Source organism: Melospiza melodia, chromosome 4, assembly GCF_035770615.1.
Source record: "Melospiza melodia melodia isolate bMelMel2 chromosome 4, bMelMel2.pri, whole genome shotgun sequence".
Taxonomy (NCBI): Eukaryota; Metazoa; Chordata; class Aves; order Passeriformes; family Passerellidae; genus Melospiza; species Melospiza melodia.
This window is the reverse complement of record NC_086197.1, coordinates 55,163,422-55,286,815: the sequence shown is the minus strand read 5'-3', so window position 1 is coordinate 55,286,815 and position 123,394 is coordinate 55,163,422. Positions and strand designations below refer to the sequence as shown.

Here is a 123,394-nt window from a genome sequence, read left to right as displayed (position 1 = left end):
TGAAATTTCTAATCTAAAGGCTATTAAATAACAAAGATCTTGCAAGATCTCACCCAGAGTGAGAGTCAAAGTGCTACTAGCCTGTTCCCAAACTGAGTTTGTCCAGAGAGCATCCAGAAGGGTTAAGTGCTTTATTTTCAAGAAGAGGAAAGTAAAGCTTTGAGTGTGATTGGGGATGTACATAAGAAACAACAGAGCAAGCTGGAAGAAGATTGCTTGAATGCTAAGGGGAGAAAATAGGAAAGGATAATGGGGAACACAGATGGTAGGAAGAGAGGTAAAATTCTGATGGATACGTAAAACAGGAATTGGAAGGCTGTGCAATGGGAAAGAAAGAACTATAAGAAATGTCACACTGGGGAGAAATCGTTGTGAACAAGTGAAAAACTAAGAATGGGGATTTTATGGTAAAAAATGGATGGGCCTGCACTATCACAGGACTGCACAGTGTTTCAGTCTGTGAGGGGAAACACTGAGGAAACTCAGAGGCGGCAGCAAGAACTTCAGAGGGGAGGAATGCTGGAATTCCCTGGCATCACCTGGACAGTGCGGAATGAACATTTTGAGGGTAAAGTTGAGGAGTTTTATTCCCACTAGACTGTGGCAACAAAAGATGCAATAATCTGTGGAGGACATTTTTGGCAGGAAAATTTGAGGCGATCTCTAGAGGAGAAAATTTTTTGTGGGAAATGACGGGAAAAGTCTGAGGTAACTTGGGGAGGACAGGCAGACAAAATTTTGTGATAAATCCTGAGGTAATTTTAAAGGGCCTGAAAGAAATTTCTGAGGTAAAATTTCAGGAAATCTGCATGGGACTGAATGAATATTTTTGAGGCAAAATCCGAGGTAATCTGTACAGGAAAAATAGGGAAAATTTGTCAGGGAAAATCTGAGGGAAATCAGATTTTCAAAAATGTCAAAAAGGACATTTTGGAGGTAAAGTTGGAGGTAATCAGTAGGTGGCATTTTGGGGCTTAAATGAGAGGCAATGTATAGATGCAGACAAGGACACTATGAAGGGAGAATCTGAGATAATCTCAATGGAATAGAACATTTTGGAAGGAAAATCTGAGGTAATCTGTAGGGACCGCAATAAACACTGAGGGAGAGGTGGGTGCTCCAAGTGATGCTGAGGGATGTGAGTGCCACTGAGGGAATATGAATGTCACTGAGGGGACAGGTGTCCCTGAGTGAGTGGCAGGTGCCACTGCGGGCGTAACAGGTCATGGAAGCAATGGCCAATTCCCTGAGGGGCAGTAAATGTGAAGCCCAAAACTGGGCAAGAAAATAAAACTCTGAATAAACAAATACCTACAGAGCAGGTATTTGTGTATTCAGTGCTGGGAGTGAGGTGGATCTCTCCACCAAAACCTCACTCAATCTTCTTTAACATTCAGTTACATTTTAAAAGTCCTTCCATGCAATATCACAATTTCACGATATCATTAATAAACTCATATTTGCATAAAGCTGTGTCATCAGTTTGTTGCTTTTGTGCATGCGTCAGTTCCTTCTGTGGTGGACATCAGTCTTCTGGTGGACTTTTGATGAAAACTTCTGTAGTCTTCCTCACATTTGAACCTTTTACCTCTACAGCTCATGCCTGGTGCTTCTTTTTGGTCATTCTAATTTGTTTTTAGATAATTTTGCCTTTTGGAAGTTCAGTTAGAACTTGCTATCTTCCTCTTGAGGGTGCTTGGTCTCTCACTGCCTTTGCTAGCTCGCTTGTTTTATGGCACATCTTGTTACACTACTGAAAGTAAAATGGGAAATAATCTCTATGGTATAGAAGGTTTTAGGAGCAAAATCTGAGGTAATCTGTAGGAGATATTTTGGAGGGGAAATCTGAAGAAATCTGGAGGGGACATTTTAGTGGGAAACCTTGAGGTAATCTATATGGGACAGAAAAAATATTTTTGAGATAAAATATTAGGTGATTTAGAGGACACAGCTAGGGGATGTTTTGGAGGGAAAATCAGAGGTAATCTTCTGGGGTGTCCAAAGTCACTTTCTTGTCAAAAAACCTGAGATAATTTATTTTAAACAAATTAATGCTTTTTTGACAGGTGAATTTGGGGTAATTTAGGGAGGAAAAAAGGGCATTTCTGAGGGGGAGAGTCTGTTGTAACACATCATTCCAATGCAGCATCTTTGACAGAAAATCTGAGATACCTTAGAAGGGAAAGAGGTGACATTTTTAGCTGAAACCCTGTGATACTTTAGAAGGGTACTGTCACGGGCAGAATGGGAGCTGCAGGACAAATCTGTTAGAAAAGCCCTCCTGCTCAGTCATGAGGTGCAGAAACAACCCCCTTGCTTTCTAAACTCCTCACAGAGAAACCTGGGTGTGGTATAATCCAGTCTCAGCCCCAGATCTATCAATGGTTTATGCCTAAAAGATTTTATAGAAGTGAACTTTTATACAATTTTGTCCTTCAGGATAAAGGATTGCAAACCAAATATATTCACATAAATGTATTAATACATTATTTATTATTATAATAACTAGACAAAAGTATCTTAATCAAAATTGTTTACTGCACAATAAAGGCACTATAGAACAATGTAGTGTAATGCACTGTTCGGAACAAAGATTGAAGTGATTATATTAAAACTAGCAAAAAAAATTATTCTATTAATGCTAGTTTAACTCAGCCATGCAAAAAACAGTGGCAAGATCAAATAGTGGCAAATATCATTTGGGATTGGGTGGCTGGAGGCTCAGCCTGTGGGGCTGCTGGTTTAGGGCAAATTTGGGAGAGCACTTCTGAAGGGGTTTTTCTAGAAAGTAGATTTAAGTGGCACTATTTTAAAATTGGTTTGGGAAAATATTTCTTTGAAGAAAAGTGGAAAAATTTGTTTATTTCATTGGTAAAGCATTTACCAGTATAAAAAATGAATAATAATAAACAATAAAACTTTTTGTTGCTCTAAAAGAGGTGACAAATTTAGAAAGTCTCTTTTGTGGGTTGTAGTTTAGTTTACTCAGTCTCTTATTAGTTTCTCTGGTGCTGGAAATGCTGCGGACCAGGCCTGGCCGGGTGGGCTACAGGTGTGAGCTGCTGGTGCTCTTCTGGGTGCTCAGTCTAGAATAGATCTAAGGTAAAGAAAAACTACAGTCTATGGAAATTGTCTGCTTTAAATAGCTAAAAACTAACTAAAAGCAAAGCAGAGTCTTGTTTTGCTCTTTGTCTGTCTGAGACAACACAGTCTAGGAGTAGGAAGGTGGAGGAGTGAGTGCAATTTCTGAAAACAATCTGCACACTTCTTTTTCTGTTCTCTTTGCTCTTAGAATTAGTCTTAAAGGTGTAAAACTTATTTCTGGGCAAAAAGAGATAAATGGGGATATGAGCATTATAAAGTCGCTCATGGACACTGGCAGGGCCAGGGCACCTTCCTGGTGCCACGGCTGTCTTTGCGCTGGGCGAGCTCCCTGTGTGCAGGGCTGGGTCTGTGCTGTCCTTGGCCTTTTGCCGCTGTGCTCCTTAGGCTGCCCAGACAGAGGGGCAGCCCTGTAAGGAGGGCGAGAGCCCCTGTTTCCTCCTCTGAGGGGGGAAATGGAGCTCTGCGGGCCCCCAGCCCAGCCACTCGCCCTGTCAGCAGGGCGGGGCCTGTTGCACTTTCTGCCAGCCGCTGGGCCCTGGCCAGCGTGACCCCCTGTACTCGGGGCACGTCACAGCCTTTGTCCCTGTGCCACCCCTGAAGCGCCTCAAGGCCCCCGTGCCCTCCCCGCAGTGCTGCAAGGGCAGGTCCGATGCTTTCCTCTCCCACTCAGCGGTAGGGATGGCTCCCTAGAGCAGGTTGACTGCACAGAACTTGCTCCCTCTTCTGGGACTGTCTTCCCCTCCCTTCCCTGTCTTCCCTTCAGTTGGTGTGAGTGAGCAAGTGCGTTTGTCCCGCGTTTAGTCCCCCTTTAGAAATAGAGCAGGGTAGCTTACACGTCCCAGGAGGGAAAGAGGAGCTCTGAGTGGTCATAGGGAGGTCCCTAAAAATGCACGGGTGGGGAATGTGTCCGCCTTGCCCCTGCCGTCTGAGGACAGCGCAGAGCCCCTTAGCGGTAGCGGGGCACCGTGACCCGCCTGTAGCCAGGGCCAGGGCCTGCGGCTGTGCCTAAGCTGCCGGTCCTGCTGGTGAGCTGCCAGCGTGCCGGCCCTGTACTCGGGGACTGTGTCACGACCTTGCGGAGCCATTTGTCCCCAGGAGCAGCCCCAGGTCCCTGTGAACAGGGCTGGGGAGTCTGCTTTAGCCAGGTGACAAGAATGAGCATTCCCGGGCCCTTGTGAGAGCACAGGCTGAAGAAGTGCTATGCCGCAGGGCGCAGTCCCACCTTTGATGCTGCTTTGGGCTGGTGTCTTGGGTGCTGATGCTGAGGCTGGTGAGGAGGCTCCCGGGGCTCCTGTAGATGGCTATTGCCGTGCTGCCCTGCAGCCAGGCTCTGGCCGGCCTCTTTAATGGGGTGCAGGCTGGAGCCTGTGCTCTATGGTGCTTGTTGCGGGGTGTTGGGCTGTGGGGGACAGCCCTGTAAGTGGGGTTGTGTGCGTCCCCTGCCCTCGGCAGGCAGCTGGAGGGATCCCCTGTAACCAGGCTGGTATCCCTGGCCCCGGTCTTTCAGAGGCGTGGGGTCAGGAGTCATGGGGCCGGGCGTGTGCCCTCCCTGTCCTCGGGGCTGGGCCCTGGCCCTTCAGCTTCAGGCCCTGAGCCTGACTGTAGTCTCGTTCCTGTTGTCCTGGGGAAAGACTGAGCTCTGTGGCTCCCTGGGTGTGGACCAGTCTGTAAGCAGGCTGTGGGTCTGCGAGCCTTTGTGCTCCTTCAGCTGGCAGCCAGCATGGGGTGGCTACCCCATTACTGGGGAGTGCCCCGGAATTGGAGAGAAGAAGCCTCCATAGGCCTTGGGGACCAGGGGCACCCTGTAAGTGGGGGCCAGTGCTCTGGAGTCCTGGGTACTTTGCATTCCAGGCAGCAGCCTGAACCCCCTGTAAGCAGGGGTGCAGCCTCTTGGCCGCTGCTTTGCATGCCCAGCTTCATTTGCCCAGGGAGCCTTGCTCCCAGCATCACGAGACTTCACCAGACAAGCTCCATAGTAGAATGGGAAGGTAAGAGCAGCAGCTTGGAACTGAAACTGGAGGATTTTGGGCAGCTGGAGGGTCTGTGGGTGGCTGCTTGAGGGTCTGCTGTGGGGCTCTTGGGTCACGGTTCACTTTGGGAGCTGGAGCTTCTCAGGCCCAAGTGTGTCATCGTCCATTGGCAGAAGCTGTGGGACAAGGAGGTAAGTGAGCAGGAGCAGGTGCAGCTTCAAAGTCCAGCGTTGAACGGTGAGGTACGAGCAGCAGGGATGTGTGGCAGGTCTTGGAAGATGCCAGTGTCTCTACTGGGACACGTTGGTTCTGGCAGGTGAGATTGCTGCCAGGAGACGGTCACTCTTTGCTCTCCCTGATGGGGCATGGGACATGAAGGTAGCACACCTGAACTTCCACTCTGGCTGCTGTCCAGCCTACCCTGCTGCCCTCTGCCTGGCCCTTCCATCATCTACTGTGTCCAGGAGCCCCCTTCCCTGGCTTGTCAACAGCCTGTAGAGCAAAATGTTCCTGGTGGTGGCCTGGCCTCTGCTGCAGAACCATGGAGAAGGTAAGGTCCTATACCAGGCACTGAATGTCTCCTCTGGCCCTTCCCCAGCCTCACCCCAGCCTCTTACTTTGCTCATTTACCCAGCAATGCTCTCAGCTGCTTCAGCTTCTACCGAGGCTGCTGCATAGGAGAAGGGCTTGAAGTGGAACGAGATACTAGTATCAAATCTTCCAATATTTTTGTAAGGCTGAAGATCTCTTCCCGTTCCCTGGGAGAGTAAAACAGCAGTCTGGAAGGAAAATGAACGCCTCCATGTCCTTCTGTAAGCTAATGATGATGATGCAGGCAATGCCAATCCAGCCTCTCCTAAACGAGCAAAAAAGCAAGATCAGGAGAGTGGAGGGCTGTAAACGTGGCAGGACTGGTCAGCTGCCTCTCCTTTTGCTCAGGCTTACGACTGCCATTGCAATTCATCTTTGAATTTGGCTGAATGTCATCTTTCTGCCCTGCGGCTCTGTAGCTCCTGTGACTAACACAGCCTGGAAAATGAAGGCAGAGCCCTGGAAACAGTGAATGCAAACCCCACATGGGCTTTGCTGGGTTGGTGCTCTCAGCCCCCAGTGAATCGAGGGGGAGGTAATGTCTGGGTTGCTGCCCTCTCTCCAGGGGTGGCTTACCCTTCCTCCCCCCGTCCTTTTCCTCCTCCCACGTTTGTGGCTCTGCCTGGTGAGAGCTGCTGGGAAAGCAACACAACGGGGCCCATTCAGTTCTCACTTCTGCAAGGAGAGCAAACAGCAGTGCAGGAGCTCAGCAGCTGCTAGACAGGGCAGGGGACACTTTCCTCTCTTCGACACATCTTGAAGTCCAGGTACTCCGAACTCTGGGTGTGTGAACTATCCAGGTGTGAGGGAGGGAGTGATGGCATGATGTCTGGCATGTGGCAGTGCTCCAGGCACTGAGTTTAGGGACATTACTTGGTGGCACTGGGCAGTGGGCGTGCAGGAGAGGGCTGCCCCAGTGTGTGCATGTGTGTGTGTGTGTGTGTGTATGTGTGTGTGGGCTGCAGCAGGACTAGATGGGGTGACAGCAGGAGAGCAGTGTAGGTGTATGGGACCACAGGGGACAATGAGCTACAGTGGGCATGAGGCTGTGCACTACAGTAGCTCCACAAATTTAAGCCTTGCTTATTTTTTGTGCTGAGTGGAGAGCCCACTGATGCTGTCTCAGAGTTTAGCAGGATGCATTGGTCATATCTGCAGCCTGCTGCCTCCTCTGTGTTTCTCCCAGCCTTGGCCTCTCTCTGATACCTTCACCCCAGGGGCTCACTCCTGCCCAGCCAAAACCAACCTTTCCTTCCTGCAGCTAAACAGTGGAGTTCTATTCCAAACACTGCTATGAATAGCTTAGGAGGGAAGCAGGGAGCTTGCAGGGAGAGAAGCAGATGACCAGGATGGTGGAGACATGGGGCATTTGCCATTTAAAGAAGGGTAGCAGCTCAGAAGCCTGTGTGATCACCTTCACTGGATGGCTACACCTGCTGGCCTTACAAAAAGAATTGTAGGAGAGATATTGATAGCTTGCACAGTCCAAGGCAATCTTAAGTTAGTGATATTTGAAGAAAATGCAGGAGTAGAGTAGGTGTCTTTTTCAAGACAGCTCCATGTGAGTGACCTGCTAGCTGCGACATTCACTTTTCATTCCAAGAATTCCTCCTCTCTTTTTTCCACTCTTCCTCTTTTATAACTTGTGAAATCATAGTGTGAAAGCAAGAGAAAATGAGACCTGACCCATTAAGTGACAGCAGCAGCCATCTTGGTACATGGGGTTCCAAGCAGGCGATGCTCTTTGGGGATGCATGTGAGCTTTGCCTCTCCCCTGGCCTTACATCTGTCTCTCCCCAGCCACAGGTGCCCTCCAATATGGGGCCATCCTGGGGACTCCTCCTGCTTGCAGCAGCCTTGGGGGCGACGGCTGCCGCCCGCTGCCCTGCACCCTGTGTCTGCGATAACCTCCGTGCCCATGTCCTGTGTCTCAATGGGAGCCTGACTGCCATCCCTGACACCATCCCAGAGGTGGGAAGGGGAAGAAAGGTCAAGGGATGGGGAGAGAAAATAGGTATGGCAGCCCTGGGGTGATGCAGTGTTTTATTTGTGTGACTGACAGCTCACCAGAAAACTAGACCTTCGGGGCAACAGTTTCACGGTCATCCCAGCGGGAGCCTTCCTTGCTACCCCCTACCTGACACACTTAGACCTACGGCATTGCAAGGTGGAGAGGCTGGAGGAAGGGGCTTTCCGGGGTCTGGGGAGGCTTGTCTACCTCAACCTGGCCTCCAATGGCATAGCCCTCCTCTATCAGGAGTCCCTGGATGGGCTCTTCTCCCTCCAGCAGCTCATTCTGGAGGGGAATCGCATTGAAGAGATACAGCCGGGTGCTTTTGGCCATCTGGCATCCCTCACTGTCCTCGACCTGAGGGCAAATGCTTTGGTGTACCTCCCAGACATGATCTTCCAGGGTCTGCAGGTTCTTAGATGGCTCCGGCTGTCTCACAATGCCCTCCATGTGCTGGGCACTGAGGCCTTTGCTGCTCTGCCTGCCCTGCGCAGGCTGAGCCTGGACCACAACGAGCTGCAGGCACTGCCTGGCGAGGCTCTTGCCAGGTTGGATGGGGCTACCCGGCTAGACCTGGGCCACAACCCCATCACCTACGTGGCCGAGGAAGCCCTGGCCATGGCCTCGCTGAGGCACCTCCTCCTGGACCACGCCTCCCTCCAGGATGTGGCACCCGACGCCTTTGCCCGCAGTCCCCAGCTCCGTATTCTGGACCTCCGGGAAAACCAGCTGCAGGGGCTGCCACCCCTGGCTGGGGCAGGGGGGCTGGTAAGGGTCAGCCTGGATGGGAACCCTCTTCTCTGCTCCTGCCTCCTGCGCCCCTTCCACAAGTGGCTGGCAAGGGCACGAGTGCAGGCCGAGGGTGCCTGTGCTGCACCCCCTGCTCTCCGTGGCCGGTCCCTCGACTCCCTGAAGTCGCCTGAGATGAGATGCAGTCACCTCCGGCCACCCCCTAGCCCCACGGCACCGCCAGAGCAGCCGAGTTCAGCCGGCAGCAGGCAGTGTCCCCGGGGATGTGTCTGCTCCCCTGATTTCCATCATGGGTCCTGTGAGAACAGGGACCTGCGGGACATCCCTCGGCACTTCCCTGAGGACACGCGCCTTCTCGACCTGCGCCGAAACCGCTTCAGGACAGTGCCACGGGATGCCTTCCCTGGCCTGAAGGAGCTGGTGTCACTCCACCTGCAGAGGTGCAGCATCAGGGAGCTGCAGCCCGGGGCACTCCGGGGGCTGGAGAGCCTGGTCTACCTGTACCTCACCGACAACCACCTCTCCACCCTGGAGGCTGCTGCCTTTGAGGGGGCCCCGCAGCTGGCCTACCTCGACCTGGACCACAACGCCTTCACCCGTGTGCCTGCGGGCACCTTCCGGCTCTTGCCCAACCTCATCTCCCTCCATCTGCAGCACAACGCCATCGGGGAGCTGGTGGAGGGTGACCTGGCCGGAGCCAGGGGGCTCCGCTGGCTCTACCTAGCTGGGAATGCCATCAGGCACATTGCCCCGGCTGCCCTGGCTCCCACCAAGATGCTGGAAAAGCTGCAGCTGGAGGGAAACCACTTGTCAGAGGTGCCCACAGCAGCCCTGCGGGGCCTGCCTGCCCTGAGTGAGTTGAAGCTGTCCCGAAACCCCATCAAGCACATGGGGGATGGTGTCTTCCTGCCAGTGGCCTCCAGCCTGCAGCAACTCTACCTGGACAACATGGGCCTGGAGCGGGTGAGTGTGTTATGGGACTCCCAAGGGGCAGTGGCACCAGAGGGCATATTACAGGTTACACTGCCCAGAGCTGGTGGCCCCTATAGGGTCATCCAAACAGACATCCTCGAATTCCCAAGCCTTCAGGAGGTGTTCCATAGCCTGGCTGGGAAGACAGATTTTTTCAGGCTCATCTGTAGCATTCCCTTGCTTCAACCTTCCTCCTGGCTCCCTTGGGAGAAGCTTACTCCCTCCAGTCCTTAAACACCTAATTTCATTGGGGTCCACACCATTTCCTAAACCACCTGCTTCCCCCAGCTCCGGCCAGATTGTTCTTTCTCTTATTACAGGGTGTCCTGCAGGCCTCTCCACTGCTATTATCCTGAATATTTCCATTCTCTCAAGGAAGTGGTATTAGCAGCACCCTCATAAAAACTGTGTATCTTAACAGCACCCAGGGATCACTCTGAGACCTCCTGCATGTGACCTTCTCTCTAAGACTGAACAAGAGTCTAATGAGTTCCAAAATGTGATTGAAATGGCTTGAATTAATTAACAGTCCCTCCTATTTAAAACAGCTCTTTTGTGGGGCCACCAGCTTCAGAACAGGTTGTCAGGTCCCCCAAGATGATCAGAAGTGCAGGGGCAGAGATCTGCTCCCCTGCTTTGATCAGCATGCCCCTGACTTACCCTTCTTCCATTGCAGATTTCCCCCCATGCCTTCACCGGCCTCGGTCCCAAGATCAGAAGCCTTTACCTGGAGAGCAACAAAATGAATAACATACCCGACATGAACAACTTCACGGGGCTGGAGATCCTCAACCTGCAGGATGTGCCTTTCCACTGTGACTGCCAGCTCCTTCCACTGCACAGGTGAGTGCCACAAGGAGGGAGCAGCCTCAGGGATCTGCCTGGGGGGCAGCTGAACCTCCTATGGTAAAGGCACAAACTCACAGCCCACTGGCCATTTTGGTCTTTTCCCATGGTGGCGAGATGTAGCACACTTCTGTGTGCAAGGATGGAAGTTGCCTGGGCTTTCTGGGTGTAGGGAAAACAACCACAAGCTGGGGCGGGCAAATATTGAGATATTCAGAGGTCACCCAGGTTACCTGGCCTTACTTTGAAGTGATCATTCACTTATGGGCATAGACTTTTGCCCTCTCTTTCACCCTTCCTCATTTCTTTCCCTGATCTTCTACCACATTTCCAGGTGGATCAACAAACTCAACCTCTGTGTAGGAGCCACCTGTGGTTCCCCTGCAGAAGCCCAGGGGCTGAAGGTGAAGCTTTCCACCACTTTCCAAACTTGTCCTGGCTGGGGACAAGGTGAGGCTGGGGAAACCAATCCTAACAAGACTAAAGCTGCAAGCAAGCCCAGCAAGAAAAAGAGGTTGGGAAAATCTCCAGCCAGAGGCTTCAGTAAGAGCAGAGCTTAGGGTTTTTTAGGGTGTGTAGGACATGTGCTGGACACACAGGGCCATATCTACATTCTGACTAGAGCAGTTTTTCTAGACTTGTCCCCACCATGGAGACATGAATATTGCCCAAGGTGCACAGGAGAGGCTGGTGCCACCAAAACAATGCTGATTTGCCAAAGATGCAGGGTTTGCTTTTGCAAGACACAAAGGTACATTCCATAGAGTCTGCAGCATGCTTTGGTGATGCAAACAATGAAGCCAAATACTTGTTGCTTCTTTCCAAGGCTTCATCAAGCCATGTGAAAAAGCTGCTGTCCAGAAGTTTGGTTTTGTTTTTGAAAGCACTTTCACAGCTGCCAAAATCATAGAAGAACCCAGAGTGGGACTGCAACCAGCGCCACCCATTAAGGTCCTGCACTGGCACAAATCTTATTTTGAAAGCTTAAAAATTATTAGTGAAAATGTTGCCTTAATTCCCAGAAGTTCCTCAGAATTAAAACATATGTACCTGGAAGCCTTTTTATTTCCTGCAGGATTAGATCGGTGGTCCGTAAGTGATCCCATGATAAACAATGTGCTCAGCCTATTCCCCATGACTGCATAGGTTGGGACCCCAGACCCCAGACTCCAGCAGTCTGCCTAAATTGAAAAGGCTCTGAAAGATAAATGTACAGATAAAGATATGTTTTGACTAACTCAGGATTTTGGTGGCCTGGAAAGCAATATGCAAGCCTTGGACCTCTTCCTGAAGTTGGTCACACGGTTTTAGGGTACTGATCATAGACCAAATTTACAGTACAACTGTTAAAAAATTAAAAACTCAAACCATGCTCCAAGTCCTCTGCAATTCTGGGTTCAAAAGCATGAAATTACAGAAGTGGACACATAGTGCAGATGAATATCTGGTTCTGAGGCCAGTGCCATGGAGAAGGTTTTTGCTTTTGTGACAATAGTGTGTGCTTTAATGATTGTAACATGTTAGGTGGATGGGATCTACGTGTCTATGATGGGATCCACCTATCTATAAAGGGTAAGAGAATCTTTGGCAGCAGCCTGCCTAATGTGGTGAGATGGGCCTTAAACTAAGGAACTCAGTGTAGGTGAGGTCTGAAGTCCCATGGCTTCCTCTGGGGAGTAGATCACACCAATCAGTGCAGTGAAAGATGTTCCTTGACTGTCCCTCACAGTAAGCATCAAAGAGCTACCACCAGAGGTGTTTATGGTTGTGGGTGAATCCTCCTAAACTCCTTCTTGGGCAATCCAATTGCTTGCTAAAACCAGATGTGAGAGGGACAATTTCAGGTTCTTCCCTGGCAAGCTGTAGGATGGCATGAGAAGGTTAGAGAGAAAGGGTGGTACTGAGTCCCTCTGCAGGTGACTTGAAGAGGTAGTAGACACAGGGGAGCACACTTGGAGTCTTAGAGAGGTGAGCCAGGGACTCCTGAGGTAACAGAAGCCAACAGGGATACCAGCAGGGAAATATCTCAAAGGAATTAAGGGGTGTTCCTCTGGGAAGGTGATGCAGCCAACAGCCTGGCCAAGGTGCCTTTACACCAAAGCACACAGAATTGGGCAACAAACCAAAGGGGCTGGGTGCCACCATGCTGCTGGAAAGTCATGGCCTTGTTGCCATTACTGAAACTTGGTGGGACAAACTGTGTGACTGAAGTGTGACTATCAATGGCTATGAGCTGTTCAGGAGACAGAAAGGAGGGAGAGGTGGAGGGGTTGCCCTCCATGTCAAGAGGTGCATTGAGTGTGAAGAGCTGTCTCTGAAGAACAGCCATGAGCAGGCTGAAATACTGTGGATAAAAATCAGACACTGAGGTAACAAAGGAGCCCTGAGGCCGGGGTCTGCCACAGCTGCCTGACCAAGGGGAGCCCACTGACAAAGCCTTCCTGCCCCAGTCACAGGAGGTGTGGTGCTCACACGCTCCAGTCCTGCTGGGGGACTTCAGCCACCCTGACAGCTACTGGGGAAGCACCAAGGTAACTGCAGGCAATCCAGGAGACTCCTGCAATGCATGGAAGATAGCTCCTTGAGCCAGGTGGACTTGTGTAAAGCTTTTGACACAGACCGTCACAACTATTCCCTCCAAACTGGAGGGATGGGTTCCATGGGTGGATTGTTTGGTGGATTAGGAATTGTTTTGATGGTTGCCTGCAGAGGGTAGTGGTCAACAGCTGAGAGTCCCAGTGGGCATCAGTGACAGTGGTGTCCCATTGGGACCAGTGTTTTTTAATGTCTTCATTAATGACACAGACAAAACGATCAGGCGCACACTCAGCAAGTTTGCAGATAGCACCAAGCTGAGTGGTGCTCTTCACTCACCTGAAGGATGGGATGCCAGCCATAGGGATCTGGACAGACTCAAAAGTGAGCACATGGAAATCTCATGAGGTTTAACAACACCCAGTGCAAGGTGCTGCACCTGGGGTGGGGCAACCTCCAGAATCAACACAAGTTGGGGCATGAAGGGATCAAGGGCAGTCCTACTGAGGACTTGGGGATACAGGTGGATGAGAGGCTGGACATGACCCAGCAATGGCACTCACAGCACAGAAAGCCAATCAAGCATCAAGAGATGAGTGAAAGCATCAAAAGCAGCATGGCCAGAGTGAGGGAGGGGATTCTCCCCCTCAGCTCTGGTGAGACCCCACCTGCAGTGCTGCATCCAGCCCTGAGGTCCTCTGCACAAAAAAAGGACATAGACTTGTTGGAGCCAAGTCCACAGGAGGCCACCAAAATGATTAGAGGGATAGAACACCTCTCCTATGAGGAAATGCTGATAGAATTGGGATTGTTCACTCTGGAAAAGAGAAGGCTACAAGGTAACCTAACTGCAGTCTCCTGATACCTGAAGGGAACATACAGGCAAGATGAGACGACCACTTACAAGAGCATGTAGTGACAGCATGAGGAGGAATGGGTTCAAACTGAAAGACAGTAGTTTTAGATGATGTATTAGGAAAAAATTCTTTACTGTGAGGTTGGTGAGGCACTGGAACAGGCTGCCCAGAAAGGTTGTGGATTCTTCACCCCTGAAAGTGTTCAGGCCAGGTTGGATGAGGCTCTGGGTAGCCTGGTCTAGTGGTAGGTGTCCCTGCCCACAGCAGAGGTACTGAAACTAGATGAGGATCTTGAGATCTTTAAGGTCCTCTTCCAACCCAAACCATTCTGTGAAAAAAGATCTCACTTCTTCAGCAGGCATCATCATCTCCTTTTGTTTCTTCACCTCTTTCCACTCTTCCTGTCCTGATTTTCTTGGGGTTCGCAGCAGTTAGACCAGAGAGCACAGCACCAAAGTCCTACAGGGGCAGCTCCTTTCCTGATATGTCCTGCACTCGTCACTTGTCACCTCCAGCCACAGCTAAGAACTCAAACTGGCCTTTTGTGCTCTGGTAGCCTCTTGCCTTGCTTTGAGCTCCTGATCCAAAAGGTGCCTTTAAAAGCAGGCATGCACAACTACAGCAGCCACCCTGGTCATGCTCTGCAGCACACCTACAGTCTTCCTACTGTTTCCTAGGGCTTAACATTACAAGTCTGGAGGAAATTTTCTTGCACACCAGGAAAGCAGAGTTATGATGCCACAGGGTGGTCTGCTTTAAAAAAGGAAGGCCCTTTTGGTCCTCTGTATCCCTTTGCCAGGACTTTCCCTAAAGAGCCACAAGGTGAAGCTGCTGTGGGCAGCTGTGGAATGTTCCAGATCAGTCTGTGTCCTCCTCCTTTATGCTGCTGATGGGAACAGGAAGCTCTGTCTGTCCAAATTCTGCATCTGAAGGGTCAATGGTTTCTTCTTTCACCCGCACAGCAATGACTAGCAAGAGAGAAATAGAGAGGGAAAAATAAGTAAATAAAATCAACCCATGTTGACTAGCATTACCTGCAGCACCTTCAAACCAGATCTGTCCATGCAGGTACTTAAAATGCCCCAGGCCCTGGCGCCAGCCCACTCCCTGAGGGTACCTCACCACAGGCAGCCCTGTCATGCCACTGCAAAGCTATCCACGGTCATAGCAGCAATCAGGATGGGACTAAACCCTGGCAGCATTCATGCTGGCCCCCAAGAACAACTCCTAAGGGATGATGACATCCAAAGCTGATGTCATCCATTTTCAATCTGCCTGGGCTCACATTTAAGGGGAACTTAAATGAACAGGAGGGACCCTTCATTGACTCTCCAATTCACATGTGCGCAAGGCACCTCACCCACCCTTCTTCCCCCTACCTGCTAGGGTTGGCAGGTGACCCAGCTGCTCTGCTGGTCACCACAGCATGAGAGGTTATGTTCACATGCTGCAACAGCCCTGCTGGGGATTGGGATGAGACAGCCACCCCTGACATATCCACTTTGTCTCTCCTCCCTGACCTCACACAACCAGGCCCTCAGCAGGCATTGGCAGCATTGAGATTTTGAGCAGTACTGGTCTCACCAAACCTTCTCAGGAGGCAAACCTTTCCAGGAAAGCAAGCAAATGCTTTCTTCTACTCTCTGGAGTGTCTCTGGAGGAGTATGGAAGGACATTTGACATGCTGCTGCCTTCTCCTGCCTGGAGGTGCCCATGAATACTGGCCAAGAGAGTGTATGGGGAGAGGTGGATGTCGCTGCAGGGTACAATAACTCATTCCCTTACTCTCATCAGGTGCTGGCTCTGGCAAAGCCTGGCTGGCAGCTTTTGCTTCTCGTTTTGAGTTCATGGCACAAGGCTTCTTGACAGGCTGCTTGACACTGCGGGCTTTGGCAGGTAACTTTTTTCCTTAAAGAGATAACAGACTATGAGCAAAAGTGTATTTCTTTTCCCCTGGAAAATCAGCAACCCTGCTCCTCTGAGAAACCACAGGCCAGGGACCAGCACAACTGAACAGAAAGCTACATGGTCATTAGCTGCCAACTGTTTATGCAACAGAAATGGCCTACTGGAGAAAAATTCTACAGTTATCATCTCAAAATATGCTCCTTCATGTTCTCCTTCATTAAAGGCAAGGCACTTTAGCATGTGTTTAACTTCCAAGGAGCAGGTCCTCTCAGAATCAGTGTGGAGTCAGCTTTGCTTACCTGTCTGAGTCTAGTCCTAGGCAATGTGCATATTTGCTGCAAGGTGCAGACATTGTAACCGTAATGTTCTGGTTTTTAGCTGACCTTTTTATTTAGGTTGAAAATCTTTATATTCTTTGGATGTACTTTCCCCTCCACCCCCCAAGAAGGAATTTATGATCTGTCTACATGATTTGCCACAGCTACTGCAACAATGACAACAACAATGACAAGATGAAACAATAAAAGTATTTCTACTGGCCTCTTCAGCCATCTTAAGGCTTTCTTTCCCTCAGCACAAAGCAGGGTTGCTCTCCAGCTACCCTCCAGCTGCAGCAAACATCTCCCTCCAAACATGGACACAGCAGTGAAAGCAGCACAACCTCACACCTGGAAGCAAGTGCCATATATACCTCAGCCAACAGAAAACAGACTGCAAAACAGATCCTTCCCGCACACAGCTCTCTGCTCTTTAGGTAACAGGGCAGGTAAGAAGGGTGAAACTGTGTTTGTAAACCCACAGCCAAATGAGGGCATCCACAACAAGACAAGGCCTCTCTCTCCTGCTCTGATGGGACATGGACAGGGTTCCTCTAACTGGGCCCAGCCTGCGAGCGAGCGGGAGGGCACTAATCAAACATCACTCACTCTTCTTTCCATAGGGTTTCTTCCTCTTCTTGGGCACCTCCTTGGCCTTCGCTGGAGCTGTGGGCTCTGTCATGGAGACGAGAGGGAAACGAAAGCCAAGTCCCATAACCAGTAGGTAACTGGGATGAAGTGACATAAGCGAGAAACAGATATACCCGTCCCCCCAAGCCAAAGCCCTCTTCCCAAGACAACCAGCTAAGGGGAAAGCAAGGCTCTAGTGCAGTTGCTGTCTGTGCTTCCAGGTGAAGGTCCAGAGCAGCAGGCTGGGGCAGCACAGGGGAGAGAGGCCCAGTATAGACTTGGTAGGGGCAGTAAAGAAACAAGATTTGTAGTTTGAAATAGGAAGGAGAACATCTGCAAAGGGGAGGCAGTGGCCTCCCTGTGACAAGGGGACAAACGAACTCTTGAGATGATGCTCTTACCTTTTATAGACAGAGTCAAAGAGCTGATGAGGAAAGGGAGCATGGGGCAAGTTCCTGCTGCTACCTGGCTAAGGTTATAGCTGTTCTTAATAAAAGGGAGCTGTGCAGAGATAGGACCACCTGGAACTCTACCCAACTCCTCAGGAGCAATTCTCTGTTGGTGTGGGGGAACAGAGCCAATCTCAAAACTCAGGCTGTTTTCTCCCTATCAAGGCTCCTCCCTCTGCCAGCTGCTAGAACGTGGCAACAGAGGAAGATTTCTGGTAGCCAGTGCAAATCAAGGAGGAAGGAAATCTTTATCTCTAACGTTAGAAACCACAGTAAAATCTTCACTCACCTGGAACCACTGGTGGTTGAAGCTGGTAGCCTGTCAGCTCACACCACCCCACAGGATAAATGTCTGGAGACTCGCAGTCCACCCACTGGTCATACTCGTTGTCCCAGCCATCAAAATGGATGCTAAGGAGACGTTGGACTACACGCTTCACCGTGGCCACACAGATGAGCCGGGGTTCCATCAGGTCCACTGCCTCCACCTTCATGCCTGCCTTGAAGCCATGGTTGGGACAGTCCTGGGTGCATAAAAATGAAAAAAATTTAAAAGAAAAGCCAAGGCCATTGCACTCAGTCCAAACCCATATCTGGCCAACTCCACTCTCACAGGCTGGCCTTTAGTCTAAAGCAAGCAGACAACAAGCCCATAGATCCAAAAAAAGATCCAAGGCCAGCTGTCTCCTCAGTCAATTTCAGCCCAGCTTTTAGAAGCAAGATTCTGCTGTGGGGGGAGCAGCAGTTCAGGAACACAATCAAACAATTACCCCCGGGAAATCAGAAAGATCAGCATAGGCCCAGGTGCTGCAGCAGTTTTGTTGATGTAAAGCAGCCCCAACCTCCACCCAACATGCCAGCCACACATCCACAGGCAATGAGCAATGCAGAGCCCACCAGGAGCCTGGAGCTCACAGAAACACTAGAAAAATCACAGGTGACACTCAGAGGGACCCACAAAAGGCAGGACACTGATGTCCCAACTCAGAGAGTACATACTCCTGGGCTTTTGAGGTCTCCCTAAAGTGCTGTCAGCAAACTGCAGCCCACTAGAGACTGCATATATTGTGTGTACTGCATATTGTCTGTCCTGACTTCAGGAAGACTTTTGACACTGCCATAAGAACCTCATAGAGAAGATGATTGAACTATACAGGCTGGGTGCAGATGCAGCAAGATAGACTGAAAACTGGCTGAGTGACCGGGCCAGGAGGATGGTTATTAGTGGCATGAAATCTAATTGGAGGCTAGTAAATAGCAGTGTACCCCAGGGGTCAATACGGGTCAATACTGGTCAATACTGGATCCACTCCTTTTGAACATCTTAGTTAATTATCCAGATGACATGTCAGAGTATCATGTCAAACCAAGCAAGCTTGCCTGTAGTAGAAAACTGGGAGGAGAGACAGAATATACTAGATGGTTGTGCTGCCCTCCAGAGGCACCTTGACAAGCTGGAATCCCTTATCTGCAGAGGAAGAACCCCAGGCACCAGCACAAGCTAGGGGCAGACTGACTGGAAAGCAGCGTGGCCAAAAAGGGCCTGGGAATCCCAGTGGACATGAAGTTGAACGTGGGCCAGGGATGTGCCCTTGGCACAAAGAAGGCTAATGGTAAGCTGTTCTCAGCAGGTCAGTGGAAATGATCCTTCCCCTCTGCTCAGTACTGACAAGGCCACACCTCAATTGCTCCCTGGTACAAGGGAGACAGCAGAGAGAGTCCAGCAAAGGGCCAGGAAGATGATGAGGGAACTGGAGCATCTTTTGTATGCGGAAAGGCTGACAGAGTTGTGACTGTTCATCCTGGAGGAGAAAAGGCTCAGGGTGTACCTTATTTATGTGTATAAATGCCTAAAATGAGGGTGCAAAGATGGAGCCAGATTCCTCTCGGTGGCTCCCAGTGCCTGGACCAGAGTTAACAGGCACAAACAAACACAGGAGTTTCCCTGTGAACATCAGGAGACAAGTTCTACCATGAGTGCCGATGAGCGCTGACACAGGTTGCCCACACGGTTGTGGAGTCTCCATCCATCTGGACACAGTCCTGAGCAACATGCTACAGATGACCCTGCTGTAGCAGGGGTGTTGGACAAGAAGTCACTTCCATCTCTGTGATCTTGTGACAGCCAGAGCTATTGCACTCCTCCTTGCTTACTCCAAGCGTCCCTACACATTGTTTCTTCCTGGCAGCACTCACTGTGTTGAAGAGCCGTGATGGAGCAGGTCTTGATTTGGTCTCCTCCAGGTAATGTTCCCAGCTGAATGTCTTTGCTTCATACCCTGCAGAAGGAAGAAACACTAAGAGGTAAAAAGGCAGTCACTGGGTAGACCAGCTGGGACAAAAGGCAGAGTAGGCAGGAAGGAGGCATAGCAACCAGCTGCACAGCAGGTCAGTGAACCTGCATGTACAGCCTGATCTTGGAATGAACCTAGTGCATGGATTCCATGGGAGTCCAGCACCCCTCTCTGCAGGCTAATACAGAGAAAAGCAAGCTGCAGCTCTGAACATCTGTGTCAGCCACACACCCAGAGAAAGGGGAGGACCAGCAGCAAGAAGGAAGTAGTATGTTCAAAACACACCACTGAGACCAATCTTTCTTTCTCCCATCAGCAGGAACATCAAATTAAAATGAACAGCACCGCACAAAAATGCTGCAACACAGAAATTCAGAGCAAGATTTTTCAGGTATGGCTAGATGAGGCAGCAAAAACACTCCTAGGGTGATTGTCTCTTAGAAGTTTGAAGAAATATTCATGTCAGATCTATTCAAAGAGAAAAGAATAGAGATGATTGTGGACACTTAAGTACTGATTCCTGCAGCAATGGCTCTACTTATCCCTTCCCATCCTCCTTGTCCTTTAAAAGCTTTTATTCTGCTCAGTTTGGGGATCATACACCTCTGCCACTGATCTGCCAGGAGCTAACCAAGACTTGGTATATGGGCAAAGCTTAAACATCCGGCCTCTCTGAACTAGCAGTCTCCCTGAAAAACAAGTGGAATGGGACCTTGTTTTGATTTATCTGAACCTGATCCCTCTCAGAAACACACCCATCAAATTCTGCGTGCAGGTTTGTACCACAGGGCAGAGTCCAAATCTCACCTTTTGGAGGGGTCAGTTCAATGTTGTTCCTCTTACAGAAGTTGGCAGGGAAGATGGCGTGTGAGGAGGCGTGATAGCAGAACCAGTCAGAGCCATCATCAGACGTTGCTCCATCAATGCTGATCATGAGATACCCGTCCAAGAGAACCTGACGTGGGAGTGAAAGCATGAGTAGAGCTCTACTTGCTCTAAAGCCTCTCCTCCTCTCAAAAGATTCTCTCAAGAGTCCCCCCACATATCAATCACAATTGCCACTATACAGTAAAATCCAATGTTATGTGCCCCAAGCTTCTCCTAGTATGTTAGTCAACACAAGCTAATCCCCAAAGCAGCAAGTTCTGCAGGACTGGGACCAACACTAAGAACCTTGTGAAAGGACTATGTGAAAAGCCTTAAATGGTCAGCTGTTATGGTTCAAATTTATTTTCTTGATTCCTTGTTAAGTGGTTTGTTCTTTTATACCCCCATGTTCTCCCCAAGTTAGTTTACCCCTCGGTTTTACCCTCCCTCAAAGCTGTCCCTCATGCCATTCCCCACCTCTTGTTCCAGCTCCTTCCCTGCCTGTCAAGGCAGCCCAGCCCCTTTTGTTCCACTTTAACCTCAGGCCAATCCTTGACTGCAACACCGGTTTGGCATTCCCCGACTCCTCAAAGCCCCATTGGCCCATGTGACCCATCTTCTCCACCCTCCTACCCCAATTGGCCCCAGACACTTGATGTAATCCCCTCACTCCTCCGCTGAGGGTTCCCTTTTGGTTAGCCCTTTGTATCCACCTCCTGACTTGTATCTGTGCAAAACCACTGGCACGGGAGTGCCTGAGACTGTTTCTGATCCCTTTCCTTGGAATAAGTGCTTCCTTCAAGATGAAGAGCCTCCTCCTTTGTCCTCTGCCTGGTCCCTGTCATGGCTTGTGTCTGGCACCTTAGAACAAGTGGCTCTAAAGGTTCTGCCTCTGGTAAATCCCTGCACCAAGGCAGTTCCCCACTCCTGGCATGGCACCGGAGTTCCAAGAGCTGGCCCATGCTCCGTAAGTAACACGGCAGAGCTCTGTTCTCCTCCAGAAACACTTCACCAGCAGCCCAAAAGCCCTCTCCACCAGGCAGATCATGAATTTGTTACTGGGCAGAAGGGAAAGAGCACCACCCTTGGATTTGCTACTTCATACAGCAACAAGACTTGTCCCTCCCTGTCACTCACTGGTATTAGTGCCTACTAAAGGCGATAGGCATGCCTATCCCAAACTCTTCCATTTCAAAACCGTGGCTGAAGGAAACATTTTACAAGACACAAACAGCTCTCATAGCATCCCACAGCCAAACTCCCAAGTATCAAAGTCCTCAGTTTGGGTTCTGTGAGGGCAAACAGCTTCCTGAAGAAGCAGGAAAAGCCCAGATGAATGCTATGCTTTCAACATTCAACACAGTTCACTGAGGAAACCTGGGCAAGGAACTTCTTGACACTAGCAGAAGAGTAGAGCTTACAACCACCTCATCAAGAGAGACTGAAGGTGACATGTCCATCCTCATGCCATTCCCCATATGGAGGTCACCTCACAACTCTTCCCTTCTTTCCACAGGGGCCTCTCTATACACTCTCAGAACTGGAGAACAAATCTTCCCTACTGCATGCCCAGTGGTGGAAAGAGCGTGGTTGCCAGTCACACTGGGCAGTAGCCTGCAGACCAAGCATGCTCATCTTCACGCTGTCTAAGTACACATGGTTAACAGCTTGTCAGAACTCTGAGATAACCCCCCAGTTCCCTCCAGACATCAGCTGTCCACCTCTCTTGACAGCCTTCTCTGCTCCCCCATACAAAATCTTACCTGGTCTCATTAATTTGAAAAGAGCTGAGGAGAAGCTGCATTATGCCAAGCAAACACAGCAGACCCCTTAGGCTCACTGAACTTACCTTGCAAACAGTGGCCACACAGATGTTGCCCAGATTCAAGGGGTCAATGGCTTCCAGTTTCATGCCTCGCTCAAACCATCCACCTTCAGAGTAGACAGCTCGTACCTAAGGGAGACTCTGGTATACCATGTGCTGCCAGGGGTGTGGGACAGTCCCATCCTGACACCGAGCGCAGCAAGTACAAATAGGATTTGAAACTTCACTTGGTTCAGCTTGGGAGGGGAAACCAAAAATATTACAAGAAATACAAAGGGGCAGCCAAACCAACACTATGTTTGTGTCGGCAACCTTTTGCCATGGCTCTGGTCAGTCACAGAGCCAAGCCCAACTGCTGCTCCACAACAAAGCAAGCTTCCTTCTCATCTCAGTCCTTACCAGCATGATCCAGTTCCTTGTCAGAACTGGTCTCTCCCATGCAATCCTCTTTCCTCTCCAACTCAAAGCTCCCTTCCTTGCCCTTCGATTGAGTGCCTCAATCTGTCACTGTCCTTTAATTCTTTCAGTTTTCTAGTTTGACTGCTCCTTCTTAACAACAGCCTTGACACCTCAAAGACCTTACTGCCCTTAGGTACAAGAAAGACCACCCTCAACAGCCCACATGGCAGCATGTATGCCCAGGCAAGGAAGTGCTATCACTGCTTCCCTCTTTGTGACCCCCACAGAAAGGCACACTTGTCCTACCTTCTTAAACAGATAGGGCACAGCATCACAGTAAATCTTCCTGAAGGTGGGATGGTTTGCCATGTCATTACGTTTTTCGTCTGTGAGGAATGGAAGAAACACAGAGAGGTAAAAAGCCTGCAGCAACTGCAATAGGGAAACAGACTGGTTATTAATTTTCCTGTGAGAGCCTAGCTGCTATAAACCTCCTCAATATGTGACTATTTAACAAAAAGAACAGGTCAGTCCCTCTACACTTCTTATAAAACGGGCTGTGATGAAGGGCTTGTTCAAAAGCAGATGGCTCAGCTTCCTGAGAACTACTGATAACACATGCAGCTATAATCACCAGGCAGAGGCAGAAATAGAGACACAACCAAAAGGATCAGCAGAGCTCAAGTCTTGCTTTTTTGTCTTTTACTTTGCTAGAATAAGCCAATCAAAAATTCCTCTTGGTAAAGTCCAGAAAAATGCAACCTGATGGCATCCAGTGTTACAGAAGCCAGCATGAATTTCCTCAAAAAAGACTACAAACATCTGTCATGTTGCAAAGTCGGCATTCTCACACTAAGGGGACAGACTGTCTGCTTCAGGTAAGAAACCCTACAGTCGCCTGTTGTGACCTGTGATCTCAGGATTTTTATCTATCCAGATAAAAAATCAGCAGACACAAAACTAAGCAGACTTCACCTGTTAGGTCTTGAGGCAACTGCCTCACTCCCAGCATGTCAAGACTGGTGTCAACAGCAGGGTGCAGGTAGTTCCCCGCAAATCACAAGATGGCTGCAGTGGCTGATGGCTGATCCTTACCTGTCTTCTTTATGTCATGGCCGACTCTCCGTGACCAGCCCACAGGATGGATGAGGGGACTCCACATGTGGCACCAGAAGTCATCATCACTGTCACCATCCTCATAGAGGAGTCTCAGTCTGCCCCCAATGACTGTGTCCACCACTGCCATACGTGTCTGGGACACGTGGTTCTTATCCACCACCTCGACCCGCATGCCCTGCCGGAACGGGTACTTCATGCTCTCTGCCATCTGGCAACAACCAACAGAGGAGGTGAGATCAAGCACAGTTCTCCAAACACTTGAGAGAACAGCTTTCCCCACAGACGTGCACCCTGGCACTGCCCAAAGCTGACTAGGAAGGGACAGGCAGCTGGCAGCCCCAGACACGACAGCGTGGTTGGGCACACACACGCTGGGTCTCCCTTTTGTCATGTGGCCTCATAAGAGCTGCCCCACTCCAGCCCAGCAGCAATGCTCAGCCACCACCTTGGGTCAATGTCCCCAGTGAGAACTTGTTCACAAGGGACTAAGTAAGGAATGCTGTGTGCCTTTTTCAGTCATGAAAGTCTTGAGGCTGCAATCAGATAGACGTGTAGTTTCCCAAAGTGCAACAGGATTCAGTTGACTTCAAAAGAGGTCAGGTTCTTATTTTTACCTTTTTATTCTGATCAGAGGTTGAACTACATGATGATCATCTCCCAACTCCATATCCAAAGCCAGTTACTCAGCAGACTGACCCAAAGGGACAGTAGAGTCACTGGCTGCTTTCTGACTTTTTTTGAGACCTTTGGTTTGCTCATGCAGCCTTGTCCTACTCATCCACAAATGCCCAGTGGTGTTTATGGAATCCCTGACATTTTGGAACTGTGATCCCAAGATGCCATGCAGCAACTAGGAAACACAAAATAGATACTCAAACCAGCCTACACCTGAATCCAGAAGAACTTTTAAGTTAAAGTCTTCCACTTCCTGTTTATTAGGTGGGAGTGGATGCTAAGGGGAGAAAGACAAAAGCAATGTCTGTTTCCCTCCACCACTTCCCTTTCAGCTACAAGCTGGGGCCCAGGAACAAGCAGCTACAAACACCCTCCTAACTTTCTGAGAAGTAACATGGGAAGCACTGACTACATCCAGATCTCCAGCTCAGTGTCACCACTTACCTTGCACACAAAAAACCTTATCACCTGCCTTCCTGCTTGCTGTCTCTGGGACGGTCTTTCTTATCTGCCATTTCCAAAGCTCCTAGCCACAGGAGACCCTCTTCCCTCTAACACGGTCTAATCTCAGCACAGGCCACACAAAAACAATCATGAGAGATATAGAGATGCCAAGGCCATGACACTTGAAGGAAGCCTGTGCCCTTCTCACTCCCTGCAGGCTGCTTTGCTACCAACACTGAAGGCAAAGATTTTTGACTCCCAGAGCTATTCCCTGGCACTGAAACAGGGCAGTGAAAGGCCAGGTTGGAGCTGCACTCTCCCTTCAGCCAAACCTCATCCCAGTATTCCCCAGCAGATCACGTGACAACAGCTTTTAAAGCCTGCCTATGACCCAAAGCAGAAACTGTTGTGCTGAGAGGGCATGGAGGCTGTGCCATCCATTACCCACAGCATCATGACAAGTATCTAAGCAGCATGTGGAAGCACTCACTGCCCCTGCCCTGCCCAGGTTTCAAGGCACACAAAAGTTACACAGATCAGAACCAGAAGAGACATGTTGAGCACATGTCTTGACTTCAGCTTCATTTCCCCCACACAAAACAACAGCCTCCCATGGTTACCTTTATGTGGAAATCCACTGGGATGGTCCTAGCTCCCACCAGTTTTTTCATGAGGTAACTTCTCCAGTCAGTGTACTTGGCATGGATAGCTACATATGAGCAGGGAAAAAGTCCATCTTTATGACCAAAATAATTACAGCACCACACCTTTCATCTCTCTGCCAGCCCATTAGCACTAATAGGCCTTCTTCACACTCAGATTCTGTACTCTGTTTTGCCAGCTTGCCCCGACGTCTGGCTGAAGGGATCACCATTACATAGTGAACTGGGCCAAGGAGACACTCAACTCCACTGATCTAGATGAGGAGGTGGTAATAGAGCAAAACACATGAGCCATACCAAGCAAATCTCAGCTTGCCAGAATTCCACTAAACTGGCATCCCTCTCTGAACTGCTAGCTGTGCAGGGACTGGAGTCCCAGGATATAGGACCAAAATGTTCCCCAAAGTTCAAGTCTAGCCACCATGTGGATTAGAAGGAGGAAAAGCCACCTGCACTTGCCCCCACAGGTCTGACATCAGCTCTGCATGCAGCATCCCCAGGTCAATAATAGGGAGATGCAGAGGGAGTAATCCAAGCAGTCTCCAGGTTCCCAAACTCGAACTGCTGCTTGTAACTCAAAGCACAAATGGAGCTGCAGTCCTACATGCAGTGGGAACACCCCTCCCTCTGTGCTAGGCATAAACCAAAGCTTCTCCATGCCCAGGTATATGCTGACCCCTCTTGCCCCACACTCACTTTGTGGTGGTACCAGGATTTTGCTGTTGATGGCACACCAGCCAATGGGGTGAATATCCACTGTGCCCAAATTGCACCAGAAGTCATGACCAGCATCATTCTCAAAGCCTTCATATCGCAGAAGGGCCCTGTATCCTGCCAGGACAGAGCAGAAAAACAAAGGCATCAGAAGCCAAGAATTTGGCACCACAGGTTTAGTACCCACAGCATGGCCTTCAGCACTCTGCAGGTCACCAGAGCTTCTCCAGCAACTATTCCTGCAAATTGACCAGCAACCAGAAGAGGAACCACGAGCTGGTTTCCTCTCACTCCCTCACCATGGTATTTCCTGTTCCAAAATCTCTCAGCACTTCTAGAGCTCCAAATAGCTGCTGTTTTGCTTGACCAGCTACCCTTAGCTCTCTAAAGCTTCCCTCAGAGCTTAGCCATGCCCAGCTGTGAAAGATTACTTTGGAGACTTACCTACAATCTGGATGACAGATGCAATCCAGTACACACGACTGGGGAGCACAGCATCACTGTTCAGCACTTCCACTTTCATACCTTTCACCACATCATCCCACTGATCAAAGAGCGGCACCTGAAAGATGGAGGCAGCCATTGAGGCAGGGAGAGGGATGTGGAAATCAGAGCAGGGTTTAGGCCCTACTGGCTTTCAGAGACATGTCTTAGGCAGCTACACCTTCACCTTAGACACAGGCTTGCATGTCTTACCCCTCCTGGACTTGCCAACATCTTGAAATACAGTTGAACTGTCCCAAACATCTCAGTGGGATGTTCACTGAGGATCCCAAAAGGCAGAATACAATATAGCAATACTTAACCGTTTCACTGCCAGATGTCCCATTATTCCAAAGTAGCTGCTGCCATTCCTCTATGGCATAAAGATACCTAACAATGAGGATAGCTAACATGTCTGCCTAACCTATCCTCAAGGAAAAGGAAATGTTGTCAGTACTATCAGACAACAACTCAAAAGGAATATAACAAGTCTTATAAAAACTGAACATGTTGGAGGTGCAGCTACTGCCAGGCTCACATAAATTGAATTCCTCTCTGCACATCATCCTGGGTTGTACTCAGCCATACAAACTGCAAAATTAGCTTCCCACTATCATCCCCAGTCAGAACTAATTCTGTTCCCACTCAGCACTGAGCCACTGCTACTGATGCCTGGAAAACAGAATAGATCTTCCCAACAATGTTAGAGTCAATATAAAAGCAAACCTTTACTTGAAAGCTTTCAGGTACACAATATGGTAAAAATCACATGTGGAAGAGTAATTCTGCAATTTTGATAAGAGTAGTTGATTAGTATACTTATCATATACTGTCCAGGTAAAATGTTAGTTGGTTAAGCAATAATTCCTGGGGTTCTGACCCACGGGAAGCAGTCCAGAGGTTTTGTTTGCCCCACTTTTGTTATGTCTGGTTCAGATTCTGGTTGGAAAACAGAATGTCCTTGAAGCTGGTTCTGTTCTTGGAATAAGACTACAATATTCCTGAATGTGTTTATAAGATTAGTTTACTGTTCCTACATGTAGGGAAGGAAAACACTAGAAGCTACAGCCATGCTTTTAGCAATCTACAAAGCTACAAATATATGAAAAACATAAAATGCTAAAAATCATAGGCATCACTACCAGCAGTGTTTCTGCCAAGTCCCTGGACCCTTTGTGAGACTCCCATTCTCAGCTGCCAGAAACCCCAACTCTTTTCCTTGCACCACCAGGTCTCAATAACCACCTGCTGGGCCTCTGCTCACCCCCTGTCACAGGAGCACAGGGGGCCCATGCATAGGACATGCCCTGTGTGCCCTGCCATGCACAGCAAAGCAGAACTCACATGTTTGAAGCAGCTGACAGGAGCTGCCTTGTAGCCGTGCTCCTGCAGGTACTTTCCCCAGTCGAAGCCCAGGACGAGTGCTGCAAGCAGACATGAGAGCAGAAAATCAGATGAGACACAGAACAGGCAGAGATCAGTTACCTCTGGACTTCAGCCTGCAGCCTCCAGGCACTAAGACAACACACAGGGATTATGCATTCCACTGCATTTTCTCTGGTGGGAAACTAGACCCTATGTGAGTGCATGGTCACTAACTCCCACAAGAGGCAAAATACATTATTAATCAATATTCACTGTCACTAGTTTTTGGGGGAGCAGAAAGGGCAGTAAAGGGGTCAAGTCCAGCCTAGGGCTAAAGCACTCCAGGGAGAGTGCATTCTTTCAGGGTTAAACCACTTCACATTTTGGCTCTCAGCAGCAACACTGCAGGGTGATATCAGCAGTATGCTTGCTTTCCCAGAGGGTGCTGGGAAAATCAGAGACACTAATTTGAGAGATTAATCCCACAGTCCCTCCTGGCTGCAGGCTCCAGCAGCAGTCTGCTCAGGGATCACTCCCTGCTGCTGCCATGCCCCAGCCCTCCCATTCTCCCTAACACAGTCAGTTGCTGCTTCTTCAGCTGCAGTGAGTGGTTATTGCTCCAAGTGATCAGTGAGTGACTCGGGGCAAATGTAACTCCCCATGAGCAGTGGGGCAGCAAATGGCTGGGGGAAGCAGCACACCTTTAAGTCACCTTTGCCAGCAGAAGTCAGCACTTCATGGGACTGGGACCACAGAGCTTACACTCCAGGTCAAGTCATACAAGGAGTGAGAATGGGGCTACAATAGTGGATGGGCAGGAAGATGAAAAAAGACATGTCCTGTGCTCTGCCAGCTTGTGTCACAGCGATCCACACACATCGTACAAGGCAGGGTACCAGAGAGGAGGAGGAGGACTGCAGAGCTTACAGCCCTCAAGCTGTCCCCATTTCTGTGACTCCAGCTGCACCTCCTCACCCCTCACCTACACTCACCATCCTGACCTGTCAGTGTCCCATCTGCCAGCTGTCCCGTGCCCTGCGAATGGAGGAAGGCCCCGATCTTGGCTGACCAGGATGCCTTGTGCAGAACTTTAGCTTTCTTTGTTGGTGGTTTCCCCTACAAAAGAAGGAGCATTAGAAACATTAACGGCACAGGAGACTAAGCCACCCACTGCAACTTGGTATTCATCTCTTCCTTGGGACAATTTTCAGACTACTACAATATTTATTAACATTCACAGCAACAAGAAACAGCAGGTAAAATACCAGTGTGTCCTTTCTCAGCTATTAGGGAGCACCACCTTTAAGCTGTCATGCTTTCTCTGGGGACTTCAGGCAGGAAGAACAAACTGGGAAAATCAGTCCAATGTTTAGAGAGCGACCACCTACTCCTACATATAGGCACATCCAGCTTCATCCCCAGGAAATCTGACAGAATTATAGACTCTCTCCGAAGAGCTGGAAGTCTGCTTTCCTAAAGTTCAGGAGCGGGAGCGTGACTTTACTCCTTAGTTGACCTATACTCCTCAAGATTGCAAATTCCACCAATGCATGACCACTGCAAATGGGGCTACTGCCTCCAGTCTTGGCATCCCCAATTAGTTCACTTACCTTGGTGACCATCAAATCAACTGTTGCATTCCCTCTGCTACAGCTCTCTATTCCCTGGCTTAAGAAATTATCCCCCATGCATTCCAGGAGTCTACTGGATTACCTACAGCTTGCCATGCTACTTTTTGCAGGTATAGGGGTGGTTGAAGTCCCCCAGGACGACAAGAGCCTGCGATGGAGCCTGAGAGCCAGATGGAAAGGTTCAAACGCACCTGCAGTCTGGCCAGGATGCTGGCCTTTTTGGAATTTGAGGAGTAGCTTCTGGAGCAGGAGACGCTGCAGAAACGTTTGGTCTTGGAGAAGAAAGCCTCCCTGGTGCCCACAATCCCACACATTTCGCACACAGCTGCGAGAAGGAAGGCCAAAAAGATGAGGATTTGGCAGAGTCAATTCACTACAATGACAGAGCTGAGACCAGCTAACCATCATTGTACAGAGCAGATCCCCCACACCGCTCAGAAAATGCAGCGTGAATCCAAAGCTGCTCCCAAAGCACCCCCAAGGTGCAGCCACACCCCCTTCACTGCCCCTGAACGTTTCAGGCAGCACAGGCAGTACCTGGCTCGGAGCCACTGTCTTCTGTGAGCCGGCCTGTGGATGGCTGGTGCATGGGAGAGGCTGAGAGCTCACCAGCTTCCCGCTCTGCCACCTCATCATCGCTGGACTCCTCCAGACAGGAGCTGCTGTCACTGCCCATGCTGCTGTTGTAGCACGTGAGGCTGTCGTAACCCCCAAAGATGTCCAGTTCATCATCCTCCTCATCGTCATCACCATCCTCCTCCGCCCGCTCCAAAGATGAAGATTTGTGGCAGAAGGCAGACACCAGCTACAAAAAGAGCCAGTTTGCTTTAAAGCAGATATTTTACACGCCACTGCACAATAAACCTGCCTTTGCTGCTGGGGGAGGCCCTCTTGGGCCAGGGGGTGGCCTCAGAGAGGGCAAGGAGTCCACTTAACCCCAAAGGCAGGACTCTGAACACCTTCCCCCAGACAGGTCCCTTTAGTGGCATTCCACTTGCTGCATTCTGCTTCCCAAGAGCAAAGTGCCACGGGGCTGTTGCTAGACAGAAAGCAGCTTGAGAAACATAGAAAAATACAGAGCAAAGCACTGCCTTGCTGATGAAGGACAGATGAGACTGTGTCCTTCCAGGCAATGTTCCTCCCAACACAGCTCCACAGCACAGCAGCACAGACACTGTCACAGTCAAGCCAGCACAGAGCACAGACCACAGCTCACAACACCAGCACAGCCTGGAAGTCAGCAGGGCAGTCCTGGAGACAGCTCATGTCCTCTGGAAACTGCACAGCCCACAGCTGACCTTGGTTCAGAAACTACACCTGCAGGAGGTAGAACATTTGCTATTGGTTTTTGCCTAAACCCAGATGCCCCTACAGCTAAACATCTTCACTGGCTCTTTGTACTCGCTGTTACAGCAGGAGAGCTGCAAGGCTGAAGAAAGAGCACAGAAAAAGTGTGTCTCAAGACTAGAACAATCTTGAACCAGGCTCCAAATAAGCATAAAAGAAGCTGGGAAAATGTGTTAGCAACTCATGAAAGAGCAGTAAGAACTCAGCATCGACACAGGAAGTGATGGAACAGAGGCAGACACAAACAGCTACATGAGGCGGGACGATACCATTGCTCCTCCAAGTGGGCAACAACAAAAGATCAGCAGCAAGCCCATCACTTTCCTTTGCTAAATTCCCCCTGATCCCTGGCTCCTAGCTATCATTACAGACACGTGGACAGAAGATCAGACTTCACTCAGGGCTGTCTCCTCGCATCCTCCCTGGCTTTGCACTAACAGACCCAAGGTTCCCAGGTTACTCCCTGAACAAAGAGTTGCTTTCCTGCGGATCCAGGCCCTCAGGCAGCATTCCTGTCTGAAAGGCCTGAACTCCTCTAAGAAAGAAAGGTTTTCATCGCCTTCTGGTCCCTGTATGGGTGCACTTTACAGCAGCTCGTAGGACGTGAGCACCAATCTGTTGTTACTCTTCCACAACAGGTGAGTGAAACTTGCGGACACCTCACAATCCCCAGGGCTGCCAAGCAAGGGCAGCATCACCCGGAGCCTCCTCGGGAAGCTGGGGGGGACGCAGGGCCCCATCCAGCCGGGATCAGACGGACCCACCGCCGCACCCAGGAGCACCCCAGCCCAGGCCCCAGAGGAGCCGCCGTCCCGTCCCGTCCCGTCCCGTCCCGTCCCGTCCCGTCCCGTCCCGTCCCGTCCCGCTCACCTCCGCCCGGTCCCGCTCCATCGCTCCCAGAACGCCGCCAGCCCGCCTCATGCGAGGGCAGAGCGTCCCCCGTGAGCTGTGCGTCTGATTGGTGAGAGCAGCGGAAAGCACAGCCAATCAGCGGGGAGTTTGTTCCCGCCGCGCTGCCCGCGGGGCACGACGGGAGCTGTAGTTCTTTTCCCGCAGCCATGGGTGCTCGTGGCGGTCCCGCCCAGGAAAAGGCTGGGCCCTGCTGCCGTCTCCCCGGCTCCGTTCCGGCTTGCGGTTCGGGATTAGCCCACTCGGGCCCAGAATGGACGGTACCCTAAAGATCATCCAGTTCGGTTGCCCAGAGCCCCATCCAGCCTGGCCTTGAACACTCACTGAGATGGGACATCCACAGTTCCTCTATGCGGCCTGCGCCAGTGCCTCAGTGCCCTCACAGTAAAGAATTCTTCCTGTATCTAATCTCAGTCTGCCCTCCTTCAGTCTAAAACCACTACCCCTTATTCTGTCACTACCTGCTCACATAAAAAATCAATTTTCCTCTTTTTCATAATTCCCCTCTGGGTACTGGAAGGCTGCAGTGAGGTCTCTCCAGAGTCTTCTCCAGGCTGAACAACCCCAGCTCTATCAGCCTGTCAAGAAGCTTATGTAAAGGTAAACCCATGGAGGCAGTTCTGTTTTCCACCCTTTTATTTTGTTGTCACTGTCACTGTGTTGACGTTGTAGGAAAAAAAGTTAAAAAGGGCTGTACAGAGCATTCTTAGTCTGTATGGGCTTTGTAGTGAGTGGCTGAACAAATAATGTGTGGAGCACAACTGTACAGTCATAGCTGCAGGTGGGAGTAAAGCAGCATGAAAAAGGTTCATTCCAAAGGCTCACCTTATACATGGATTGCTCTTCCAGCAATCCAAAGGCTCTAACATGAGGCTACAGCTGTTATAAACACAAAGGAGTGTCACTATCTATATGAAACACACTGAGAATCCAGGGTAGTGTAGCCTAATTACAGGGGGACAGTGTCAGGGACCTGGCAAAGCCAGTCTGCAGCTTGATCAGCATATTTCCATAGCATCAGGGATCCTCCACATTCAGGTTTTCCAAACAGTCCTGCAGCAATGTTAAAAATAGAAAATTGCTTTAAAACACAATATAGTTAATAATGAAATAAATCATAATGATTGTTATTCCCTAGTAAATACTACTGGACATTGCACGGCAGACAGCAAAGCTGTTTCCAGAAAAGACACAATCCTAAATTAAAGGCTCATTAAGTCTTTCTGCTGCAATCATCTTTCATGGAACACACTGGGAGCTCTAACTGGTGTGCATCCCCTCCCTGCTCCCTTCCCAGTGTGGAACAAGCAGAACTGCTCCCTTAGGTCACACACAGGCTGGCTCAAGGCTTCTTGAAGGCTTCAGTAGAAATGAGTCCTGTGCTGACACAGAACAAGCTTAAATGGCAGTCTCCACACCACAGCTGTTCATTTGTCATTGCAGTTCTAAATAAGCCTTTTTAATAAATAATAGTATTTAAATAAATTAATTTTAATGTGAATCAAGTTCAACTTGATTGAGGAATACTTACATTCTTTTCAATAATAAAAATTCTGTTATGTAACAATAATCATAATAGTTCTGTAAAGCCAACTCCTTTCTACAGGGAGAGAACAGCACTGACAATCTCAGGTAACTAAAACCCAACACTTAGATCAGACTTCACTTTTCCCATCTCCTTCCCTACTGCTGTTCTGGGCTTGGTCTGTGTTTTAACATAATCTGCAATCAAAATTGTAGCAAGATCGGTATCAAAGGGCTGCTCTCAGGTGCAATGGCAGAAGGAGCCCTGGCTGCAGTGGGAGGATTATTGCTGCAGGACAGGGGCCAGGCTGTCTCCTCAGGCACTCAGCTCCAAGGTGAGCAGCTCTTGTACTTCAGCATCTGCTCTGTTCCTCAGTACCACAACTTCTTGGAGGAGCCTTGTCTCACTGGCTCTTTGTGCTTGTTTACTGGGACTGTCCTCTCCCCCATGCTCTGGGAGGCAGAGCTCATGTTCCACGTCCTCAGGCTTCATACATTCATCTGCTGCTTCTCCAGAGCCTCCTTTTCCAGTTTTCTACTCTGTTATTTCAAAGAGCTCATGAGAATCCTGGTGCTCCAGGGGCCTTTTTTTACTTCCAGCACTAAGTGGCAGCCATTTGGTTACAGGCCTTCCCAGTTCTTGTGTGCAGTGGGAAGTGGCACATGGCTTTTGTAAGGCACCTCCTAGCTGACAGTGTGAAAAACAAAAAGACTTTGAAAGGTTTAATTTTTGTCATGAGCACTGGGAAGGGAACAATTCTGAAGAAAAAGTATTTACAGACATGTAAGCCTTGGCTATACATTCATGTGTTTGGAAAAGGAAAATAGGGGAGACAAGCTTGGAAAACCAACAAGGAAACAGATGGAATAATATAATAAAACACATTCTGCTTAACCTTTGGCAGAATAATTTTACCAAGGTAACCATGAAAAGAAGAGAGCTGTGTCCTACACTATGTAAGAACAGGCAACAGCCTACTTGCAGGTGGGGGATTTGAGCAGTTGCTGTTTTCTAGATCTCTCTCGTGGGCTGGGGAGCTTACAGAAAACCCTTGTCAGATCATCCTTAATGCTACACCAAAGTTCTTCCACATGTACAATCACTTGTCACTGTCACAGTAATGGAACAGTTTGTGTAGTGAACAAATAATGCATCCCCAGACCCCAGTTAAGGTGACCCAGTTAAGGGCACAAATACTAAGTTAGCCTGTCCTTCCTTGCTATTTTACTACCACATTAAATCTGTCAATATATGCCAACACAACTCTACATACAAATACTAATGAAACAGTAAATAATTTTTGTCTTAATTACAAAAAAAAAAAAAAAACTCAACACAAGCAAACAAAAAACCCCAAAGCAAAACTAAACCCCAAAAAGCAGCTACAGCCAGTTCCAAGGAGAGGGAAGAGTTAACTGCCTAGGAAATAAATCTCAGTTTTAAGTGCTTATCCCATCCCAGACCCCCAGGAAATCTGGCTTTTGAGAGCTGAGCTGTGCTGCCTCTCAATCCCTCTGCAAGCTTTTCAAGGAAGACGTGGGGCACCACCATGTCCTGCCAGGTCATCTTCCCCAGCAGAAAGGACAGCCTAGAGCAAGTCCAGCTAATGGCAGATGTCACTCCATCCACAAGGCCTGACACATAATAAGCAGTTTGCCAAGGTGGAAATCCCTTTATATTTCCTTTCCCAAGTCACAGTTAAGGGCTCTCTCTCACTCTTTGTGGTGATACAGGAGAACTGGGCCCACCTGACAGAACAAAGGGCTTGAAATCCTTCAATACAAGCTCAAACTGAGATAACAGCAGGCAAACAGAAGAGCACTTGAGGTCTTTTTCCCCCTCTTTTTTTCTTTTTTTTTAATTGTTTTTTAAACTCATGAGTTTGGAGTTCTGACTTCTGGTGGCTGTAACTCAGGCTGTGTGGTTACAAGCCCTGGCAGTGTGGGTGGCAGTAGACCCAGGTCACACCTCAGGCTGCCCTGGCTTTCCATCAGCAGGCCTGGTGAGACATCCACTGCATGGCTCCCAAAGCTTTGGTCACCACAGCATTGTACTGGGAGATCATTTCAGTGCCACACTGCTGTGGGACAGCACAGACAGTGAAAAGCAAAAGTGAAGAGGAAACAGAATGGAAGACTCTTTGCTTTTCAGGGCAGCAGAAGCTCTGCACTTTCAGCCAAAGGATCAGGGTTGGCAAAGAGCTTTCTTCTGGTAATGCTGAATGGTAATTCGTGTCCCTGCTATTGCCCTGGGGACTGCAGGGACACGAGGAGAAGCAAAAGACCCACTGCCAGTGCTTGGGATTACATCCCACATAGCTCTGTGCTCCCAAGATACACCAGAGCCTGCCACCAGCCAGCACACCTGGGGAAAACCACAGCCTGAGCTGTGCCAGCTTCACCAGGAGCTAGGAAGGGCTTTAAAGATGGCTGAGGGAGATGGTGCCATCAGTAATTTCTCCACCCTCCCCAAATCTACCACATTCCCTACAACAGGGAGACAACAGGGAGAGTAAACTGGAGCCATGGCTGATTGCCCATCAGCTACTCACAGCAGCAGTCACAGGATAGATTTCTCTTCCAAACACCCAATATCCTTTCCTGGAGAGTTGAAACCAAGACCCTGTTCTAAGGGAGTGCAACTGAAGCAACTTGAGCAAACCAAAATGCCAGAGCACCGTCAGGCAGGCGAATGCTGATGCACATGCCACACCTGCAGGGCTGACAGAGCAGCTCAGCAGCTCTCCAGCCACAAAGCAAGCACAGATGCTGCTGCAATCCCTGTGGATGGAATGTTTTGTGCTTTTACACTTTCAGGGGCCAGGCTAGGCTGTGTCTCAGGCTGGGATCTATGGCACACATTCTGCTTTGACAAGCTGAGGGAAGAAATGGCTCCTTGGGCAAGCTGGCAGATACCGCAGCTTTGTATTGTAGAAAGGCAGCTGCTGAGAGGGTTTGTAAAAATAAACATTCCCCAGACAAGCACCCTGTGGCCTGGTCTTCAAATAAAAGCTCATTTTTAGGGTAGAAAGCATCACACACCTAGGCAGAACTGGTCATAGGAGCAGACTCTTCTGACTGCTGCTGTATTTCGCTATAGGATCTGTTCCAGAGTGCCCAGAGAGGATGGGCTGGAGTCCTTGAGTTTGGCTGAAACTGGAAGCAGCAAGAAGACCATCTTGGAAACAGGAGGTGGAGTTTCTTGCAGAGAAATTGTGTATCATATACTGGAAAAATGACACAAAAGCTGGAATGGCTGTCACTGTCACATCTTCTACCTCAGCCTTGTCATGGTGCTGCCACAGCTAGTAAGAGGTCACAAGTTCTGCTTTATGTGAGGCTCTGTCAGGCTTTGCCTGGGCTTGTCTTGGCCTGCCAGGAGCTGCTGTAGCTCGTCTTGCTGTTACAACAGCTGGCTAATGACCAGGTGACTGCACCAACATTGTCTTGGGTTTGTGCAATTATCTGGTGTTTGGGTATAGTGAATCCAGCAAATGGGCAGCACGGTGATAAGACTAGAGCCTCTGTCAGATGGGGAGAGGCTGAGGGAGCTGGGATAGTGAAGGTCAGGCATTAGAAAGTTTACATTAATGAACTACACATGATTTGAGTACAACCATTAGCATTGTTATAACTGGACAATCAATATCTGACTAGATTGCTGGAACTTCGTGTGTGAATTCTTTTTGCTGGTCCAAGAGTCTAATAAATAGGAGTGAAGCATCTTAACTCAGACAAAACTGAATGGCAAGGGAGATACAGATGACACCCTAATTTTGTTGTCACCATGAAATCCTCCCCCTACTTGAAACTTGGGCCAGAGCAGTGCCCTAGATGGCGGCTTCTGGTTCTCCAGTAGAACCAGGGAAAGCAGTAGTAGAGGGATGTCAGGAAAAGAAACCCTATGCAAATTTTAGACTATTGATCATCCACATCACCTCAAAAACTGAACTTGGCTCAGGGTCAGCACCTACAAAGAGGGACAGAGCAGCTGTGCTGTCTCACAGAATGCACCATGGCATCTTTCAAGCAAGTCTCGATGTTGGTATTTGAAGTTGGAAGGTCTGTAGTGTGCTCTGCAAGGTCCCAGGACTTCCCCACTTCAGATGCTTTGATGCAGGTCAGGACAAATTCTAACCATGGTTTGTGTGCTCACTCAGTGGCACGATGAAAGCTGTTTGCACTAAAAGCCTCCAAGTCAGAAGGCTGGGCACACTTTTCACATCACAAGCCTGTATGTGGTCAAAAGGAATTTTATTTATGCTCCATCCTGAGAAGTCCACCAAGGCTGAAAGAAAAACTAGGCTTTGCATGGTGGCAGGGAAGGAAGAGGAGAGCTTACTGTGCAGAGCACAATCAAAACAATCCCAGGCTGCTCTCCTGGCATTCAATTAATGGGACTTTTTTGCTTTCTGCTCATCTTTAGGTCAGGAGCAGTCCCTCCCAGTGCACCAGGTTAATTGTGGGCTTGGTGCAGAGCTGGTCTGCACCATGCCAGGGTAAGCAGTATGAGGTTTAGCTAAGGCCGAACACCAAAGCCCAGGGCTGCTTTCCTTAAGCCTGCCACAAATTTTCCACCATCTTGCTGAAGGCTTGCCACCAACCCCTTTTTAAATACAAGATTCATTGTCCTAATTGTGTTTATATCCAAAACCCAAGCATTTTACTCCCACTTTTGAAGATCTCTAACACCCATTCACAGTGTAATACCATTACTTTTAATTGGCACTTACCCCCTCCATCATCTTCCACCAGCAGTTTCCTGAGGTCAGCTTGCTTGTTTTATCTATCTGGGATCTGCAGATACATTGATGTTCCCAACACAGCTGGCATTACACAGCTGGTCACATCCTTGGTCCCATCTGGGTGAGTTATTCCCTAGGCAGCCAGCACCGTGTGCACATGCACACCATAAGGCTGGATTTTGGGAAGCCCTCACTGCACCAGCCACATCCAGCACAACCAGCTTGAGCACAGCACGCGCCACGACCGGGTTAACTCCATGTGAGCACAGCTGTGGGCAGTACACACCTGGGGTCACTGCCAGCACGCTCCATGGTGACAGCACCTCTGTTCTGGAATGCCTCTGCGTCCAGCAGGTCACCAGATGTGACACAGGGTGACTTGGCACCCACGCGCCATCCCGGTCCAGCACCTGCCTGCACGACATCCACACAAGCTTACCTCATGCTCACACTTCAGTGCCAAAAGGCGCACAATATACTCCAAGTGAAATAGGATCTTTTAATATCACATATCCAAACAAATAGTTCTCATTTCAAAATGCAAAATAGGTCCTTTGAAGATCAGCTGCTCCCAGGCCGTGTGAGCAGGGCGGGGCACAGCTGACTGGCACAACTGTTGAGGTCAGACCTCGTTTCTTTGGTAAGATACATGCCGGGAACAACGCGAATGTAGAGTTGTACCAAAAGAGTCCATTGAGAAGACTAATTATTACTCCACACCCCTTATTAGAGATTTGCATTTTAAAACAGTCATATACATTAAATAGCTCTCCGATGTCTAGATAGCAAACATTTGAAGTAGCACATACTCCGCTACCCCCACCATTTTAAGAACAAGCAACACATGTGGGAGAGAAGGGAAACATTAAAAACAGGCTGTCTGTCTCACACAGTTTATTTAACAATAGGTAATAAGAAATCAATTTTAACAGTCTATACAGTGATCGAAAGTTCTTATTTATAAGTAACCAACTTTAATTGCATGATATACAACATTTGAGGGTTTTTTGCTTTCTATTTTCAAGTTTTACAGAAAATGGAAGAGGGTGGGAAAGGGGCATGGGAGAGAGAAAGCAAGCATAAAGAAGAAACCCCAGGGACTTTTTCTCAGGTTGAAATAATCCCGTTGGAATTGTTTCTTACCCTCTTTTTTATGTTTTTTTTCCTTTGTTAGATGTAAAAATAACAAAAAAATTCTTTCAAGAAAACAGAAACCACAATATATATACTACATCCATTTGGCAGCTGCCCCTGTGTATTTCCAAAAATGTTGTCTTCTCTCTACATGTACAAATTACTTTAATACTTGAAGTTTTTTTAAGCTCAGACTCTTGTATAGAAAATTCTTGGAGGACAAAAGTAGACTTCAGGAGGGGACTGAGTTATTTAATATTTTTACATTTTTCAAAGAATTGACGTATTTCCAACCAAAGAGGAAAAGATTGGTATTTATTTTTATATATATATATTTATATATGTAATGTAGTTTTAAAGCAACATTAACCCCTTTTGTCCTCCGGTTTTAGGAAAGGTTCTCCTGTGTTTTTCTATTGTTCTGTTTTTGTGGTGTTTTTTTTCGCAGTGACATCAAGAAAAACCAGAATAGGGAAAATGTTTACCATCTGCCTCAGTAAATAATAACTATCAATATTACATATTTTCATTAATTTAAAAAAAAAAATAAAACCTATTGAGAGGCACGAGCAGGGCATCCTTTGGTGAGCAACCAAAAGACCGCCTTACTCCCCCAACCTCCCCAATGCACACGAGGAAAAAAAAAAGCCAAGAAAAAGGACTGGTTATGATTCCAGCCATAACAAAAATATATTCTTTGTACTCTACTGTCCCTCAGGTTCGTTGTCGGTTTGTTTTTAAAACCACAAACTACTGCTGCAGAGTTCAGATGTGTTCCAGGGAAAAATGTCGTTTTAGCTAAGAAAGATTCAAAAAAATTTATCTTCAGTACAAAAAGTCTTGCGAAAATAAGTTTTTTTTATTTTCTTTGTTTTTTAATTTTTTTTTTTTTTGCTCCCAAAATGCTACAACGTGTCTAGTGTATGTCTAGTGTACTCTGTGAAAGGTTTGAATTCAAGTCTGAGTTCTCGGAGCTGAGCCCCAGTTCCGTGGCGCTTGTACCATGGAGGCCTGCCATGCCGGCATTGCTAGCAAGCTGGGAAAGCATTGCACTCTGGTCCGGGCTGGCAAAGTGCCCTTGATCCATGGGGTTAGCCTGGGCAGCTACCAGTCCTGGATGTGGGGAGCTGGTCTGCGGGGACACGTGGTGTGGAGAAGGCTGAGGCTGCATCCGAGGGGATGGGCTGGAATGAGGGGGCTGGGACTGGGGCCGCGGTGAGGGTACAGGCTGTGGAGAACGCACTTGATTGGTGAGCGATGAAGGGAGCTGCTGGCCCTGGAGGTGCGGGGACTGGGCCTGATTGGGGAGCATGTGCTGTTGGGGGCTCATTGGATTGGGCTGAGCTGGGGATCCCATCTGCTGCTGAAGCAGCCTCTGCTGGAAAGCCTGTTGCAAACTGGCTCCTGTCTCTGCACTCATGGCCTGTGGAAGCTGGCTTATTTGTCCCATGTTTCCTTGCTGCATCTGCTGCATGTGATGCTGCATTCGCTGCTGCTGCTGCTGGGGATACCCGACGCCCTGGGGCTGCTGAAACTGGTTGTGGTTGGCCATTCCCGGCCCCAGCGCCGGTCCCGCTCCCTGCTGCTGCTGCTGCTGGTGGCGCTGCTGCTCCATCATCTGGTGCCGTCTCATCAGGAGATCTCTGAACTGGGGAGCCATCCCCGAGTGATTCATATTCATCTGCTGCGCCTGAGGATTCATCCCAGCCATGGCCTGCTGCGGCTGCTGCTGCGGCTGCTGCTGGGGCATGCTGGGTCTCTGCACTCCTGCTTGCATGGGGTTCATGTTCTGCATGGCCGGGTTGGGGTGCACCCCTCCCTGCTGCCCTTGCATGGCCTGCTGCGGCTGCAGGCCCGGCTGCCCCTGCGGGAGGCCAGGCTGCCCCGCCATGGCCTGCGGGTTCTGCGAGCCCGCGTACTTGGCCGCCCGCTGCTTGATGAAAGCGGCCAGCAGCTGAGGGTTGGAGTGGAGGATGTTAAGCACCTGCTGCTGCTGCATGGGTGAGCTGGGAGACCTGAGAGTCCGCAGTAGGTTTTGTAAGGCCGCCTGGGGCAGAGGCTGTTTGGGCTGAGCGGCGCCAGGTACCTGACCCATCCCTGGCTGAGGGGCCATATTCATCGGCTGACCCGGCTGAGCTACTGACATCATGGATGGCCTCTGCATTCCTGGCTGCAGCTGAGCTTGGGGTAAGGCCCCCTGCACCCACGGCGGCTGCTGCTGAATTCCTGCCGGCCCCATTCCTTGATCTATATGGCCGCCGGGACCTCTGCCTATCTGTGGAGGGTTCATTCCCATCGGTGGCATCTGGGGCATCTGGTGCTGAATCGGCCTTTGGAAGATCTGAACCTGTGCCATCTGGCGCTGGGTCTCCGCTGCCCGCTGGATCTGCATGGCCATTTCCACCGCTGCCGGAGGAGGACCCTGAACTGGCGGCTGCGGCGGCTGAGGTGGAGTCGGAGGCGTCACCTGGCCGCCTGCCTTGCCCTGGGACACGGCGCCAGGGGGCTGAGTTCTTGGCATGGTGTAGGGCGGCATGCTGTTGGGAGGCGCGGGCTGAGGCTGTGACACGGGCTGGGGCGGAGGCTGGGGCTGCGGGGTTTGCGGCGTCGGGGGCTGCTGGCCCGTCGGAGTCGTCGGCGTGGCCGGCGTGGGCGAGGGCAGTCCTTGCTGCTGGCCCGCCACGCCCGTGCGCTGCATGCTGGCCATCCTCCTGCGGAGCATCTGCGCCTGCTGCAGGCGGTGCTGGAGCTGCTGCTGACGGAGCTTGTGTTTGATGTTGAGGCAGAAGGGCACGGGGCACTTGTTCTCCTGGCAGTGCTTCGCGTGGTAGCAGCAGAGAGCAATGAGTTGCTTGCAGATGGGGCACCCTCCGTTGGTCTTGCGCTTGCAGCCTTTGGTGTGTTGGACGACCCGTTTCATCTTCTGACAGGACGGCAGCGAGCAGTTGGCATTGCGGCACTGGCAGGCGTGCACCAGAGACTGGATGCAGCGCTGGATGCTCAGGCGGCGCGAGTCGCCGGGGCTCTGCGTCGTGGCTGTCTGCTGGTTGTTGCTCTCGTCGTCCAGACCGAGGCCTAATTTTTCCATCTTGTGGTCATGGTTTTTAGTGTTATAGCAGGTGATGCACAGGTCATAATCCTGAAAAGACAACAAAGGACGAGTTATCAGTGTTCCTGAAACTCTATACGATAAACAAGTAAATGATGTCCTGCCACCTCAACAATTACTCCCAGTCTGTTCCAGGGAAATTGTTGCTCTAGGGAAAAATTCCATCTTTCATGTCATGTTGAGGTACTAGAGAAGGAATAAATCCAAATTATAGCCAGGGAAAGTGTGTGGGTGTAAGGGTGTCTGAAAGCTACACAAATATATAAACCTTGAAAAACAAGTTGGCTCTGAGCTAGTAAGTCACACATTATTCAGAAAAATCCCAACAGGAAAGAAGAAGAAATAGGCAGGGACAAATAGCTACTCATCTGCTCCTACTTCAAAAGAAGAGAGCAAGAGTGGCAGAAGAGGTACCACCTTTCAAAAAAAGAACGAAAGCTGCATTTTCAGTTTGCAGATGCGAGTTAAACAACAGAGCACTGAAAGAACAAAACACATTGTGACAGCAACAGCACATGAGTTTGGGTTCAATAATTGTTCTTTAAGAAAAAGACCTAAGTTCTTAGGATTAACTAGACCATAGGAAATTTAGAATTTACTTTCTGGTATATACCAAGAAGGTAAAAGCACATGTGTGTGCCTGTATACATATATATACATATACATATATATATATATATGTATGTATGTATGTATGTATCCAGAGGAAATTGAAGTATCAATTTATAATTAGGATTGTATCTCAGTCAGTCATTCATTTCCAGCAGCAGCCAGATACAATGATAATCTAGCTTCCTGTGGTCATTGAAACAAACCCCTGGACTCAATCTTCAAACACACTGGTTTTGCAAACACTTCTGAAGACACAAATGCTGTTTGCAGCATTCTACAGAGACATAACAGAGTAGTGAAGGAATCACAGGGGTATTGGGATCCGACTTGCAGCACAGCAAAACCTCTGTGCCAGCAAATCAACTGAGAGCCCTCTACAGAAATACTGCCGCCCCACACTTCTACTCTGGAAGGAAAATGTACGCATTGCTCTTCAGAAAAACCAGCTGATCCTACCATTCCAGCTCAAGCCACGGCTACAGCTCCCAATTTCTTAGGAAGCAGCACCTTAAATAAGCTGCAGAAAACACAACTCTATTTCAGCTCTCACAAGGCAGAAATCACACCAAGCAGCACATTAGCAGAACCACTTGTTAAGGAAAATGTTTTCCCTCCTTTCTGAACTGCCAGCAGATGAGCTGCACACATATTTTTCCATCAGTTAATAATGAGAAATCCATTCAGGTAAAGAGCACTCTGGGCACAAAGAGTGGCGGGGGGGGAACTTCAGCAAACATACCTCACAGACAGTGCAATGCCATCTGGTCTCCACATGATGCTTGCACTCGTTGCAGGTGTAAACAAAGCGGTCTTGGCTCTGGGTGTGCAGTTCCACCAGCATGCACATGGTTGACCACTGAGCCCTCCGTAGTGAGGAGAACTCCAGGTGCTTGTCTCTAGCAAGGGTCAGGAACGCATCGCGCCCATCCATCAGGTCACACGGAATGAGCGGGTCGGGCTCAATGATGGGGGGCAGGGAGTTGGCTGCAGGGCCAGCAATGAGGCGGATGACAAAGAAGACCTGAAAAATAAGAAGGTTTAATATGCTAACCCTTTTAAAGATGTTTTGGTCACCAAACCTCATTACAGAGTGTACAGTTCCAGGATCAGCCAACATTTGAATGACCTGCTGCCAGGTGGGGTGCTTGTGGGGCCTAGGAAATCTCAGACCTCTGGGTGCCCTGCAGATTCACTTTTCTCTGAAGAAACAGGAAAGGAGCACTGCACTGAACAGTAAGAGTAGAACTGCTGTGGCAATCTAGACTGTTAGGAAGTTCTGCACGAGCACAGCTGCATTTATTCCCACTGCCCTTGCAGCAAAGAGCACCGAGACTTACTGGTACTGGTCTGTCTGGGTGAGCCACTCAATTCTCCAGCCAAACCTGTATAATTTACAGGGCATGACTCTGTTTGAAGTATCAAAGCTTTGTACACCTCTTTACTGAAGTAGAAAGTATTCCTCATTCAATCAACTCTTACCTCCTTGTGCTTCTCCATAGTGGCATACAGCTTTTGGGAGAGGTCATTGGACACATTGGGCATGCCAGGCTTCTTCTTATTGCCACGACTCAAGCTGCTCTTGTTTTTACTTGTCTTCTTATTGTTCTTCTTTTTGGCATTTTTGCTGTCTCCCTTGCTCACCTAGCAATTTTAAAGACATTTTATGTCAGGTATCTAAGCAACACCACATCACAATTTCATTATTTTTATTTATTCTATAACTGCAGGACAAACCACACTTCACAATCATTTACTCTGAAGAGACATACTAGTGTTTCCAGAAACATTAAATTAACTCCATTAGAATTACTCCAAAAGATATCAAGATCAGCAATACATAGTCCAAAAATATTAAAAGCATAGATGCTCAGGATGTGCAAGCAAAACAATATATAATGAAGCTTGTTTGTCCATTACAGCTACACACTCTTGGACAATCACCAAGGGGTTCAGCAGATGAATTCTCAATGCAATTCATAAGTAAAAGTAACTGCAAAGTGCAGCTGATATCGCACTAAACAAAGCTAAGGAAGACTTAAAACACTTAGATTTAGTTTGCTACAGCTCTGACAGATTTACTTTTAACAGACTGCATTAAACTGATTTTGTATGAAGCTGTTGTTCTGAGTCCAAAATGCATTAGTAGTGCAACTTCTGGCATGCATCTGTCATACCCTGCAACACTCAAACAAAACAGGTCAGCTTCATTTCAACTATATTCTGTTAGCAATTAACAGATTATTGCTCGCTGGGGTGCTTAGAGAGCCCCTCAAAACCCCACAGCGTAAGATGATCAAGGATCAAAATAATTGTTAGCCAAACAAGCATTTTTCCTAAGCTTAAAATAACTTTGTCAGAATGGAAATTCCCAGTGAACATGGATGACTATCACATCACTTGACAGTATAGTTTATTATTGCCCCTTCTTCAAGTATGAAACATAGGATCAACAGAGAGTTGCAAATATTTGTAATAATAATAATAATAATAATAATAATAATAATAATAATAATAATAATAATAATGATGATGATGATGATGATGATGATGATGATGATGATGATGATGATGATGATGATGATGATGATGATGATGATGTTAAATAGTAATGTACTGCAAGTTGGCCCTATGTCAGGATTTTGGGGCCAAACTGCTGCGAAGTCTCAACTAAATATTGACCAACCTCACACAGGGAGCTAAATGATCCTTCACAAGTGGTTTCTGGGTATATTAGAGAGATGAGAACTCGAAGCTATACCTTGTGCAAAGCAAACAATACCTTTCTAAGAAAGATGTTACTTAATGCAAATTTGATATCATGTTGCCTAACTTCCTGCACTTTGATTAATCAAAGTCCTTGAAAGAAGGCATTGCAAAGAGCACAGCAGAATCACAATTTTTAACTGTAACATTAAACCTGTATTTTTTTGATCCAAAGATCTTCTAGAAAAAAAAATTCTAATCCCCCCCGAATCTAGTCTCAGATAAGGTGATGAAGCAGCAGTGTTTAAAGAGTTAACTAACAAGAAGTTCAGAGCATCCAAGGATAGGCAGATGCATAAATTCTACATCTGTTCACTTTCAAACTTACTGTTGAATTAAGAGGCATCTCTTATTTTTGAGATTTTTTTTGTTAAACTTGATAACACAGTTGTACATTCTCGAAAAAACTGCACAAGACCCCAGCAAGAAATTCCTCTAGTTTAAAGTAGCCCAACAACAGTTCAGCAGTAATTTGTGCTTCAGATCCTTAATGCCTTAAAGCTACTAAACAAAACTATTGAGAGTCAAGTACTAACTCACAGCATTCCATTACTTTGTCAGAACATTCTGCTAAGATTGGTCTTATATCATCTAAGTTAGAAAGAAAAGAGTGAGCCACTATTTAAAAGCTAATGCTTAAGGAAAAAACTTCCAAATCAGACTGAGGTGGCAACGTGATCATTGGTAACAACTGGATTTCAGCAACAAAATTTTCAACTAGCAGCTGTTTCAACAGAATTGCCTTTGGTAATTAGACAGTTTATAGCCCTATGAACACCCACTGTTCATCCAGATGTACCTTAGTGGTATTTTACCAGTTCTAGTTTATAAACTATAAAACTGAAATTTATTTTAGAGTGAAAAGTGAAAACCCCAGATAAGTGAAGTGCCTTGTGCCCCTCTTTTTCTTATAATTAGCCTTATCTAATAAAAACTTGTTACATTAGATCATGAAAAGCAGAAGCATCCTTACATCTGTGCTTTCATTACTAGTGTTTTCTTCTCTCTTCCGTTCTTCTTCCTCTTGCTCTAGTTCCTTAATGCTCTCCTCCAGAACATTGGGCCAGAAGTCCCCTTCAAAGTAAGGGAGCTCCTTTGCACTGGTTAGACGGTCTTCTGTTGCCTGCTTAAATATATCCTAAAAGAGAGCAAGCCCACTTTTGGTTATCACTATTACAAGTCATGTAAGGAAAGGCAACGTTCTCAATGAGTGACAAGAAAAGGAATCAGCAGACTAAACAAATGAAAGCTTAATATTAGAACTCATTTTATGAGAACACATTCTAAGTGCAAATTTAACATTGTATCTGTTACAGTTTGTCAAATACATTTCAAATATTCCCACTCAGAAGAAAGAAATTGCTGTGTGCTAGACTTCAATATGCATTCTTACCAACTGGGACAATGTTATCACCATAATCTCAACATTCACTTAAATCCTTATAATTCCAAAGATTTTATATACTTCTAACTGCATCAGCAACCTAACCCTGCAATTTGATCTAAGACAAGAAGATTTAAGACTCCATATATATTTTTTTGCTCTTTTACAGTATTCCTCAAGAATTAAGCTTGTTCTAAGGAACCATTTCAAATCTTTTGCTAGAACGATTTCAGAAGCTACATGTTTTGAAGAGAGTATGTTTTAACTCTAAACTTCTGGTGCTCAATTCACTTAAAACGAATGCAGTAAACACCAAGAATCAGGCACAATGCATAAAGCAAGGAAGAAATGAAGACAAGATTGAGCAATCTCCCCCAAGCACACGCTTCACACACCTTGTAATCGTGGACGATGCGCTCCGACACAGACTTGTCCAGCATCTTTTTGTACCACTCTTGCAGTCGCTTGGGTTTGGGTATCTTTTGGTCAGGAGGATGGCAGTGGAAGATGTAATCATCTCCTTCGCTGGGCGGGCACGCCCAGATGTGTCCAGTAGTATACCTGCCGTGGCGACACAAACCGGGACATGAGGGCGCTGACAACGATCCCGCGCTCTCCTCTCCGACACCAGGTGGCGCCGCCACCGAGGCTGGCGGCGGTTCTGGACCTAACATTTCCATCTTTTCACTCATTTCCTTAAATCCAGCGCTATATATGGAGCACTTACATGTAAGGGGTGCACATTATACAGGCTACATAAAAAACAAAGCCTGACACAAACCCACAACTACTATCTCCCAATTAACTAATGGGAGAAAGATTGAGTCTAGGTATTTCACTAGTGAAATCTTGAGACAGAGCAGCAACATTTTATCTAGCAACAATTTAAAAGCAGATTTACTTAAAGACAGAATTCACTTCTCTACTGTAAATACTCTGGTTTTTGAGAATGAGTTTTAAAAAGTTTTAGAATTATATCTGGGAATAAACAGGCACTGCCAACCTGTGGTATTGGGTGCACAATCTAGAGTACTATTAAGATAGATGACAGCAAATCAGTAGCAGGTGCAGCAAATATAACACCTAAGATCACTTCTTCATCTTCAGTTCTCTGTAAGTTTTTGAAGAGAACTCTAGTAGGAGGAATAATCAGTTAGAGAAAAATAACCATCACTGCCCTGTTGAGAAACAGCTTTGCAGAACCCTCCCCAAGCCCTGGGAGCTGCAGCCAGTTGTCATTCCTTCTGCCAGAGAATGGAGAGATGATACTGCTAGACCAAGACTGTTCTCCCAAAATGAGAACCTGATGTTACCCATTAGCACAGAAAATAGCATTAAGTAAAGCTGAGGCTTGAGCTCTATGTAGCAAATGTACAGACTCATTGATTAGAAAATGGACAATTAAAAAAGCAGAAAGAAGCCTAATGTATGCTTTTGAAGTAAGAAAAAACACACCACCTCACTGAGGTACTGAAGATGGTACTGCTTACCTCCACTTCAACTCTCCCAACTTCTCATCAACTGCTTTAAATGTAGTCCCTTAACAATTTCTCCACAAATAACTTCACCAGCCTACACTAGGTACCATGACAATAGTGATGGTTACTTCACTGGCCTTTCTACTTCAGTTATCATGGTAATTTAATTTCCACTTTTCTTATTACTGCAGTTGTTCTGTCTTCTTTTGTGCTGTCCAAGTATATTTTCCTCTTTCCTAACTCTTCAGTTTCTCACATTTCCAGCTACTCAAGATTTTTTAGTGGCCATCTACAACTGTTACAGAGTTATCCAGTACAGACTAAACCCACAACTTTCTCCTTATACACAAGGGTAAGGACTTACTTGCTAGCCCAAAGGAATGATGTAATTAAAGGCATTGCACAATGACAACAACATCTTATGGACTGGAAAAGGGGCTCACTGTTTCTACTCAGACTTTAAAAAGTCTTACATAAATTTGGAAACATCAAAATAGCTGAAGCAGAGGCCTCCCCTGAAAAGCCTGCAATCCCTTCTTCTCTTCTCCTTTTCAACTGTACACAGTTGTCAAGTTATTCTATTACAGGATACTAGGGCACCATATTCTTTAATATAGGATGTAGCAATTTAATTTGCAGCAAGAACTATTCAGCACAAATGCTGTACAGAAGAAAATGTTGTAAGATACTTACCCTAGTTTCTTAACATATTCTAGATAGCCAATCAGTATTTCATGATAGACAGCAGTCCTCAAGCATTTAGGGCGGAAGAAATGAACACTGTCAAGGTAGGATATATACACTCGCCTAAAAAATAAACCACCAAAAAAAAAAAAGGCATGAGAAAGAGGAGAGATTTTGAAGTAATTCTACAAGTTTATTAATGCTATTTTATACATCTGAAGCATCCATTACAACAGCAATCTGCAAAGCCTCTGATCCTAATTTACCTCCAGAAACTTGGCCTTCTTTTGATATCTTAGCCTCATCTCCCTAAAACTATTCAATCCCTTCCTTGAAAACACAGATCAGTGATCCTTAAGGCAACTCTGTCTTCCAGCCAGCATCCCCAGTAAGAAATAACTCTAACATTACAAACTTTGTTTCTAGAACCTAACAGCACTCACATAAGGGTCTCACACAAGCAACAGAGAAGCTTTATGCAGAACTACAGGAGGCTCATCCAAAGGAGAGAGCACCAAGGCAAAACAGACTTTTGTGGGGTTCCTCACCTTTGATTGGGTGGAGGGCAGTCTGAGCCATACTCCTGCACGTGCATCCCAAAGAAGCACAAGTCTACACCATCAATCTCCTCAAAGGCAAAAAGCGCTTTTGTTCGGTATGGGAAGGACTCTGCCATCTCGCCACTGTCTACGAACCTGCAGAGCAGAGGGTACAGTGGAACACCAACTATATTCACACATCAGAGACTGCATGTTACTAGGTGAAGGCAACAAAGATCAGGGCTACTCTAAGTGTAATTTTAGTGCAATTTGAAAGTTTAATGTTTACAGACTACTCAAATATGAGGCACCCACTTTTTACTGTGAAAAAGACGTCACAAAAATTATTATGCTGCTGGAACACCTGTTTGTCACTACTTGGCTGGTGATGAGGTTTTGAATACAACAGTCTTTTTTGACTGGATATTAGAAAAAAAATCTTCATTAAAAAATTTCTTCATGAAATTCTTCAATATCAAGTATTGAAACAGGCTGCCCAGGGAAGTGTTTGAGTCACCATCCCTGGAAATATTTAGAAGATGTGTAAATGTAGCACTTGGAGACATGGTTTAGCAGTGGCCTTGGCAGTGCTAGGGTAACAGCTGGACTCAAGCTTAGAACTATTTTGCAACCTAAATGATTTTATTTAATCAAGTGTATCATGCAAGGACAAACAGCTCCCACCTTCACAAAAAGCAAGCAAAATTAGAAATGAACATACCTTGCTTTCATTCCTGGTTTTACTTCGACAGTTTTGTCAGATGCATGTACCACCCTAACTGTGACCTCTCCTGCCTCAGGGTGATTCTGTCGTTTCAGGAAATCATTGACTCTGTTCTCCAGGAAGGTACCAAGTCTTGTAGCTGGTAATCCTGCAGGAGGAAAATACAGCTCTAAACATATACAAAACTGAACTGATCGTATGATTTCTCTACTCAGAAGTTAGATGAAAAATTACTTTTAACACATGCAGTATGCTAACATAAATTAAAGCTTTATCTTTAAACCATACCACTTCTAGATGGGGTGAGCTGCTTTTTCCCTGCAGGCACATTTATAGCTTATACATTATTTAAATGAATAAAGAATCTCTATTTCAACCCAATTTTTCTATCTTGTCTTAAAAGTCAATCACAATTAAGATTTCTCCTGAACAGATGTTATTAATTACTTCAATTGGATTACAAAACACTGCTTTCAGAGACATCTTCACAAGCAGAACTCGCATTTGGAAGTATATTCTGTGTATAAAGCCACACTAGCCAAGTTAATATCTCCGCTTACCAAAAGAATATATTTCAATAATGGAAGTGCTCTAAAAGAGTTTGTTAGCTCTCTAAAACAGAATGTTAACTAACACTACCACCTGTGAACACTACAGAACTGATGGTCAAAACTGACCAAAAGTATCCTCCTTGAGATCTTAAAAAACTTAAATAAAACACAAGCATAAAAGCCACCTCTTCCCCATTCTAAACGTATTATTTAAATTTTTTGGTGCAACTGTCAGAATCTTACTTTTAGCAGAGAATTTGTTCTCTTTCCTGGTTCGTCCTGTTTTCTTTAGGCAGCCATCACAGACGAAGCTGAAGCAAAAAAAAAGAGAAAGTGAAGTCACCCCAAGTCAGACCAAGCTCTCTAGCATTCTACCATTAGAAGCAAAACCTTTCACCAGATCTTATCTGATCTGGAAAATACCTTAACTGAAATTTGAAATAAAAGCACAAAGAACAGCCCTAGAGTTTCAGAGCTGCAGAGGAGGATCTAAGCTCCAGGTGCTGCACGCTCTATCAGTTGCTCACATCACCACTGGAAAGCCCAGGGAAGTCTCCACTGGCAGGTCTGAAAATACCAGCTCAAAGTATTCTTAGTGCAAATAGGCTCAAACTGCTGTCTCTGATGATAACACACTGCAGCACAAAGCATAAGGCTGAATTTTTTTCTAAATGCCCAAATACAGTATAGACTGAAATGACTCTTCTTCACTTACAGGACATCGCCCTCTTCTGCAGCAATGTGGATGGGACAACAGAATGCTAAACTGACACTCTTTGGACAAGAAATGGCACTTTTAAGCTGTTATAAAATACAATTCATCATTGTTTTTAAATCAATCAGAAGAAAACACATGTTGATCAGGAACTGTGGAGCATTTAAAGAAAACTATATTTTTTAAATTTAGATTTAATCTGATCACTGAGGTCAAAAAAGTTGATTCACCTGTTAAATCCTTGTTACAAAATTTTTTGAAGATAATGAAGCACTATGATTTGTAAAGAAAACAGATCAATCTGAAACTGTTACTAGAACTAAAAACCATCTTTTCATGAAGGGCTAGCATTTGTAAACATAAAAGGCTGAAATGCTCTTTCCACACAAAGAATAGAAAACTTGACACACAACACTGTAAGATATATACTGTTTAAATTTGATATTACCCTATAGATTGTATAAAATTTTCAGGGAATGTAATTTCTTCCATTAAACAGTCTTTTAAATATAACCAATATAAGGAAGTTTACTCATGAGCTCTTCCAAATAGTAAATATGCTATGGACTTAATAAGGAGAAATTCCTCACCCAGAAGGCCAGATTATCTCATTATGAAGAACACAGATCTGGTGCATTTTTCGTCCACACTCTATACATTCAACAAATCTGTACAAGGCAAAAAAGGCAAAGGGAAGCAAAGGTTAGTATATCATTGCTTGCTTGGGTATTTGTAGTACTTTATTAGAGCACTTCTAGCATTTAGGCTTTTGAGTCTATTTAACACAGAGGGAACATCTGTGCTGAGAACAGCCTTCTGAACAAATTAAGAACCTGCCAGCTCAAGTCAGGCAGACTATGCAGGGACACTTTATTATCATTTGCTTGTCTTACCACCATCCACTCATTTTTTTTTCAAGTGAAGCCCTTTTAAGGATAAGATCTGTAAACTGCTTGTTGCTATAGAGAGTAGAGGAAAATGGATTCAGCCATGTCAGAAAGGAAGAGCCAGGTGAAATACTTGGTTGTTAGTTGCCCCACTATGCTTAAACCCTGGGGTATATTGCAAATACACTGCAGAAAGGTGAGAAGGAAGAACCAGAAACAAAGACCAAAGTCACTTTCAGAAAATTAGCAGAGATTTAAGGATAACTGAGATAGGTCACATTGTTTAGTTCCCAGATGTTGGTGAACATAATGATCCAAAATATCTAAGGTTCCTTCAGGTATTGGGACAATCTGACTCCTGAACATGCCTATCTAAAAGTTTGAGACTTGGAATGAATGAATGGCTGTAATCTATGTAGAGCATGTGGTATCACACTGTAAGTTAGGCTTATATTCTATCTTCACTTTAACAAAGGGAAAGAAAAGTTATGAATCAAGCTACTATTCTCTCCTTCCCACAGCCCTCATAAAACAGAAGAACTGGCTGACCCTTGTACCTTTAGAAGGATGGTGTGGGAACAATATCCTTTTTCCTCATTTATTTGAGAACTGAGATAATGTTTGCAAAACAGCAGCATAGGTGTATGATGCAGAACCATGTAAAGCAACTTCAAAAAACTGCTCAGGAATATCAAGAAAAGCAGCTGAGTCACCATCATCTTCATGTTACTGAATGACTACAGTTCTGCTTTCAGAGCAGTACAGAATAACTGGCTGATTCAAAATATAGCAACTTTTCCTTCTACTACAGCTGCCTGTAAAATGCAGCAACTACAAACACCAACAGCACTAAGAGCTGCTGCCAAATGACTCAAATCAGTTCTGAGACTTGACCATCCACCACAACCTAGTTTCAAAGCAGAGCTATCTGCATTCATCCTTCTGTTAAGACAACAAAATGGAGTCATTTCAGCCCATATATCCAGTGTTAGTGTTTCTCAAGCACAGCCACAGTGATTTGTGTTCTCAGCACTGAATGCCAGATCTGCTGATTACTGAGCAGCCCCTACCAACTAATAGTGCTACATGAAATTGAAAACATTCAAAGACAAAGGTGATGGTGAATGAATAACATCTATCTTACAAAGTAATTATAATAAAATGAAGATCATTCAAAGAGTGACAGCAATACTTACAGCTCAGGATCCAGTGTATCATTTTTTCTTTTTGAAAACTGTTCTTTGTTTATTGTGCTATGGAGAAACAGGCAATAAAACTCAGTTTTAACACAAGACAACAAACATTCATGCAATACCCACACCTATCCACAAACCAAGACAAAACTTACAAGCAGAGTTTTTATACACTCACTGGCACTACAAGGAAAGTAATTATATTTTACACATTGACAGACAACTGAAGTGTATACTACTCCACTCTGCCTGTGGAAAACATTATTGTTCTCTTGTAGAGAGCAACATTTCCCTTATTCAGTTTTACTACAGGATAAATATTAAAGCTTGCTGACAATTCAACTTCTGGATAGGTCTGATCAGTGTTTAATGGTGAAAAAACGACTTGATATGCCTCTCATATTCTGTAGGCAGAATTCCAATTATCTTTGATTACTAAGAAAGGTAGGTTATCTTTTTTCAGATTCCCCTAGCCCTCCTCTTACATCAGCTTCAAAGGATAAATTTTAGCTTCCAAATCCTGCAACTCCAGCCCAGCCACTACAATACATTATTTCTACCCCTCTGCATCAGTTTCAAGGCCTAAAATTTCAACTTTTTGACAGAAGTTCTAAATGACCTGGTTCAGAACATACAATACTCAAATCTGTGAGAATTTACCCCAAAGAGTGTTCTGCATAACATGAGACGATCAGTATGTCCCTCCCTGAGAAGCACTGACACAGACTCACTCCAACTTGCATGAGATTAATTAACCTTCCTATCTCCTCTTATTTCAGTATTTATTCTAAATTGTGCCACCTGCAGAATAAATACTTGAAGCTCCTTCTAAAATAAATTATGAAGTTAAATATCTCAATTACCTCAAATTATTCTTATAATATGGTGATGGAACTTAAACAGGACCCACCATGCATTTTCCTATGATGTACTCTATGACCCTATATTGAATAAATTTTGGATCTTTGCTTCTACTAGAACAGCAATCCATCTATCCATAGGGACATGAAATGACCAGCACACAATTTTTCTTCCTTTTTCCTCCCAGACAGGTAGGTCACAGAATTCTAAGATGGTTTGGGCTGGCAGGGACCTTAAAAGATCATCACTTCCTGCCCCCCTCCACTAGACCAAAGAGCTCAGAGCTCCACCCAATCTGTCCTTTAACACTTCCAGTGATGAGGCATCCTGAACTTCTTTACGCCATCTGTTCCAGTGCCTCACCACCCTCACAGTGAAGAGCTTCCTCCTTGTATCTAAGCTCCATCTAGCCTCTTTCAGTACACTTCAGCACATCATCCCAAGCCCCAACAGATATTTCCAGTACTGTTCTCTATGCATCCATTGCATCCAGGTTTGGTTTCAAATGAAAGTTAACTCCTTTTGTCCAATTACCAACTTCAACAACTCTCCCTCTGGCTTCAGACCTTTCCTGAATTCCTCATGTTGTTCTACCTGCAGGGTTGTTGCACTGCCTTCCTCCAAAGGGATTTCTTGAATAGCTCAAAGAGTAACTGTTTGGCACTCATTTGTCCCTCAAGCATTTACTTAGCCTCAAAAAAATTTGTTTCAAGATCTTCTTGAGGTATGAGAAGGGTACAGCAAAATGAGAGACTGCGACAATAGTTTGCCACCAACATGATAAAATCCATGCACAGCCTTTTATTATGTCCTTAACTACTGCACAGCCTTTCTCACAGGCAGATGGCATTTCTGTAGTGAAATATTGGTATGGCAAAAGGAGGTTGTCTGCTTCTGGTTTGGATGAAAAACAACCTGATGTTGAATACAAGTTTAATGGTATAGCTAGGGTATAAAGAAAATGGTATGTCTGATATTTCAAGCTATGTCTGTCACACACTTGCCTGCAGGCATGGTTATTTTTCTGCAGTAGAATACTTCCACTTTTTTTTTCAGGGAAAAAGCCATTTTCTTCTTTCCCTTCTATTAGTACAGTTGCAATTTTAAGCATTAAGTGGTTCTTTTTCACTAGTTAGGTCAGTGCAGGTTTGAAAGACAAGCACATGAAGGATGCATCATCCACCTTCTACTAGGCTAAAAACCTAGAGCTGAACCCCCCTTCCCTAGAGAAGGCACTGCAGGCCCTGGCAGAGCTCAGGAAAGCACGGTCCAAGCAAACACCAAGAACTCACGTTTGAGGTTGTGATGGGTCATCTCCCAGAGAAACGCTCTCCCCTTGGATTTCGTTGAAGCACTTCTCACAGAAATGATACCTGTCAGCAAGAAGGCCATATTTGGGTGAACTGCTCCGTCCACACAACACAGCCCAAGTCAAGCAACGGAGCCACCAATCACAGCAGGCCAAGGAAGGGACAGGAGCAGAGAGCAGGTCATCAACGGCGACAAGGATATTCAATGATGCGGATTTATGGGCCCCACATTGGGTTTGGTTGGTTTGGTTTTTTGGTTTGGATTTTTTTTTTGCGCAATCAAAGCCAAGTGCAGACAATGACAAGCATGAAGGAGAAATTAAAAAAAACAACACACACACGAACAAAGAAATGGGGGTTTGCAGGACAAAAACAAAAACATAGAAGCAAGACAAGACAACACAAAGCAGAAAGCCAAGGCAAAGCACAGATTAGCATTAAATCTCTCAAATGGGGTCACAAGCAGCAAACGATAAAAACAAATTAAACAAGAGTATTCCATTTTAGCATACCCATACCCTCTTCATTTTAATAATCCATGCCACGTACAGCAAAGAATTAAAATGAGACAGGGGAAAGAGCAGAAGGAAGGAGGAACTGCTACTCTGACTTGTACATCAGCACAGCAGTTCTGCTGGGAGGAGGATCTGCAGGAGATCAATGGAAGAGAGGTAGTCTTCCACCTTAAATGTATAAATGCTAAAAGGTCACAGAACTCTCTCCCAGTTGAAGGGAAAAGCTAAATACCAGAAACTTTAGGAACAATAAAATCTGTCCTTAAAATTCTTACAGACTAATAGAACTGTCAAACTCCATGCTAGCTAACATTAACTAGACACAAAATACTCTACATGGATATGACTCTGCCATAGCCCAGTCTGCACATAGAACAATCACTACAGCAAGATTACAGAGAAAGATTTCATTTGTACTTCAATAAACTAGAGGTTAATTCAAGATTCTACCCTAGCCTTCAAATATGTTCTAAAGCTGTGGCTTCTCCATTATAAGGCATGCTGAGTGCACAAGACAGCTAAAAATATAAATAAAAAAATTCAAACAAGTTCATTATAAAGCCACACTAATCTATGTTATTAGCAACTGTTAGGCTAAAAAAGACAAGTCTCAACCTCCTTCCCAGTTTTCATCAAATAATGATGAATTTATTTAATGCAGGTAATGCAGAGAACAGTACTTCTGGAATTAAACACTGCAATCTATAGATATATGCATCTGTATATATGATGCAATCTACAAGTCACAGGTAGGCACCTGTTGTTACAATGCACACATTCCCTTCTAACATTTGCAAACATGTCAAATGTCAGATTTCTGAGCACTAGTATTTTGGTTCATCTAGTACTTGCCTATGGACAAACATAAGCAGAAGATACTGACATGACGTGACAAGCTCTACACTACATGCACATCTAAAACTACAACAGCTATTGTGGGGTATTATAGGACTAAAGAAGTAGGAGCAGCTTAAAAACCACCATTTGCTGCTATAAACCTTCATGAAGTTTTAAGAGGTTAAGATGTAACTTGTACAATCTTTGACTGCTTTCATCTAACCAGGTGCTCAAGGAAACTACAATTCTTGGGAAATTTTGGCTTTCAGGTAAAATCTTTTGTGTTTTTGTCATTCTGGTTTGTTTTGGGGCTGTTTTTTTTGGTTTGTTTGTTTCTTTGAGGTTTTGCAATGAAAGGAGAGCAGGAACTAAATAAATTGATGGATCTTGGAGTTAAGCAATTCTCAGCTCTAATAGGTTCATTCTGATGACAGGCAAGGGAATATGGGAATGTTAAAGCATGTGTTTGCCTGCTTCTTCCTGCCTCACTTCCCCAGAGATGACCTTCAGAGATGACTAGCAAGAAACCTCCTTTCAGAAGTCAAGGAAGTTTAAATCCTTAAATAAACCCCAAGTAAAAAAGGATACTCAAAAGAGCTGCAGAAGGGACAGCATTTTACAGAGCTACTGGCAGCTACTGCCAAGACAATTCCCTTTAAGAAACTTTGTAAGAAAAAGCAAGCATCAATCTGCTGAAGAGCAGAATACACAGATCTTCCAGTTAAAATGTGCAATACAGAAGTAAGTTTTCTCTTTGGCATTAAAATCACAAGAAAAACCAAAGACTTGCCAAAACCCACTATGTATTATGAGCATTAATACACTTTCTGCATAGTCTACTCAGTGTTCTGCATTAAAAATACTGCTGCACAGTAGGAAGTAAAAGCAACAGACTTGTATATATGATTTGTAGGTAATTGAAGATTTAACTAAATGCAGGATCAAAATGTAGTAAGACATCACATTTCTGCAAACAAAGGAGGGAAGAGCAAAGGCTGCAGTGAACTTTTGCTCAAAGAAATCATTATTAGCACACAAGGCAAACTATTCAAGAGCACTTCCAGCAAAAAATTTTATCTTAAAACATAAATGTGTACACATATAAAGAGGGTGTCTATGTAAATACATGCATGCCTATAACAGATTGATTGCAGCATGCACAAAACTGCACCAGCTGAGTTTTCCTTACCTGTTCTGGTAACTGTAGTAAGTGGCATCTCGAGGGATCGTGCATAGCTGTTTGCCATAGCAACACAAAGTCTGTGGCGAGAACTCCAACTGCAAAAAAGAATGGGTCACCTTAGTACTCACACAGTTTCACTTGCTCTCCACGGGAAGCAAGTGTGACCCAGACAGTGAACACTTCCACATCACTCTGTGCACAGATCTCTGTACAGCAAAGCTTACAAAGTGCTGGTCACAAAAGACATTGAGTGGGCTGTTATTCTCAAATTAACTCTTCTCCAAAGACAGAAAGCACATCAAAACAAGGGAAACAGAATTTCAATATACAGTGAAATACAGAACTTCTGAAGTAATAAAAACACATCTGTTTCATTTGCAATAGCAAAAGTTTGTCTTAAACAAAATAAACCTTCTGTTGTTGATTTTTTTCCCCCCCAAAGGCTTACATACAAATAGGTTATTTAAGGACTAGACAGAATTAGAAGATCCACAAAATGCTCAAATTCAGATTATTCAGGATTGCTAAATCCTTGTAAACTTCAGAAATTTTTGACACACCATAACTGATAACAACTGCAACATTTTATCCCTTCAATTCAAGGAAGCAAGAAACAGACTAAAGATATTTACTTTCTTACCTTTCTTCCACAGCAATAACCAAGGCTCTGCATAACTGGGTCAATTTCTTGCTCAAACACCTCTGCCAGTTTGGAGCAGTACTTGTACACTCGGGATGTTTTGCGGTTATACAACCAGGCATTATTGAACATGAGCCAGATGTCATCTACATACTGCCATGGCTCCTGATACTGTCCTGTGTCCAGCTTTCTCTTGATAGTAGAAAGATCCATGGGGTTCTTCACTATGTCAAAATAATCCTGCAAGAAAACACAGCACATCAAAACTCCCCTAGAGAACTATGTTTTAACATGACAGCATGTGCATTCTCAGCCTGTAAATTCTCATCAAGAAAAACAGGTTCCTCCCTGACTTGATTGTCAAACTGCTTGTGACACACAGAATGCAATCCCTAAGTAATAGCATATAATTCCCCAGTGCTTTCTTTTAATTATTCCTTTATTTCTCAGGTGCTGTTGCTCATTCACAACTAATGAAATCAAGTCACTCTCATTTTAATCAGCAAAACAATTATTACAAATCATAGAAAATGCCAATGTTTTTGCAGCCATAGTGATCCAAACACTTACACAAGAACATTAATATAGAGCAACTGTTTTCATTAGACCAGAAAACCTAACAAAAATAAATAACTTTATTCTATGATAAAACTTATGTGTCCTCTAAAGAATGCCCTTTTCCAATGCACCATTGACTATGGTGCAACATCTACAAAGTCTGCAGAATGACAGTCAATTGAAAGCTTGTTAAAAATATTAGCAAGTGTATAAATGCTTGTAATAAAAAGGTCAGCAGGCCTTGAAATTTTACAGCATCTGCCTTAAAAAAAAACCACACCAATAGCAAATAAAAACTCTTTCAGGCAAAAAATATTGCCTGAAGCACCTAAAAAGGACTTCTACATCTATGTTTTTGTTTATATTTAGTAAACTTGTGTGGTCAATTCAGAGTTTAAAAACACAGATCCTTGAATGACAGTTGCCTTCTCAAGACAATTTTAGAACAAGCAGAAAATTTAATGGATACAAACCTCTATTTAAAATGTTTCTTCCTTTCCTATAACAAATAATAATCATTAAAGGACATTTTTAAGTGGGTTTTACCTGCCTAATTTCCCACATCTTCAGAAAAGATTTATACATGATGAGAAACAGCTACGAAATTCAGCAATAATAGCATCACAAGATGAAGCAACAACCATAAAAAGGCCATACAGCACTAAGGTTCTGTTGGTAAATCATTCCAGTGCATGCTGCTTATTTAGTGAAAGGAACACAGAACCAAACAAACTTCCCTAAGTCAGACCTTGTCTATTCCACCGCCTAAGCTAAACCTCCCCAAACACATGAATATGAAGATGTTGAGAAGACAGATGTAAGCTGTTCTTGAACAGGTATGTCAGAATACAGTAGTTTTGAATGTAACCCAGGAAATGATCTTGCTAAGACACTCACAGGAATTCCTAGTAGCTGGGGATCCACAGGCTGCCGAAACGGAAGAGACTCCGGATCCTGACGGTAAAGTGCCTCCAGTGTTGGCATAAGTGCCTGCCGCAACTCTTCTGGCTTGAAAACTGAGGAAAACAATCAACATTAGAAATATAGCAGAAACTGTTGGAAGGAAGAAACCTGCTAGAAAATTTGATGTCTGTGGAAAAAAACCCATTCATTGTCTGTCTATACTTAAGCAGGGCTTATTTATCCTCTGCAACACTGAGTCCTGAGGAGGATATTGAAATGATCACCTGAAGAAAAGGCGATCATAAGATGACATTGATGAGTAGAGATGGTTCACATTCCAGATACATCCCCTCTTGAAGGCCCCAAGAAAAAAAATTGTCTACAGAATCTGTAACTGAGTATTTCAAATCTCCATTGTATTGACAATTTTACCAGGGCTTAGTGTTTAATTCTAAAGGCTTAAAGAAGTTGCCCAAAGCCAATTATAAGCACATGTATTATTAGATATTTTTGTCCAAAAGCCACAAGGAACAGTCCATATAAGTACCACATAATCCACTAAGTACCAAAAAGGAAAGCCCAGGTTTTTTTCCTCTGCAGAGATTTCTCTAGGGAGATGCAGTGAATTTAAGTAAAAACAGTCTTTCTGCTTACTTTTTTTCTTAGACTGCCCAGCTGCTGGAGAAGACTGAGTTGCTGGAGTAGTAGGTCTTTCTTCCCCCTCTGGTACTTCAGACTTAATTTCAGGTTTCTTCTCTTCTTGCTCCATTGGGTCTGGTTTACATTCCTCCACGACTGGTTCTACTTTAGCCTGGAAAGCAGTTTGGAGCCTGTCACTTAAATCTCCTGGCCATTCATCCATATTTCTGTCCTTTAAACCTGTCCCGCTGCCCACCCACTCTTCTAGCTCCTTTGTAGTCAAAACTTGCTTAAAACTTGAGCAAATGTGTTGGAATGCATCTTTAAATACTGCATAGCAGCACTGACGAGCTGCTAATGAGTTCTGAGCTGCAAGTGGACACACAGGTACCTCTTCAGGCAGCTCTAACAGCCTCTCACACAGCAGAGCTGCCAGGATGATGTGACTGGCAGCTACACTCCTGGCTGTCCTAAGTGACAAGCTGTCAAAGCCCAGTAAAGCAGCCCATCATGTACACATAGAATCATTTAGGTTGGAAAAGACCTTTAAGTCTAATATTAATGTGGCACTCCCCAGTCCACTGCTATGCCACATCCTAAAGTGCCACCTCTACACATCATCTAAATACCTCCATGAATGGTGACTCACTTCCCTGGGCAGCCTGCTTCAATGCTTGATAACCCTTTCAGTGAAAAAACTTTTTCTAATATCCAATCTAAACCTCCCCAGGCATAACCTAAGGCTATTTCCCCTCATCCTGGTATCTGCTATTTTAACAGCTGTGGACTGGCCCCAAGTGCATCCTCACACTGGCATTTACCAAAGTAAAGCTTCATAGCAACCATATTATACTGGTCCTTTCTGTGGCCACTGACTTCTACTACTACAATTTCACCAGAAAACAGACCCTTCTTTAGGAATAAGACAAAAGACAACAATCAAAACTGCAGCAGCAGCAGGTAGCACCTACAGCTCTCACCAAATTCTGAAAGGAATGACAGAAGAATGATAGAAAGCATCCAGCAGTACTAGATGTTGACCCAACATCTGGTCAACAATCTCACCTCAGGTTTCTCCTCCATTTGCATCTCTGTTTGTTCTGGTTCCCCTTCATCTGTTTTAATCTCCATTTTCACTTCCTGCAAGGGTGGCTGCTGCTGTTCTGGAACAGTCTGCTGAGAGTTCACCTCTGTGCTGCTGGTGGATGGGGGGTTGGATACCTGCCCATCAATGCTCACAGCTGGCTGTGAAAGCTGAGGGAACAAAACACATTACTAACAGGTTTCTAACACACCTGTTTTCCTTTTCTAATCTATGTCTTACAGATGCTACATTTCCACTGAGTTTAAAAGCACTCTAGTCCTTCTATTTGTTTTCCCTGAAGAATACAGTGGTCCCACAACCTCAGCTATTGGAAAACATGTATCAGAGGCATGCACTAGAAGGACTTGCCTACAGAAAATGGCATTGTGTCCCTTATTGTAGAAGTCCTATGCATATGTTTAAGTAACCAAAAACCTCACCCACGTTTCAAAGTGAATTTCAAAACATGTACAAGAATTCTGTAAAATATTTCCTCTGGAAACAGCAAATGATCTACAGACTTGTCTCAATGGAAAAAGTTTACTCCCCAAATACAAAAAAAACCCTGTTTCAATATTAAACATGCCAGGAGCACACAACTGAAAATGAAACCTTGCACACAAACATTGGCAGGGAAAGCACAATTAAAGTTTTTCCTTACAGGTGTTGTGGGGTGCTGAGGTTGCAGCGGTGCTGTTGGTGTGGGAACAGATGCAGTGGTGCTCTGCTGTGACAAGGGCTGCTGCTGCTGCTCTGCAGAAGGGGTAACTGGAACTGGAGGCTGCACTTGTGGAGGCAGCTGTGCCTGTGGAGGCGTTGGAGTCTGCCTCTGAGGGGGGTGCATAGTTTGGGACTGCGGTCCGGGCGGCATTGCCTGAGGAGCAGGAGTGGGGGCAGCGGTGGCAGTGGCTGCTGCTGCCTGCTGCTGCTGTGACCCCAAGCCTGGGGGCGTGTGGTGAGGTGTTGGGGTTCGGCTGGGTACCGGAGAAGGAGAATTTTGGTGCATGGGAGGCTGTGGAAGAGGTGGGCAGTGAATATGGCTCCCTTGAGAACCTGGAGCCATTGCAGGAGAGTTCACAGGACAGGAAGCGCTGGTCATTTGTGCCTGTGGGAAAACAGGTACACGTTTGCAGTGACTTGGAATAGAATAGCAAGAGAAATTACTGTCAAATGTTTGCTTTCCCACAGCCTACTTTAAAAAGTGACAAACCATCTGCTTCACTTTTAACAACTCTTTCAAGAGCAGAAATGGTGTACTTGATTTATTTTATTCTACACAAACATAAGGCTGTTTTAGAAGTTATTCATCTCTCTTAGAGAAGTTTCAATAGAATAACTTATACTTGTTGATACACTTAAAGAATGGCACACCTACACTCCAGTTTGCAAAACATTTCTTTCTAAAACTGCAGATTGTACACCCTGAATATGGGACAATGCACCACAGTGAAAAACTGCATTCAAATACACTTAGTGTGCCCATGCCTCCACCCCCAAGATTAGAAACTGGATTTATCATCACAAATAAGTACAGCTGTAACTCTACCATTATAAAATTACAAAAAAAATTGTATTGGTCAAGATAAAAAACTGTAACTCCACAATAATCTTGCCTGCAAACTAGGAAGAAGCATCAATGAGAAGCAAACTGACGTTCCCTACTTCTTCCTGGCCTGAAAGGTTCTTGCTGAAAAGGGAGAGGGAGAGGACAGAAAGGAAACTGCTAGACTGTAAGTTCAGATCTTCAGTAGTGATAACCCTCTTAATCCCCCAAAGCCAGCAACACACAGGCCTGGATAGACATGCCTTTTCATAACTTATTCTGCCACCTCTTAATTTATCAGGCTCTGCTGTTTCACTGTTCAGCAAGAGAATCTTAGCTACTTCATGCTGAGCCACAATTTCTTCTTTGCTCCATAAAAACAAACCTAAAACAATTCCTCTCTAACACCTAAATTTAAGCCTGAGAACAAGCCAACAATATTTCACCCTTGCCATTCCCAGTGCTACACCAGGAAAATGAAAGGTCTCGATAAATGAATTTGGTTGATTATAATTCCTAAAGTCTCTCAAGGAAACAAGTTGTTCTCCATTACTAAAAACTGAACAATCATAACCAGTTTATGACAAAGGCCACTGACAGCACATCAAGAAATCAGAAACTTACTTGAGATACTGGTGTCTGATTGCCAGGCTGAGTCATAGGCATGCTCGCTGTGTTCATTCCCGGGGAAGAAGCAGGGAACTGAGTCTGCTGTAGAAATTGATTCTGACCAGAAGGCTGGCCAACTCCTGGCTGCTGCATACGTGAAGGAAATCCCATCTGGTGGAAAAGAAAGCAATTCATTTCACACAATGTGCATACACCCTCATAATATTTTCCAAAAAAAAAAGAAAACAACAAAACAAAAAACTAAAAACATTTCTCTTGTTGCAGAAGTTGATTCTTGCCACTTATCTGTAGGATACAATGTGAAAAGCCTGTTTATAGCTCCTCTCAAAAGACAGAATTTATGATGATTTCTCTTAAAAGCTAAGTAAAAGGATATTGATTTCAAATTGGGACTGACTTAAGATTTATTTTGGCTCCTTCTTTAATAAATGCAACAAAAAGCCACTTCAACTTAAAAGTTTTAGGCAATTCTTACCACAAATATCTAAAGATTTGCTATATACCAGGCAGGTCTTAGAGTAGAAGCAAAAAGACAGAAATCAAAGGGCCAAGAGAATGAAGAAGTGATGCTTGATTTATTTTCAAATTTCTTTTATTGATTGATTTTATGGAAACCACAGACAAGAGAAGCAAATGTGTGAACCCAAGCCGGGAGGGAAGGAGCACTGACCTGGTTCATGGCCCCGGCCTGACTTAGCTGTCCAGGGTGCTGAAGAGGAGGGGTTTGTCGGGGTCCCATCGGTGACAGCTGCATGTTCATCTGCCCAAACTGATTCATTCCTGTGAATTTGTGCCAAAAAACCACATGTAAACAAAGACCTGAAATCTTTAGGCACCATTCAACACTTGGAGAAGAAATGCTGTTTCTTTAATTTTGCTTTCTAGCAACCAGCTTTCAATCAAATATTGCCTTCTATTAACTAGTTACGTGGAATAATTTTAAATATAGCGATCGAACTACCTACTCTTTCAGAATACAGACCAGCTTTTCCCCCCTCAATACATCTGTTTCCACTGTTATTAAAACTCATTTAGTTTGAGGACTACTGTAACATATGACAAATCCTGATTGTCACACCTGCTGCTGAAGGTCAACTTTCCACAGAAAGTTGCATTATTTAATTACATATTAGAAATTCACTTATTGAATCTCAAACTGTATCTTAACTTCAAGTACTTGGCATGTTGGCTATAACACATCTTGAATTTGTAACAAAGCTTCTTGTCTTTTTTTCTGAGCAATAATTCTCATCACATTCCCTCTGCCACCAACATGTCCTCACCTGAGCTAGCTGGGCTCACCATATTTGTCTGATCCCACCATCGGATGCACACATGATCAGAAATTACAAAAGCATCAAACTCCTTATTAAACAAAGCAAGCAGCTAATGTGCAGCTCAAAATCATAAGACAAAATGCTACTAGAGATAGTGTTTTATATTTATTATATAGTTATGCAAGAATTATGCAATATAGATAGCTATTTTCTTAACCAAATGTAAAAACTGCACATGATACAAGGTCTCTTATGTTTCAGAGCTGTCCAAATCCAAGATTCCTTTAAAAATTCATTTAACAACTTTTTTAAGAGTAGGAAATTTTCTTCAAAATATTTACCTGGCTGTGCCTGCATGCGATTCATCATCTGGTTTGGCACATTAGCACGTATCAGGGTTGGGTCAGGAAGAGGACCATCTGCAAAAGAAGACATTGAAATATGACAGTGTTATTCAGAAGACCACCAGAATTTATCCACCAAACATTTTAGTGAGAATTACACATTGAAACTCGTGTATAGAGAAAGTAAGTGTATCCAGTAACTAAACATTATTAAAGAGTACTCAAAGTGTGAGGCAAACTCAAGAACTTCCTTGAAAATACAAGTACATTCTAGTGACAGAAATATCCTCTGACTTAGAGTCAGCTTTCAGAAACTGGGGACAAAATCTGAAGCATATTATCAAGGTACAACAATGAACAGTAGCTCACAAACAAGTCAGGTACCCATGATCAGCTAAATGGTCACCAGATTACTGAAATGACAAGTACAGGATTTCCTGCACCAGGTGATCAGTAACCCAAAGGTTCTTACTTGCAGACATTCCTGGCTGTGGCTGTCCCATATTGGGCCCTTGATTCATGGGAGCTTGTGGCATGCCTGGAGCATTTGGGATCATATTTTGTTTCTGCAGCCTGGTTCTTCGTTTCTCCTCCAACTCCTTCTGAATCTTGTAGATCTTCTCTGCTAGCAAGTGATAGTACTCTGCCTGTTGGGGAGGAATAAAAGCCAAGAAAGGAGATTAGACACATTAAGAAAAGGCAACTGGTGCCAGTGATTTAAACTTGCAAATCAGCTTTACAGACACACATTTTGGTTTGGGGTGGGAGGCGGTTTTCCCCTTTGCAGGGACTGTTAGATAGGAGGGGGAAAAGGGGCAATGCTAAGGGCACTGCTCTCAATTATTAGACCAACACCAGGTATTTATGTTCTTTTGTCCAAAATTTCTCTGGGACAATCACAGTGAAGAGCTTCAACACGGCCTTTAGGGGACTGTGACAAGTCTCAGGCACAGCACATCTCAACTCCTGGCACACCCAGGCAGCAGCCTTCAACTGGTTGGTTCCTAGATCCCATCCAGCAGTCCCTAAGCACTTGTTTCCTCAGTATGGAAGTCCCATCTGTGCTTTCATTCCTCTCCCTCCCCAGTCAGCACAGGATCAAGGTAGAAATACACAGAACTAGACAACAGGGGATGGCATCTCACCCTGCTGTTTGCTGATTCATACATATCTCCTTCCACTTTCCGAGCATATGCCACCAGATTCTCCATACGTCGATCCTTCAGTGCTGCAGGGTCAGGGGTAGGAAATATGGCTTGGACTCTGAGCAGGAAGAAAAAAATATTAAAGAAAAAAATATTAAGGAGACAAATAATATAAATATTATCTGTTCCCAGACCAGCATTAACCCCAGTGGTTTGAACACAAAGCAGCAAGCAAATCTGCTGACAGACCGCAGCTACTGCTACTTCTTCCAGGGGCAGCAGATGTTTGCAGATGGCTTGAGCATGGAGTGGGAAACTTCCAAGACAACAGCCCCAAAGCAGCAGATGCAGTTCCATCTTTTGGCTTCTGCTTTCCCTTCTCCATGCATCCTGACAAAATTCACTCCTTGGCTCTCTAGTTCAGTAAGTCAGGCTTCCTTCTGCAACCCCTCAGCCTCCAATACACCTCTGGGGCAGCAGCTCGCCTAACAGGAGATGGTTTTGATATTAGCTACTCACAATTTATGAACAAGGTGGTTTCGGAGATCCTGAGTAATGTCTTCATGCCACTGCTTTCGAATTCCGGTATTGGATGGTTGAGCTGTTGGCATGGCTCCCAAACTGGCAACATTGGCGCTTTCACTCATCATGGGGCTTCAAAAACAGAGCAAGAATTGAGTGCAAAAGTCTAGCCCCAGCTTAGTCATCTTACAGTCATAGCCTCTTTTAGAATAATGTCAGGACAAAGTGCTAGTTCAGCCATTCCCTAATCAATGGACAAACTGCAGAAATAGTTGCACACACACACCAAACAACGCAGTGAAAGAGTACACGCTGTTCTACCCAAGGACTTGGAAAACTGCAACAAAAGCTACAAAATCCAAAGGGAGAGATAGCCATCAATGGCATTTACTCCACTGTTTATGCAAGAAGTGTCATGAGATCAAAACAAAATCATTGGGGTACAAAGGACTCAAACTTACTTTTGAGAATTCATGGTTGAATGTAACATTGAGTCAGGCAGCAGATTAGGAGGTTGAACCCCTACTCCTCCATTCACTCCCATTGGATTTGCACCTAAAAACAGAAGAATACAGAAAAAATGAAGAGCCCATTTACCACACAAAATCAGTAACTGTTCAGCAATAACAAGGGTTTAGACTTTCAAGTACTTGGACTTTTGTGCAGGGAATTTAATTACCCATTGCTCTCTTCACCCCTCTTTCTTTTATAAACTTAGAAAAAGCCCAAGGCACAACACTGGTGACCTCCAAGTGAAGCATCAATCCCATTACTCCTCTGCAGATCTTCCTGAACTTATCAACAAACAAGTGATTTCAATTTGCCACAAATATTATGTTCCAGAGTCCTTTCCTGTGACTCTCTAATGAAAGAGTCCAACAACTTCTGCTTTTTTGTTTAGAAGCAGTCAGGTATTTTTTCATTCAGAATCTTAGGATATTCACAAAGGCTTCAAAAACTTTAAACATCAGCTACCACCTACATCAGACAAGGTCCCTTCTCACCCACTCCATAACTTAATGATCCTACAACTAACTCAAATGCTTGAAAGAAGGAAAATATGACAATCCTTTGCAGGAAACACCTCTAATTTGTTGCGTAACAAAATCTGGTTTTCTGAATCATACCTTAATCACCATAAAAATTGCCTGTTTTCTTCACACACTATAGTTACCTCTAAATTAGTAAAGAAAAATGCAGTCTATTTCTGTCTGGAGCTTCCAAACAGACCATTTTGTGACATCACAAGTAGCATGAAAACCATTATCAAGCTTCATGTGTATTTAGGACATTTGAATCCTACAGAATCTGTATTTCAAGCAAAATAACATTGCATACAGGAGAAGCCCACTGAAATTAGGTATATCAAGCCTAATACATACCCCTAATATCACAACCAAGTACTTAACTAATTTTTCATAAATCTGTTCCAAATCTCCTTTTCTTCAGTCGTTTTCTTCTTCCCAAATTCACTTCGCCATCTGAAAGCACACTGCTGTGCAAGACAACAGTCAACCTTTACCTAAACTCTCCCTTTTTCAACTGTCAAAACCCACCCTTTCTTTGAGCCACTTAAGACTGCATCTTTTCACATACCAGTCCTCATCAAATCCTGCTATTTCTCCTAAACTAGCCCTGTTGTCCTGTAGGCCATGACCTGATAATTCCTATCTCACCTGTTCAAATTCCCTCCTTAGCTACTCACTCCTAATAAGGAAGCAACAGTCAAACGTCTACACTCTCCATGCTTCTCCTTTCTACATTAAGCTGCAGTTCTTCACACTCCAAGAGCTTTTTCAATCCCATTTCATTGGATTTTCTTAGCAACTGCACAAAGAATGCCCACTATTCTGCAAGGAATGCATAGGCAAAATACTGTCTGTAAATAATTACATACATTAAAAAACAAGAATAATTTTGCTTCAGAAAAGACTGTAAGGCACAACAGAAAATAAAATTATTTTAATCTAATTGTTTTAAGACTAAGCTCTCAGGACCCTTGCCCTTTTCTCTGTTTTCACACACTAGAAGGTAAAGTTTTAGCAAGTCACATGCATTATGTGAGGGCCAGTCATCTTATCAACAAGCCTACTCTACCCAGCAGCCCTTTCCTGAGTGACTCAGGAGCAGCATTCCCTTTGCAGAGCAGAGCAGCAGTTGGTTGCAGGCTGTAGTTTGTGTGTTTGTGTACCAATCTCTCATTCTGCACACAAGCTTCTCATGGGACACACAGGCACAATCACTACAATCCCATACAAGCTTGTGATAAATCATTGCCAGCTCTTCTTTCCTCTTTTCCACTAAAAAAGCCACATCTGCTTATGCAACTCAAGCAAACAGCTAAGAGTGAGAAAAACTCCTGTGATGTAATCTCAACCTATCAAACTTAGATTTGGTGGTTAAAGATGACTTCATTTGACACCACTGATAGCCAGGTTCTGATTAACTGCACTTTGAATTTAAATTGTTATCCAGTCCTACAATGTTCCCATAAGCCACTTAGACAATTTAGAGCTACATGAGATCACAAGACAGGATTCAGGGAGGATGTCAGTTATTCACTTTTTTTCATTTTTTAAACAAATTTTACATATCTGAGATACAAATGTAAAATGCTGCACTCTGAGTGACAGGAAGTACCCCTGAATGCTGGCATTCATATCCAATTATAAACTCCCCAATAGCCTGAAACTTGCATTACAGTACAATTGTAAAGAAAAAAAAAAAAAACCTTGAAAAATTATCATTTTTATAAAGAAACTAGTTTTTCCAGAGAAGGGCACCTGGGCCCTCTAATGTTCCTGTTCCACTGAGTAAGTTGCTTTTTCAAGTCTAAAATATCACAAAGTCCTACCTTTTGCAAATTTTTTAGCAGTACTAAGCTAGTAAGTTGAGAAAATTTGCATTAGATGCAGCACGGGGAAGTTGCCTGTAGTTTGCATTTTAACACTACCAGATAAACTTACTCATAGGATTCATAGGGCGCAGGCTCTGGGGTGACTGTCCTTGTTGCTGATTCTTCACTTGAGCCTGGGGCTGCGTCTGCATCTGGTTCCCCTGATAGGTCAGTCCGAGGGCCGCGTAGGCTCTCTCGATGGAGCTGGGGTCGATCTGACTGGTGGTGTTAATGCTGGGCGTTGTCTGCTGCCCCACGCCCACAGAGCCGGTATTGGCGAGTCCCACGGCAGCTCCGCCCAGCAGCGCTGCGAGAGAGACACCGAGTTAGAGAGCAGAGCCGAGGGCACCCAGAGGGGCCCAGCGACACAGGGACAGACAGAGTGCACCGGCTGCTCACAACTAAAACATCTCCTTCTGGAAGTATGCAGGGACAGATCTGAAAAACCGGTCACGAAACAGAGAGACAAGTTCTGATCCAACCAGCCAATCCAACATGCTGTTTTCCCTTTGGGCTGCTCAGAGGAAATCCCACTCTTAAGTATTTAGGACACATCTGCTTGCTTCAAAGTGAAAACAGAGGCACAGCATGTCACAGAGGTTAAAGGCAGAACTGTACACACAGTTTTCCACCAGCCATTGCAACAACTTTTCTGCCCTTTTTGATTTTAATTTTTAGTTTTCTTAAACCAAGAAATAGCTCACATTAGTCATGAGAAGAGGCTACAGTAACATTAAAGCAGAGAGGAAAAAAACCCCATATAGATAACACAATGACAAAAATCTTGCCAAACATTTTGTCAGGGAGACTAAGGGAACACAGAGAGAAAGGGGAAGTGACATCTGATGCAAACAAAGAATGAAGACAGAACCAAGTGTCAGGGCTAAAATGACACAACGTGCATGTGCACATCTGTCTCCAGAAATGGCCCAGCTGGAAGAAGTGGCAATGAAAAGACAACCACTTGGTTGAGAGAGTTATGATCTGTTTACCCTTACCTTTCTTCTTGATAGAAAAATACAATAAAGTTAGAAAGTTTTCATAAACACTAGAAATCAGAGCTAGAAAAATACTCTGAGATTAAAATAAGAGAAAAACCCCATTACCATGTTTTCAGCTTTGAGAGCATCACCACTACCATCTGGGCACAAGGAGTTTTACTCCCAACATGCATTTTATAGTTTATTCAACACACAGAATTCCCCAGTAGACTTACATTGCTGATTTCTTTTGTCCCCAGCATTTTTGAGAGGCAAACATACAGGACAATCATGTCTGGTGCAATTCTTCCAGTGTGAGATGATTTGTCGGGAAGATGCGCAATGTGCCACTGACAAAGAGAAGAAATGAAAAGCATTTACAAACTGCTCCCAGTATCTCCACATGGTCATCACAAACTGGATAGAGAGCAGCATTTTCTCTCAGGGCACACACCTATATCAACAGAAGTCAAAGTATTATTTGAAATAGCTCAGCACTAACTAGCCCTGAAAATGTAGCCAGATTTCTTCTAGTACTATTGGCTCAACCAAAGCCTACTCAAAAACCCCACGTGATACACCCAAGCCTATGTCCATGGCTTGAAGGATAACTCCATCTAGCCCAGGTATCAGGCAGACTGTGCCAAGCAACTGCGACGTCAACAACTGGCACAATCCCGATGAGCCAAAGCTATCAAAAAGGGAGATTATATTTTAGTAGGACAGAGAGATGTTGCAAGTGCCAGTAGCAGTCAAATTCATGGCTTGGTATTGCTTGAGATTCATCTCTTCAGTTTAAGGAACACAGGTAGACTCCTATTTGCAGATTCTGAGTTTATGTCTACCTTTAAAATAAGGCAGAATTAAAAAGATTTTACCATGAGTTACAAAGTTAGGCAAAAGATTTTCTACTCATCTCTGTTGGTTTTTGTCCCCTCTAACTTGCCTAAACTTTAGAGGCTCAGAAGTTGCTTATAATTCCCTGTCTTAAGCAATAAGACAGAATTACTTTAACTTATTTTTCCCAAGTCACCACTAGTCCACCCCTTTCTAGGAGCCCTTCTCCTCCCTAAAACGTGTACTATATTTACATAACCACTCCCCAACTTACCTTGGCAAGATTTGCCAGCCTGACAGTGTGTCATGTGGTTCAAGACATTCTTCATGGTGCGGCAGTGCGGGAGGTTGCACTGCCGCACCTCGCCGTTGGCCTGCTCTCGCCGCTGACACTTGTGAGCGTGCAAGAGGAGCACCAGCTGCTGCTGGATGAGTTTGCGCTTTTCTGGGTCTGCTGTCGGTGCTCCAGACCCCATCCCTTGAGAAGCTGCTGGCCCCATCCCAGCCTGCTGCACCTGGGGAGCCTGCTGCTGGCCCTGAAGAAGGTGAAAAAGAAATTCCTGGAAATAAATCTATTTTTGAAAAGAATTCATTTAGTGAGTAAACAGCAATATAAGAGAAAGTCCAATAAGACGAACAACTACTACTAGATTCTCTGATTAAGGAAACAGCCCACTTATGCGTAGTTCTGGAGGACTCATTAAAAATGCCCCTTAGCAACAGTCCTAGCAATTCTCTTGCCAGCCACAATTTCCTCCTCATATCACTCTATTAGACCTAGCTCTTGCCTTATCAATAGCCAGCAGACCTTTGCACATGCTCACAGGTTAATTTGCAGTGCTAGACCAACCAGAAAATATTAATAGCATTTAGATCTCAAATCTCATTTTGGATGCTAAAACTTGCATCCACAACTCCTCCATTAATGGAAGAAAGCACATTTTAGAATGAATAAGGTTTTCCCTCACAGTAGAAGGTATCTCAAGTTGACTGCTCCTAGAAAAGGAGAATGAAAGGCAAGTTCTGGGAAGCTTTTAACCTTTTTCCATCAGCAAATTTGCACATAAGCATTCAAAACAAGCATCTCCTAGTCTCTGCTAGAGATGAAGCACAGCTTCAGGATAATAAACACTACAGAACTAATGTCAGGTATGGCAACATCTAGTTTGTCTTCTCTGCTTCTGTTTATTTGTTCAGAACTCTTTGTATTCCTTTCAGGTGACATTTGAGAAATACTCAAACAAGAGAGGTTCAGGTACTCTATATTGCTTGTATCACTACAGTTTAATAGACCTCAGTTTCTAATTGACTCTTCAGGTACTACAGGATGTTTCTGGAGATCTCCAGATCTTCAGACCCCAGCTACCTGTATTTCTAAACCCCAGTTCCCCTATAGCTCTTGACTACTAGCATTAACCTTTCATTTGACAAGGTCACTTCACCAATTAGTCAGGTTCCCAGGGTCTGTGCATGTCCCAATATCACCATGACTCCCTTGTTTGCAGCCTGGCATTCTGAACAACAGCTGACACAGCAACAACTTTAAGTTCCTACGTTCAGCTGGGTACCAGCTTCAGAAGTTTTATGCTCTGCACTGAATACAAACTTGACAGCTGGGGTTCTGAACAAGTTTTGGCTGCTTTTTTATTGATTCATACAACCAACTGGTTTGCTTGTCTTCCAATGTTTCATGCTCAACTTAAAAAAACCATTAAATAAAACTCATGGGATGGAGCTCTTCTTAATTTAAAGGTACTAAAGTTAACTGGAAATGGCTTTTCAGCAACAGTTAGGAAGATCAATAGATGGACCCTCCCAGGGGGCATGTGGGAGTGAAACTTGAAGCAGGGAGAAACACAAGCTATGTACAGAAAAATGAATTTGTTTCCTAAATTAAAAAAAAAAAAAAAAAAGAGGAAAAAACCCAAAACAGTAAGACATGTTGCATGTCATACCCCTAACCAATTTACACTTTGAAAATGAGGCATCAGCTTTAAACTCAAGCCAGGGAATCTAACATTAAGGAACGTGGTGAGGCACTGGCTTTACAAGCTTGGGTCATCCACTTTTCCCACCATTCTTACTTCCCCTTTCTTTAAGTCCTGCTGCAGTAAGAGTGGAGGCAAAAGGGAAAGCTACCAAGGCTACTACAGTTGCCAGGGAAACACCTCCAGCATCAGGTGTTGTGCATGTTCCTGTAATTCACAAGAAAGAACTCACAGCTGGGGTTTCTCAGCCCTATCACAGGTAACACCTGTTCAGAAAGGGACACCTCTCTTTACCAAAAGCATCAATGAGCACAAGCAGGAAAACAGCTCTCCAGACAGAGATACTCTGAGGAGAAGGGGCCCAATACAGCAACAGCAAAGAAAGGATGGGACAGGAGAGCAGAGGTGTCCGAACAGGCTGCAAAGCTCATTTCAATTAAGGAGCTCCATTCAATTTTCCCTGTTAACAGAGTTTGAAGACCAAAAAAAGTGGAGATGAGTTTATCAACATAGAAAGCACAACTCAGCCCTCTCCCTCATATCAGTCCTAGGGGTTGAAACAAGTGTGTTCTGTGTGGATTCCAAGTACATATTGACCCTGGGTAATACAGCTGCAAAATCTTACAATGTGGCAAGACCAGAGCATATTGCTCCTCTCAACCACAACATTTTCTGATATACCTTTCATTCTACTTACCATGTTAGGCATTCCTGCCCCAGGAACTGGTTTCTTGTCCATTGGAAACTGTGGTAAGCTATTCTGCAGTCCAGCTTTATTCTGCATCTGAGGGCCAAGTCCACTGGCTCCAATCTGCTGCCCAGTATTTTGACTATAGGGCTGACCATAAGGGCTGGGATTGTTCATCATTCCCATCTAGAAATTAAAATAGTAAGGTGTTTAAGTTCTCAATGTATAAGGCAAATTTATACTTCAGAGAAGCAAGAGCAATCACAGCCATGAGCTGGCTGCAATGCAACACTGCTCCTTCATGTTCACAGATTTACCCATCACACAACCTCACCTTCTCAACTAGACAGTTCCAGTAAACACAACAAGGCCAAATGCACAACCTTTGAGATCTGACTGGATGGAAGTGGCCTGATTATTTCTTTACAAAATTACTTTCAACAGATTTCTCATTTCACCTTTGTGAATTCTACAAATTCTGCAAATTTGTACCATGGACTACATAATTCTTCCAGACTTGAGTTCTTCTCCCTGCACTTGTGCAGACTCCAAATTGGAGACAGATACCATCTTCATTCATATCAGCACAGTTTATCCCCAAAACATCCTATCCAACTGCTAGCTCTCCCACAGCTCATCTCCAGACAGGCATAACAGTGCACATCTGCATTATCAGTACACAAACATTTTCAATTTAAGAATACACCACAGTCATAGGTAACATCTCACAGTCACACCAACTCATTTGCAGTACTAGAGGTCAAAAGAGAGGACAGGTAGAAATTCTGAAAACAAAACAAATCTATTGAACCCTTCACCCACAAGGGAAATAGATTCATGTTTCATACAAGCCATATGCATATTCAACAGTTCCAGCACACCAGAATATATAATTTGTTGTCTTGGAACACCCAAAACCTAAAGAACAAGAAGCAATCTTGCCAATAAAGTTCTTTATCCTCTGATATTTTTTCCATTCCTTGCATTCCCATTTATTTACCATGTGAAATTTGGCCTTCTAGGACCAAAAGAATTAGACACAGAGGACCAGAAAAACTGGAGATTTTTCTAAAGATTACCAAGTTCTCACTATTACTCAGGCAGGATCTTCAAGGAGCCATAACTCAAAAACAATGGCACAAAAATACTTTAGAGGGCTGTGTTGCTTCAACTCACATTTGACTAGACAACACCCAGTCTCCTTGATGCTCATTGAGTCAAAGCATTTTCCTGCATTCTAAGAAGAACATAACTCCATGGTGGGCCTGTTTCTAATCACTTCTATATTTATTCTCAAAGCATCCTCCCCAAGCAGAAACACCTTGTTTCTCTCACCAAGCTTCTTCACCGTGCACCAGAAGTAATCAACATGCTCTGAGACTACCTGCACTTAGCCACACTTCTCTTTTTCAGCCTGTAACAACCTTCAATCCAATATAATAGCCATCAGTTTGCATTTACAAAATAAAGCAGGATCCAACTCAAGCTACAGGAAAAGGAATACAAAATTCACTAAAGAACCTGCCACTTCAGACATCTGATATGTACAAGTGAATTCACTTGAGGACAGCCCTCCTCCTCCACACATAAGCAATAACCATAATCACACAGCAGTAATTCATTAGAGAGCAATGAAAAGAATCTCTACACATGGCAGAAAAACAAACTATGTAATGATCAAGCAGAACTAAAAGCCTTCCTTCCCACTGCCATGTCTCGACCACAATGAATGCACCTATGGTGACCAAAGATCAGTTGCTGCCAAAACCAGGACAGGTAAGACCCAAAGCCTTCCTTCCTCTCCTTCAGGCTAGCAGGATCTTATGTGCAAGTTAAGCTGAAGGGGCACAGGGAGAAGAAAAGCATAAGGAGTCAGCAAGCACGCTTTCAGAATATCCCCCTCGTCACTGCTGCCTCAAATTGATGTGCAGGTTTTCAAGGCTCAGTGAAGGCCTGACAGTGAGAATCAGTCCCTTAAGAAAACAAGCTATGTTTGCCTGTAAGACAGCCTTATCCCTCTGAGGGAATCTCAGAACTGCAGAGAGAGTTTTGAAAGCAAGGACAACCCCAAAACCATAAATTTCAGAGCAAAACTTTCAAGTTCATTAACAATCACAGCTCCCAAAGCCAGCTGACATCTGAGAATGCACCAAAGCACAGACAAGCTGGCTATTACTACCACCAGCTCCATTTGACTTCTGTAACTTACGCTGCTATCAGCCTTAAAAAACAAACCAAACATTCAGAATTAAAGGCTGAAGGCATGTTTTCACAACTTGGTGTCACAGGCAGAAATCAAGACACCCAACTCAGACAATTGGAGACTTCACACACTAATTTCAAAGGGTTCAGAATAACTGTGGCCTTCTGAGCCAGCTCTGTCCTGACTACAGGGTAAGAAACTCAAACCTAGATCTAAAAAGAACACTTTTGCTATGTCACCCAAAACAACTTTCTAATGAAACTCACAGGTGAGGTTTCACCAAGCCAATCAACATTTATATTTGCAACAAAGCTGAATACAAACTTTATGTGAAGCTTCTGACTTCTTCAATTTACTCATCAAGCTGGCCCAGCACAAGGATCTCTGACGCTTTCTCAAGCATCAGCTACTGGCACTGTTTGGGGTGCAAGACCAGCCCCCTCCAACAAGGCTCTCTCCATGGCAGAAACACAGGGCTCCCCTCCACCCTGCTCTGCCAAGGGACCTGGCAGCAGAACACCACATGCCCAGCTCAGCCTAGCTGCTCCTAACAGGGGTAATACTTTCCCATTTCAGGTTACAGGAGAGGCAAAGACCTGAGGAGCTCAGGCCAGGCTGACTGGCAAGCACACCAAACTCACGCAAAGCCAGACACTCAAGTGACACCTAAGATATAAAAACCGAATTCCTCAAGGTCTCCCTGCACAAATCAGCAGCCATGACTTGATCCAGATGAGACTGACACCTGCCAGATCCTCAGGTGAACCTCACAGCAAAGCCCCCCAGTTCTGCCACCACAGACTAACCTGACACCAACCACCTGCATGAAACCCTAGGCTGAGTCAAGAGAAACATCATTTGGGAGATTCTCCACCTGGCACAAGGTGGCCTTGTGATCCTGCACAAGAAGAAGGAGCATGCTCATGTTATTTGCTGTGACACGTTGAGAAACACGAATAAAAGAAAACATGTAAAAGAAAGAAATGTATGGCCTCATAGCTACAGAACGAAGATCAAAATCCTGTATAATTATAATTGTATCGGTAACCAACAACCAGAAAGACTGACACACAGTTCATCAGCACATTAATGTTCTTTGGGAGGGGACAGATAAACAAATACAGAAGAGCCAGCCAAAGAAAGGAAGAAAGGTGGTGTTAGTACCACTGCATAGAAGTACAAGGCTTCATCTGCAATACAATGTAAAAACATACATGGCTTAGTCATAGCTACAAGTCAGCAAGTACAACCTCTACTTATGCTTTCTGGCCACCACTTACTTTCACCTTTCCTACTTCTCTTCATATTCATCCAAAATTTTTCTGTCTCTCCTCACCTCACAGCTTCCACTTAATTTCATCACATATGCAAGAACTTGCACAAGGAAGAACAGACAGAAGTTCCAATTCACAGTAAAGAAGAAGAAAACAAGGAAGATCATAAAATGATGACAATAGAAAGCAAAAGTAATCTCAAATGATTCTACCTTTTACATCCACAATAGAAAACAACTTGACTTTTCCACATCCAGGGGAAGCAGGGGCTGTCAATACCAGAACGGTGAAAGGTGTGTATTTCTCACCATGGATGACGTGAGTTCAGGAAACATTCTAGTTTACGAGTAGCATCAGACAGGGCTGTTCAGGTACTCCCCCCATCTAAGAGGAGTAACTACAAAAGCAGAGGAAATTCCCCGAGGTTTTATTCTAATGCCATGAAACACACATCTTCAGCTCAGAAGAAGGTCAAGTGACTAACTCTGCTTCTAGTTTTACTGTTAATAGCACAGAACACAAATTGAAAAGGAATACCTGCTAACTAAGTAGCTATATAAGTATGGACACAGACATTGCAAATATTCTACTGTTTGTCTGCAAGAACAACTGCATCATTAACATTCTAATATTTGAAAGACAGATAGATGTCTGCATTAGTATTGAACTGTGACCAGCTTTTAGATTTGCAAAGATAACTATAAGCATGGAGAAGTAAACAAACAGAACTAAGTTTTAATAACATTCTTTCAAAGAATCCAGAATTCACCGTATCAACTATGTATATCTCTACCAGGGAAACTGCAGTGCATGGTCTAGTTTAAGGCTACACTGATGATATCTAGTATCTTTCCATATCCACAACTTCACAAGTGAAAGTTAATTAACTTTCCCCAAACAGGAGATTTAGTTTAAGTAAATTCCAGCTGGGTCTTTAAAAACAAGAATTTACTGTACAACACTTCCTAGTGCCATTCTACTGACTGGTAGAGCACTACTGAAATCAAGCATACCCAAACTACATTTTGCCAGTGGTGTCTGCTGCATTCTTTCCAAGGACTGTTATTGATTATTTTTCTTTGCACTTAACTGAGTAGTATTTTCAGATGCCTATTTCAAGACACCAGCATTATGTTGCTGTATTTCTGCAAGAAACTCGCAATGTCACTCTAGACACTCAGACTCACTGCTTCATTTTTCCCTCATAAACAAACATTCCTCTCTTACTCTGGTATAAAGAGAGCAAATATTCTTTTTTTTTTCCACCTTAGCTTACCAAAGAAGAGAAAGGCAAGGACTGGAACTCACGCTACCCTTTGAATGGATTAATGTACTTGATCATATGGTATGCTCAGTCACAGACTGAACAGTATGGATACAATTACCTGGTGAATCAAATAGCTACTGAAAACCAGAAAGGCAACCAAGAACACTGACCACCTATCTAAAATCAGAGACTGAATATGCTAGCACTAAGAAATATATGATGCTTTTATTTTCTTAATCCAATTTCACAATTTGACAACGACATCTTCAATCTCTTCAACTTTGAACATAAATTTATTGTTATGAAACTTCTTATTGTTCTACTTAGAAGAAGTTCAGGAGATTCTGACAAATTATGTTTGTCTTTGTAAAATATTGCCGTTGAATCTTCTTCACAGAAGTTAAACTGATATAGCAAATAATAGCAGAGAGCTTTGCACTTACTGAAAGAGTAAGCCAAGTGACAAAGAATTACTACTGGAACTAAATGTTTCAAGTGAAATGCTCACATAGCAGAGGTAGTAGTAATGCCCTTACTAATCTGAACTGCCTACACATCCACTGCATCAGTGGAGTAAGTGAACATTTCTTGAATCAGACAGGAAATATAAGTGACCTGAAGGTCAGGTCTCTCACTCTGTGGTAGAGCACTGCTATGGCAGAAATGCATAGAGCAACTTACACACAAAATACCCTCCTTCCCTCATACAAGGCTGGACACCTCTTTCCTTCATATGAGGCTGGACAGGTAAGACCCTGACTAGGCACTCCCAACAGAACCCCATGGAAGAACAAAACAATGGTTTCAACTAGATAAAATTCCAAATGAAGAATAATTCAAAACCAGAAACATGAATCAGCTTTTGGCAATTCAAGTTTTGCACTAAGTTACCTGTTTACATTTAAATCAAAGCTGTAAAACTATCTAGTGAAATAAAACACATGAAAAATACTTCAATCATGACAGGACCCCAAGCATTACAAACAATTTCCAAAACACTATTTCAAGAATAAAAGGCATGTCTGTTATCCTCTTAACTTGCACAAAACCAAGCACATAGAAAACAAAAAACTATTCAAGAACACAAAACCTGTTACAATTCCTTTCCCTCCAAAATTCTAACACTTCCTTTCAGGGCAGAGTTCCACAGGCATTTTTACGTCTGTACTGTCACCAAAGTAGGATTCACACCCTCCTCTGAAAGGCAAGATCAACTCCTTTAAAAAAATTCCCTCCCTACTATAGGGATACTAACTTTCAAAACGATGAGTATAACCTGGACCTGAACAACAATTCAAATTAATTCTTTTTTAAATGACCACCTGAGTTTCAACTTCAGTCAGGATTAGTTTCCCCACACAGCCTGTCATGTAACTGGCACAGAGACAGCATCCAGGCAGAACTGCTTCTTCTTAAGTTGGTGACTGCTACCATCAGGACAGAAAACTACAGGATGGAAGCATCAGATTGTGACAGAACAAGTTTATGAATAGAAATAATTTACAGAGACATTTGGGATTTCAAGTCCTAAAAGTAACACGGCATGACTAGAGAAGGTCAGAAGTACATAGATAATGAGCAAAGCAAGTGCCTCACTCTATTGCTAGTCAATGTTTTGGGAAGAGAGGAAGAAAACTTCGGTAACTCCACAGGCTAACAGAACAAAGCAGAAACATAACCAATTTCACTTTCCAAATTGACTAGCCCCATGGAGTTTACCTTTGCTGTTAGAAGAGTATAACATTCTCCCTCGCAATTACTCAACGTCACAGGAACCCTAAGTTATTCCCTACAAACCATTGCACAAAAGACTTCCATTTCACTGAGGAAGAACTCTCTGAAGCAACCCTCCCATCACCTAAAGGGGCTGCCTTTGGCAAGCTAACATGAAGTTGAACAATCATAACCAAAGCATCTTTTCTTAATTTTTTTTTTCTTCCTACTGAAGGAAAGCTTCTGGATAATGTGCATTTTTTGCAGCAATGAAGGAAACCTACGGAAGTTATTACACCAACTCCCACTTTAACAGCAACATGCTACTAAATTTACCAATTAGAAAAACTGGCTTTTAAAAACAACTGCTTAAGGTCGTCTGTTTTCATCTACTTATTGAAGATTTGTAGGTGGGAAAACCCAAAAGCAGATGGGTGGGGAGATAAAACGGTCAGACATTACTGCTGTCAGACCCAGCTAAGCCTACTGCATGAAGTGAAACACAGGCTCCCTGCCAACAACCAAACCAACTGAAGACATTCCGGAATTTCAGCCTCCATTTCAGACTGTTCTCTCTCATCCGACAGTTTCAACTCCTTTATGAGGACTACACCCACTAAACTTAACACAAAAAGCCTCAAGATTGTTTTATCAGCAATTAGAGAACCCTAAGTATTTTTAATGAGTCTGAGACTATGAAATAAAACCCAGAAGTTATTGTGTGTTTGGTCTGAATATTCTCAAAAGCATAAAGGGTTCTTAATTTACATGTAAACTTTTGGAATTTAAGTAGGAAAGGAGACAATTTAATTTTAGACTAAATCACTCAAAAGCTTCATTTTACATCCTTTCTTTACTTTTAGATAAATGAGTTTATTATAGTGCATAACTCCACTTTAGCTCTGATAAGCAAGGATGAAGTTGCATTCCGCCCAAACACTCAATACATCAATTTTTGACCTCTGAAGACAGTTTTCTGAAGATCATTTTTTTTAAAGCCAAGGAATAATGAATGAGGTATTATATAATTCCAATGCAAGAATACTTCAAGCAGATATATATTTCTTACCACTGTAAGCTGCATATAAATTGTCTACTGTAGTAATCAAGCTTTGTATCAATTTTCCTATCAGGCAAAAATATCTGAAATGACCCGACCATAGAATCAACTCATTACTTTTAAAAAAGCCATATATATATACCCACATCCCCCCTCAAAAGTTAGCACACTGAGCTTAAGCAAGCAACTAAGACCAAATAATTTCATAATTAATGTTCACAAGACACAAAAGTAGTTTCACTTAATATATTAAAGCATGACAAAATCACTAATACACAGCATAATTTTTATGTAGGTTTCAAATATATTAATCAACTGTTACTTATCATTCCAAGTCCTCCAAGTGGACTGACTTTAGGCATTCAGAGATAGATTTAGGTATTGCAAAGCACCTTAAAAAAACTTCTCCTCTCAGTAGTCAAGAAACACAAAATACTCACTTAAAGCGAACTAAAATACCAAAGTATTTTCTAGGCTTATGATCAAAACATTAAAAAAAATGGTGAATACTCAAGTGGCTCCTACTCTAAGATGGCTAATTATGCATGACAAAAATTAAATTAAAGACATCCTTTTATCCTTAGTTAAACCAGTAGGCCTCCTCTCATCTTTTTGGTGACTTATGACAACTTTCTTCCAGCCTCCTGGATTACAAAAGCACATTTATTTCCCACTCAGTATTAAAAATATTTTTTTTTTTAACTTTCTGGTTTAGTCTCCAGTAGACAAAGCCACTGCAAATTCTGAAACTAGAACTGAGTCAGATTAACAGTCTGAATAACCCAACATTGTCTTCAGACATCTACACAAGCACTCATTCTCTACCATTAACTCGAATACCCAGCACACACAGTGAGAGAGCAGTCAGCTCAAACCTGTGAGCAGCTCTCAGCATCTGCCACAGCACAAACACTCAGCTGATCTCAGACAACAAATATTTGCATTAACTGACATGCAGAAAGAAGCACCACAGCACCTAAAAGGTCCTGATGGATTCCCATCACACTTGCAATACCAGCATCACATTAGATGGAAAAATACAGTTGCAGAGAAAGCATAAAACAGAATAAAATACAATCAAGCTACTTTTCAGTGTAATGGATAATCTGTACTGTCACAAGCTTTCCAAAATAGGCTTTTTAATCTAGTCATAGTCTTGCTTATTGTGCAAGATTCAATTTTTGCTTCCTATGACCATCACAAATTCCACTTTAGCAGCATATAAACTATTTAATCCATCATACAGGATTCTTAAAGTAAAAATCCTATAGAATCCAGAGTGCAGAGGATTAATTTTCCAAAACAAAGTCAACAATGAAGAAAAGTAATGAAGTTTAGCTTGTCTTACCTTGTTCATGGCTCCAGGCTGTGGCCCTCTCAGTCCAGCCTGCCCTCCCATCTGTGGAGTGCCTTGCTGCAGTGTCTCAGCCAACAAGTTGCCAGTGCCCATTCCTGGGTTTGGGTAGGGCATATTGGGTCTTCCTCTGCCTGCTCCAATGGAACCGTTCATGACTTGCCCCTGCATCATCCCCTGTCCGTTGCCTGCTGCCAACATGCCAGGATTCATGCCAGCATTCATCCCTGTGTTCATTCCCATGCCAGGCTGGTTAACTGGGCTGTTCACTGTTGGCATCATTGCTGCTGTGGATTGAGCAGAAGGACCCTGGTTTGGCCCACTTGCACCCATCGCCATATTGGGAGAAGTCAACCCAGCCTGTGCCATGGGGCTCTTCACCATGCTATTCAACATTCCCATTCCAGGACTGTTCTGTTGGGTTTGACTGGCCATGCCTTGGCCAGGGCCACCGACCCCCATATTGAGATTTGGGGAGCTACCAGCCCGTAGAAGTTCAGACAGCTGCTTGTGTTTAGAGGCAGCATCTTGTGCCAGGCCAAGGCTGGTCTGCAGCTGGTTAATGTCACCACCATTGGTGAGTCCAAGTTCTGTGGAGCTGATCAGTTCATCTGGCAAGTCATGTTCCAGATCAAAGAGTGATCCAAAATCTGAAAAACAAAACAGATTGTGTATGAGGTCAGAGCAACTAAGAGCATCTTGATATTTCTACTTTTTAATTTCTAGCAAAACTTGATTTTTTGTATTTGAGCATAATTCCCTTATCAGTTGTTACTGAAAGCTATTTAATGCATCAGGATAAAAGCGATTCTCAACTTTACAAGGTCTAAACTAGAGAAAACCACTCCACTTCAGCTTCCTACAATTTGTGTTGAAAGGTCACTGGATATCAGCCCATGATCGCTCAACTTGAGAATTTTGACAAGGGAGGAGTGAAAAATACATACTGGAATCTCTCAGAGTTAGCCAATGGAATTAAAGAGCGATTACTAAAAAGAAGTAACAGATTCTTGGGAAAACAATGTCTTTAAATTTTTTTCTAAACTTGTCACTTCTGGGATAGCAATAATTAATGCAACAATATAACTTTTAAAATGTTTACTACTTATTAAATAATAAATAGAGATTTGGCTATAGCGTTTTATGTTGAGTTAGGTTTTCTGGCAATTCATTTGGTTGGTTGTTTGGGTTTCTTTTTTGGGTAGTTCTTTGGGTTTTTTATTCTTCCATATGCAGTCATTACCAGCACTGAATTGCCAAATTTCATTGAACTCCACTGGACAGCCAGTATCTTCCCACAACAAATACTGTCAGAAAACAAAGTAACCCTGGAGAGTCCTTGCCACAAAGCTGTGAAGAACACCAGGATGAAAAAACAAATTCCCATCTCAAAAGCCCATGCAAAGCAATCCCCAAGGTAACTAAGTGGCCAAAGATTGCTACTTGGAATATATAGATACAAGAATATTATATAGTACCCAACACTGACTTGCTCAAGAGAAAAAGTTCCTACGTCTGCAGCAATGTATGTACCTTGGTCTATTTAATCTACAGTAGTTAAACCAAAAATAACCTGGAAAGTTTATGGTTTCTGACATGCATTAATGGCAACTTCCCTCTCCAAGTGAGAGAGGAGCTGGTGTGCTGTTCTCACCAACAACGAGTGTCTGGTGAGGAATGCAAAGCTCAAATGCAGCCTTGGCTGCAGTGACCAAAAAAGGTGGAGCTCAAGATGCAAATAGTCCAAATATTAGTGGGAAAAGACTACAGTTGAACAGCATATAAGTCAGCAAAGTTAATCAGCATCATGGATCTGTTTAAAATGTTTCACATGATACTATAATCAAACTGCCAAGCACCTGGACTAACAGAGTTTCTACAACTTCACAAGTGTTATCACAGATAAGATTGTGACTTCAGGATTCTCAAAATATGGTATGAGATTGGCAAGAATGCAGGTACACCACAACAGGGATTTTAACACTCCTTTTACACGCTCTACATTACTACAAACCACCAGAGAGAAAATTTCCATTAAAGAACTTCTAAACTATTACAATGAGGTAGCACATTCTTCATTATCATATATCTTGTGCTAGAACTTACGCTTTGCAAGACACACTAAGGACTGATCATTCATTTGCATGACTGGGATTTCTGAAGATTCAAAAGTGAAGGAACAATCAGAAGAATAAGTCTTTGTCCAAGTTGTCTTTCATCTAAAATTATGAACTTAATGTTGTGTGTCAGTAGATTCATCTAAAAACACACCACACACACCCCTATCCCCACAAAAAACCCGAAACAAAAAACTGAAACCAAAACCAACTTACAATGCTCAGTGTTTAACTTAACAATTACATTACAACGAACATGGGAAGAGTTAGTGGAAGAGACCCTAAAATTAGAGATCAAGGAAATGGCAATAAAAGAAATCGATAGCAGCTTAAATCAGCTTCCATTGGCACCTTAAGAAGCCTGTTAGGACAACAGGCAACTGTTGAAACATTGCATCCTGAATGCTAATAACCTGACAAAGAGCCCATGGGTGAGGAAGGAGTAAAAGATACAATCAGGAACTCACAACTTAGTCTGCTGTCCTCAAAGATGAGGAAACAAAACTGAAAACAAAATTAAGTGACAGGAAAAAACATGACCCAGCACAAAGGCTGTACCGACAACAAAACCATCATGGCAGCCCAGACACCTCCCACCAGCAGCCACGCAGCCCAAAGACCATGTCTGTGACTGCTTCTAGCTGGGCAAAGAATTTCTGCTCTTGAACAAACACTACTCCCAGTACAGGGCAAGTCCCACACGAGAAATCCTTGTTTCATCTTTCTTGTGTTCAGACCATTGCATATAAAGCCCTTCAAAAAGCCAACTGTAAAGTGGATATGAAAAAATTATTTGTTTTTCAAACTATCACACAGTATTTTCTCAGGAAGATGCATATAGATTATTTCAGACATAACACCACAAAGAGGCAGGGCAATTCTTGTTTTGAGAGACAAAGATTTGGTCATCTTGACTCACAAGAAAATACTAATCTGCTTCTCTGAAGACCTCACTTCCTTAAATTCCCCCTCCTCATAAATGAGGAGACAACTCCAGTTTTAAAGTTTACTACCCATTGCTAACTGGAGCATCCAGGTACAAGCCATCTGAGCTTCTCTGCCTGGTCATTCTGAGACATCAGTGAACAGGAAGAAAAATGTCATAAAAACTGTAAGCGGCATTAATTCTTTTTATTAATACCTTAAAACGCAACACAGCACCAGCTACATTAACAAAACCCACCCCCAACCTGAATGGTTGTGAACTAATCCTAATTGGATTAGTTCTTTACATCAAAACATCTAAGACATTCAACGTAAAACTTTCACATAAAACTTGCTAGAATTTTTAATCCTAGAGTATATACTAGAGACAATTAATTGTAAAAGAATACTGACAACAAGAATTGCAAGTAGTAGCTACCAAGAATGCAGTATTCTGGTGTGAGTTTGCTCTTTTTAGAAGTCTTTCCCAAAAATAAACCTTCAAAGTCTTCTTTAGTCAGTAAATATAGGAAAAAACCTTTCAATTGTCTGGTCAGCTATGAAAATTACATTTTAGCCAACTGCTGTATCAGAAATTTTGTGATACTGGACTGAAACAAAACTTCAAATGACCATAAAGACAAATAGGACCTTGTGGATATATAACAGTTGCAATCCATTTCAGTCTTCTCCATAGGACTGGTGCCCTAGAGGCCACTGTAGAAAGTTCTACCTATGACCAAGCCAAAAGCTGTCAAGGCTGGGCCAGGCAGCTCACAAATCATGTGATACCAAGATCATACATACTCACACAAGAGACAAAGGCATAGCTTAAGACAATGGTGAGAAGTATGCAGAGAGCTGACGGACTTTCCAGTACACTGAGCTCACTGCTACTCTTGCAATCTGTTTCATTAAGGATACGCACAAAGATTTCTCACTAACAAAATCAAGTTTTTGGGAAGGCAGAGGAGGAAGATTAGTCCTGCAAAGGTTTGTCCACCTGATTCATCATCTCTAGAGATCCTAACACAGAAAAACTGGGATGTAACAGAACTGACAGTACCTGGCCCAAAGCCCAAAACCATCCAGTAATACACTGGTAGAAGTGGCATGGAGGACCTGAATCCTGATCTCAGTAGAGCAGCACAGAGTGATTCCCCATTACGCTGTTTATGGTGTTATTAGTGTATTTCTTTCTACAGGTAACAAGAACATATAGAATAGATTGCCGCTGTCACCCAAGAGGCAAAGAAAAGAAAACCTCAAAATAACATCTAAGTAGTAGATCTGAAAGTCTTAATCTGTGTTTATCTCAATATGCAAAGGCATATAATAATTTCCTTTTAGGAACTGTACCACTACTGAACACTTAGTCCTCAAAAAAAAAAAACAAAAAAACAAAAAAACAAAAAAACAAAAAAAAAAGAAAAAAAAAGAAAAAAAAAAAAAAGTCCCAGGAACTTATCCTGGCTACATTAGATCTGTAGTGAGAAAACCAAAAAAGACAGTAGGAACAGGTCCATGTCTATCTGTGGCAGTTCAGTTAGACTGGATTAAGTAGTATGAACTGTGCCCTAAACTGTGAGAAGGCAACTTCAAAAATTAGTGTACTAACCTGCACTGCATACTATGGACTGAACTCTTGATTTTGGGTTCTACTGCCAAAAGTCTGCCTTTGACAATGTCTAATCTGCAACATGCAAGGAAACTGCCAGCCTGGGCTGAAAAGCCACCTGGCACCAAAATGGACTTTAAACTAATACATATGCAGAGTGTGCAATCAAAATCCTTAAGTCAATAAGACTTCAATGTCTTATCAAGTGATCAATTTTCAAATTAGCTACGAAGTATTTATTTCAAGTTAGTTTTACTGCAAGAGCACCTGGTAGCACCAGCAATGCAACAGCTCTCAAAGGAGGCAAAGCAGCAATTTATGACAGTGTTTATAAAGCAGGGAAAATATATCAATACTCACTACTTAGCAAGGAAATCAGCACGTGTTCAGGTGGGACACATAAGTTTCTTTAGACACTTTCTAGCCTACAGTCAGGATCCCATTCTTTTCTCATTTCTGGATTAAGACAACAGACATTTACTCACCTTTCAGAATAAAACACGAATTACTGTCTATATGGAAACTATCTGATCCTAGCAAATAGGCTGCAGTGAACCATACTGGTTTTCTAGGAACATCCCTCCATGTGCTACAAAATAGCAACACTTCATTCTCACAGGAACGAACCCTCAGACTCAGGACATTCGAGCATTCAGTCTTGAGAAGAATTGGTACAAGCTGAAGGAAAAGCATCGTGTGTGATCAGCAATGCCTCAAGAACCAGCTACTGACTCCTGAGCCTACCTCTTCTGTCAGACCAGCAAAGAGGTAAGAAACTCAACAGGGAAACTGTCCCTGTTTCCTCAATATCATATTCCAAACAGAGAGACACCAACTCTGAAAGCTGCTGAACACACACCTTTTCACACAAATGTTTCTGAAGCCCAGCAACCTCTTAGTGGATGCACTTATATCACAGTCATTGGGTTCAGAACAAAACAAGCAGACAAGGCTTAATACAGGACACTGAATACCAAGCATGTATGTGACAGGGTTGACAGAAACCACAGATGATGCTGGACCACATGGAAAACACAACACCTTTGCCGTGCTTTCAGACAAAGAATAACAATAAGGTGCTGAGGTCAGTATCTTCCCTGCATGGGGATACAAAAGCTACCCATAACTGAGCAGGGCCTACATGAAACAGAGAAAATGCCCAGATCCCACCAGTATTCCAGAGAAATCAGCTGTTCAGGCTTGCAGCCAAACACCAGCATTACAGGCCCTAAAACACACTTTCTGAAATGCCCTCAAAAAAGAAAAAAAAAAAAAAAAAAAAAAAAAAGAAAAAAAAAAACAACAAACAGAACTCAAAACTAAAAAAGGCAGGAAAAGGCAGGACAAGAAAAGGAGACAATCTCATAGGATAATCCTCAAATATCCATGAAAATGCAGAAGCAAAGGTGAAGCACAGACTTGAAACAAAGTGCTGATAAAGTCATCAATTCCCAAGGCCACTACAATGACGGAAAATTAAGCTAGATGAGTCCAAGCAGTTTTACCAGGGAAGAAGAAAAAAACCCAACAAAAAAAACCAATCAAAAACCCACCCATGCCTAAGGAAAGGGCACACACCAACCTAGTAGGAACTTTGCTACACCGCATTTTGGAGATCAGACCATTTAATCAATTAAAAGAGGGGACTTTTCATGTAGATACTCTACAAAGCCACAACTGCCCAATGGTAACACAAGCTCTGCCAAAATGTTCTAACTTAAAATGTAGAATTAATTTAAATTCATCTACTAAATTAATTTAAAATTTCATTTAAAAGAAATTAATTTCTTAAAATTAAGAAAGCGTATTAAAAAACCTTACTCAAAACAACTGGAAGACAACAAACAAAAAGGTTCAAAACATGTTTGCACACTATGGTAGCACACGATTTCTGGCACAATTTTAAAACAATTAAATATTTATTGATAAAGTCCAACTCACCATGCAGAATGCACATGATTCCAGTACTAGTTTTAACAACCAGGCATAAGTGTAAGTATTTTACAAGTGTGAACAGCAACAAAAAAAATCATTCTAAAGCAGAAAGAGCATATCATTCAACATCTGCTGAAGTCCAGAAAATTAGGATCTCACTCTCTTCATTTTCTAAGTTATCCTAATCCCTATTCAAACACTGGTATCAAACACATCAACTTTTGCTTAAGGAAAATAGTCTCAGTTTTGTGAAGTCTCAATAACCCACAAGTCTAAGTCATACTTTTCCCAAACTAATATCAACTGAAATGCCTATTTTACTAAGCTCTGGTGGATGCATGGCTTTTGCAGCTTCAGAAGAAAATTGTATTTATAACAAACTTTTCAGTTTCATTTTCAAAGTTCTTAAAAAAACCCCAGTATTTAGAGATACAGATGATAGTAGGAGTTAACCACAGAAAACCATAGTGAAAATGCAATGGTTATGAATCTGGAATATAGAATTGTAACTGTTCTAAGGAAACAAGTGGTGTAATCATATGGAAAAGACTGGGGTCAAAATTCAGGAATAGGCTACTTTTAAAGATTTAATATTACTTAAGGAGGAATTTCAGAGACATTTTTATTTATATACCTGTTTACTCATGCTGTTATACAAAGGCACTAGTGTTGCCATCACTGATAACCCACCTAAGGTGAAGTTTTGACACTTTAACTCCAAAATGCTGAAGTCATGCCATTAATAATTTCCTTGTGAACATGTTGCTATTTGATAAATTTCATTGGACTACCTTTAACTTGAGTCAAAAGTCTCTAAAATAGTATTACTATTCCCTGTGTATGCACACAGGTCTAGAAAGTTACAGAAGCTGGTGGACAAAATCTGGGTACATGCAGATAGGATGGGAACACCCTTACGTGCGTGGAACACACTGATTCATGTCAGAAGCAATTACAAATCAGTTTCAAGAAAAGAGTAAAGTTCATTTCATTGTCAAGTTAACAACAACTTGGAAATGATGCAATTTGCACATACAATTACCAAAAAGTTAAGTCACTTTTCTGAATTCATTCAACATTACTCCAGAGTAAAAGCAAAAAGCAATGCTGAATTTATGTACCAAAAAAAATATAACTAAACAAAATAACATAAGTCAGCAGATGAGACTTCATTATCTTAAACCAGTAATACCCTAGATTTCCTGGAATTACACCCAGTAATATATAAAAGGCAGTTTAGCTTCAGCAAAATTTGTACCGAGCAAGCCATATATCAGCATTTTGCTGGACTTTTACTTTTTATTAGGATTCCAAGAAGGAAAAAAACCCTGAAAATCTGTGTCTTTTTATCCATTAAAACAGCAGGAGTATGTTACAATCTCTCTTAAAACAAGAGAAATTGTCTATTCAGTGGTATTTGGAAGTCCTACAAAAAAGGAAATAGCAAATCCTGATTCTGCAAGCAGAGACCGTTCAAAACTCCTATCCTTAGATCTCTTATGGGAATACAGCAAAAGATGCAGTACTGAAGTGCTTCACACCATCAAATGGGAAACAGCTAAATCTTTATCTGCCCTCTCTCACAATGACCACTAATAGCAAATAACCTGTTTTTCAAGGTTCTGTACCTAACTTGCACTTTTTATTAAAAATCTTAGACTGGTCTCCAATTTGACATGCTTGATGTCAGGTGTGTTTACAGGAACAGCATCAATTGAGCAACAAGTTACTGTGTTTGAGTCCATCAGAATTCAACACTTCTTCTGCTAATTTTCTTGAAAAATATTTGGAAGAAATAGGTGCTTGAAGGAAAATATTGCACATCAAGTTTTTAAGAGAATTTTAAATACATTTAAATGCTAGTCCATTTAAAGAAAACTTGTTGCTATTCAGGAAGAAAATGATAGGTAGTCAGATACTGTTCAGGGGGAGGATCTCTGCCCTAGCTGAAGTTCTACTTGAAGTTCTACAAATTGAAGGCAGTCACAGAAGTTTTTTTATCAGGCACACCACCATATGCAGAGACAGATGTATTTTACTTCAGCCTGCTGCTACAGTTTAAGTAAAGACAGAAAAACAAAATCCTTGGAGACAGGTGTGCATTGTTTAGTTGTCAGTGAAATCCACACAGCAAAACGACTCCATTTGTCAAATAATAAATCAAAGTGATTTTTGGGCAAACCCTCTCAGAAGGAGCACAAAATCAAGTGATGAGAAAGGGTGAAGTAGTATCTTTACACAGTTGGAACAAGCACTGAAAGGCTGCTCCTGCTAAACAAGACAGTGAGGTGAAACACTGGAGATGATCAAATAGCCTACAGAGAAGATGCAGGAAAGATACACTAAATCACTCAAAATTGAAAGTTAAAGTGGCTTGCTCCAAGTTATAAAAATAAAAAAAAAACAGAACTCCTACAGCAACAGTTCAGCATTTAGCATTAGCATCTTATCAGACTCACTCCCCCCAAAAACATACTAAAACCTAGAGTCTGATAGACCCTTCTCAGATAAAATTTGGTTTTTTTTTTTACAAATGCACAAGTGACCAATAATCTGAACTCAAGGCAAACCCTGCTCTAGGACTGTGAGGAACAAGATGGAAAAACTACTATTTTTTTTAAATATAGGATTTAAATTCGTAAGTCTTTTGCCAAACAAAGGTTTTTGCCCTGCAATATTAAACTTGTGAATCTAGTTTTAAATTGCAATTGTAAACTGGTTTTCCAGTCTCAAAGGCTTTTTACCTGTAAGTGCTCAACACTCAGTTTTACACCGTGGTATGTATGGCCCTCGTGTTGGAGTGAGCATTTATTTTTTAAAAACTAGGTACTTTTTCTGTGTTAGAGCAGTGTTAGAAAGCTACCGAATCTCAGAGACAGAGTCTACATGGTGAAAGACACAAAGAATAGATACAGTGGTTTGGAAACCTACAAGGTTCAAAAGTACACATGGGGTTTTTTTTTAAAAATCACTAAGCACTATACAAATGATTGGTTGACTTTTTAAAGAAGTCTCACAGACGTAAATTTTCTTAATTTATATTTATTCCTAATACAGTTACTTTGAGAGCCTGTTTAGCAACACAGCAAAGACATTCATTTTTGCCAGACAAGCATCTACCACTGCAATACTTGACTTACAGTATAATCCGTCCACCAAATGATGTTTTAAGGCAAAACCAGCAAGAAAAATGGCTTTTAACAAGAAGGGATGAAAACGTTTAACTGATGGCTATAAGCTAAAATGTAGCTAATCATTTGGTCTTTAATGTTAGCTAGAAAACAGACTGATGAAAAGTTGTTATTTTTAAATGTAGTATGTACAAATGCGCGCAAAAACCACACAGCTCTTGGAAAATAGAAAATTGAAAAGAGGAGTGGGGCAAGAGTAATACAACTCATTTTGAGAAAAGAAACATTCTGATCCATTCGGAAGGAATGAAAGATGAGTATCAGTCAGAACTGCAGCAGTCCAGAAGAGAAGTTTCATTACAGGTCTTAGACCTCTGATGCGAGGCAGAGCAAAATTTGAAAGGTCAGAAACAGTTTCTGACAAAAAGGAACATCCAGACTTTACAAAAGATGGATACTCCAAGGGAGATGGAAGATGTGCTACTGTACAGAAAAACTTGACTTTTGGATACAGGAAACTGAAGGATGTTAAGGCACACACCACCAAATACATTCTCTGTTCGTTGATATAACACACATGCCAACTAATTGTAGAAAACTGGCTTCCAGTGTCCCAGCCAGCCTGAAACACTAAGCACTTCAACTCTTATTTTCAGATCTAGCAGCCTAAAGACATGATGCTATACAAACACACGGCAGCATGGGGTGTACTCCATTTTTGTTCTGTGAAGAAACACGGTTGTTCTGAACCCAGAGCCCAAAACACTTTCCCAGTTCACAGAAAACAGCTTCTTTCTCAGCAGCAGGAGGAGTGCATGTGGGGGGTGTAAAATACAATAAATCTCTCCTGCCCTGAATATACCACATAGGAATCTGTACATAGCAATTTCAATTTCAGCACACCTGCATTGCTGCAGGTAAAGTTGAGGGATCCACAAATAAAAGGACACCTCTCAAACACACACACCCCCCAATACAAAACGAGTGGTTTAAAGCATCCAGTTAAAAATCTTTTTTTATTAGCAACTTTCACTCATTTTAGTCCAAGAGGGAATTCCTCAGGATTCACTCTGGTTATTCTGTTACAGTAGGGGGACTAATATGCACCGGTTTGCTAAGGTAATGTTTAAGAAAGTCTTGCTAGAGTAGGTGCAACGTATCAAAAATGTTGCTACCATTAAGAAAGATGAGCAAAGGTGCTACATTGGCAATGTAGTCAGCGTCATCTTCTGTCAGTGTAGCCCTGCTGGTACTGCAGTGTAACAAAGTCACTGCTGTCACCAAAAGAGGACCCCACTGTAGAGTTGGAATGGCCCTCAGAAAACCGAAGGCCCGGACAAGATACATAGATCATTACCATTCTTCTTGCAACAAATTTAACACTTAAATAGAGAAAGGGGGACAAAATTTGTAGAAAAACCTGTGTAGTTCAAGGGAATCCCACACTGTCTCTGAAATTATTCTAGAGCTACACAACATTAAAAAAAAAAGTGAGACCGTTCAAAAATTCTAATATATCAGAGGATGCTGAAAGCACCAAGACTTTCTAAACTACTATTACAAGATGTGCTACAAACATTTCAGTTTGCATCCTTAAGGTTGAACTGGCAGTAATAAAGCAATTTAAAAGCACACTACCACAGTATGTTCCACGGCAAAGCAAATTCTGAACAGGGAACACATGAACCATCTATAACTTTTAAGACAGAAGAAGATGCAACACCACAACAAAAGTGGGAAATGCAGCTGTATTTGGCTGCTGTCAATAAATCAAGCATATTAGGACAATCTTTTTAGAAGAAAGCCACCAGCATTAGAGTTTAGTACATTCCAGGCCCAGATTATGAGTATCATCCAGATCTACAGTGAGAACATCAGTTAGAGACTCCTCTTGGTCTTCAATATAAATATATTTAACATCTGCAAGTTTGGGAATAATGTAACATGAGTCAGTCATCATTTTCACATATCCAACAACCTAAAATGTTTCAGATTAAAACACTAATCAAAAAGTTAACAGCAAAAACAGCACTATGCACAGCTGCTGCAGAAAGTTTCATCAACAGTGCAAGCGTCCTGCCTTTCTCCTTCTCTGATAGTTCTGAGAATCTAACAGTTTAAAAAAGAGTGCTTGAGTAAGTACATAAGTACCATGTTACTTATTTCCTATAATTAACCGAGGAGTGGGGACAATACAAGATTCTATAAGTGGAATTTACTTCATGACAGCTGCTTGCACTATTTCAAAGCAAATTTAACCAGCAGATAGGTTAAACATTTGTAAACTTCAAAGCAGTTTCCCACAACAGAAATATGACAAAAACTGCAGTCTCAAACAGCAAATGAAAATATATAACCCTCGAAATACATTTATTGGTTCATTTTTTTGTGAAAAAATGAACCAATGAATGTATTTTGAGGGTTATTAAAACCAATGATTTCACTCACAGAAATAGATATTATATGTCATGTTAAAAACCACAGAAAGTAAAACTGTCCCATCATTACTTGGCAAGTAAAAAAAAGTCACAAGATTAAGAACTCTTTAATAGGTCTTATGTAGCACATATGAAGTGTTTGCACAACTAAACTTCAGCACAGCTATCAGGTAATGACAGTCCCAATCACTTTGGGAAATATTGAAACTGACTGAAAAGTACTGAAACTGTCCAGTCCCCAGTGTTTCACCAAAACTGTAAAATGTTCATTTATTCACTATAAAAAGCTGCCCAGTAAGTTAACATCTAAAGACTAAGTATTCTGTGAGAGTCTGCACCTGTTAAACTGAAATACATTCACAAATTACCCAACCTTTATTTGATCACAAATGCCTGAACTTAGATGTGCATTCATTTGAATAAAATGTGCCTTTAACTTTAAAAATATGAAAGTATCAGAACTTTTCCCACAAAATATTCTCATTCCACCTCTCTAAGCAGAGCAAAATAACCACTATCAAGGCAAATTTAAAACGGTTACTATTGAATTGACCACTGTTTTCCAAATCTAGCACAAAACCAGGCAACAACTGGTTCTAGGCAAAGAGCAGCTTCTCCAACCCTCTTCTACTCTCTCACTAGAGGCCTGTTGATATTAGGAAGAGTCATGTCCTCCACTAACAACACAATATTGGCTGTATTTAATATGCACTAAAAGTCACACACAAACTTTTCAAAACTAATACATCATTCACCGAGAACAGAAAACGCAAAATCAAAATTTTGGAGATGATCCCAAGCAGAATCACATCCACTGCTCAAAGACCTGTTATTAAAACCTGGTGTTAATTGTCAAAGAGCTTTTCAGAAAAGAAAACCAAACCAAAACAAAGAGCCCAAAAACCAACAACAAGAAAACAACTCTTCCCTTTTCTTGCCAGTTGATAACTGCATTGAACAAGAGCACTGGTGCCTTCAGAAATGCCACCACTCACCAGACTGGCAGGAGGAGGCCTCCTCCATATCCCATAGATTAATGGGATCTAATGTGAGTTCAAAGAAACTCCAGTGGGACAGGTAACAGAGTATTCTCATAGCAAAATGACACCAAATACTCATCTGCTTCTCAAGAAGCATTAAAAGGCTGAACAGTCCTTTGTTACTTCCTTCCCCCTCCCAGTACAACCAGTTCATATCTGCTATGGATTGGGACACCTAAAATTTCCGTGCTCTAGCTTGCCTTCCCATCATCACCAAAGACCTTTGCAGGACTGCAGAGAAGCCCCTTTTCTCATCACAGCTCTTAAGTCTACAGGGGAATTTCAGACATTTTGGTCTTGCAGCAAAGAAACAGGAGATGCAAGATTAACTACACTCCATATTGATTCTTAATGCAAATAAGGTGAAATAAAATTTCATCTCTAAGAATATAAGAGTCTCAATAAACCTTATGCCACAAGCATGGCATCTGGATTTTGGTTTTAGCTGTGTTTCCTGAAGCCGATGGTTTATTTGAATCAGAAAAGCAGTATTTTGATACACTTCTGCAGGAAGGAGAACGGAGGATTGTAAGAAGTAAATCATATAAGCAGACTGCAAATAAGAAGGAAAAAAGAAAAATAGCAGGGAAATAAATCTCTCGTTTCTAAACAAGCTGCAAAAGAACCCCGTATGTGCAAAATAAAATGCAAAATCAAGAAACTTGTACACGTAATTCAACAATAAAGTGTACAAAAGCATCGTCTTTAGCACTACTTCGTATTTCTGCAACTGGCATTATGCTTAGCGAGGAGCTCGTAATCGCTACTATTGTGAAAGACACGAGAATGACGAACTGTTAAGTCCTATCTGCAGCTGATCAAAAGCAGCAGAATAAACTGAACAGCTTCGCCTTCAATCACTTCCAAAAAACCAGAAGGGCAAAACCATCAGAACACCCTCCCTGAGCCATTAACGCAAATAGCTTCAAACGGAGCGAGAGCAGGCGAAACAGACGGGAAGGAGAAGAGCAGGCTCGAGCTAACAGCAGCTAAAGGGAGGAGGAGATTTAGGTAGAAGAGGGGAGAAAAGGGCAGTAATTGCGGCACCGAGAAGCGGGGAGCCTCTGGGGCCCGGAGACTGACCTGTGCCGTCGCTGGCGGACACGGAGAGCGCCGGTGAGGAGAGTTTAGGCCGCTTGGCTGAAGGCGGGCCCGGCTCCACCACATTCTCGGCCATTTTTAATTTTTTAGACAATCACTCAGAGCAGAGAGAAGGTGGGGGGTGAACCCCAAAACCTTCACGTTCTTCTGGGGCCCCGAGTCAGGTGAAGAACAACAATAAGGCTGAGAGCGAGGACGAAGATCTGGCGGAGAAGGGGGGCCAAGTTCCCCTTTTTCTGCTCCTCGGGCTCTGGGAGGGCGGCAGCGGAGAAATTGGGAGAGGTGGGAGCTGGGGCGGGCGGGGGTGAGGCCTCTTCCCCCAGGCGAAAGGGCTGAACGAAGATGGGAAGAGCAGGTAAAGCCCCCGCCAAAAAAAAAAAAAAATTAAAAAAAATGGAGGCTGGTGAATATTTAAATTTTTTTTTAGTAAAATTAATCCCGGCTGTTGTGCTGGTGCTTCCTTGCCGCCGCCACCATAATCATCTTCATCCTTCGGGGGGTCTCCTCCTCCTGCTGCCTCCTCACCGCCGCCATCAGCCTCTTCCTCCTCGGCGCCGTCCTCCTCCTCCTCATCGCCACAAGGAGGCGGGCGAAGGAGGGGAGAGGAGGAGGAAAAAAGAAAAAAAGATCACCGTCCTCTAGCAGCGGCTCCTTCCCCCTCCAACACCACCCTGCGAAAAAATACCCACCGCCAGCGACAGGGCTGGGGGGGAGGCGGCGGGGGGAGTGGCACGGCGTGCGCGGGGTCCCCAGCTCCACTCGCTTCTTCCTCGCCCGTCGCTAATGGCTGCAGAAAGGGGAGCTGTAAGGATGAGGAGGGTGAGGATAAGTCCCAGGAGTCTCCGCTTCACATCTTGTTGTGCAGGGAAGGAGGAGGGGTTGTTGTCCTGATGGAGGCAGCACCGATCGCGGGATGGGAAGGTGGGGGGCGGGTTTCAACACCCTTTCTGCCCCCCCTTTTTCTCTTCTTTCCCCTTCCTCTTTCTCTCGTTCGCAGTAGCAGGCTGCCCCCCCCTTTCGGCGCAGGCAGAGAGGCCGATCCCACAGCAGCGGCAGGAGGAGGAGGAGGAGGAAGAAGCCGGCCCCTCCCGCCCTCTCTGCCTACCTTCCCCCTTCCCGGGCGGCCGAGGATGGTGGCAGGGAGGGGGCTGCCTGTCTTAGCTCCCCCGGACCCACGGGCGATGCGGGGCGCGATGAGCGAGGGAGGAGACCCTCGGCCGCTGTTCGGGCGCGGGGGACTCCCCCTTCGCTTCTGCGAGGGTGGGGAAGGGAGCGAAGAGGTTGGAAATCGGGGTGGGAGGGGAGGCCGCGCAGCGACCCCTCCGAGAAGAGGATCGAGAGGTAAAATTAAAATAGTAAAACAGGAGAAAAATCACGGCGGGGAAGGCCGGGGGATTCGCCCCGGAATGGCCGGGCGGGGGAGGGGGTCCCCGGCGCTGCCCGGCGCGGGGGGGGGCCGGGGCGGGACGGCGGCAGCGCGGGGGCCGAGCGCAGGCTCCCTACTGCCCCTGCCTGGCGCTCCGGGGGCGTGTGTGCGGAGTGGGCAAAGCGGGGGCGGAGGACAGCGCGGGGACAGAGAATTCCGGGAAAAGGAGAAGAGAGAAAAGGAAACAGAAAGAGAAGGAATAGCGAGGGGACGGGCAGGCTGGGGTTGGGGGGGGGGGGGGCGTCTGGGTTCCTCGCTTCTCTCCCCGTCCCCTGTCCGAGCCCCTGGGTCTCTGTGCGCTGCCCTCCCCCTGGCTCGCCCCGTCCGGCTCGGCCTCTCGCTCCCTTCTCCTCCCTCCGTCGCTCACACACAAACAAAATGGCGGCTGTTGTTCCTTCGCTCTCCCGAGCCCTCGGAGGGAAGCGGCGGTGGCGGCGGCGGCCGGAAATGAGCCAAGAGAACACGGGGGGCGGGGCCGCCGCCGGGGGCGTGGTCATTCCTGCGGGCGGGGACACGGCGGGGCGGGGCCCGGCGGCGCTAGCGCACACAATGGAACGCGGGGCGCCCGCGGGGTGGGGGAAGCGGCACCGCCCCGGCCGCCGTCACGAGACCGCGCTTACCCAATCAACGCTCGCATTTCTCCGGCCTCTTCCGCAAACTCCAGTGGCCCCGCCCCTTAAAGGCGAAGGGTTTTCCCTTAAAAAAAAAGAAAAAAAAAAAGGCTCCTTCTTCCTGCCCCGCCCCACACGCCCTTATCTGTCGGCCCAAAAGTGCGCGGCGTAGGCCCAGGGGAGCCTGGTCAGACCCTGTGGCCGCCCCGGTCTGCTGCACTACCCCGTGTTTGCTGCCCGGCCCGGTGGGCTGAGGCGCTGGCGGGAAGAGCGCGGTTCTCTCGCCGCCGCCCTCCCTCCTTCCTTCCCTCCCGGGCGCCGGCTCCCGGCCGGTTCCCCGCGGCGCCGGCGGGCGGGGCGCTCCTGCCGCCGGTCCCGGGCCGTGCTGCGCCACAGACATGGCAGCCCGGGCCGGCAGCCCCAGGCCAGCGAGCAAAGGGGCCGGGGAACGGGGCCCGCATCCCGAGGTCCCCAAGGTGGGCGAGTGGATGTGAGAATCACACAATTGCAGAATAAATTAGATTAGAAAAGACCTCTGAGATCATCGAGTCCAACCTGTGACCGAATGCCACCATGTCAGCCAGCCCGTGGCACTGAGTGCCACGTCCAGTCTTTCGTTAAACACCCCCAGGGAGGGAGACTCCACCACCTCCCCGGGCAGCTCCCAATGCCGAATTGCCCTTTCTGTGAATAAATTCCTCCTCATCTGGGGGCGCTCTCTGCTGCCCATCCCGGGGGTGCCCAGAGCTGCCTCAGGCTCCTGTCGGCGTTACAAAACAAAAAGCCCCAAACACCACAATTTTACGCCAAAGGGTAAATAAGCCCACAAGCCCCGCGCTCTCTGCCAGAGCCCCGCGTGTGCCGGGGATGGCGCAGGCCACGGTGCGAGGAATCGCAGAGTCCTGACAGCGCTCCCGCCCCTCAGAGGGGCTGTCGCAGGCGCAGGTGACACTGGCGCGGTCCTTCGCCAGCCCTCTCAGCCCCCGAGCCGTCCCAGAGGTTACGGCCCCGCCACGAGTTTTCCTCAAATCTCTGAGGGCTCATCCGTGAGGAAATGCCCCATCCCGGCATTTCCCTTCGGTGCGTTTGGACTCCGTCGGGCCACACACCATTACGAGATAGGAGTGGAAGAGAAATGCAGGCGCGTGCATGTTTCTGATGGAGAATCAGGGGGTGTTGATCCAAAACCGGACATTTGCGAGGAGGACTTCCCTTGCCGCTCACCCTCAGGGCCGAGCTCTCTGCAAACCACGTAAGAGCCGCAGCAGGTATTCGGGAAGAGCCTAGACTAAACACAGAATCCATACTGCAGCCTACAAGAGGAGCCTACAGACAGGAGGAGACTCACAGCCCTGTAACATATCCACCAGCTCCCTCACATACTCCTACTCTTCAGCTTCCCTTGTTTGGGTTTTATTTTAAGCAAGATTGTTCTTGTCTCCCCCAGCACAAAAAGGGAAACACAAACCACTCCAAAAATGCCCAAAGATTGGATTAGCCTTCCTGAAAAGTCTGGAAGGTATGGGCAACACCCTAAGAGAGGTGGAGGGAGCCTTGCAAATGACAAATAAGCCTCAGGAAAATAAACTGAGAGAGCAGAAAGTATCAGAACTAAAGTTGTCAGGGCTAACAGCCTAAAATTTAACAGTGACACCTTAGAAACTATGTTAGTGGTTCTCACAGGTTTTTGCCTTTTATTGTTCCTAAATTTCAGAAAATATTCCAGTTATAGAGGTTTTATGTAACCTCAATTTTTTTTTTTCAGATTGTTGTTTCCCTTGTTAGTGAAGCAATTTTTTAACACAGCTGAGACTTACTTTAACTTGCTGGCTTTATAAAGATGCTGACGTGCACATAAATACCTAAATACTTTTAGAAGTCAGGCCCTTACTAAACAACTAGATCCTACCAATCAGTTCACCTGACAACAAAATAGTCTTTTTTGGTGGTGGTTTTTTTTTTTTGTGGTTTGTGGGTTTTTTTGGGTTTTTTTTTTTTTTTTTTTTTTTTTTTTGGTAATGGTGCGGTTAAGCCTCTGGTCTGGCTACCTGTCTATCTGTCCTTGAAAAGGGTTTAGGGATACTTACCTGAACTGTGGGAAATTTAAACTCTTAGATAAACCCTACCAAAGCAACATATATCTTCTGAATGTTAATTATAAGTGGTTAACTGATACTTTAGTAAAGCCATAGTTCTTCCTTGTAAGCTTCCTACCCAGTAGAATATCTTAGTTCTTTAGACATTAGAAGGTCATATTCAGTTGGCTTTTCATATTAGAGATTTAAATGCAAGCTGAAATATATGGAAAATAAATGGAAAACATTATTTGCAGTCTTTTTCTAAAAAAAAAAAAAAGCATAAAAAATAAAAGAAGGAGGAAGAGAAGGAAAAGCCAGGAAAATAGGGTTATGATAAACCACACATGTATATATAAACAATGACAAAAAACTCTTCAATATCTGTTAAGTTTTCTGAAATCACTACAGTTTTATTAAATGAACCTTAGTACATGCACACAACTCATGACAGGTAACATTACTGGAAAGCAATAACAGAACATAAAGCATACTAAGAAGCAAATACATAAACCTATCCAAATAAAACCAGGAGGATATTATCATTCTAAAAGTAAAACACACCTATTCATCCAAAAACTTGTCCTCTTTGCTTCAGTTTCCCCATTCTTACAGCAAGGATAGTAATATTTATCCCTTGAAAATAATACCTAGAAGAATTGATTAGCTCATTATTGTCAGTAATTACAGTAGTTGTTACGTACTTTAAGATAACTGGATGAAAGGACCATAAGTCCAGTTAAAATGAGAATCTGCTCAGGAAAGCAATAAGAGAGGAATGCAGAGCCTTGAAGTTTTATCGTGGGATCTTGTTTGGCCTTAGCTGGTAGTTACTGAAATTTGTTAGCATGCCCAGCTGCTTTGAGGGCTACAAAGAATGAGATAAGATCCCTTTGTACTGCAAAGGTCAATGTGATGCCCAGAGCTCAGCAGCCCAGCTTCAGTGAGATGAGCAATGATCATCTCCCTCGGCCCAGAGGGAGCTGGGACTGTGGCCTTCCCCTTCCAGCTGCTGGATGGACAAGCAGTGTAAGATCTCAAAGTCACCCAGCCAGCCTCCCCCGCTTCCTAATGCTGCTCAGGAAATCCTTTATACCAAATAAAACTTCCCTGCTCCCCCTCCGCAGGATTTGACCCACAGCCCTGTGGCCCTTCGAGTGTCTCTGAAAGATGTGGACTCTTGGAATGGAAAGCAAGAGCCAGGTACAGGGCACTCCCATTCTCTCAGTCCTGTTTCTGCTCGCAGTTTCCAGCTCTATTATCTCTTTTCCCTGAGCTTTCCAGGGCTGCTGTTCACATCTGGCAGGTAACTTTGTTCCCTAGCTACCTCCTCGCACAGCAGCTGTGGGGGGAGGAGGAATGACCCCCTTCTTTGTACCAGCAAGGAGATCTATGCATGGAGGGTCCTTCTGGCACAGGCCAGAGGGATGAGGAAATGATTGAAGGCTGCAATTTTTGCAAGTAATGCCAGGGTGCAGCTATATTTCTGGAAAGCAAGAGCCAGCTGTGCCAGAGCAGAGAACATTGCTCAGCGCGGCGTCAACATTAAAACCCAGCAGCGTTTTGATACGAGACAAATTTTATTAAAACCATAAGAAGCAACCATCCAATAGTTGGTTCATGCTTGCTTTTGGTGTATACATAAAAGAGAGGGCTGGCATTCTGACAGCAAGCAAAATGCTTTCAGTCCTCAGTCTCAGAAACACAGGCTTCCTCGGTCACACAGTTTTCAATAGCTGCAAACACAGAGTTATGTTGCTAAATGTTAAGGGCTCAGCTGTTTACCAGAAGAATGTTTCCTCCCTGGAACACATGGTTTTGCTTAAAAGAAGTTCTCCCAAAAAACCCTACTTTATTTAATTAGCAAATGCAACATTATAGTTCTAACAAACATGCCATGCTGTCTTCCTTTACAAGAGCAAAATAGGAAAAGAAGACAAAAATGGACCTTTCAATTTAAGAGAGGGGCAGAAGTACATTCTGCCTAGGAAATATTGCAGCTTTGAGGTCTGGTGATCTAGAGCCAAATCTCGTGCTTGAAATGTGTGGTGCTTTGTGTGTCATTTCCATGTCCTGGTTCATGCTGAAAGCACAAATGTGGATCAGAGTGAGAGGCTTGCATGCCCTCCCAGCTTTTACTAAGGGCTGGTCAAATCTCTGCCTCTCACTTCCCAGGCACAGCTCTCCCCTATGTAAGGGGAAGGTGATCCTACTCCTCCTTACAGAAAACACATTCAAATCATTAAATAAAAATGTAGTACTCTTGTTGCTTCTAAATGAAATTACACTGAAATTAATTGCATTTACATCAGCAGTTGATTTATCCCAGAGTATTACCAGGATGCAAGCAAGAGCTTCTAGAATGAAGGTATTATATTTTTAATTAAGGGCCCTTGAACTTGCCACATGCTTTGAGCTTGTGGAGAGTGAAATGATGGCAAATTTCTGAGCAACTCAGTCAGCTCAGCAAAGTATTTATGATTATCTGCTAAAAATGATCGTTGTGAGAGAGAGCTTAAGCTAACATGGGAAATCTGTGCTGAAAGAATTACAGATATTGTAGCAACCCAAAGGAAGCATATTGTTCCCATTCCTCTTATTTCTTTTGACTCTTGTATCCAATGGAAAAGTTCTTGATAAGCTTTATTGCACTGCAGAGGGTATAAACAATGCACTTTGAAATCTGCTGAGTTTCAACCCAAAACTTATCTTTTCATTTGTTTCCTGAATTGTCCCACAGACACAAATCCACAGCACACATATGTTTATAAAGAACAGAGTGCATGTATTACTGCCATACAATCCCTTCCTTTCTTGTTTCTTTTTTTTCCCTCAGTATTTCTTAATTGATTTTTATTTACTTGCTACAACATTCTCTAAATGCTGGACTGCAATGTGGTGTTTGATGTCTGCAATCAAAATGCAACGAGAGGAAAAAGGTAACTTTTTTTCTTGCTGCAATAGTTTTTATGTTTCAAGATTTAAAGTAATTTCTTCAATGGGGTCAAGCAGAAATTTACTCTGTGACAGGGAAATGTACTGAATCAAGAGGGTTTTAGTATAGAGGGTATTGGCCTTCTGACAGAGCTAATGGGACCCGTTGTTCACAGGATAATACACTTACTTAACACAAAATGATCTGGTTTTGCAGCTGCCATGGAAGAAAAAAAATCCACAGGAGATATAGTTCTGGTTGGTTTCTTTTTTCTTTTTTTTTTTTTCTGCTTTTCTCTAAAAAGATCTTGTACCTTCTTGGCTTTTTGGCATGAATTCTTTCCTTCTTCATGCAGAAGTAAATTATTAACCACAAACTTCAGAATTCAATTGATTCTGACGCCACCACTGTGTGTAAAACAATAGGGTTAATCCTCAGTTCCCTACCTTCCTAATTTACACAGACTTATCACTTCTCTTCCCAGAAGCTTCCTTGTGCTTGTGGACCCTCACATATAATCACCTACAAGTTATTTGTTTGTTTTTGTTTCCTTTTTTTTTAAATTTTTGGTCTCTTGTAGCAAGGGATGCTGACATCAGGCGGCACCAGACATTCAGTTTCTCATTCCCTGCCTGTCCCTCATGTGAGGCCGGCAAGCCTTGGAGAAGGGAGCATCACCCCTGATGGTGCTTTGCTGTTAAAAGGCACCAAGAGAGCAGCCAGAGTGCAGAAGCTGTGGCAGCACCCCAGCAGCAGCACACTTTTTCTCCTTGTGCTCCTACCTTGCCTCAAGCCCTGGAAAGATCATTTTAGCAGGGCAGAGATTGATGGGCTGATTTGAGATACTTACTCCAACCTCTTTTGCTAGCTCAGATGCCTTCCTGATTGCAGGACAGACATGGGAGAAGCGTGCCACAGGATGCTCTTCCAGATTCAGTGCATTCAGGATGCTCCAGATCCAGGGGAGGTGGTCACAAACCAAACCAGTGGGGTGTCAAGGAAAGGCCAGTCACCCAGTCCAGCACAGGCACCACAATAAAGGTGCAACCACCTGGGAGTAAAACTAAAACCTTTTGAGATGGCTGGACTGGTCATCATTTCATACACCAACGGGCCCCAATGGGAAAGGAAGGTCGAGGTTGTCGCGATACTCTGTTAGCAAGGACTTGTTTATCATTCTTTAGAAGTGCAGAAACATTTAAGTAGCTTTTAGGGGAAGGTAGAGAGCTTTTCTAGTGGTCATAAAAGTAACAAGTTCAACGTTGATGTTACTCCTTTGTCCTCAGTGTTTCTGTGACTGCAATTTTGTTGCTAATTAAGAATCAGCTTCAAGAAAGCAGAACACAAAGCTGGAGGTGCACAATCAGCATCACAAAAGGCCAGAAATATTGATTCTTTCACCATGTGATAAATAAGTATTTTGTGCAGATGTTTGGTCCCTTTGTGAAGAGGCTTGGCCATGGGCATTCTGCACAGTGCTGCTAAGCCAAGCACCAAGCCCAGGAGAAGCTTCTCTGGGTGACCAGGACACTGAGCTCCCCTGGAGAGAGAAAATTCTTTTGTCTCAGCAGGAGAAAAAAAGCTTTGTAACATCAACCACACAAAAAAAATCCCATTTTTGCTGCTGCTGCTGCCCTGCACGGTGAGCATGGGTCCCATGTTTGGGAATGGACAGAGGGGACTTTGCCTGGCCATGCTGGGTGTGCTCCTAGCATGCCTGCTGCCTGCTTCCCCTGGGACAGAGGGCACTTTTCCTGGCCATGCTGGATGTGCTCCTGGCATGCCTGCTGCCTGCCCCCCCAGCACATCCTGGGGGTGATGTCCCAAACAGCTGCTCTGGCAAAAAGGACAGTGCTGCTGGTCAAGGAGAGATGCAAAACTTACAGCACCAGAGTGAGAAGCATAGTGAAAAGTCTGGCAGCTGGATGTGTCAGTTGTCTTGGCAGTATGCAGGGTTTTTTCTTGTTTACTCTGCTGGATGTAGGCATCTGAGGCCCTGCTGAAAAGGAACACGGGTGTTCAAAGCCTCTTGTGATTTTGCAATTTGCTGGTTCATATGTCTTCCTATCTGTGCCACTTACAGATACATATGGATAAATGTATATGTATATTTATATACCTCAGAGGTATCAGAATTAAATGTGTTTTGTTTTGAATAGTCAAGCCATCCCAGCATAGTTAGCTTCTGCAAGAAAATTCTTTAAAAATTGTTTTCACCATGGTGAGCACCTTCCACAGAGGAGTGCATCAGCTTCCAGAAGGTGAGATGTGTGGAAGATTCCCTGTTGCCATGCACAGGAACTGAGCCAAGGACTAACAACAGTGGTCTGACTCTACAATATGAAGGGGGAGCACGTCTGTGCTTGCACAGAAGGATCCCACATCAGTGCAAAATAGGCCTGTGGATTCCTCCATCCCTCCTGGGTATTTCAATTAAAAGCAGAGAAGGAAGTCCAAGAAAATGCCTAAAATGGCTTGAGTCCTTCCTCACGATCTGGAAATGGAAGTCTGCGGTGACTAACTCCGGCCCAGCCACCAAACCCCTCCCTCCCCGACTCTGCATTGCTCTGTTCATTCCCAGCTCCTCTCCAGCGTTTGCAAACAGTCGGCAGTGGAAACAGTGAAGCAGCCTGGCTCCCAACGCCAGCACCAACGGGTGGTATGTGACTGCAGCAGGGACCGGGGACGTCCCCAGCCCATCCCCGTGCCTAACCTCGGCAGCAGTGGTTAAAATCTGACGGGGGCAAGGCTTGATTTGAGCAGAGGAATGACTTTAAAAGAGGCTGCCGCCACGCCTGCAAACAAAGCCCGATTAAATCCTTCCATGGGCTTAAACTGGCTGCAAAACAGGCCTCTAGCAGCTTCTCCAGTTTAAAGAAAAATTAAAATGCTTGTTTATAATTCCTAAGCCAGTTCAGATGCTGTCTCCTGACTTTCTCACAAAGCTAACAGCAATATTCATAAAGAACAAAATTAGCTGGAAAGGTAAGGAAAGCTGGATCCCTTACCCACTCAGAGTTGGTAATATGAGCTTTTCAAGCTTTTTTTTTTTTTCCTTTCTTTTTTTTTTTCTTTATTCTTTTTCTGCTCATTCTGTTGTGGTTATGCATTGGACCTGAATCTGAAAGCATCAATCCTGAAAAGAGTTGCCTGGGCACTGGGAGCAGTGGGAACTCATGCTATGATGGTGGGTTACTCCATGGGCACCAGCCCAGTTCCTTCTCTGTTCACTCACATTGTGTGACAAGCATGAAGTCTCAGCTCTTCTGCTAAAATTTTAACCATCAAGGTGGAAATACTGAGTGATTTTCTGTGATTTCAGCTGTTCATTTCCTTCCACCACCCATCCACCTCACATAAAAGTCCATTGAGACTTGGTTTTTGTGTGTCACCTATCCCACAGGAGTGGTGATCTCTCCTGGTATCCAAGAACTGTGACAATGCAAAAAATAAAGAACAGTATGGGATGCTTGTCGCCCCAGTTCTGTATTGTTCAAAATCTTACAGTTCAAAATCTTACTTTCTGTTTAATTCAGTCACAACTTTTTCCCTAAAGAGTTTGAGAGTCAGAGCTTTCTGTGCTCATGAGTGAAGGCTAAGGGAGCATAAATCATCCACTGTGGGCCCCAGGATGCCCAATCCACTCCTCTTGGGTTGTGAAACATGGAGAAAGACGTCCTTGAAATGTTTGACTGCTCCTGAGACAAAGCCCTCCCTTGCCCTTCATTCAGCAGTGTAGCAAGATCTTTGGGAGACCAAAGGTGCCTGGAGATGAGTTTATTCACAGGGTGGATGAGTTGCTGGCTGGAGAGATGCAGAGCTGAGCTGCTGGCATATGCCCTACCCAAATTTACTCCTGCCCTCAGGTTTGTGACCTCAGTGACTATTTAATAGTGTAAACCTACCTTGTATATTCCCTGCAGAGGTGATTAAAAAGGATGATCACATGAAGGAACACCTGAGCAAGGATATCAGTAGATTAATTCATTATTTCTACTAAGCTAATTAAGTATTAAGGCAGATCAATTAAGTGATCACACCGAGATCACGATTAAGATCAAATCAATAAATCAGTAGATTCAAATAGCTGACCAACAGGTTGTGTATCTATCAAACTGACTTGTGAGGTTGCCACTGAAGGAATTACTTAGATTTTAATCTTGTCTAGGAACATTTCAAGGAGGAGGCAGAGTCTTTTCAGGCTAAAACCCCAGTGAGCTTTCAAGCAGTGAAGAACATAGGCCTTTGAAAGACATAAGGATATTGAAGGAGATACCTCTCGTGCTTCGAAGGGGGATATCCAGTCTGGATTTTTTGCAAAGCTGTATGACCCAGCTCATATGGTAATCTTGTTTTCACTGTGTTTGGGGATATAATGTGACAGGCATCACCACGGTAACTTTCCTTTAACATGTCTTTCTTAAACCTTAATTTTACTTTAAAATGTATTAACATGTATTGTCTATATATACCCTGTTTCACAAGCGGCCCAGTTTTTCTCCACTGCCAAAGTAGAAGGGGTGGTTAGGTAAGCCTGGCTACTTCTGAATAATCTTGTTTTCAGCTCCAAAACCTGCCATCTTAACTAATTTACTACTTTGTTTTTAGTATTCCTCCAAGGGTATTTTTCACACAAGCACGTCTGGTCACCCATTCATACCAAGAGAAAACCAAAGAGAGATGGAATTGATTAATTAAAACAAAGGTAAAAACAAACAGTGTAATTTCATCATTCCTTTGAGGGTTTAATTCACATCCATATTTCTTCATTACACCAAGCACAGCACTGAAGGCTTCCTCTGGGCACACAGCCTGGAGTCTGACGTGGCCCCAGAGCAGGCTGCAGCCTGCCCAGCCCCATGAGAGCCTTCCTTCCCTCAAGTCTAGCTCATCTTCCTCTGTGTGTGTTATCCACACCAAGGCAGCATGTTCATGTTTTTATTTTGGGTAGTGGATTATGTTTCTCGTATCATTATTATTTGTACTTGTACTTAAATCAGCCTTGGGTCCACACAGTAGAGCTGTCAGGCCAGTTGTGAACCCTGGTGCTTTGGATGGTATCTGTCATCCAGGTCCCTCATGAGCTGTGTCAGGAAGTCCCACCAGCAAGTGATCTTTAATTTTGCCTGATCAGTTTTGATCATATATCTGTAATATAAAGTGCAGATGTGGAGGAGGAAGCCTTGCCAGTAAGGTGGAAGTTTGCCTTGGAGCAGAGGTAAAGGGAGTATCAGTATCACATGCTGTTGATGGAAATATCCCAGCTTTCAGAAGAATGCCTGGTGTCCTGCTTAGCACACTTTCTCCTTAGTACAGTTTCCTTGTGCTAGTTCTTCCTACAGTTTCAATATTGTGAATTTCTTAATGGAAAAGACTTGGGATGCTAATTTGGGGAAATTTTTTCCCTTACTGTCATGGCTTCTATCTAAACCTACAAAACACTGTTACATTAATTACTATTTGACCATTAAAGTTTTCTCAGTATTGACTCTGCTTTGGGTATATTCTCATTCCACAATGTCCAGTCCAAGCAAGGGTCAAAATGTATTTGAATTCCCAGTTCATGGAGGCCCCAGGCCTGCTGGTAATGTAGTGGAAGGCTTTTCACATTTCTTTGTCACCAATGTGAGTTATAGCATGCCTGAGGCAATATGCGGGCCTTAAAAATAAAAAATTAAAATGCAAAATAAAAGATGCTCTGGTTCTCCTTTTGCAGAGACAGCACAAATCAGGGGGTGAGCTCTGCACAGTGCTCTGGTAGAAAGTAATTTCCTGATTTAGGGTGATATGTAGCTAAGGATTTTGACTGATCTCATCTATATGTATATTCAGTCTTTCCAAGATGCTATTAGTAAGCATAGCTGAAATTTGAATATCTTATTTTGTTTTATAAAGCCTCTTTCATATTATTTTTAGGGAGAGTTATCTTTGTTATTTGCAGCATGACACAGCTTTGGGTCATCTGCAGGTTTAGTCAACCTGATTTTTCAGGCAAATAATTTACATGAAAGCCATGTAAAGGCCTGTGACCAGGACAGATCCTGGCTCGCTCTCACTTGGTCCACCCTTTTATTTGGAAAATAAATTACCTCTAAAGTCCAGATCAGCACAGAGCTTTGCCACTAGCCCTCCACTAATTTTATCAAGTGTGTTTTTCTGCCTGCTTTAGCAGGACATTGCATAAGACTGGGCCACAGCCTGTCTGGAGCTGAGCTGCTGCACCTCTGGAGGTTCTGCTGTTAGTCTGCTTTGGGAGGAAAGATGGTTGGTGTGGTATGGCTTGGTCTTGACAAATCCAAGTTGGCTTCTCATCTCTTTGTCATCTCCTGGATGTTTACAAATAAATTCATTATTTGTTGTGAAGAGTTATAGCTAGGCTGACTGGTCTATGATTCCCTTGGTTTCTCTTGTCTTCCCTTTTCTCTTCATAGGAACTCCTTTGGCCTTTTCAAACTTGGGGGGTCCTGGCATATCCATCACTAACTCCCCAAATTAACCACTACTGTCAGTTAGTGCTGGGTGAAATTGCTCCTGCACAATGAAATTGAAAACATTTACCTCATCTCTGTGCTCCCTAACCATTGTTTTCTTTCAGGACTGCATCTCATTCCCTTTCTTGGCTGCCTATTCAGCAGCAGTTTATTCACTGTAGGCTGATAATATTAAAAAGTATTAAGGACTTTGACTTTATTGAAAATAATTATCAATAGCTTTTGCTATTTATTGCATAGCAGAGCAACCCTTTCCCTTACTCATCTTGTTTTTACCCTATGAGATTGTCTTCTTTGAACAGTGCCCCATGCTGGAGTCAGAAGTGTTCAGTGCTCTTTTTTTCATCAGTGCATGACAGAGAAGATTTTTTTGGAGCCAAGCTGGTTGATTTCTGGCCTCTGTTGGTTTTTAATGTATTTGGTTTTTTTAAGTTCTTCAGGTCTCAGTCTCAAATAGAAATTTGGGCTGCTGAAGACACTGAGATCACCTCCCATCCCCACTGCCTGAGGTAAGCCCAGACAACTCAATCTCTGTCCTAAGGCCGTGTTTCTGAAGGTCTCTTCCCAAGATCCCAAACTCTCCACATCTGCTCAGTGATTCTTTTAGCAAGGGGGCCAGCAGGAAGGACTCTCTCTGCACAATCTCTCACCTGGCTCCCTGAAGGGACATCCTCCCTTTGAAGGACAACTCCCAGCCTCGCTTTTGGGACACACCTGCTTCTCCTGGTGTGGTGGAGGTTGGTGATGCTCCTGAAGGCTGAGGCTCCCCTGCGTCCTTTTGGAGGCCCCATCGCTATGGCGACTGTGTGCAGCTTTATGATCTGTTTGTTGTCCACCTCTCTCAATCAGAAATGCTTCTGGAGTTTTTATATTTTCAGTGATTTTCATTCAAATTCACTAGTGCATGGTTTTGAATTCAAGAGAGAAATGATACACTGTGAGGAAAAACTGCCAGAAATCTATACTTTTTATTAATTTTGTGTCATTGTCATGCTGCTCTGAAAATATCAGAGAGAAAGAGAAATTTTTTTACTTTGCCCCCTGCTTTGGATGCAAAACTCACCAAACTGCTCCCCATGATCCAGCTGGGGTGGCTGTGGCACTGAGAGAAGCAGCAGAGCTGCCCACAGGCTCCCCTGCCCCAATTCTCAGGGCACTGGCAGGAGCCAGGCAGTATGGACCAGAACACTTAGGGCCTAAAGGCAGTTTTGCCCTGGAGCAGTCCTGTGGATAGCCCAGGCAGATCTCCTCTTTGGTGCTCCCAGCTCAACCAGGGGATGAATGAAACAGAGGAGCATGATGGTGCAGAAGCCTCAGAGTGTGCACATGGTAAATGCACCCACCTTTGCTCGCTGCTTATTTATCACCAAGGGACATTTCAAGCCCTAATGGTCACTCCTCCCAGCCTATAAACTAAAGCTTTTACCTACCAGGTCATAGCACTTCTGATTTGATGATTACTTTAATGAAGGATCACAACTTGTATTTGTATCCTTCTTGGCCCATTCCCTCTCCAGAGCTTCTGCCTCTGTTTGTCAGAGAGAGTTTTTATTCCTTGCCTTCTGCATATTCTTCCACCTACTCTGATCCCTCTGGCACAGCAGTCCGAGGAGGTGAAGATCTGTTCAGCTTTGACAAATGTTAGCACTTCTGCTTTTGATAGTAATATTTTAGGGAGTTATTTTCCTTCAAAGGAATTTAAATACCTCTCCTTACTTTTGTTGTGCTTCAAAATTTTGCATCTTGTGCTGACACGGGAGGAGCTCTTTGGTTGAGAACTCGTGGTTTGCTCTGAAGGTTTGAGATTATCAATGAGGAAGTCTTATTTTTCAAAATGTAGTTTATAAAGAGCTGCCATTTACTAATAACCAAGAGATTACTGGGGAGAAAAACTGAATGCTTTCAAATACAGAAAATTAGGACTATGGTTTTAGTTGTGTTTTCATATAGTTTGGTTGCTAGTGTTCGTTCATTCTGGATAGTCAAAATAAACTACTTTCTTTTTAGATATCCTAATGTTTTTACTTATAGAGCATGACAGGATGCTCTTAGATTTGGTGTTCTAAAACAGCAGCATTCCTTAAGAAATGTGCTTAAATGGCACAGGGTATATCAACAGCAGGTTTTGATAAACCTTTCAGTTTTATGTACAGAACCACAACATTGTGAACCTGTTTGGTTGAGTCCCTTTGGAAAGAACCTTTCTTTTTCATCTCGCCCTTGGTGTGGCAAAGGGAAGAGGCAAGGAATGGAGGGCCAGGTTTGCAGCCAGGATCTCTTGGTAGAGCTCAGTACCTCGACTTGGTATCTTATCTTTTTCTATAAAGAAAAGGAGGCTGAAAAACCCTATTTTACTTTATTTTAGTCTTAGGGAATTGAAAGAACAGCCATTGAATTCAGGACAAATCAATCAAATATCACATCATTGATGGCTTTTTATTTCTTTTTCTAAATAACCTGTCTCAAACTATAAAACCAACCATCTTCTGATCATCCAACTTTCCTGATGGACTCAGTTTCAAACAGTTTCCAGCTCAATCACAAACCACCATTTAACTGGACTGAGTCACAAATTTACCCTGCAGCAGCCCCTCAAATGTTTGTTTTCTGGAACTACAAGTAGGTCTCAGAGTGGTGTGAGCAGGATATCCAGAAGTGGATGGTGATGCCTCTGGGTGGGACAGGCTCTGCAGCTGATACTAATCCCAGTTTTCATGGCACAGTGGGACAAGGAGGAGCCCTGGGGACCCAGAAGGTGTTGTGCAAAGAAGAGGAGGACACATCTCCCAACCATACTGTTTGGCAGTACCTATGGGAAGTTGCCCTCAGAATACTGCCAGTGGGAGACCTGATGATGAGCATGTTCAACCCCTAACTACCCCAAGAGGTGTGTAGTTTTGGGGTCATTTATGCAATCAGGACAAAGCAGGGATGAGCTGGGATTCTGAGTTCCTCAGGAACACCCCATGGACATGTTAAACCCCAGGACCAGACAGCAGCCATCAATGTGGGCAGCATATGAGCAGATTGCAGAGCTCACTGGGGTTATCAGCTCCCCCTCAAGCTCACCCCTACCCTGTGATTGTGGTTTCTGTGCTTCTCTGAGTGAGGCTGACCCTACAGCCCCTTTTACTTCAGCTTGGATTTATTGCTTTAGGGTTGCTGAATCCCTCAGCCTCTCCAGAGAATGGGGTATATCCAATAGCAGCAGATTCTGCTCTCAGGAAATTGCACAGGCTCAGGGAAACCTGGAGACGGTTGAGAGACCCAAAAACTTCCCAGCAAGAGGTTCCCTCTCCTGTTTTGCTGGTGCTATCTAGTAAGTCCATAGCAATGTCCCACCACACCAGACAGGCTCCAGCCATCGTGCTGGAACTGAAGCGAGAGAAGAGTGCTGAGTGAGAAGAGTGCCCGTGTGGCTGCTGCTGCTGCTGCGGCTGCTGGATAAAACATTGCAAGGGGGTGGGAAAGGCCGTGGGGAAGGTGGTGGGAGGGCTCTGGAGGCGGCACCTGCCTGAGGTTGCAGCAGCTCCAGGGTGATTCATCCTGGACTGGGAGTAATCGGCTGCTGAAACGCTGAGCCCTGAAACTGTTTCATCATATTTAGCATATCCCGCTACATAACACACAACTTTGCAAGGGGCTCTCTGCTCGGTGTTCAGCCGCAGCAAAGCCCTTAGTCACCTCGTGGTCCCAGCAGCCATGTGTCAGTCCTGGGGAAGGGAGCAGGCAAATCAGATCTTGCGAGAACAGACAAATTACTTTCGCTTTCTCAAGGGAAAAACCCCAAACAAACAAACAAAGAAGAGAGTAAGAGGAAGGGAATACTTGAAATAACTAGGATCCAAAGTGTCGCCGACCGACACGAAAGGACACAGGCACACACCACTTTCAGGTGAAAGGAAAAAAGGGAAGTTTTATTCTCTGACTCCACTATTTATAGTTTTACAAGGGTGACAGTGGATTGGAAGGTGACAGTGACACCTCTGCAATGCCACAGGTCAAACCAACAGTCCATCAAATCTCTCCTCCTCCAAAAGGAATGAAAAACAATGAGTTGTTTACAGAAAAAGTGTGTGGGAAAGTTCACTACAAGAATGTCAACATCAGAAGGCTTAGAAAATCCTAGAAAACCAGGGCGACACCAAAGTGAGCTCCTTTATTACAGAAAAGCCAGAACAATCTACTGGCATGGTGTGGGGGTTGAAAGTGTCCAAGTGATGACTGCAAAATCTTTCTGTTCAAGAAGATGCACACACTGATGGCGAAGCAAGCAATCAGAATTTTGCTAACTGCTTGCTGCAGTTTTATCTGACAAAGCTTCTCACTCAAAGCTGGGAAAATAAGTGTCCCCTCAGCAAAGCTCCATGGGCCAGGAGCCTAACACATCCAGGCTCCAACATGCTCTGGGAAGAAGATAATCCTATAGAGAAGGTCTACTGAGAACATTCATCATCATGTGTTTTAAGATGTTTGGTTGCATAAAATATTGGTGGATTCATTTTCCAAGACAGGCATTTTGCTCACCTGGAGAGCTTTATCAGGGAATTTTACTTCCTTCTCCTCCACCTCAGTCACTGAACTGGAAAAATTCACCCCCAGAAAAAACAGGTAGAGATTTCAGTGATCACAGCACTCCTGATGGGAAGCATGGGGCAGGTGCTCTCCAAAATTGTCAGGTCCTCCTGTCCTCTAACCAGCCCTGCAAAAGAGGCTGCAGCAGGAGCCCCCAGAGACAATACGGCACATTTGTGGGGCTCACTGCTCTATGCCAGCAGCCAGATGCACTCTGCATCTTCTAACCTTCAAATCACCTCTAAAGGTGATCCAAAATAGCCTCTGCTGGCACTTCAGTGGTGGGGAGTCTCCCATCCTCAGTATGATGTCAAATGTCCCCTATCTTTGGTATGATGTCATTGGGCTGTGAGATTCCCACACCTCTGGGAGTAAGAGAGACCTCTGCCAAACCTTCTACCTCAACAGCCAGATTTATATGCCAGTGAAAGGCCACCCCAGCCATAAACCAGGAAGAAGCCCTTGTAGAAATAACCCTTCTCATTAAGTCCTGGTTGAGATGCATGGTGCAGTGCACCTCTTGTTTGATCTACAGCTCCAGCAAGTCCAGACTTCAGCCAACATCTTGTAGGTGATGTTTTCAAATTTCCTCTCAGTATGATGAAAGACTGAAAGTTTAATTTATAAAAAGAAATAATCTCAGCTCCTGAAGCTGAAATTTCAATTTCATCACCTCGCCCAGGAGCTGGGACCTTGGCACAGATGGATAGTGTCTATCTGTTAATCCAGGCCCAAGAGAAGGAAGGAAGAAAAAGCTTGTCGTTAGAGGACTAAAGAGAGAAATAATTTTGGGGGCTTGCTCAGAGGCTCAAGAAGCCTCAAAAATTTCCAAGACTCAAAAAGCACTGATGCATTGAGGCCTTAAAGTGTATTTTTGTAGAGGTCAAGTGCATGTCCCCAGCATGGAATGAGCAGAATAAAAATTGGCATTAAATTCTGTGTGACTGAAACCTTGATTCAGAGTCACTGCAAGTGAAAACCCTAGAGAATATGAAATGCTGTTAGAGTTGTACGACAAGGCTTTGAATTTTTTTCCCTACCCCTCTGGTGCATGATGTTCCTGCAATTAATTTAGTCTACGTTTCTAACAATGTGTGTGCAGAAGGAGGGGGAGCAAATTGATTTTTGGTTTTCCTTGTATCTAAACAGTGTGGCTTGCTAAAGGAAGAGCTTACATTTCAGCCCCAACATATATCTCTGTTACATTCTGGATAATTCTTGAAAGATTTCCCAAAGAGTAGATTTTGGGGAGGAAAAAAGATGCTCCCAGAGGTGTGCAGGAGGACCTGTGCACTGCTGCTCACAGAAGACAGGTGAGGATGGGGGCCATGCACAGGGTTGTTGGATGCTGGCATCAGCAGCACACGACTACCTGGAGGCCACCCAACAGAAATGGCTTGGACAGACAAGGATGAGGATGGGAACTCACTGGCAAATTACTTGTGATCTTGCCATGACTCACTACAGAAACTTCCCTACCTCAGCTCGTTCTTCTTTACACATCTTTACTGGTGGCTGATTCGTGGCAGTCTGGTTTTTTTCAAACTTAGAAAGCCACCCAAACGCACAAGCACTGAGTAATTACTGTACATGTCTAGTACCTAAATAAATAAAAGTGCTTGCCCTGCACTTTTCTGATCCAAAGTGTTGTAGACTCTGAGTAATCACTTCTAAACCTGTGTTACAGATGTTTGTGTTGCTTTCCCGGGCCTGCCAGCAAGAAAGCTGAGGTGGAGGATGAGCCTGATGTCCTGGAAGAGCCGCAGAGTCAGACTGAGTGAGCAGGGGTGTGGCAGAGCTTCTCAGCTCCTCTTGCTGCACAGAGCCCTTCCACAAAGGCAGAGCCGGGACTCGTCTGTATTTCTCTTCCTGCTGTCCTTCTGAACGCCGTTCTGCACACAAATGTGCCCATGGACTAAATACCTTGAAGCTCATACTTTCCAGGAGATGCATGTTACCTTGTCTTCTTCAAGCCTCTGTATGGTTTATACCGCACTGATCCCAAAGCACGAGCAAGAGAAAAAACAGTGGTGGAAATCCAAAGAAAGAAGGAAGCCAGAGCAGCTCTGACACCTTTTATGTCTCCTCCTAAAGCTGTCACAGACCTACACAGATGGGGGGAAACACATGTATCCATGTCTGTCACTACAGCAGTTTGGAATGGGGGTAAGAGAGCCTATCACCCCAAGGCATTTTCCTGAATGAGCTGTTGGAGACCTTTGGTGCTGCCTCCCACAGCCACGTCCTGGCTCAGTAGAGCTGGTGGCACAGTCTCCTCCAGCAGCGCCTGCAAGTGTATGGGAAGCAGGCGGAGGCAAGGCTGAGGAAATGGGGAGGTGCAGAGCTGGGTGGATGGATCAAGTGTCCAGAACAGAGAGAGAAATTTGAAATCCCGTAGAGGGAACCCTTTCTTCTCTTGGAAGGCACTTTGAAGGGCTGTTTTAAAAGATTCATCCAGTGGACTGAAGAAGAAGAAGAAGACATGGGCCAGACATGGGCCAGAAGAAGACATGAGGTTCAAGCACATATTGCTTTCAGGTATGTTCATGGGGCATTTAGGGACAGCTTGATCTACTTAAGATGCAGAAGATAGTCCAAGATATACTGAAATTTTGGAACAAAACTGAGGGACATTTTGTTGGTACAATCAGATAAACAGTCTGTTCCTCTTTCAAAGTTAAACAGATTTTACTATACTTATTTCTATGTTATATCCTCCTGTTTTGTGCTTCAGATGAGTGCTGTACCCAGAGAATGAAACTCCTCTGTATCCACTTGGCTGGGGGAAGCTGCTCACATCCAGCTGGGGAATGAAACCTGTCCCTGGAAAGAAGATATCCATAAACAGTGAAAATATTTGTCAAAATTGTACAGAGAGCCTTTTAATTAAAAGAAAAGTAAAGCAAGGCAAAACAAACCCCAACTTAATTATGTTAGTCTCATGATGATGGATTCAGCCTACTCTTACTTTACTCTACCTGCAGCTCTCATTTTTCAATGACTGGGAATGGATATACATATTCAATGCTCACTCTGGTTCCAGAACTAAGATGCAAAATTTCTTTCTTTAAATGCTCTGTCCTTCTTAAGTCTCCAGCCTTGAAGCTTTCACTCATCAGTGTAGTGCCAGTGTTCAGACCCTGGCTTTCATCTGGAGGCAGGAGTGTCAGTGTTTCATCCTTATGGTGTCAGAGGTTTCCAGTCAGATGTTGGAGAAAACTCCACTTTTCAAGGAGACTCTCACAAGCTGTTGGAGCTTTCTGAGCCTATTTTGTCCAAGAAAAAAAATATTTTAGACCCATAATAAGGAGTTTATTCCAGGTCTTTTTCTATTTTGCATGAAATATTTTAGTTATGGCTTTACTCATGCCAACACCACGGGCTGCTATTTGGCTGTTGTTCCTGTGAATGAAGTAAACAGCTCTGCGTTCCAGCTCACAATAATAACACAGCTATATTCCTAGTTGGCCTTGGCCAAGACAAGCTATTAAAATGAGTTTTGTTTTGTCACGTTTCATGTTCTGAATCATCTTCAGGAAGTGTGGATCTGGTGGAGAGGCACTGAACAGGCAGGAAAAACACTAAGGTGATCCTCTCATGCCAGGACCCGCTGGGACAAAAGCAATAATGTTCCTTGTCTCCTAATGCTGTGCAAAGGTGTGTGTGGAAAAAGGCTCATTTTTTAATGTGTTCAAAATACAGCCCCCTTTTTTTTTGCCAGTTGTAACTCATGGTTAAATGCCTGTGCTAACTCTCGTCTGTCTTCTGCTGCAGGGAGGTGGGCAGTGGAAAATGCAGCACTGGGCTTTGTCAAGTGCTTCCCCGTTACTGGAGAAATTTTGTTCTGATAGGGTGAAAAGAAGGTTATTTCATATGGCTTGAACTGTGCAGCCTGATACAATCATTAGGAAGCTTTGACTGTGTTATAAATAACTTGTGATACTAGCACAGCTTTGTGCAGGTGCCTCTCTGAAGCTCCTACCTTGGCAGCTGCTGTCAGCAGCCTCCCCATCATGGAGGCAGCCCATGATGGCAGTCACTGGTGGGGATGGTGGGCTGAAGACACCATCCTCATGCTCACTGTGTGATGCTGTGCCTTCTGCTTTGCTGCACATGAGGAAGGCTCAAGCCCTTTCTGCTCCTCACACTCACTACCCCGTGTTCTCCTTGGAACAGGCTCATTGCTTTATTTGTCTAGGGTTGCATCCGTGCCTGGATCCCATAGGCCCTTGGTAAGGATCCAACATCACTCATTGCAGGGGAACACCTTTTTTTTGAAAGGGACCAGAAAATTTCAGGGCAGTCAGGAGAGAAGCCTTCTCCTCAGCAAAACAAACCTCTGAGCAGCTGCCAATTAGCTGCTGTAACGGCTCACCATGTCAGGTAGTGTTTGAAAGCCAGAGATTTATAATCCAGAGTCACATAAGCTCTATGGCAAATCAAATCTGTGATGGAAAAAAAAACACCCTGTAATAAAAAGATTCAGCACAGGAAGTCTGATAAACTGTTAATTTTACTTAGGATAATTACAGTATTTACATCTAGGTAGCGCTGACAGTTCAAGGCTTTGATATACTCTAATGTGATTTATGGGCAGCAGAAGGGAGCTGGGTTGAGCTCATTGTCCCCACCTCAGGCACATCTGCTCTGTGTGCAAAGCTCTGATGAGCACGTGCTGCCACAACAGAGAGGCCTGGCCACAGGTGCCTCCTGTCAGAGGCATGACATCTTCGTGGGCTGCTGCTCAGAGATGACCAGGGATTATTAAGCACTAATGAAGATACTACAGTTATAGACAGTTCAAAGAGCTTGGCAATGCACTCAAGGGAGTGAGCCCAAACTGGTATGCTGATTCCAGAAGAGAAGTGGGAAAGGAGAAAGTAAATGAGGCTGCCTCATCTTCCAGGAGCTCCTGTTAGTGCTTCAGTAGATGGCTGATCAACAGTGGTCTCAAATCCAGGCCCACCATCATCACCTGTAGCTCCATTCTGCCAATGCAACCTACAGCACAGGTGAGGAAAGGGCCACAAAACAAGTAATGGCTGAGGTTCTAACAGTGGTTTGCAGCACAAATGTTGCAGTTGCTTGTGATTTTGAGGATTTGTTGTCTCCCTCTCCCCGGGATGCCATCCTGCCCCTTGGAGGTCTCCAGCTGTAAGCAAGATGAGCCATGTCAGTGAGGTGGTGGAGGTAGTCACAACCCGGGACAGAAATATTGCATGAGCACAGTGGTTGCAGAAACACTAAAACCAATTTTTGAGAGAGATGTCGTATGTAATATGGGAGCAGAAGGAGCATCTCAGGTTTGAAAGGTGGGTGGTGCCTGGACCAAAAAGATAACGTGGTTTGGGTTTATCATCAGCTGACTATTGTCTGAAATGAAGCTGAGGCTCATGTTTTACATCAGGGGGCATGGGAACAAGGTCTGGGAAATAGGTAAAAACCACCTGAAGCAAATCCAGCATGGGCCTTTCTGCTTTCTGAATTTTACCCTCCTGGAAGTTGTGTCCAATAGACTCATTGGGATTCATGTTTACCTGAAACATCTCAAGAAGATTCCCCATGGATAAAATTACATCTGTCCTAAAATGGCTCAAAAAAGAAAGGGTATCTAATTTTGCCTCCTACCTGGGAGCAACACTTTTTGCCATCTTACTGCCTCACTGGAAAAGCACACAGTGGCACCAAGAGACACGCAAAATATCCACCATAAGGACAAAATATCCACTGTGAGAACAACTTTGTGTTGATTCTCACACAAGTCCCTTTAGGGAGTCTTTGAAGGTTTCTGTAGAAACCAGAGGCTCAGGACAATCCTTGCAGAGCTGTTGTCCTGCTTTGTAGACTTCAATCTCTGAAAATTGCACAGATCAGTGATCTATCAGTATTAAAATGTTTGGTCTCAACTTAGTTAAGCAGAGAGATGGATGGCCACTCACTCTGCATGGAGCAGTGGGACATGAGAGCCTTGGCACCTGGAGCCATCTCTCATCCCCAAAACCAAATATGAGTAAAAGGGTTTTGTGACAAGGATAATGACTTGTACACTAAAACCATACAAAACTGAACTTATGTTTTACAGAAAAGGCTGCAGCTGTGGGGTGGATTTTGGCAATAACATGCCTCCAAAAATCCACAATACTGACACTTGGTGAAGGGTGGGAAGGGGGAGGAGCACATAAAACATCCAAGCCCATGTTTTTCATTAAAAAATCATAATGTTTCATGTCTAAAATATCAAAATTATTAATTTCAATGCATCCAATACAACTGTGATGAAGAGACTGCTCCAACAGCATATCACTTCTCTCTGTGAGTGGACAGAAGATGAATGCCCTTTTTCATCTGCATTGAAAATAGCGTCTTCTAGGACATGGGAGAGGAAGGAGGATGAAAAGGATATTAGGCAGGCTGTACCTCAAGAGAAGAAAATTTCCTTTAATCCCCTTCCCAGCAAATAAGCATCAATTTGAGATCCAGCACAGGAAGATGAAGAGGACATGGAGAGTAAGAACAGCACAATCAGAAGAAAAGCACACATTCTCAAGTGCACCATCAGAACACTGGCACTTTGCATTCCCATCCTGAGTTTTGATACCTACCATGCTGGTACATCTGATTCCTTTCCAGAGGAAAGTGCTCTGCTGTGTTCCTGGTTTATATGTTGGAGCAGTGAGGTCACGACTCACCTTTCATGCAAGGACAAAGAAATCAGGTGATGGAGCCATATTCACAGTCATATGTAAAGAAAAGGCAGCAAACAGGCAAATTCCAGACTGCTGCAGTGGAGTGGGTAAATTCTTCAAGGCAACAGGCAGTGGTGCATCCCCACACTCAGATTCAGCTTCTCCAAAATCAGTTGGTGCTAATTTCCAATGGACTTTCAAATCAAACCTCAAATGCTTTTTTTTTTTTTTCTTTTGCTTTTGCAAACAGGACCATTGCTGGGTACGGCACAGGATTCAAAGACCTGGCAAGGGGTACCCTTTCTGTGTCCAATGGAGAGGCT

General features: G+C 44.3%; 3 protein-coding genes across 6 annotated transcripts; 1 reads left to right on the top strand and 2 right to left on the bottom strand.

Moving 5' to 3' along the window:
* The first annotated feature begins 7,340 nt into the window (after positions 1–7,340).
* On the top strand, positions 7,341–11,616 carry CHADL (chondroadherin like). The gene is made up of 4 exons (XM_063154609.1): positions 7,341–7,637; positions 7,729–9,390; positions 10,076–10,242; positions 10,580–11,616. The coding sequence occupies exons 1-4, from the start codon at positions 7,341–7,343 to the stop codon at positions 10,803–10,805; spliced, it is 2,352 nt and encodes a 783-aa protein (XP_063010679.1). The 3' UTR covers positions 10,806–11,616.
* A 2,132-nt stretch (positions 11,617–13,748) lies between these two features.
* L3MBTL2 (L3MBTL histone methyl-lysine binding protein 2) lies at positions 13,749–31,709 on the bottom strand. Of its 3 annotated transcripts, none has more exons than XM_063154605.1 (17): positions 31,637–31,709; positions 29,957–30,224; positions 29,611–29,744; positions 28,781–28,904; positions 27,768–27,847; positions 26,385–26,502; positions 25,923–26,057; positions 25,185–25,273; positions 23,422–23,653; positions 22,633–22,712; positions 21,952–22,056; positions 20,043–20,190; positions 19,138–19,220; positions 17,231–17,465; positions 16,472–16,537; positions 15,423–15,545; positions 13,749–14,605 (listed from the first exon to the last, which is right to left on the bottom strand). In XM_063154605.1, exons 1-17 carry the CDS (start codon positions 31,685–31,687, stop codon positions 14,496–14,498), a joined length of 2,181 nt encoding a protein of 726 aa, XP_063010675.1. In that variant the 5' UTR covers positions 31,688–31,709; the 3' UTR covers positions 13,749–14,495. The 3 variants fall into 3 exon arrangements, with proteins under 3 accessions (XP_063010675.1, XP_063010676.1, XP_063010678.1); XM_063154606.1 differs by having other exon boundaries at positions 28,790–28,904; XM_063154608.1 differs by lacking the exon at positions 16,472–16,537.
* A 6,714-nt stretch (positions 31,710–38,423) lies between these two features.
* EP300 (E1A binding protein p300) lies at positions 38,424–100,118 on the bottom strand. 2 transcript variants are annotated; one of them, XM_063154604.1, is made up of 32 exons: positions 100,066–100,118; positions 98,255–99,074; positions 83,963–84,618; positions 75,107–75,283; positions 72,696–72,957; positions 71,821–71,934; positions 70,675–70,911; positions 68,170–68,263; positions 67,706–67,840; positions 67,187–67,304; positions 66,514–66,688; positions 66,039–66,116; positions 65,091–65,200; positions 64,415–64,570; positions 62,909–63,352; positions 62,229–62,417; positions 61,179–61,335; positions 60,519–60,637; positions 59,064–59,303; positions 58,430–58,518; positions 55,871–55,951; positions 53,721–53,777; positions 52,228–52,305; positions 51,166–51,233; positions 50,369–50,519; positions 49,657–49,803; positions 49,118–49,231; positions 47,342–47,507; positions 46,536–46,700; positions 44,279–44,440; positions 43,539–43,820; positions 38,424–42,217 (listed from the first exon to the last, which is right to left on the bottom strand). In XM_063154604.1, exons 2-32 carry the CDS (start codon positions 98,346–98,348, stop codon positions 39,995–39,997), a joined length of 7,338 nt encoding a protein of 2,445 aa, XP_063010674.1. In that variant the 5' UTR covers positions 98,349–99,074; positions 100,066–100,118; the 3' UTR covers positions 38,424–39,994. The 2 variants fall into 2 exon arrangements, with proteins under 2 accessions (XP_063010674.1, XP_063010673.1); XM_063154603.1 differs by lacking the exon at positions 100,066–100,118 and having other exon boundaries at positions 98,255–99,711.
* Positions 100,119–123,394: the final 23,276 nt, after the last annotated feature.

Excerpts from the sequence above, each read along its gene's own strand:
- EP300 (XM_063154604.1), bottom strand. The coding sequence starts at position 98,348 with ATGGCCGAGAATGTGGTGGAGCCGGGCCCGCCTTCAGCCAAGCGGCCT. Across the intron at positions 52,306-53,720 it reads GATACACTGGATCCTGAGCT|ATTTGTTGAATGTATAGAGT; the intron begins GTAAGTATTGCT and ends TGCCTTGTACAG. Across the intron at positions 50,520-51,165 it reads GAACAAATTCTCTGCTAAAA|GATTACCAGCTACAAGACTT; the intron begins GTAAGATTCTGA and ends TTCCTCCTGCAG.
- L3MBTL2 (XM_063154605.1), bottom strand. The coding sequence starts at position 31,687 with ATGAGGCGGGCTGGCGGCGTTCTGGGAGCGATGGAGCGGGACCGGGCG. Across the intron at positions 17,466-19,137 it reads CATCACGGCTCTTCAACACA|GACTGTCCCAACCATGGCTT; the intron begins GTGAGTGCTGCC and ends TTATGCACCCAG. Across the intron at positions 15,546-16,471 it reads GAAACCCTATGGAAAGAAGA|GAAAAAAGTTACCTGCCAAA; the intron begins GTGAGTGATGTT and ends TATCTCTTTAAG.
- CHADL (XM_063154609.1), top strand. The coding sequence starts at position 7,341 with ATGAGACCTGACCCATTAAGTGACAGCAGCAGCCATCTTGGTACATGG. Across the intron at positions 7,638-7,728 it reads TCCCTGACACCATCCCAGAG|CTCACCAGAAAACTAGACCT; the intron begins GTGGGAAGGGGA and ends TGTGACTGACAG. Across the intron at positions 9,391-10,075 it reads ACAACATGGGCCTGGAGCGG|ATTTCCCCCCATGCCTTCAC; the intron begins GTGAGTGTGTTA and ends CTTCCATTGCAG.